Consider the following 144,179-nt stretch of genomic DNA (forward strand, 5'->3'; position numbering starts at 1 on the left):
TAGAGGAGAAAGAAGCTGGAAACGGAACCTTCGGGAGCATTAATGTGTAAGGGATCAGACAGGGAGAGAGAAAATGGGGGTGGGGGGCGGAGTCAGTCCTTTGGGAAATTTTTAGAGGGAACTGTGTCCTGGAAGCCAAGGAAAAGTCTTAAGAAGGGAAGAATCGTGAGGAACACATGCCACAGAATTATCAAATAGGGACACTGTCCATTGCGTTTGGCAATTAGAGGGTTGGTGGTCATTACAGAGACCAGTGGTGGAGATGGAAGCCACATTCCAATGGGATGGAGGAGAAACCAGGAGGAAACAAAAGTGAGTGCAGACTATCCTTTTAAGAACCTGGGCTGTGAAGTCAAAGGGAGGAAAGGAGTAGAGGGGTGTGGAGAATAAAGCTTTTTGATTTTTTTTTTTTTCCTCTTAACACGGGGGCATCGAGCAGGTTTGTGCGTGTGAGAGCATTGCTCTCAGGAGATGAGATGAGGGCACACTTTGCAGGGCAGAAGTACAAAAGATAAAGGTGGGAATGGAGACGGACACATTCATAGATGGAGTGGTCAGAATAGATGCATGCAAAAACCAACAAATCTAATTCTTTCAGTAATGGTAAGTTTACCACTGTAGGTGAAGTGTTAAGGCACACAGGGGACTTTCAGAGAGTGTTGAAGGTGCTTGCCCTCTGGGAAAGGACACTGACCTGCGACAGACAGAACTGCCAAGTAGCAGGGAGGGTTCAGCTGCTGTGAGAGCAGAGGCCGGTTTCCCCCAAAGAGGCAGAACCGAACGCTGCCTGCAATTTGTATGGATGAAAAACTGTAATCAGCTTCGGCCCAGGGTATCAGAAGTTCCACAAAGGGAGAAGACATTTGCTTGTGAATCTTTTTTAAGTTCTGAAGACCCTCCATCACAATATTAAGACCGTCGCAAGGGCACCCGCTCTCTCGGTGTTCAGGGCTGCCCAGATAGCACCAAGGATCCTGAGCATTGGGTAGAGGCAGAAATCTCCAGAGGCTGCAGCAGGGCAAGTCTTGATTCGGTGAATAATTAATGTATCACCGAGACGAGACCTAAGGCCTCCCTCCGTGGAAAGGATGTAGATAAACTCACAAAGCAGCTTACTCTATGGTCTAATGATTAAACTTCCCTGGGCCCCTATTTCATTGCAACTAAGTTAAAAGCTGACCAACTGGCAACTTAACCGCTTCTCCCTGGGGTGATTAATTGGGAAACCAAATCTCCTGACTGGACTAACAACTAACTCTACTCCCCTCATTCCAGGGAGCACTTCTGCCCAGAGGACTAAAGAAAGCTCAAGCTCTGATTCCAGCCATTGCTAAGGCAGCAGAATTGGGTTAATTCACAGAAGGGGTGGCAGAGTCACACCACCAGCCTCTCTTCCCTCTCCAACCCCTAGAAGGGTGAGCGTGTATTTACCCCTTATTTAACCAGACAGGTCACACGCAATGCTGCTGGAGACCCGACGTTAGAGGCTTGCTCGCACGTCTCACCATTTGTACACCATGGAATTCCTGTCTAGAATTTGCGAGGTTGTGCTTTGTGGAGGTTGTGGACAAGTGTGTCTCATGAGAGACTTCCAGCTTCGTGGCTGAGTCGACCCTTTCACGGTAAGATGGGAAAAAAGCGTCACTACCAAGAGCGGCGTTCGAGAAGTTACCTGAATTCGAGCCATACGTCTGGATTTAGGTAAAAAGTAGATTGAAAAACAAAAAACAGAATTAGATGGGTAATTCAATGCTGTGGCCACCTGGGTAGCAGGGACTCCAGGCAGGTCCGCAAAGGCAGCGGAGCGAAGAGCACTTTCCTTCGTTCGAATGAAGACATCAGAGGTGGCGCCCAGCCCGGGCTCAGCAATACATGGGGGCTTCCCTGCTTTCTCAGGAGCAAACCTGCCAGGTCGACCCTCTTTCTAAAGGGTTTAACCAGCCCTCCCGGAGCGCTGGGTGCCAGAGTTTATAGCCTTGGGCACCTCTTCATGACTCACTCCTTACAAATGTAAATGCACGAGCCAGTGCGCCCATAGGTCCCGACCCGCCTCCTCGCCTGCGATCCGAGCACCTCCTTGCCCCTGCCCTGCGCACCGCTGGGGACGCGCACCCTGAGGCCGCCCCGCAGCTCTGCGCAGGGAACGTTAAGAGCCACAGCCCCGCCGCGTCCACAGATGCGGCCTTAAAACAAAAGAGGCGCCGGGGGAGGGTTGGACCTGGCCCTCACCCCCTCCCCGCCAAGTCGGGGCCGCCCGCCCCCTCCGCCCCGGCTCCCCGTGTGCGCATGAGCAGAGGCGCCACCCTCGGTTCCTCCCAGGGCGAAACTTTCTAATTCCCTTCTTTGGGCTCCGGGGCTGCCAGGAGCCGGGAGAGCGCTCGCCCCGCCGGGTGAGGAGAACAAAGTGGCGGCGCGATTTTTCCCTCCCCATCCCCCCGCTTCCGTGGGAGCGGCAGGAAATGCGAGGGCCCCTCTCTTCTCCCTGAATATTTGCCTTTTTTTTTCTCCCCCTCTCCAGAAAGGAAGACGGCGGAAAAGAGCCGGCGGCTCGGCGGCCGTGTTCTCCCCTCCTCTGCTGTGTCCCCTCGGCTGCAGGGACTGGCCATGGGGCGGCTCCAGATGTTCGCGTTCAGTTTCTTAGGTAATTCCGAGGAAACGGTGGGGGAAGGGCGTGGGCTTGGACGTGGGGAAAGAATAAACCAAGCTGTTGGTCCCAGCTTCGGGGGAGCCTGGGGGATCGGGAGGGGGAATCGGGAGAGGGGCCCGGTGGAAATTCTGCGCTGGGATTAAACGCCAGCGCCCTGGGTGGTAGCCAGGGACGGAGTGCGGGGATCGCAGGCGACCGCATCGCGGGGGGCTGTGCCAGAGCCCCGGGTGCTCCCGCGGCTGCCTCTCTGGGCTTGGCATCTTCGGCCCTTTCTCGGTGGGTCTTTCCGTCGCTGGGGTCAGGCTTCATGGGGTGGAGGGCTCGCCAGGAGCCCATTTTCCGGGAAAGTGCCCCGAGCTGAGCGCAGGCTTCGTCCTGGGAACAGATTGGGGCCATGTGGCTTTAATTAAGCATCAATGTTTGCCCCCGGATGGCGCCAGAAACAGCTGGACCGGGAGCGTCCCCGGAATGACGAATTGTTGAAGCCAATCCAAAGCCGCAGGGACTGTCCACCGGCCCCTCGCTCGGGAGAGTGGCGTCCCCCGCGAGCCCCACCATCCCCCGTCGCCGGGCGAAGCGCCCGCGTCCTCCGAGCGTGCATGCACACACACTCACGCGCCCGCACGCTCACAGATTTCCGCGCACACACACGCGCTGTCACGCCGAGGATATACAGGCTGCCGCGTGCGCGCGGGTTCACAGACACACACGTGCGCGAGTACGGGTGTGCGGCGTTTGGCCACCTGCCTCCCTGCGCCCAGATCCAGGCGTGTCGAAGTGCCCGGAGCTGCTTCCCGGGCACATTAGGGTGGGCGCGAGTGTAGGTGGGTTTCCTGGGAGTGATGCTCTTGGCTGCTGGACAAACTTGACGTCTCTGTTTCTGTCTGAATCCTCCTCTCCGCGTCCTGCCTTCCCGGCCTCGATCATCTCCCCATTGTGTCTCTTTTCTGTGTATCCTGCTTTTCTTCTGAATCTACTCTCTCCCCGCCCCTGCTTATTCCCTTTGCTGGGGCCCGCTCCCTGCTTGTGCTCTACCCTGTCGCCTGACCCTTCCACAGCCCTGTGCGGAGCCCAAGTGAGTGCTCAAGAACCCGAGTTCAGCTACGGCTGCGCGGAGGGCAGCTGCTACCCGGCCACCGGTGACCTTCTCATCGGCCGAGCCCAGAAGCTCTCGGTGACCTCGACCTGTGGGCTGTACAAACCCGAGCCTTACTGTATCGTCAGCCACCTCCAGGTGAGGGGAGAGGTGGCTCCAGGCTTTGCGCGCGCGAGCCTCCTCCAGTCCAGACCGAAGGGGAAGGCCCAGGGGACTCCGCATCCTGCCAGCGATCCAGATAGGAAGCGCCGCAGCCAGGGAGTCCCGGGATTAGGCTGGTAGCTCTCACCCTTTTGCACTGTGGTGGCTCACAGTTTGCACAGTTGCATCCGCCAAACATTTCCTGCCGCGGCCACAGTCAGTGTGGAAAGGCAGGGCTGCAGACAGATCTGGTGGCCCTGCCCCCAAGCCCTGACCTCTAAAAGACCCGGGCGTCTAAAAGACCCGTGTCTTTTTTTTTGTTGGTTGGTTTGGTTTGTTTTTTAATCCTTTTCTCTCTGGAAATGTATATAAAAGGTGGTTTAACCTCTTCTTTTTTATATACTGAGTGGTGATCTTGGCCTTTTCCCAAATCTTTCACTTGGATAAAGAGTATTCCAGCACTGACAGACACCTTGCAAGGTCACTCCCGTCATGGAGAAAAACACTCCAATGTTTTTGTCTCCTCATTTGGTGCTGTTCCCATCTACTTCTATTAGATAGCAGAATCAGATGCTTGCTTTTTCAGAATGCCCTGGTTGCCATGGTACCCGATAGAGGAGGACCAAAATGAAATTTCCGAGTGTTATCTGTTTCTAAAAGTAGACCCAGATCCTAGCTTTCAAAGGTCACGTTTTTTGTTGTTGTTTTGTTTTTTTGGCGGTACACCGGCCTCCCACTGTCGTGGCCTCTCCCATTGCGGAGCGCAGGCTCAGCGGCCATGGCTCACGGCCCCAGCCGCTCTGCGGCATGTGGGATCTTCCCGGACCGGGGCGCGAACCCGTGTACCCTGCATCGGCAGGCGGACTCTCAACCACTGCGCCCCCAGGGAAGCCCCAAAGGTCACGTTTTTAGTAAAATGTAATTTTAAAAGAAGGCTCAAAGCATAAACCACCGAGAATCAAAATCCCTTTCCTTGATTTTGAAAAGGGAGGCAGGTATTTCTGGCCTCTAAAGCCAGCATAAGGGCTTAATCTCCTGCGCAGGGCAAGTGCCAAGCCACTTGCTCGAAACTTGGTCACTGCACCCACCTGCAGATCTGCCCTTCAGGAGTGGGACGGAATACCGTGTGGTTTGCAGGCAGATGCCTTCAAATGGAGTCACGTTTACAAAGCAGGAGGAGAGCCCATTCTGGAGACCTGATAAATTAAACCAAAGGAATGTGGTAAAGTGGATTCCACTTACTTGCTTCCAGGTTTATACGGAGATGTCTAGACTGCTTCCTCCTGATTAGAAGGGAGGCTGTAATTAAACTTTTTTTAAGTTCTGGTAATTGTTCTCCAGTATTAGTTTCCTTGGCTACAAGTTACTGAAGGCAGTTGATGTTACCTTTTCTAATATTAGCATGTAAATTTTACCCAAAATATTATGTTAACATTTACCTCCGAGGCCAGGGCATCCTGTAAATGAATCAGCAGATCCTGAAACCAGCTTTGACCAGAATGAGAATTGGATTATTTGCCTTAAAAGCAAGTAGAGCCAGACTCTCTGGTTTATGTGATTAGCCATGAAATTGTGGAGGACTCTTCACAGATATTAGAGCCTAAAGAAAGGCACTGGGTGTGTACTTCTCTCAGACGTTGAACAGGTGAAAAATTGAGGCAGGAAGCGTAAGTATTTTGTCCAGGGTCCCATTGTATTCCTGACTTGTAGTTGGTACATCTTGCCAGTCTCTAAATCCTTTTGGGAGGAGGGTGATAAGTAATAGCTAGCTAAATAGATACAAACATAAAAAGTACAGTCAGTTGATACTGTCCTTATAAGATTACCACCCTTGCTTAAATGTTGTTTGTAAGATGTGTGTGTGTCTCTATAGATTTCCATCTCAGTGTCACTTTCAGACCTAAGAGTAATATGCATTTCAGAAAATCTTAGAGAGCAGAGCCTTATGTGGAAAAGGAAACTTTAAGTGATGCTGTTTATAATTCACAGTGATGCAGTGCAATGAGGGCCCTTTTGGCTGTGACCCTCATTTTAAGGAAAAGGAAAGTGAGAAGAGAGAAGTTCAAAGCTACTCTAAAACCTAAAGTATATTTTTAGTTCGGGTCCAATTTGGCGTTCTTTGAATTGGTCCCAGTTTTCAGTGCTCCCAACATGAGAGTCTGGTGTCCTCTTCCTGGATATTCTGAGCAGTTTGTAGGCTAGCCTGCTCGCTGCCACTGCGAATTCACTGCTGGGGCAGAGGAGAAGCTAAGAAATCTTTATCTGTAGTTCCCAAAGCTGCTTAAATACATCTGCCTAATAACTGGTTTCTGCTTTATATAGGTTTTTGAAAATCAGGCCAAGTGAACTGTTCTCTTTTTATTTTCAGTTTCCTTTATGTCAGCAAAAATTCTCTAAAAGCTCCTCAGCAGTTTGCTTCAAGAGTAAACTTCTCCAGTTATTCACTGAGATTAAGACTTAAGCCTAGAACTTTCATTTTGATTAAATTAATAGCTTGTGGAAACAATGCCGCCTTCTACTTTTGACCTTGAAGTTGCAAGAGAAGAGGAAAATTTCAGGAGTATTTCATACTCAGTTAAGTTAAAAAGTGAAAGACGTATGACAGGTCATTTAAGTAATTTTGGCACATGCATTTTTCTTGAAGCAAGTAGGTTGGGTTTTTGTATCGTGCGCTTGATTTTGGTGTGTGTGCACGCGCGATTGCTTCCTAGACTCATAGAACTCTTTGCTTTCAGGAGGACAAAAAATGCTTCATATGCAATTCACAAGATCCTTATCATGAAACCCTGAACCCTGACAGTCATCTCATTGAAAATGTGGTCACGACATTTGCTCCAAACCGTCTTAAGATCTGGTGGCAATCCGAAAATGGTATGTGGTTGGTATGGGGATAAGTTCCAAAGAGTGTGATGGGTCACCTGGAAGGGGTTTACGGGCTACTGGGTGTTTGTAATTACAATTGGTTTCTCTATCCTGGAATTATGGCCTTTGACAGATTTACTGCCTGAAGCACTAACTTCTCTTGATAAAATCCGATCTTTCTTCCTGAAGTATGCACTTCCTGTAAGAAAGAGGTCTTTCATGCGAGACCAAAGGAGTATTTCATAGTCTTCATACTGAGGGGGCCTTGGGGAGCGTGGGCATGGGCCGGGGGCAGTCTGGGGAGGGCGTGGGAAGGCCCTGTATCATCTCAGGCCCTTATTCCTCCACAAAACAGCATCTTTCATTTTCATCAACCCCAAAGGAAAGGGCAGAATCAACGCCCACCATCTTCTTTCCATCTAGAGAACATTTAATCATAGTACTCTGAGTATACATTAGATGTAGTTTTTCAGACTCAACGTGGATAATGACCCCAAGTCAGCTTTTCCAGTGAGTGTGTGAATCCCACCGTTTTTCCTTTCTTTGCCTCTTGGGTTTTGGTTTAATAAATTCATCAAATATGATACTGTTGCGGTACAACTAAGCCCAAATTAGTTTTGCATTTGTTTCAAACTTGAATTCTGAAATTTGAGGATTAAAGGTAGAGTTAATGTGTTTGTCATTAACAGTGTTACCATTAGAGCTTTTGTTTTTGATTAATTTATTTTTGGCTGCGTTGGGTCTATGTCGGTGCGCGTGACCTTTCTCTAGTTGCAACGAGCAGGGGTTACTCTTCATTGCGGTGTGCAGGCTTCTCATTGCGGTGGCTTCTCTTTTTGTGGAGCACGGGCTCTAGGCGTGCGGGCCTCAGTACTTGCGGCATGTGGGCTCAGTAGTTGTGGCTCGAGGGCTCAGTAGTTGTGGCTCGAGGGCTCTAGAGCGCAGGCTCAGTAGTTGTGGCATACGGGCTTAGTTGCTTCACGGCATGTGGGATCTTCCCAGGTCAGGGATCGAACCCATGTCCCGTGCATTTGCAGGCGGATTCTTAACCACTGCGCCACCAGGGAAGTCCCGACCACTAGATCTTTTTTACAAAACATTTATGAGAAAGGACTCTCAAAGAAGTGATTCTAAGCCTGGGCAGAGAAAGCCTGGGACTTCTGAACCACATAGAGCTTATGACAAATGTGGGATGTCTCTGACTGTCCACCTTTTTCCAGTGAGACCGAAAGACAATTAGAAGAAGGATGCCTCAACATCAGTATCAAGTTGATAGACAGTAAAATAGTTCATCACGTGCTATTGTTCTAGAGGAGGGTTTTTCTTGGTTACATCAGGACTTAATCAGTCTCTACAACTTTGAGTTTGTGGGACAAAAGAGGCCAAATGCCAGAAAGAAGGGATTTTCAAATAGAGGGGTTTGAGGGCGCTGTCACTCTGTCACAAGAGATCAGATGAGATTAGATGGATGGAACTTAGTTTTAGAAAGTCAGACTGAATGTTACTGTCCCCTCTCATCTCTCTGCTGTCTGATAGGTCACAAGTGAAGACTTTGTTTAGGAATGTGATTTTATCTATTTATGTTTTGTCCAAGATGAGCTTTACGTGATGTGACGTGTTAAATTATCAGTGCTCAGGCCCAGAAACAGTCTTGGAATGTGCACCTACTTTTAACTTACCCCTCCTGATTTTTTACTACTAGGTCCGACAGAAATCAAGTACACCATAGAAGAATGATCTCATTTCTTTTCTCCGTAGATTTTTCTTCCCATATTTAAAAAAAAACAAAAACAAAAAAAAAAACCTGCAGTGCTTTATCAGGTTAGGAATCTAAAATGGAATGCGCTTTTCAAGCCCACATTGCCGGATATGTTCTTATGTTACAGAACTGGTCCTAGTCTTTCTTGTACTTTACGCTATTTCGTTATCTCTTCATTTTAAACAAATAGTGCAGGTTTTTAAAAGCCTGGGAAAGGAGAGACAGATAGTTGCTTAGCTAACCTTGTTGTGGAGAGTAGGTTTGTAGTACAGTTTCTTTCTAATAAGTTAGATAAGGTTAGTTAGCACGGCTATGTTTTTCTTTAACATTCCAACTAACTCATATCCGTTCCAGTGACCACTTCCCCCCCACCCCCATCCCCAATTGACTTGGCAGTTGTCCAGTGGGAGAGTTTATTTCAAAAGTCCTACTGATTTCCTGAAAATACACCAGCCTGTGACATCATTCATCCCGACACATTCCTGTCTTCCTGCATTTAAGACTTCTTTTGCTTCAGAAGATGGACCCCCAAAAGCTCTCTGGAGCACAGGAAATGTGGAAAGGTCTCCTTCGCTAAACAGGCAGGCTTGAGGGCCCAAGAGATTGGGGAGGAGGTGCTTTCCCTCCCTGGAATTCCAGTGGATTGACCCCCAGGGCATAGTGCAGAGGCTCATTTGTTTGTTCAGGCTTTCCCCTGAAAGGGAAGATGTTAGTATTTGTTCTGGGCCAGTTTATTTATTTGACCCATTCTTTGTCTCTTTGGCATTGTTTCTCGGTTGTGGAAATGCACCCAAAGCCTTCTCCGTCAGGGATAGGTTTTTCTAAATTGGAGTGTAACTCACAAAACATGGTGGACTCTTATTTGTTTTCTTTGCTGCTGCACAGAACAAAAGGAATATGTTTGTGTCGACTGGAAGAGGATTGTGTTCCTGGGCTTCAGACAGCAAAGCTGAACCCCTACTGTGCACAGGAAGTGCCCCCTCTTGTTTCGCCTTTGAGAAAGTCCCTTGGCTAAGTGGGTTGGGAAGACTTTTCATTTTTTTCCTAAGCAAAAGATGTCTTTCTTGACAGCAACTAAAGGCTGTCATTCTGACATTCTGCCAGATGTCTTGTTCCAGGGAATACATTCAATACGTTGAACTCCAGAATGATTGATGAACAACTGAAGAATCATTCTGAGATGTGCTCCATCGCCTGAATCAAGCCAGGGTTTTATCATTATTTATCTTACCTTCAGCTTAAGATGGACCGCAGAGAGAACTCCTATGCGGAGCCTAAGGATACTTGAAGAGAATTGTCTCAGTTGTTCACAGATTTCCCGTTTACCTTGCTGTTTCCTTTTGTCTTTTCAAAAAAATCTCCTATAGGCGTGGAAAATGTAACCATCCAACTGGATTTGGAAGCAGAATTCCATTTCACTCATCTCATCATGACCTTCAAGGTAAGGTCTAACTTTCTCACAAATTCCCCTTTAAAAATGGATGGCTGTTGCGGCTTGGCCTCAGTGGGAACCTAAACATTATTATTGCTATAAATTGGAATAATTGAACAGCTTTTCAACATGGGCATGAAGAACTATGCCTAACAGATACTCTCTCTTCATGGCCGTAAGTAGAGAGAGTCACTGTTCTAAGATGATTCGACTGTAAACTTTTAATTAGATATCTGTTTATTTCCCCATGGAGACAGGCAGCTTTGACCTGCTCCCAAATCATAGTAAGACATCTGGAGAATCAGTCCCTGCTCCCTTGGGTTGATGTTTTAATGCTGACTTTGGTAACTGAAAAGGAAGTGTATTATCTTTAGTTTTCAAGGTTTTGCAAAATATGTGGGAACGGTTTTTGAGTTCCTTAAGAAATGTGCTTGCCTTCTTCAACGTGGATTTTTCCCATCCTTTTTCTTTGAGAGATGTAAAATGACTCCAGGACTAGGGAATGTCTGTGTACAAAGTCCCTTTGTTTCTTCTTAAGCAGCTGCCTGGAAATGACAGGCTTCACATGGCTTAAAGTACATGTTGGTGCACACAAAACCTATAATTTACTTATTGCTTCTCAGATTAAAATCACTTTTGAATCGTTTTCAGTTGGGGGCCTTATCTACACCTTCTCAGGTTTGGAAAAGGTGCCAGGGGTAGGTTTACAGTGTGGGCGGGTAGCCATGAAAGTCTTGCTTGTGTCCTCTGCCTAAGCCTGGGCGGCCAAGGGCCAGGGGTGGGCGTGGAAGTCACAGCGTGACTAGGAAGGTTGCTGGGCTGCTGGTCCCCAGGCCTGAGCTCTTCATCCCCTTGCTCCTCCACTGGAACCTGCTGTTGCTGGTTGGGGTGGGCGGGGGGAAGGTTTACACGTTGGCACCTGGTCCCGCGAGGGATTAGGGAGGACTTTTCCTAAACCACGCCTTGTCCCTTCATTGGCCACGTGCTCAACCTGGCAGTTAGGAGTGAGACTCAGCTTCGGATGTTGCCTCCACGTTACGGGACACCTAAAAATACTCAAAATCGTCTTTATGAATGTTTATGGTCCTGTCTTTTACTTTGTTCGTTTTCTCCTTTTAAAAGGTAAAACTACCTTTTATGGGTAGTTCGTTTATATCCAAAAGTCGGGTGGGCACGTATCCTGTAGTTGAATACTCATTCAAGTGAGTACAATGGGCCAAAGATGAAATTCTGTGCAGAAGTGCTGAAAGTCAGACAGAGGAGGTGGTGATTAAACTGAGACCTAAAGAATGGGTACAAGTTGGCACAACTCATCCTTTGGGCCCCTGGTTCACGTGTGAAAAGCAGCATCTACAGGATTGCACAGATTTGGGTGTGACTCCCCATTCTGTCCCTTACTGGCGTGTGTGGCCAGAGCTTCTCCTTCCTCTTTGGTAAAATGGGAAGAAAAATAACGCCTGCATTATAGGGACGCTCTTACCACCCTGGCATATAGTGGGAGCCTGAATGCTTTTATATATGCTGATGCTTGGCATGTAGTAATTGCTTTACAAATACGGCCTAAATAAGTGGATAAATGAATTCAGTCATCTTCTGTTTGTAAGAAACTGCCTTAGATTTTAAAGATAGCATGTTCCTGCTCTGCGCTGTCCGGAAGCTCCAGTCTTCTAGGGGAGAAATACGTACTTGCAAATAACTTACAATACAAGGTAGGATGTGCTCACTGCTATAGCAGAAGTTCGGATAAAGTACGTGGGCAGGGAGGAGGGTGAGATTCATTTTTGCCTGGGATAAAGGAGAAAGCTTTACGAAGAGGGGACTGAGATTGCACTTGACCTGGGCCAGGAAGAGTGAGCATGACTTTAGGGAGAGCAGGGAGAAGAAAAACCCTTCTTGGCAGTGTGAGAGCAAAGCTCTAGTGGTGGGACAGTTCGGGCAGAGTTTGTTCAACACGTACTATGTAGATGTACCTTGAACTTGGGCTAGTGAAGGGAGGAGCGGGAAGTAAGGTTACAGCCAGAAGGACTTTGCTTCCTTGCTGAGGGGTGTGAACTTTATAGAAAATGGGGAGCCATCGACAGGAAATGAGACCTGCGTTTCAGGAAGGGAGCCAAGAGGAAATACAGAGGAGGGCCTGGGGCATGGAGATGAGAGGGCACAGAGGCAGGGGGCTCTCAAGGTCAGCGGTAAGGGGGAGCTGGAACTGACTTAGGCAGGGGTGGTGTTAACGCAAAGGCTGCCTGTGGCTGTCAAGTAGGAGAAAGCCTCCTGCTGCAACCCGGAGTCCTGACAGTGTGACTTGGAGAGCTTTTCCCAGTCCCACGTCGCCCCTTGCTACCCTCTCTGCTACTGTTGACTTGGAGAGTCATTGCCGAGAGGAGAGCCCTTGTTTTCTAAGGGAGTCAGTCGGACCCTTTAGAATCAAAGACTCAGCCATGAATTGGAGAAGGAGTAGAAGCAGACAGCAGAAGGCAGGGATGAATCAAAAATTACTGAGATGTCCAAGCTGGGGAACTAGGAGGGTGGTGATACCATTGAGTGGTGAGGACAGGTAGGGGTCGAGGATGAAGAGTGTGATTATTCCTTTTTTTTTTAAATTTATTTTATTGAAGTATAGTTGGTTTACAATGTTCTGTTAAGTTCTGCTGTATAGCAAAGTGATTCCATTATGAAAACGAAATGTATATATGTATTCTTTTCCATTATGGTTTATCACAGGATATTGAATATACTTCCCTGTGCTATACAGTAGGACCTTGTTGTTTATCTGTTCTGTATATAATAGTTTGCATCTACTAATCCCAAACTCGCAGTCCATCCCAACCCCCTCCCCCTTGGCAGTCACAAGTCTGTTCTCTACGTCTGTGAGTCTGTTTCATAGATATAAGTTCATTTGAGTCATATTTTAGATTCCACATAATAGGTGATAGTATATGGTATTTGTCTTTCTGTTTCTGACTTAGTGTGATAATCTCTAGGTCCATCTGTGCTGTTGCAAATGGCATTATTTCATTCATTTTTATGGCTGAGTAGTATTCCATTGTGTATATATACCACATCTTCTTTATCCATTCATTTGTTGATGGACGTTGAGGTTGCTTCCACGTCTTGGCTTTTGTGAATAGTGCTGTTATGAACACAGGGGTGCGTGTATCTTTGAATTATAGTTTTGTCTGGGTGTATGCCCAGGAGTGGGATTGCTGGATCATTGAGAGTGTGTTTGTTCTAACTCGTGTTTGCGTGGACATGGCTGTTTACTAAGTGGATTAGATTTTCTTAGGGTAGCAAAACCCAGTTAGCATATCCACAGTCTGTTTTTGTTCATAGCCAAAGGTTTCCAAACTCACAGCCCTTTTGTTTAGTATAAATTCAGAGGCAGCTATGCAGCAGTGTGAGGCCTGAGAAGGTCAGTGACTCAGCAGTGAACATGGAAAGGCTTCCCTTCTGTAGGTAAAATGTGTTGTCCCAGTTTCCAGCAGTTTCCTAACTTCACAGAAAATTGGATAATTTGTCAATGGCCTTTTGGGACTCAGAAGGTTCCAGAAGGGAGAGAGAAGGAAGCATAACCAGGACTGGCTATAACGCTTTTCCTCTCTGCTGTCTTGTGCCACAGAGACATCAGGCTAGTCTCTCTCCAAAGTGTTGCCACCCATGAGGCAGGTCCCCTGGGGAGTTTGCCTTGGTTCAGTTATTGGGTTTTCCCCCCTTTGTTTAAAATGTTTAGTCTAATACTCTCTTGGGTTTAATAAAGTATCATTTTCTCATATTTCTGAATAGGTTCAAAAAAAAAAAACCTGAGCAACTAGTAAATGTATAAGTCAAGGAATCTGTCGAAATGTGGCTTTCCATTTCCTTACCCTTGTCTCCTTTTATCCATGAGAAATGCCATCAGGATTATGAAGGATGGTGCAAGGAGAGCTGGGCAGGTACTAGTTTTCACCCTTAGTTGTCACCCAGATTTCTGTCAAGCATTTGTTTTATTTTTTTTTATGGTCCTGTTGAAGTTCTTGTATTGGTCGTCTTGGCCCCCAACATTTACTCTCTTTAAAAAATTTTTTAATTTTTATTTATTTATTTATTTATTTTTGAGGTACGTGGGCCTCTCACTGTTGTGGCCTCTCCTGTTGCGGAGCACAGGCTCCCGACGCGCAGGCTCAGCGGCCATGGCTCACGGGCCCAGCCACTCCACGGCATGTGGGATCTTCCCGGACCAGGGCACGAACCCGTGTCCCCTGCATCAGCAGGCGGACTCCCAACCACTGCGCCACCAGGGAAGCCCTATTTTTATGTATTTTTAAAGGTTACTTTCCATTTACAGTTATTAGAAAATATTGGCCGTACTCCCTGTGTTGTACAACACAAAACATCCTGGAACCTGTCTTCTACCAAGTAGCTTGTGCCTCCCACTTCCCCACCCCTCCATCGCCCCTCCCCCGCCCCCCACTGGTAACCACTAGTTTGTTCTCTGTATTTGTGAGTCAAGCACTGGTTTGAATTCAGAAGTGAGTGTCTCTGTTGAGCTTCCGTTTGCTGAGTTGCCTTAACTTTCTTGATCTTCCTCCATCGTCATCTGACTGCCACTTCCCGAAAGGCACTTACCCTGTTCATCACTGTTGAAGCTTTTGCCTATTTTTAGTGCTTATTCTGCTTCATCTCTTTTTCCCCATTGCCCCTGTTCACCACACCCTCCTAAAGCTCCATCCTGCCTCAGTTTCCAGAATTCTTGTCTTTTTCCTCCTTCCTCTCTGACATCCATTTTTCAGGCTTCTATTACACCATTAGCCAGTGAGGCAGAAAAGGTCTTCATTCAGCCTGGATTTGAAAGGTCTTCATCCAATCTGGACTGAAATCTCTCTGCCAATACCTGGCGAGTTAACTAATGTCCCTGAGCCTCGATTTCCTTATCTGTAGGACGGATGTGTTGTTAAGGTATATTAGTTTGCCAGGGCTGCCATAACACAGTAGCACAGACTGGGTGGCTTGAACAACAGAAATGTATTTTCTAGGGTTCTCAAGGGACAAAGTTTGAGATCAAGGTGTCGGCAGAGTTGGTTTCTTCTGTGGCCTCTTTCTCTCCTTGACTTTTAGATGACTGTCTTCTCCTTGTGTCTTCACCTGGTCTTCTGTCTGGACCTGTCTGTGTCCTGATGTCTTCTTCTCAGGAGGACACCAGTCATATGTGATTAGGGTCCACTCCAGTGGCCTCACTTTACTTTAATTACCCTTTTAAAGACCCTATCTCCAAATACAGTTATAGTCTGAGGTACTAGGGATTAGGTCTTGAACATCAGAATTTGGGAAGGACACAGTTCAGCCCGTAATGAAAGGTTAAATGAAATAATGTGATTAAAGTTCCCAGCACCCCTCTCTTGTCTTCTGTTAGCGCTTTGTTGATGTTGGAGCACTGACTTGGCTCTCTTTTATCTTGTCCTTTTCTTTTTGAGGGGAAATTAAATATTTGGAGGTTTCAAATTATGTATACAGTGCCTCCCAAATCCATGTTTCAAGTTCCATTCTCATAGCTGAGTCCAAGACCACTGTTACCAGTTGTCCAGTGGGCGTCTCGATTTTGAGACCTTGCACGTAACTAGACCCAAACTACATGCCTTTGCTTCTCTTCTGTATCTTTGTTAGTAGTAGCACACACGCCCACCTACCTAAGCTCAGGGGTTCCTGTTTCTTTCTTCTCCCTCCCTTTCCACTGGAATCAAACTGATCACCAAGTGCAATTCAGCATATTTTACTTCCAGTAAATTTTCAGAGCAGTCAATCCCATCCCTTTATCGCAGTCCACACTGTAATGCTTGAGTTAAGACCTTCATCTTTTTTCTGTTCACTTGGTTCCCTTGTCTCTTGTTTTGTCCATGTCCAGTAACTGCCGGAGTTGTTTTTCTGAAGTGCAATCTAAGCATTTCATTCTGTTCACTTAAATGTTTCAGTATTCCCCTTCATTGCATAAAGATAAAGTAAACCCCTTAGCATGGCAACAAATTCCTTCCCAACCAACCCCTCCTGCCACCTGTAACCATCTCTACCCACTGTCTGGAAAACACCCAGTTACCGTTTTAAGATAAGTTTGATGCCATCTTCTCTCTGAAGCATTCCCTAGTTGTGTGTGTGTGTGTGTGTGTGTATGCGTGCGTGTGCGCGCATGCTAAAATATATGTAGCACAGAATTTGCTTTTTTAACGATTTTTAAATGTGCAGTTCTGATGGCCGTAGGTATATTCACAATGTTGTGTGACCAACACCACTGTCTGCAGCACTTTTTCATCACCCCAGGTAGACACCCTGTACCCATTAAGCAATAGCTCCTCATCACTCCCTCTTCCCAGCCCCTCTTTTTTTTTTTTTTTTTTTTTTGCGGTACGCTGGCCTCTCACTGCTGTGGCCTCTCCCGTTGTGGAGCACAGGCTCCGGACGCGCAGGCTCAGCGGCCATGGCTCACGGGCCCAGCCGCTCGGCGGCATGTGGGATCTTCCCGGACCGGGACACGAACCTGTGTCCCCTGCATCAGCAGGCGGACTCTCAACCACTGTGCCAGGGAAGCCCCTTCCCAGCCTCTCTTAACATCTAACCTACTTTCTGTCTCTATGTACTTGCCTATTCCATATGTTTCATATAAGTGGAATCACACGTTATTCTTCTGTGTCTGGCTTATTTCACTTAGAGTAATGTTTCTGAGGTTCATCCATGTTGTAGGAAGTATCAGAATTTCATTCTTTTTTATTGCCGAATAATAGTCCATTGCATGTGTATATCACCTTTTGTGTGTCTGTTTATCCACTGATGGACACGTGAGTGGTTTCCGCTTGTTGGCGATTGTGAGTGATGCTGCTCTGACTGTTCATGTGCAAGTCTCCATCTGAGTCCCTGTTTTCAGTTCTTTGGGGTGTGTAGCTGGAATTGCAGGATTCTCTAGCTTCTTGAGTTAGTAATTCCTTCCTCTTGTTTTCCCAAAGCACACCACATGTGACTCTATTATAGTGTTTGACGAATTGTTTTGTAAATAATTTCTGCCCCTTCCTGTACCTCACTGGACAGCATTAGTTACAGCATGTAGACCCCTTGTCTGGTACCGAGTAGCTGTCATTACACATCTACTGAATGATTAAACAAATGAATGAAAGAAGGAACACTCAAGCTATAGCAGTCATGTCATGGGAATGGTGGCTAAATGCACCAAAACTTGTATGCTATTAAGGCCTGTTTATAATCAGCTTATAAAGAGGAGCAGCTTATAAATAAATAAGTAAATAAAGAGGAGCAGCTTGCTAGTCTCCGGTAGGGTGGGAGGAAGCGCAAAATTTAGAGGCGAGACACTTTGCTGTGAAAAGAGGCTCCATGGAACAGCTGGAAATATTTGAAATCCAGCCACAGTCTGAAATACCAACCACATGCAGTCAGGGTTTGTGGCACACAATTGAATGACATTTTCCTCTGAGATTTTAAAATACAGATTACCAATAAAAGCGTCCAATGAGCCTCTTCCACCCTGCCTTTAGACATTCCGACCAGCCGCTATGCTGATAGAACGATCGTCCGACTTTGGAAAAACCTGGGGTGTATACAGATACTTTGCCTATGATTGTGAGAGCTCGTTTCCCGGCATTTCCACCGGCCCCATGAAAAAAGTCGATGATATAATTTGTGACTCCCGATATTCTGACATTGAACCCTCAACGGAAGGAGAGGTTTGTTTGTTCTTTTTGTTTTCCATTCTACTTACAAATCTGGTTTTTGATCATTGCAAAAATACCAATTACTCTTATATCTATTTTTAGGTGATTTTTCGTGCTTTAGATCCTGCTTTCAGAATAGAAGATCCTTACAGTCCAAGGATACAGAGTAAGCTTGTTTTCAAATAAAAGCTTTAATGAAGAACAGCAATCATGGGAGAATGCTTACCCAGAGCACTGCTACCCAGAATCTAAATATGAAGTGCTAATTCCACCCTCTCCATTTCCTTCTTTCTTTGCAATGCTCTTGAAATTGGCAGTTATCAGTCCTCACTGAAGGGGAACACGTTTTGATAAGGGTAACAGGTTTGTGTCATAAGACCCCAAACCATTATGCTGGTCATAATACCTTATTTATTGCTCAGTATCATATATATATGACGTGTGTGTATATATATATATCGCATATGTGATATATATCATATATTATGCATACATATATATAATTATGTATATTCAGGTACAGATTAGGCCATTGTAACAAGGTGTCCCCAAAAATGCAGTGTCTCAAAAAAGTTGACTTCTCTCTTACGAAATCACCGAGGGAGATTTACAGATAAAGTACCATTCGCTTGCCGCAAGCAGGCTTACCAGTTAAAATACAGGATGATACCCGGTTCAGTATGAACTTTCAGATAAATAACAAATCATTTTTTTAGGATAACTATATCCCATGTGATATTTGTGACTGGTACGAGCCTATTTCATGCAATATTTGTGGTTAGTATAACCATGTGATATTTGGGACATATTGCTACTGCAATGATTGTTTATCTGAAATTCAAATTTACTGAGCACCTTGTATTATTATTGCCAAATCTGGCAACTGTAGCCATTAGGTCACCCAGGTTCCCAGGTTCCCTCTGTCTTGTAGTCTGTATCCACATGGTTAGACCTGCATCAACCCCACCCTGTCCTTGTCCCAACCTGTGGGAGGGGACAAGTAAAGGGCAAGCGACCTGAAGCCGAACATCACATCCGTTCACACCCCATTGGCCAAAATTAGTCCCCTGGCTACACTGCAGGAGATGTGAGATGCTCTAGCTAGTGGCTGTGTGCGCTCTCAAACTCTTGGCTAGAGCTCTTATTGTCAAAAGAAGAAGAGAAGAAAGAATCCTGGGGGAAAATTTGAGGTCTCAGCCATATTCAATGTGCTCATTAAGATGAGGGTTGCAGTTGCATTTCACAGATGAGTCAACTGAGGCTCAGAGTTGGACTCACACGTATAAAGTGACGTGGCTATTTAATGAGAGATCCTGAACGCATGTGTTACGATTCTTAGAGCAGAGTGCTTTCCAGCATCCAGCAACCAGGCTCACGTCTTTACAGAAATACATTTTGATCTTGGTAGGCAGAAGGGGCTTTGGAGTCTGCCACAGCTGGGTTTAAGTCCCAGCTCCAGCATATTAGAGCTCTGTGACCTTGGGCAAGTCATTTACTTACAACTTTTTTTTAGCTTCTACTTTTTCATCTGTAAATGGAGAGTCATATTGACCTCTGGTTGTTGTGGACGGAAAATGAGTAATGTATATAAATGACTCACCAAGGTGCCCAACGCATAGAAAACGTTGGGCCTGTGAAGCTGCTGCCACTGTTGGTGTCGTCCCTGCCATCAGCTGTCACTCAGGCCTTCTGTAGACCCGGTCCTGCACCTCAGAGTGAGGATAAGGCCCCCTCTCCAGCTACTGAGGTGCAGTCAGTTGAGCAGAGGTGGGGTGAGGTCTTGCTGGTTTTTCTCAGTGGAGCATGGCCCTCCTTTGACCCAAAGCCCCGTGGCGCTTCCTGGCTCACAGCAGGGGAGAGTAGAATGGAAGGAGTCCAGGGAATATTGCCAGAAAAGTGCTGTTTCCCCACTTAATTTTACATATGGCCCAGACTGTGTCTGGTCTGTAATTTATTAAATTCATAGAATGTACATTCTATTGTCAAACATATTTATTTTAAAGTTTTTATTTTTTTACTTTTTTTGGAGTATAGTTGATTTACAGTGTTGTGTTACTTTTAGGTGTACAGCAAGTGATTCAGTTACACATGTACATATATTTGTTATTTTTCAGACTGTTTTCTCATATAGGTTATCCCAGAATATTGAGTAGAGTTCCCCGTGCTATCCAGTAGGTCCTTGCTGGTTATCTGTCTTGCCTATAGTAATGTGTGTGTGTTCATCCCAAGCTCCTGATTTATCCCTCCCCCACCCGCCACCATGTTTCCCCTTTGATGAGCATAAGTTTGTTTTGGTTATCTGTAAGTCTTTCTGTTTTGTAAATAAGTTCATCTGTATCATTTTTTAAAATTAGATCCCACATATAAGCGATATCATGACATTTGCCTTTCTCTGTCTGACTTCCTTCACTTAGTGTTCTATCAAACAAATATTTAATGGTACATGCAGCCCTGTGCCATTTCTGAGTGAGCTCTGGGAGGCCTGCCCTCCCCGCTCTCAAAATCCAGTTGCGAGAAATGTCCACACAGGCTCCGTGACCAGCACCTCCTGGGTCCGTAAAAGGACTCACGGTCTGTTCCTTTAGGGTGAAATTTGTGGGACTTGGAGAATGTGCTGCCACTGTAATTCTGTTGTCTTCGGCTGTTAAATGGCATCAGAAAACCTATTCCTATATTAAGAAGCATCCACTGTAACAGATCGTGCTTTGGATTTACTTTGTAATCAAGGGAACAATATCTCTTTAGTTGTCCCTATTGTTGAGGCCTCCGAAACTCACTTCGGAAGTGATCGTGCCTCTTATAACAGCAGTAAATACGAGACTTAGCTGTTGTTAAATATGGCAGGAGAGAGCGAGGGAGCTTATTTGCTCTGCTGAGGGCTTCCACAGAGATCACTCAAGGGCTTCTAAATACTCCAGCTGCTCTTCACGTTTGTTGTTTGGCCTCTTGTCAATAGGCGCTTGTGCTCGTATTGTGCAGGAGGAAATGTTGGCATTCAGAAGTTCCGTTCGGTGAAGTAGTACCACAGTTTCTCTGTTTGGTTTTTGATTTTACAAAGAGCCTAAGTTGAATGCATGGACTCATGGGCTTTCTCTTTCAACCCACAGCTATTTCTGTAGTCTTCATTGTAAGCTATGCATATATTATAAGTATTTAAAATTGTATCTGGGCTTTGCAAGTATCTGATGCATTGGGCCAATGCCCCGTTGTCCCGTGTTGTAAATTTTAAGAATCTATCAGCAGAAATGAAAGTAAAGCTTAGGAGCAATTTTAGGCTACAGAGCTAAAAGGGGAGGACAGGTGGACTAATGAATCTTTTGGGGTCCACTTCAGCAAGAGCCCACTTAGTGATTAATGAAAACACTGATAGAGAAGATTGAATGACTCTTGGTTTATCAAGTTATTAGAGAATGTAATTGACAGCTCCGCTTCTGTAATAAGCATAGGCCTATAGACCCAGAAAAAGGAAGAAAAGATCAAATAAGAGACATTGGTCTAGAAGTAACTTCTATTTAGGAAAGAATAATTTGCCTCAGCATCCCAATACTAAGCTCCTTTATCTTCACGCCACTGTATTATATTGGTAATTATATTGGTAAACTGTAAAACTAAGACCCAGAAAGTTGTAGATTGTAACTGTGCTTCCAAACTTGGTTGAAAAGTCAGGCCCTGGATTGTGGTTATTCTATCATGTTAAATCGATTTTAGTAACTTGGATTTCACCTAAATGGTGGGAAATTTCAGATAGCATTTTCCTCTCCAAAGATAAACACATGTCTCTAATTGTCTTACAATGATAATGAGAATTGGAGTGCTTTGATAAGCTCTTTCCCACCTGAATGGAATTTTCTGATTTTGAGACTAATTGCTGTGGGAACCAGATGGTATTGCAATAGTTTAGATTACTGTGTGTTCAGTGGCTTCCGGCAATCATGCAACCGCATTTTTAAATTTCTCCGCCTCCACACTTCTTCCTGAGACATCAGTCTGCCAACAAATCCATCACAAAACAGATGTTCTTGTTAAACTGATGAGAAGGGAATAACCTTTCTTCGAGAGACTGTCACATTATGTTAACCTTTATTATTACGTGCATCTAGATCATGCAGCGGGGGTAAGCTTAAGCCATTTTTATTTGTCATGCCTTTCTATAAAGAGGAAAAAAACAAGTTGTCTAATTGCAAAGGAAGCCTTGCTTCTTTGATCACACTTTTCATATTCTTGGTGACCTTCGTAGATCTCTTAAAAATCACCAACTTGAGGATCAAGTTTGTGAAACTACATACTTTGGGAGATAACCTTTTGGATTCCAGAATGGAAATCAGAGAAAAGTACTATTACGCGGTTTACGATATGGTGATTCGAGGAAACTGCTTCTGCTATGGCCACGCCAGCGAGTGTGCCCCGGTGGATGGATTCCACACAGAAGGAGAAGGAATGGTAAGTACACGTTCCAGGCAGCTTCCTCCTTCGTACGGGTGATTCTAAAAAGCAGATGAAAGCTAGTATTACCTTTTTATTTGGGGTCTTATTTTTCCAGACCGCTATTTAGTCCTTTGTACCATTCCAGTGGTTGTTTTTTTTTTTTTTTCCTTTTCTGTTTGCTGATTTTCTTGGACTACGAGAATATAAAGAATACTCATTTCATAGACACTGAATTTTTGGAAATTGTCCCTGTGGGCTGCTGCCACAGTAGATATTTTAGTCAGTAAGGATTAAAAAGTTTTCTACGTGACAGTCACATCTTCCTTTACTTGAGGGAATATTAAAAACCACAAGCATTCTAGCCTGCATGCCAGAAGGCATAAATTGACCTCAGCCCAGAGAACCTGGAAATTTGAACCTGGAACCACGGACACCCTTTAGGAGTCAAATGGACTTTGTTTCTTGATCTTCTAGTTTTATTCTTTTCCTACTTTTATGCTGTATTTTCAAATTATGTAATTTTAAAACTAGGGGACTTGGGTAACTTGCCAAATGGGTAATGTTAGGATATTTTACCAGTTTCTAAGTGAATTGTTGATTCTTGTTAGAAGAGACCAGAGTTTAAGTAATTTGCCAAAGGGCCCTATGTAAGTACATGGCAGATGTGAGTTGAAATCTTGCTCTCCTGACTGCACCAGGGCCTCCACTGGACTGTGGGCCTCGCTTCCTTTTTTTTTAATTAAATAAATATTTTTATTTATTTTTTTTGAATTTTATTGTGTTTATTTTTTTATACAGCAGGTTCTTATTAATTATCCATTTTATACATATTAGTGTATACATGTCAATCTCAATCTCCCAATTCATCCCACCACCAGCTCACCCCCCTGCCACTTTCTCCCCTTGGTGTCCATACATTTGTTCTCTACATCTGTGTCTCTTTCTGCCCTGCAAACCGGTTCGTCTGTACCATTTTTCTAGGTTCCACATATATGCGTTAATATACGATATTTGTTTTTCTCTTTCTGATTTACTTCGCTCTGTATGACAGTCTCTAGATCCATCCATGTCTCTACAAATGACTCAGTTTCGTTCCTTTTTATGGCTGAGTAATATTCCGTTGTATGTATGTACCACATCTTCTTTATCCATTCGTCTGTCGATGGGCATTTAGGTTGCTTCCATGACTGGCTATTGTAAATAGTGCTGCAATGAACATTGGGGTGCATGTGTCTTTTTGAATTATGGTTTTCTCTGGGTATATGCCCAGTCATGGGATTGCTGGGTCATATGGTAATTCTATTTTTAGTTTTTTAAGGAACCTCCATACTGTTCTCCCTAGTGGCTGTATCCATTTACATTCCCACAAACAGTGCAAGAGGGTTCCCTTTCCTCCACACCCTCTCCATCATTTGTTGTTTGTAGATTTTCTGATGATGCCCATTCTAACTGGTGTGAGGTGATACCTCATTGTAGTTTTGATTTGCATTTCTCTAATAATTAGTGATGTTGAGCAGCTTTTCATGTGCTTCTTGGCCATTTGTATGCTTTGGAGAACTGTCTGTTTAGGTCTTCTGCCCATTGCTTGATTGGCTTGTTTTTTAATATTGAGCTGCATGAACTGTTTATATATTTTGGAGATTAATCCTTTGTCCGTTGATTCACTTGCAAATGTTTTCTCCCATTCTGAGGGTTGTCTTTTCGTCTTGTTTGTAGTTTCCTTTGCTTTGCAAAAGCTTTTAAGTTTCATTAGGTCCCATTTGTTTATTTGTTTTTATTTCCATTACTCTAAGAGGTGGATCAAAAAAGATCTTGGTGTGATTTATGTCAAAGAGTGTTCTTCTGTGTTTTCCTCTAAGAGTTTTAGAGTGTCCAGTGTTACATTTAGGTCTGTAATCCATTTTGAGCTTTATTTTTGTGTATGATGTTAGGGAGTATTCTAATTTCGTTCTTTTACATGTAGCTGTCCAGTTTTCCCAGCACCACTATTGAAGAGGCTGTCTTTTCTCCATCGTATATCCTTGCCTCCTTTGTCATAGATTAATTGACCATAGGTACGTGGGTTTATTTCTGGGCTCTCTATCCTGTTCCATTGATCTGTATTTCTGTTTTTGTGCCAGTACCATATTGTCTTGATTACTGTAGCTTTGTAGTATAGTCTGAAGTCAGAGAGCCTGATTCCTACAGCTCCCTTTTTTTCCCTCAAGACTGCTTTGGCTATTCAGTGTCTTTTGTGTCTCCATACAAATTTTAAGATTTTTTGTTCTAGTTCCTTAAAAAATGCCATTGGTAATTTGATAGGGATTGCATTGAATCTGTAGATTGCCTTGGGTAATAGTCATTTTCACAATATTGATTCTTCCAATCCAAGAACATGGTGTATCTCTCTATCTGTTGGTATTGTCTTTAATTTCTTTCATCAGTGTCTTACAGTTTTCTGCATATAGGTCTTTTGTCTCCCTAGGTAGGTTTATTCCTAGGTATTTTATTCTTTTTGTTGCAGTGGTAAATGGCAGTGTTTCCTTAATTTCTGTGTCAGATTTTTCATCATTAGTATATAGGAATGCAAGAGATTTCTGTGCATTAATTTTTTAACCTGCAACTTTACCAAATTCATTGATTAGCTCTAGTAGTTTTCTGGTAGCATCTTTAGGATTCTCTGTGTATAGTATCATGTCATGTGCAAACAGTGACAATTTTACTTCTTCTTTTCCAATTTGTATTCCTTTTATTTTTCTTCTCTGATTGCCGTGGCTAGGACTTCCAAAACTATGTTGAATAATAGTGGTGAGAGTGGACATCCTTGTCTTGTTCTTGATCTTAGAAGAAACGCTTTCAGTTTTTCACCATTGAGAATGATGTTTGCTATGGGTTTGTCGTATATGGCCTTTATTATGTTGAGGTAGGTACCCTCTATGCCCACTTTCTGGAGAGTTTTTATCATAAATGGGTGTTGAATTTTGTCAAAAGCTTTTTCTGCATCTATTGAGATGATCGTATGGTTTTTATTCTTCAATTTGTTAATGGTGTATCACATTGATTGATTTGCATATATTGATGAATCCTTGCATCCCTGGGATAAATCCCACTTGACTCTGCACTGGGGCCTCCACTGGGCTGTGGGCCTTGCTTCTTGACGAAAGGTGTGCCTTGCTTAGTTGATGTTGGCCTTTTCAAAAATTGTTAGTCCTCATCTAAGAAGGTGAAGGGGCAGGTCTGACTTGTATTCAACAGTCTAAAACTTCTGCCTTCCCTTTACTCTATTTAGAACCTTTATTGCACAGATAATGTTGAATTTTTAACAGAGCCTGAAGGGAGAATATGTCCTTCTAATCTTTTTGCTCCGTCTTTCAGAGAGTGCCAGGTAGATGATATTTACTTCTCAGAGTAACAGATCCTGCGTGTAGCTAACCTCATGTAGTCACGTCACTACCATGCGTCTCACAGTGTGTTGTACTGTTGATTCGGATGCCATAGGGTCCTGTGGTATGGGCTTTGGGACTGGTTTAAGTCTATGAAAACCACCTTATAATGGGAGGAATTTAGTCTTCTGCTAACTGCACTCTTGTCAAGGTGGGTTCAGGGTGGACCTGTCTGTCCTGTTTCTGAATTCCATCCTGTAGAAACTAGTGTTACGGTGAGGGATCCGTGAACGTGCATATTTGCTCGACGGAAAGAATTGATTTATCATTTATGTGCCTCAGGGGCTCCAGTGTGACTGGTGGTGTGGTGTAAGAGAGCACATCGTGGTCCCTTCCTGAAGCGAAATAATTTGTATCTTTTTCTGGCATTTTATATTTCTTTCCTTAAAAATGTAAATGTGGTAACTGATTAATTCTTAAAATTTCATTTTGGGTTGAAAAAACATTTTTAAGTGCTGAGCCGGAAGTCAAAAGCCAGACAAAGCAAGCAGAGAAAACCTGTCTTTTGTATGGCATGGGGTAAAGCTTGCAGTAAATTGAGTTGGTTCCCGGTGGTGTGTACACATTTAGTTCTCCATTATAACTTTTGTTGGTTTCTATTATAATAGATTTTTTTAAACTGTTACGTAACTAGTTTGTTTTTTTAAAAAATTTTTAAGTGACTAATTTTGTTCTTCTGTGTTTTTTCTCATCAATACTTCAATAAGAATATTTATCGAGTACCCATTATATAGCAGGAACTGTTCCTAGAGTTGGGAATTACGGCCATCAATAAGACAGGACTCACCGGGGGGAAGGGGCAAAATAAAAACAAAGAAGCCCTCATTGTGGTGCGCTACAGATGAGGATTAGTATCCGAAGGGGTTGATATTTTCCATTGATTGTGGGAAAGGTCTGGCCGTTAGTATATCTCTTCCTTCGCTTTTTTCTGTTTTTGTAACTTTCAAGGTTCACGGACACTGCATGTGCAGGCATAACACCAAGGGCTTAAACTGTGAACAGTGCATGGATTTCTACCATGATTTACCCTGGAGACCCGCCGAAGGTCGAAACAGCAATGCCTGTAAAAGTAAGTCTCAGGCGTACGTTCTGAATCAGTTCAGAGCCCGGTGTCCATTTTTGGAGTAGAGATGCTGTAACAGTACACTGGTCCGCAAAAGGAAGAAAAGTTACTACCCTTTTCTCAGCCTCACCCTGATAATCCCAGGAAGCCACTATCCAGTCTGTTAAATTCATCAATTAGTATTTGAGCAGCACCTGTGTGTTTGGCAGATTTAGTAGAAGACAGATGCCATCCCTGACACTGTACCTGTTTTTAAGGCAAGATGACCATGAGCGAACAGTGAATGAAAACAGTCGTGTGGTGGATCAGTAAGGTCTAAAAGAGATGGAGTATTTGTCAGCCTTGTTTCTGTGCCAGCCCAGCTGCAGCCTGTGGCATCTTTCCATCCACCCATCCCTCCCGGTGCTATTCTCTGGGCAGAGGGGTAGTTTGAAACACCACCACCCTGCCCCCCCCCACAGTGATTCTGATAGACTTATCATCCCTGCCAGGCGTGCTGTCTCTGCCCCCACTGAGGACTGTTCTAGGAGCTCAGAAAACAGCGAGGGCTGGAGTGGTCAAGGTTTTGTTAGTAAGGACGACCAGCTGGCCCTTAACAAATAGTTAGGATTGTTTAGGTAAAGAGAGGAAAGTGCAGGGGGTGGGGAGGGGGGAGGTGGAAGGGAGTTCAGATGAGGAGAACACAAAACACAAGGCTCTAAGGGCATTCTCACGACACCAGCGTTTAATTCATGATTCTGGGCTTTAATTAAACCAACGTATCCAGGGCACGATGATACAGTCCCTCCCTACAGGACGGATCAGGCCAGTGTGTAGAGCCCCGTGAGGGCCCCAGTGACAGAAGCTTCACTGTGAGAAGACAAGAGTCGTCGATGGGGGTTGTTGAGCGTGAGAGAGCGATGGTTAAAGCTGGGTTGGACCAAGAGAACTCCGCCGAATGGGCTAGAGGAGGGACAGAATGACCCAAGAAGGCCGGCTGGATGGCTGTTAAGGGTCTGATTAACAGAACCTGGCCCGGTGTGGTGGTGGGAATGACGAGCAAGGGAATCCGGCCTTCATACCATGTTCCTCAAAGCCGGCAGCCCAGACAGTCTTCCCCAGGAACATACCGCCTAGAAAACCCTCTGGAGGGACGTATTCCCGTCCCACCCTGAGCATGGCCCAAGCGCTTTTCCACGCAGTGCGGCCTTCCTGTGAGTGAGCCTCCAAGGGGACTTCCCCCAGCACTTTTCAACTTTTTATAGCCCATTCTTTTCCAAAGAGGGCAAGTGAGGTTATTTCATAAAGGTCACACTCGGAAGGTTTCCAGCATGGCTTAGGATTTAAACTGATGTCATAAGCAGATGTGTCCTTTTCACCGCCAGCACCTTCTTGTTAATTGCCATTTCACCTGAACTTCGTCCCCAGTTTCCAAAATGAGCTTCCTTCCCACCAACCCCATCCTCCCCCGGTAAGTAGATTGAAAAGGCCTTTCCTGCCGTCGGTCTTGTCTTGCAGAATGTAACTGCAACGAACATTCCAGCTCTTGCCACTTCGACATGGCGGTCTACCTGGCCACTGGCAACGTCAGCGGAGGGGTGTGTGATGAGTGTCAGCACAACACGATGGGGCGCAACTGCGAGCAGTGCAAACCGTTTTACTACCAGCACCCAGAGAGAGACATCCGGGATCCTAATCTCTGTGAACGTATGTGGGGAGAGGTCACGAGGGGGGACCTGTTTAGGTCAGCTTTCAGCTTGAATAGTCTGGTGGTCACAGTCCTTCTCTTGGGACTCAGACCCAGCCTTATTTTAGCTGCTGTATAGGATGCCGGGGGTAGAATTTACTTAGTAGTCCAGCCTTTTTGAGTCTATTTTTGTGACATTTGGAGGGATGAAGGGAATACGTGTATTTCTACATAAACACACACATTGTGTTACCTCATGCTTCTGATTCTCCTTAGAATGTACCTGTGACCCAGCTGGTTCTCAGAACAAGGGAGTCTGTGACAGTTACACGGATTTTTCTGCCGGTCTCATTGCTGGTCAGTGTCGGTGTAAATTACATGTGGAAGGAGAACATTGTGATACCTGCAAAGAAGGCTTCTATGGTTTAAGCACTGAAGATCCATTTGGTTGTAAATGTAAGTATATGTGTTCAAAAAGTTTGGGAGTTCTCATGTGCACGTAATTCCCATTTTACTTTGCAATTCTTAATCCATTCGACTACTACAGACTCACTTGGTTTGTGTTTCTTTACTTCATTTTATCTTTAATGAAGCTTGTACTTGCAGTCCTCTGGGAACGATTCCTGGCAGGAATCCTTGTGATTCTGAGACTGGTTACTGCTACTGTAAGCGTCTGGTGACAGGACAGCATTGTGACCAGTGTCTGGTAGGTAAATCGTAATTACATGGGATGGGTGGTTTGTGAATATGACATTTCAATAGAGAACGATTTTCACAGTTGTAGGTTCTACCATCACGCTTTTAGGTAAATATTAATATTAAAAGACACAAGTAGACCATTCACAAAAGAGGAATTACTAATTTTGACAAGATATTCACCATCGCTGTTAGAGTTGCAGAATAAAACCACAGTGAAGTACCATCTTTACAGACAAAATTAACAAAAGTTTTTTAAAAAAATAGGAATGCTGACTGTTAAGTGAGGACATAGTGAGGGCCGGGTACTCGTGTGCTATTGATGGAAATACAGACTAGTTCATACTTTGTGAAAAGTGTTTTGCAGATGTGTATCCATAGGCTGTAGAAATGTGCATCCCCTTTGACCCAGTAATCCCACTTCTGGGAATCTATCCTAATGAAATAATCAGAAAGTTGGACAAAGATGTATTCACCAGAAGACTCATCGCATCTTTTATTAATCATAACAAAAATAACTTGGAAGCAACAGTAGGGAAAATAGTTAAATAAATTTGGGTGTTGCTATGCAGTGTGATATTTGGTTGCCATTGAAAATGATGATAACATGAGGAAATGCTTATGCTGGTGTAAAAAAAGTATATAAAAGAACACAGGATGTGAGTAGTTTCTTGACTAGGGAAAAAGTTCATCAAGAAAAACAAAATCTGGAAGGAAATAGACCAAAAAGTTGACTGTAGTGATTATGGGTAGAGTAATTATGAGTGTAATTTTTAAAAATTATATTTTAATATCTTTTAAAACATTTTTGTGATTGCTTTCATATTACTGTCTCACTGCCAGAGTAATTCCAGTGAAGAAAATTGGCATGTTTGCTGCTAGCTCATGTTAATTCTTGGATGAAGGCTATTTGCAGGGCAAAGAAACTGCTGTGATCTGGGGTTACCATGTGGGTATGTGCAAACCTCTCTGACCTCAGTGACCCACAGCTTGGGTTCTTTATGCTAGAATACTCCTACTCACACCTATTGTAGGCTTTCTCCTTCCACGGTGCAGATAAACGTTTGGTGGAACGTCCAAAACACGCCATAACTTGTCTCTTGCTGAGTCTATTGTGTAATTACAGGAACCCCCCTTTAGATGTTTAATCTTTTGTTCTGCAGCCAGAGCACTGGGGCTTAAGCAATGACTTGGATGGATGTCGACCTTGTGACTGTGACCTTGGGGGAGCCTTAAACAATAGGTGAGTGGAGCTGCTCTGACACTCTTGCGCTCAGTCACCCCTAGGGTCCTTGCGACCTCTAGGACGAGGGTGACTTTCGGTGTCTCCTAAGAAGATAGGCAGAGTGCATTCACCTTTGCTTTGAATGCCCAATAATCACTTTTACCTGCGCTCTCACAGTTTTCAAAGGTTTGTTCATTCCAAGAGTTAGCTTTGAAGCCTTCTCTAGTCTTTATGTTTCTTGGGTTTTTTATTTTGCTTTTTCATGTTTCATTAGTTTTTGTCTTTTTTTTTAATTGAAGTATAGTTGAGTTACAATACTGTGTTATTTTCAGGTGTTCAGCACAATGTTTCAGTTATATATGTATATATTCAGTTATATATGTGTATATTCAGTTGTATATATATGTTCTTCAGATTCTCTTCTCTTATAGTTTATTATAAAATATTGAGTATAGTTCCATGTGTTATATAGTTGGTCCTTGTTGGTTATTGTTTCTTGGTTTTTAATAGTGTTATTTGTTTTGTATTTTACTTTTCAGTATTTTTTAAATTATGGAAACAGTGTATGCCTGTGGTTTTAAAAAAAAATTCAAACAGTTCAGACAGGTATCCTGCCTTTTTTCCCCACCAAGTTCCATTGCCTTGAAGTACCACCGTTAAGTTTCTTGTGTCTCTCTAGAAATTAATAATAGTGCTCAAAATACCTGTAAAAATGACAGTTTTTTTCTTCCTCTCATTTCTTTTGAAATCATCTTAGGTGTTACTTTTTAAACAAGACAAGTACAAAGGAATATAGTCCATGATTTCCTACTTAGCTTAACAGACATTTTTTATAAATCAAAGTAATGTATGTATGTACATTACTCTGAAACTGGTTTTTTTAATCTAGAGTTTGTTTCTTATATCAGCATCTATTCATCTACCTCTTTTTGTGTGTTCCATCATGTGATAGTTCCATGATTTATTGATTTCCGTTGTTTGGGTTTTTTTCTTTTCAAAAATGTTGCAGTGAATATCCTTGTTGGTAACCTCGATGAATGTTTGTAGACATATCTATAGATTGGGTTCCCAGCGATGGAAGTGCCAAGTCAAAGTACATGTGCATTTTCTATTTTACTAGAGAATGTCAGAGTGTTCTCCAGACATATGGTGCTAGTCTATTTTCCTCCCAACCAGTTACAAATACCTTCTTCCCCAACCCCCCACCAGCAGCTGGTATCATCAAAACTTTTATTTTCACCAGTTTAAAAGATGGAAAATGCAGTCCCATTTTCATTTGTGTAAAGGCTCTTCACTTTATTCTTCACTATTTCCTTTTTTCCAGCTTGCGGATACATTAATGAAAATTACAGACAATAATTTTAGTGACTTAATTAAATATGTTGGTATTCCTTGAATTGGTGAGACATGACCCTCTCCTCAAAATGATCAAAGTACACATTTTGGCAAGATGTTCAGTTTGTGGGAGTTGGATTAATTACCTTTGAGTCGTCTCTGTGTGTTACTGGATGAGATTCAGAACATCTGGTAAAAATAGCATAAGTGACTGTTGGGAGGGTAGACAGATGTTTCCTTGTGGCCCAGGATCTTCCCCGGGAGAACGTGCTGAATTCATTGAGTAAGCCTCATGGGTTCAAAAACTGACTCTCTTACAGGAAGATTTCCCAACACTGTAGTAGTCTGCTTGGGCAGGAATGAGATTTTAGGCAGCAAGAACATGTTCTTTTTGGCCTCCGTATTTGGGTTTGTTCTGTTCCAGATCGTGCAGTAAACTTGGGACAGCATGTCGCCTCCGGAACTCCAGGGTGAATGCTTGTTCTTAGAAAACCTCCAGAGGGGAGGACGCAAGGATAGTTCCATAAAGGAGGAAAGCAAGACCAACTGCTCTCTCTGCTGATGAAATCACTTCCCTGACTTCCCTTGGTGACCCCCAGAACACACGCTGATGATTCCTTTAGTAACTGATTCCTCAATTCAAAGCTCTGGGCACTCCGAAAATGCTTCTCGATTAGAGGAAAGTGGCATACGTAACTCTCCAAATTATGTCCTAAACTCAGGAATGTCCTGTGTTCCTTTACACTAAACGGTTTTTTGTTGCTTACACTCCCTTACTCTCTCTCGCTCGTCCACACGTGCTTCCTGTCTCTAAATGCACCCACGCACAGCCCCTGGCCTGCCCCTAATCTCTCCTGCAAAAAATGTGCAAAAACCAGAATGTGCTAGTCAAGAGAGTTTGTGAAACAAAACATTTTAGTGAAGCTTTTTTTTTTCAATTTTGATTGGAGTAGAGCTGCTTTACAATGTTTTGTTAGTTTCTGCTGTACAGCAAAGTGAATCAGTTATACATGTGTACGTATATCCTTTAGTGAAGATTTTAAAGTGGGTAATTTGTTCTTTCTAGCATGATGGATGAAATAGATGCCTTATCTTTTGGCATCATTGGTGGGGGAAGAAAAGAAACTTTCAAGATGCCTCTAGTCTTGTGAACCTTCGATGTTTTATAGTCATCCTTTTCAAGGTTGTTTTTCCCCACAGGACTTTAAGAGTCCCACAGAGGTGACAGAGGCTGTGTCTTCTAAAGCACCAGTTCTTCTAGAATGCTCGGTGCAAGGCAGATGCTCAGGATCGTCCTTGCTGAATGACTGATTTGTTGCACAGTCATAAATATCTTCCACCTGACAGTATTATTGTACTTTGCTTTGCCTCAGACACATGTTGAATAAATGTTGACTGAGTAAAAGAATTTGACAAAAAAAAGATTTTTATGATACAAAAATTAAACATGCCCCCTCGGGAGAGGCAATCTCTAAATCAATCCCAAAACATTCCTTATTTACCTTGGCTAGGGCTAGATTAAGTGTAAAGTCATTAAGTGGAAAAAGTTTTTAAATGTTTTGTTTAATGAGCTGAGTGGCTTTTGGTAGAACAATTAAAGTGTGTAATCCATGCCTGTTATATTGACAGCTAGTCTGAACTTCGGAATATTTTAAAGTAAGACCTAATTGATTTAAATACTGTGACTCAAACCAGGTTAATAACGTTTTGCGTGGTAGATAACCTGCTTTTTTTTTTTAATTATTATTTATTTTGGCGCATCGGGTCTTAATTGCGGCATGCGAGATCTTCGTTGAGGCAGGCGGGATCTTTTGTTGAGGCGCGCGGGCTTCTCTCTAGTTGTGGCGTGCGGGTTTTCTCTTCTCTGGTTGTGGCACGAGGGTTCCAGAATGCTTAGGCTCTGTAGTGTGCGGCACGCAGGCTCTCTAGTTCAGGTGTGCGAGCTCAGTAGTTGTGGTCACGGCATGTGGGACCTTAGTTCTCTGACCAGGGATCAAACCCGCATCCCCTGCATTGCAAGGCGTTTACCGCTGGACCAGTGGGGAAGTCCCCTAACCTGCTTTAATGAATAAATAAGAGTGGTTGCTAAGTAAATGCTGCTTGCAACTGTTTAAAACGTTGAAAAATAGAAACAGTCTGATAGCATCCTTCAAAATTATTTCATCAGTTAAATTTAGGACTTTGCTATCTGGCTTGAAGCCCACCACTTTCTTCTGAGACTGCTATCTGGCTTGAAGCCCACCACTTTCTTCTGAAGATCTCTCCTTTCTCCTTCTTAGACTGAAGGCCCCAATCCTCCCTTAATGTGAAAACACATTACTTCTGCATCTTTGTTAGCACTCATTCTGCTTTGTGTTATAGCTGTTTGTCTTTGAAAGGTCTCTTTGGACAGGGATTTTGTCTTAGCTGTTTTTGCATATTCTTTTGTCCCCAGCCCATTGATAGGTGCTCAGTAAATGAGCTGAAATTTATTGTACTTCGAAACCAGAGTAGAACTTAATAGATATTTTCATCAATGTATGGGATAACTGTGGTGTATCGAACTCTTTGTTAATTGCTATGGCAGCTGGACATAAAGAGATTATCGAACATAGCTCCTACCCTTTAAGAACCTATTCTAGTTGTAGGGGAATTGGCGGTGGGGGTTGGGTAGAGGGGTGGTGGGAAAGCTGCTCTGGATAGAAGGGAGGGTGCTGACTGCTCATCACTGGGGAACCAGCTCTTATTTGTAATCAGTATTTTGGAGGAGATTTCAGCGTTGAACAGAGTAGTGGTCCTTATGAATGATGATTTTTATCCTTTAATGTTTTTCTTTTGCTTTATTTCTTAGTAGTAAAGTTGAGATTGTACAGTATTCTCCCTGCTCATCACTGTTTAAATGAAAGGGTTTTCCTTCCAAGAGTTGCCAGTTGCTACATTTATGAGAAATCTGTGCTTTTGAGAAACGATCTTTTTATAAAATTTATTTTATTGACGTATAGTTGATTTACAATGTTGTATTTCTGATGTACAGCAAAGTGATTCAGTTATACATTCCTATACATTCTTTTTCATGTTCTTTTCCATTATGGTTTATCACAGTAGATTGAATATAATTCCCTGTGCTATACAGTAAAACGTTGTTTATCCATCCTATACATAATAGTTTGCATCTGCTCAACCTAAACTTCTAATCCATCACTCCCCCTCCCCGCCCCCGGCAACCACAAGTCTGTTCTCTGTCTGTGTGTCTGTTTCTGTTTTGTGGATAAGTTTATTTGTGTAATATTTTAGATTCCACAGATAAGTGACATCATGAGATTTTTGTCTTTGTCTGACTTACTTCACTTAGTATGATAATCTCTAGGTCCATCCATGTTGCTGTATATGGCATTATTTCATTCTTTTTTTATGGCTGAGTAGTATTCCATTGTGTATACATGTACCACATCTTCTTTATTCATTCATCTGCCAATGGACATTTAGGTTGTTTCCATGTTTTGGCTATTGTAAATAGTGCTGCTATGAACGTGGGGGTGCATGTATCTTTTCTGTTTTTTTCTTTTTAAGAATCAATTTTATTTTTTGGCTGCGTTGGGTCTGTGTTGCTGCACGCGGGCTTTCTCTAGTTGTGACGAGCAGGGGCTACTCTTTGTTGTGGTGCGCGGGCTTCTCACTGTGGTGGCTTCTCTTGTTGCGGAGCACGGGCTCTAGGCGTGCGGGCTTCAGTAGTTGTGGCTCGCGGGCTCTAGAGCGCAGGCTCAGTAGTTGTGGTGCACAGGCTTAGCTGCTCCACGGCATGTGGAATCTTCCCGGACCAGGGATCGAACTCGTGTTTCCTGCATTGGCAGGCGGATTCTTTACCACTGCATCACCAGGGAAGTCTGCAAGTATCTTTTCGAATTATGGTTTTCTCTGGATATACGCCCAGGAGTGGGATTGCTTGATCATATAGCAACTCTATTTTTAGTTTTTTAAGGAACCTCCATACTTTTCTCCACAGTGGCTGCACCAACTTACATTCCCACCAACAGTGTAGGAGGGGTCTCTTTCGAGAAATAATCTTGGCCTTTACCCTTTGAGGAAAAAACTAGGGCCTGTGTTAGGTTTCTGTTGCTGCCATAACAAATTACCACCACTTAGTGGCCTAAAGCCACATAAATTTATTATCTTAACAGTCAGACACCATCTCGGGGACTAAAATCAAGGTGTCGGTAGGGCCACGTTTCCACCTGAAGGTTCTGGGGACTTTTTCAGTTTGGTTGTAGGATGCAGCTCCTGTCTTCCTGCTGGCTGTCAGCTGGGGGCTGTTCCCAGCTTCTAGAAACTGCCCACGTTCCTTGCCTCTTTCTTTCACCTTCACAACCAACAGCAGTGGGTCAGATCATCCTCGTGCCACAGCTCTCACCCACTCCTCTGCTTTCCTCTGCTGCTTCTGAAGATTCATGTGATTCGCTTGGGCCCACCTGGGTAACCCAGGATAATCCCCCATCTCAAGGTCCTTAACCTTGATCTCATTAGGAAAGGCCTTTGTGCCACATGAGGTAACATATCCACAGATTCCAGGGCTGAGGATGTGGACATCTTTGGGAGTCATTATGCTGCCTGCCACGGGCCCTGATATATTGTGTTTTATGTCTTTATTCTACCTAACTGATCCAATGAATTGCATCTGTATCTAGTTACAGGGAAATTGGGGGGGGGGAACATACAGCATCGTCAGATGTACCATTTCTATCTGGTGTCCCCTCATCTCCTCAGGTGAGCAGTGTCTTCCTCTCACCTGCCGTTCTTTGCTCTTAGCTCTGTGTGGGCACTGCCTGCATTTTGATGGGTTGTACTGGTCAGTTGCTTTACTGTTTATCCCCCTTGGTTAGACTGGAAGTGCTTTAGGGCAGGAACTATATTTTTCTCCCATTTTTCTTTCTCCATATCATTTCACTGGAAATATTGGACTTAACAAGGAAGGTAGGATTGGTTCAGAAGAGAGTTGACAGGGACTTCCCTGGCAGTCCAGGGGTTAAAACTCTGCACTTCCACTGCCGGGGTCACAGGTTGGATCCCTGGTTGGGGAACTAAGATCCTGCATGCCGCGAGGTGCAGCCTAAAAAAGAAATAAAGAGCTGAGGTGACTGAAATGGGAGAGTCTGGACGCCAGGAAGCACGGCTGTCAAGGCTAATATCTGCTCAGTAAATATTTGTGGAAGAGTATGAGTGTGGCTCAGCTAAAGCCAAGGGTGGACGCCCGAAAGAGAAGCAGTTGTTTTCAGAGGAGGGGCTCTAGAGGCTGCGGGAAACCAGGCAGAGGCTTCGTGACTTGGTAGAAGAAGAAACAGCTGTGGGTTTGGGGGAAGGCGGGGCTTTGGGAAGGTTGGTTTGGCCGTGTAGCTGGATGATCTGGGCAGCGGGGAGAGAGAGGAACTGGAGAGATCAGCTCGGGAGGTGTAGAACGATGACACGTGGGACTAGGGTAGCCACAGTGACAATGAGAGGAAAAAGCCGGGTCGAGAACCGTCTTGAAATAACACGTGTTATATTGAGGATAAAGGGAAGATAATGTCTCACCTACATCAGAGGAATATTTTTTAATTGAAGTATAGTTGATTTACAATGTGTTTTATATACACTCACACACACACATTCTTTTTTATATTCTTTTCTGTCATGGTTTATCACAGGAGATTGCATAGAGTTCCCTGTGCTCTACAGCAGGACCTGTTGTTTATCCATTCTCTGTATAATAGTTTGCATCTGCTAATGCCAACCTCCCAATCCATCCCTTCCCCCTCTCCCCCTTGGCAAGCACAAGTCTGTTCTACATCAGAGTAATTTTAAATCTGCTGACGGAAATAGCAGAGCTGAAGATAAGTCTGTGTGAGGTGGCGAACAGTTTGGGACAGGATGAATTAGAGGTGATGGCTGGGCAAACCATGGAAACGTCCCATTCACGGCCGGAGGGGTCCAACCAGAGCACAGTTGTGAGTCAGAAGTGAGAGCTGTAGGTGAGGGCCACCTGCATGGAGGCAGGTAAAGCCCCAAGAACGAGTTCACCAAAGGGGAGCAGGTGTTGAGTGGGGGCCACGCCTACGGGTGACAGGTGTTCAAGTGTGTGGACACAGGCGTGTGGCTGTGGAGCTGACATGAGGGGAATTCCCCGCACAGGGTCAGGTCCTCGTGAGTTGTTTCGTCTTTCCAACTGTGCTGCGGGTAAAAGCCTCTTGGGAGTCTGCCCGCTGCCTCTATCCTTGCCTTCCTTGGCTTGTTCTCTAGCATTGGATGGCATCGGGAAGAATCTGGGTGTTTTCTTCTTTGGTGGCTCACGTTTGAGACATCTGTTCCCTCAGTAAACATCTGCTGGGGAGGAAAGGGATTTTCCTTTGTCCCTGTGATGTCATGTGTGACGCCTGAATTTTGGGAAATGGCTTTTGGTGGATTAGCTCGAAAGAGGTCTAGGTCCTAATTGGAACAAGCTTGCCTCCTCTGGGAATTGTCTACAGGATGTCGAGTGTGTTCTTACCCCTGTAGGATAAAAACTATTTACATGACATAAAGGAAGACTTCAGCTGGACCGTGACAGGGCTGTTTGGGGTGTTTTTAATAAAGCTCTGAGTGTTCAGTCTTCCTGTGAGTTGTAACTTGCCTTAGATATTTGGTTTAAAATGAACTTTGGGATGAGAAAAAAAAAAAGAACTCTGGGAATAGGTTTAAAGTAACAATTCCAAATCACATCTTGACTTTAATGAAGTCAAAATGGATGCATGTAATTCAGGGCTTTTTCTTTTTTGTTGTTGAAGTATAGTTGATTTACAATGTTTCAGGTATAGAGCAAAGTTGTCAATAATTGTCCAACAAGAGAGGAAGTGATCAATGTCTTAACAATAAAGATAGCAAACAACTGAGGCCTCAGAAGGCACCATTTGAGAGGAGGAGAAGGAGGGAACCACACAAGCCTTCACGAAGGGATGACAGTTGAAAAATCAGGAGGATTTGAAGACACAGCGCATCAACTTTAATGAACACCTACTTTGTGATCAGCTTAGTTGTTGATGTGTCGCGTACATCATTTCTCTTGCAAGGAGGCGGTGGCACGACGGAGAAGGCGGTTCCGCCTATGGGTTGGGGAGTGATGGTCAGGAAACACCACAGCGGGAGGGATTTGTGAGCTGAATCTTGAAAGAACAGTGGGTAGATCTTTGCTGGGTAAATAAGGGATCAGGGCGTTCCAGGCTGCAGGAACAACACAAGCAAAGGCAAGGGGTCATGAGTCCCCCAGTGCATTGGAAAAACTCTTAAGTAGTTCAGTGTGGTTGGAGAGGCGAGGGCAGAGGCGAGGCTAGGAAGGTAGGGAAGCTGGTGGGGGCCTGGTGTGCCTCCCCAAGGCCATCGTGCCTGGAAGTGATGTGGTTAATGCATCTCATAAGCGTCATTCAGGTAGCTCTGGGGGAGGTGGAAGTTCAGGTTGAGAAGTTGGAAGATTGGCAATAAGGATACCAATTAGAGGACTGTAACTGCTTTTACTGTGAGCGAGAGAGAGAAGAAAGGCATAGCCTAGTCAGTGCAAAGCGGGGAGAGGATACACAAGATGCTAGGAGGGGGCTTCCCTGGTGGCGCAGTGGTTGAGAGTCCGCCTGCCGATGCAGGGGACACGGGTTCATGCCCCGGTCTGGGAAGATCCCACATGCCACGGAGCGGCTGGGCCCATGAGCCGTGGCTGCTGAGCCTGCGCGTCCGGAGCCTGTGCTCCGCAACGGGAGAGGCCACAACAATGAGAGGCCCGCGTACCGCAAAAAAAAAAAAAAAAAGATGCTAGGAGGGGAAATAACCAAATTTGGTTCCTGATGGACTATGCAGAAGGGAGCTAGAGAAGAACCTCTGGGTTCTGATGTGGTCGACTCTGGGTGGTGGAGTCTTCTCCCAGCAGAGAACGTGGGAGGGACTGGGTGCTGCTTTCTGGGATCTCTGATGAGCCTCTGGGACAGCTAAGTTGGAGCTGTCCTTCTGGGAGCTGGGTATTTAGATGTGAGGCCCAGGAAAAGGGGTTGCATTTGCAAAAGATATATCAACGCAAGAACCTATGTGATAACTACAGAAAACCTTAACGTGGCACAGATGGGGCATAGTCAAGAGAGCAAGAGAGATAAAACCGAAAGACCAGGCCACTGAGAGCTTTCAGCCTCAGGAGACTGGGATTAATTTGTAGGCAGTGTTTCCTTCCATGTACTTATTTTTTGAAGGAAGTAAGAAAACCCTACCTGAATGTTTCACCCCACTTACTATTTAATGGCAAACGTGGATCTGCTTCCAGTGGGTTCACTATGAATGTGGTGAGCACAACTGACCAGCTCTCCTTCCTTTCCAGTTGCTCTGCAGAGTCAGGCCAGTGCGTCTGCAAACCCCACATGATCGGACGCCAGTGCAACGGAGTGGAATCTGGTTACTACTTCCCCACCTTGGATCACTACCTCTACGAAGCAGAAGAAGCCAACTTGGGGCCTGTAAGTAGGGGGGTGCTGGCCAGGTGGGTAAAGCAGAGTATGGGGGGCGGGCAGTAATGACAATACACATTTTATAAAGAGACCAAGTAAGAAGCATCTCGTCCGTGAGCACAAAATAAGGGCCAGGAGCAGGCCTTCTTGAGAACAGTCGTATTTAAAGTGTAAGTAAATCCGTAACGCAGAAGGAGACTTTGGAATATTCACTAGTAAGGCTTTTGGTGTTTTTAGGCAGGTGGGTTGTTGTTTTTTTTTTTCTTTTTCCATTCTTTTCTCTACGGGTTAGCGCCAGAGTTAGCTGGCATAGTAAATATTCAGAGAGGATATTGCTTCAGTTTCCTAATGCTGTGTAACAAGCCGTGCCAGAAGTTAGCGGCTTCAGATGCATGTCTGGCACGTCAGCTGGGACGGCGGAAACAGCTGGAGGCCAGCTGGGTGCTGTTCTCCAAGCAGCTGTCTTGAGCTTCCTCACAGCATGGAGGTGTCTGGACAGTGAGAATTCTTACCTGGCATCTGGAGGAGGAAACAAACTGCCAGGTCTCTCAAGGTCTGGGCTGAGAAGTACCAGAATGTCGTTTTCTCACACTTCGCTGGTCACAAGGCACAAGGCCCGACCAGATTCGAGGGCAGGGGAACATAGGTCCCACCTCATGATGGGTAAGGCCGCACACACATGCATTACAGGGAATGAAGGACTTCATCTCTGGAGGTAGCTGATCACGGTTACTGTGTGTAATCCTGTGAACAAACTCAAATGCACGAGTTAAGCAACTCAAACTGATCCATTGTCAGCCTTACAATCAGAATTCACTCATCGGTAGTGAACATTCGTGGTTGTAACAAGTTTCCTCACTTGTACGTGGCGCCTGAAACAAATACCATTGAGAATGACAGAAATACATCCTCTAGATATCGGGCTAGCCTTGTGGAAATCTGGGACATACCTGGTCACTCTTAGGCTTGCTAGTAACAGCATTTGGGATGTTCTCTTTCCTTCCGTCGTGCTCATTTTCCTGGTTATATCATAGAAGATATATCCTAAGCCTTAAGCCCATCTCCAATGTCCCAAGACTACCTCAACCTAAAAACTGAAAAGAAACCAATTACCTGTTTATAAAGCGAAAAATGATACAGTCTACTGGAAAATTTGACTGCAGAAAATGGGTTTAGTATCTACAGTTTTGGACCTTTGGGTGACTCCAGATTTCTTTGACTGTTACCTTGAATTCCATCTCAAGTAAAGCATCAGTCCTGTCCCCTTGTCCTCAGGGGGTCAGCATAGTGGAGCGGCAGTATATCCAGGACCGTATTCCTTCCTGGACTGGAGCAGGCTTCGTCCGAGTGCCTGAAGGGGCTTATTTGGAGTTTTTCATCGACAACATACCATATTCTATGGAGTATGACATCCTAATTCGCTATGAGCCACAGGTAACCCCTTGGTAGACTAATGCGGGGGGGTTATTGGTAGAAAAATCTTTCTTCTAATGGACACTATGTGTTTGTGAATTGTGGAGGGCGCGTTGTAACAGAGGGAACTCTCTCTGACTTTCTCTGCTCCTTGGAAGTAAAAATGTACGTTTTTCTTCAGTTTCACAAACATGTAGTGATCTCCTTGTTAGGCACTTAGCCTTGCTGAGAACTGAGGTGGTGATGAGAATGTGCCAGGTTCTCTCCTTGCCTCGATGGCCGGCCCTGCCCAGGGATGGACACATGTCCCTAACTGCTATCAAAGGTGGGAAGTCTAAGAGCAGAGACACAAACAGTGCTGCAAGATGAGAGGTTCATACCAGCCGGACTGGCCAGGGGCTGCCGAAATGTTTACTAAAGAGTCAGTTGGAGGCCTTAAAACAGAGGTGGAATTTTGCCCCAAGAGGAAGTAAGGAATAGTATAAGCAGTGGAGAAGGGGGTGTTTTGAGCATCCTTCCACATAGCCAGGTAAGGGATATGGTTGGAGATGCTGTTAGGAGAAATGCTGGGATCAGTAAATGAACTTGGACTCTATACTAACAGGAAGCTGTCCAAGGGTTTTGGGCAAGGGATTGTCATTATCTAAGCTGTGGGGCTTTGGGTTTTTCTTTTTTTCTTCTTTTTTGCTTTTAAGTCAGAGAAAGACGAATATATATCACTTACATGTGGAATCTAAAATACGATAGAAATGAACTTATCTACAAAACAGAAGTAGATTTGCAGACATAGAAAACAAATTTACGGTTACTAAAGGGAAAGTGGGGGAGGGGGATGCATTAGGAGTTTGGGATTAATGGATGCACACTACTGTATATAAAATAGATAACCAACAAGGACCTCCTGTATAGCGCAGGGAACTATATTCAGTATCTTGTAATAACCTATAACGGAAAAGAATCTGAAGAAGAATAGATAGATACATATGTATAACTGAATCACTTTGCTGTACACCTGAAACTAACACAACGTTGTAAGTCAACTCTACTCCAATAAAAGATAATAATAATAAGCTGTGTTTTAAGGTGGATGAAAAGGGACGTTGGGAGAGGCAGGGAGAGCAGTGGGAGGCTGTTTGAGTGTCCACGTGGGAAGGGGCTCGGGCTGGAACTGCGGTAATAGCCGAGGGAATGGTCAAGAGGGAAGGGAAACGCAAGCGAGTGTTTCCCATTTAAACTTGGCAAAAGATGGATGGATGGTTGGATCCATCCAAACAGACAGGCAGCAGTGGGCCAGCTCGGTTGGTCTTTCCGATCATCTGTTTCTTACTGTAGCTCCCCGACCACTGGGAGAAAGCTGTCATCACAGTGCAGCGACCTGGGAAGATTCCATCCAGCAGCCGATGTGGAAACACTGTTCCTGATGATGACAACCAGGTGGTGTCCCTATCGCCTGGCTCCAGGTCAGTGTGACAGTGGTTTGCAGCTCAACAGAACCCGCATGCAAATTAATTCTTTTTCTCATGTCTCGCCTGGTGAGTTGCACAGTTACCATTCTGGGGCCATGAGCCAAACATGGACTGTTCCTTCCTTTGGGATGATCTACGTGGAGCTTTTGATGGCTTGGATACTTAAAGGCGCACCTTTGGTTGTTATTTTTCTCTTTTGTTTCGGGGCAGGTATGTGGTCCTCCCCCGCCCCGTGTGCTTGGAGAAGGGTGTGAACTACACAGTGAGGTTAGAGCTGCCCCAGTATACCTCCTCGGACAGCAATGTGGACAGCCCCTACACGCTGATCGATTCTGTAAGTGGAGGTCGTTTCTGACGAGCAGGGAGGACTGGGCAGTAAGCGTGCATCACCTTCCCCAGAGGGTTTTGTGGAGGGTAATGCTGAGAGGTGAGGCAGAGTCATTCTTTCTGCCTCCGAGGCCACTTTGCTTATTTATTTTAATAAAACTCCACCCTCTGGAAAGGATCTACTCAAGACGATCCTTCCTGAAAATAGGAAGTGTCTTAACGATGACATTTCAAAACCCATCAAACTTTGTAAGAGGTCTCTAAACTTTTGCTGGCAAGAATATTTAAGAATGAAAAGGTTTTCACTTGACTCCATGAGTCTGTTTTTTTGTTTTTTCAAGAGTCAAAGAAGCACTTGGGGTTTTTTATGTGTTTGCTTGCGTTAATTGATGACCTGGGACAACCCCCGTAAGAACAGTGTATTGTTCTGTTTTCTTCCTAGCTTGTTCTCATGCCATTCTGTAAGTCGCTGGACATCTTCACTGTGGGAGGCTCAGGAGATGGGGTCATCACCAACAGTGCCTGGGAAACCTTTCAGAGATACCGATGTCTGGAGAACAGCAGAAGCGTCGTGAAGACTCCGATGACCGATGTTTGCAGAAACATCATCTTTAGCATTTCCGCCCTGTTACACCAGACAGGCCTGGGTAGGTATTACTGCTGCTGCTTCTGCCCCTTCTTTCTCAAGAGGCGTGAGGACGCTTGACATTACGAGGTACGTTGGCAGGCATGTCCTATAGTTCTGTGTTAGGCAGTCAGCCCAAAGGAAATAGTGTCTCAACTACAGTTGGTGTTTGTTTCTTTAAGAGCATGTTAGTGATAGAGCACCACTGACAATGGACTCAGTCATCAAGTAACACACAAAAGAATAGGGGACTAGGGAAAGGTCCCGGAGACTTTCCATACGCAGGGTGGGGAGTTGGGATGGAATGACAGCACCCCGTAACTGAAATTGATATTTTGCTCTTTGAAAGGTCACTGGGCTTTTGTTGAAGGTCTTGTGATATTTGAGCTTTGAAGGCAAGGAGAGAAAACCTTAATGACCTCCTTCCTAGAAAAACCGCTTTTATCTGTCAACTCCGGCTCCTGCCACTTCCCTGGCACCCAGCCGAGGGAGGATACCGCTTTAAATGGGAATTCTGAACAAGCTAAGGTGCTCTTGGGGGGAGGATTGGGAAGGGCCCCAGCAAAAGGACAGACCAGTGCAGAGCCAAGTGGTCCTCACTGGGCTCATCGCTGTGGGGAGCACGGCCACCCTGGGTCACAGGCTTTTTTTTTTTTTAATTTTTAAAAAATTTTTATTGGAGTATAGTTGAAACTAATACAACATTAGTGTACAGCAAAGTGAATCAGTTATACATATCCACTCTTTTATTTTTTTAAGATTCTTCTCCCATATAGGCCATTGCAGAGTGTTGAGTAGAGTTCCCTGTGCTATACAGCAGGTTTCTATTAGTTATCTATTTTATATTTAGTAGTGTGTATATGTCAATCCCAACCTCCCAGTTTATCCCTCCCCCGCTATCCCCTGGTAACCAGAAATTTGTTTGTAACCAGAGTCACATCTGTGACTCTACTTCTGTTTTGTAAATAAGTTCATTTGTACCTTTTTTTTTAGATTCCACCTATAAGTGATACCATATGATATTTGCATTTCTGTGTCTGGCTTAACTTCACCCAGTATGACAATCTCTAGGTCCATCCATGTTGCCGGAAATGGCATCATTTTGTTCCTTTTTATGGCTGAGTAATATTCTGTTGTATATAGGGTCATGGGCTCTTGCCTCTCTCCTCTGCAGCTTGTGAGTGTGACCCTCAGGGCTCCTTAAGTTCCGTCTGCGACCCCAGCGGAGGCCAGTGTCAGTGCCGGCCAAACGTGGTTGGAAGAAGGTGTGACAGATGTGCGCCCGGCACCTTTGGCTTTGGCCCCAGTGGGTGCAAATGTAAGTTGATCAGAATTGTAACGTATTCTTTCAGATCATGAGTCGTACTAGCATGGGTTCCATAGCTTCAGAAGGCATGCTGCACTCTGGAAATTGACCACAGGGGCCCATGAGCATTCTGCACTGGGCAGGGGGGGACTGGCCTGTGTAAGGGGTGTGTTTGCATTTAATGCGTTTTTCAGCTGGTCCCTTGGTTGCCTATTTCCTCAGCTTGTGAGTGCCACCTGCAAGGATCTGTCAATGCTTTCTGTGACCCCATCACTGGCCAGTGCCACTGTTTCCAGGGGGTGTACACGCGGCAGTGTGACCGCTGCTTACCCGGGTACTGGGGCTTTCCAAGCTGCCAGCCCTGCCAGTGCAACGGCCATGCAGATGACTGCGACTCAGTGACAGGGGAATGCCTGAGCTGCCAGGACTACACCACGGGGCATAACTGTGAAAGGTACACGCAGCCTTTTGAAAGTAAAGAGAATGAAATTGTTTCTGGCTGAGCAAACAGCATCTTAGACAAACCACAGAATGAGTCTCTACCAGTCTCCAGATGGCTCTTTCATTTCCGATCACCTCGGTATTTATTTTCTAGGAACTCGTTCATTTATACAGAACAGATTTAGCTTGCACCCTCTGCATGCCAGGCATTGTTCAAGGGCTCGGGGGGGTGGATACAGCAGAGAACAGAACTGATGTGAATCTGCCCTCTTTGGAGAGTCTTTCTAGAGGTCACCTTAAGGCTGTACAGAAATCATCTCTCTGTCTCAGCAGATCCTGGCCTAGGATGAGAGTTGTGAAATGTTAATGCCTAATTTAGGTCAAAGTAGAAACCAAATGCAAATGAGGATTAGTCATTTTAGATGGTTTTGTTCTTTGGAAACATGTTATGCAGCTACAGCCCACATAAAATGTGCACAAGCAGATCTCTCTCCGGTTAGCAGATGTTAATTGCATAATTATTATGGATGTAGTGCGCTGCACTAAGGGATAGTAAAAATTGGACATAAAATGTGCCTCTAACAACATTACAGCCCGGCTCAGTAGATGAGGAACAGTCCTTATGAAAAAATGACATCCTGACCTACAGCGTTCATTACTAATTAAGAAAGGCAGACGTGCTCTTAGAACCTGCTTTTTTTGGATTACTAGTCTCTACCTTTCAAGTCAATAAATCTTCTCTCTTCTAGTATCCATCCACATTATATGGGATTTTTGTTGTCAAAAAAATTTCAGCAAGTGCTTCAGTCAGTGCAAAAGTTGCTCCTCAGATGAAAGAAGCTGTTAGTGAAAACTGCATTTGTGATTACCTTAGGGCTTGAAGATACGCAAGGCAGCAAATACTGCCGGATAGTATTCAAGAATTCAGCGATTTCAGTGACTACTCCTTGGAGTAAAAGTCAGTCCTTCCAACCACAAATGGTGTTGTGAAAAGATAACAAGGAAACAGTTACACAAGATTAAAAGGAAGAAATTAATATATTAGCGTCATCTTTTGTTTCCTCCCTTAACTTTTCCATTACTGTTCTTTCGTTGAGAGATGGAGAATATATTCGAGAGAGAGAGACAAACAGATAACATCAGATGAAAAAGGGCAAGAGATGGGTGGGGAACACAGGTCAATAGTGGTGGTTGTCCACAAGACCAACCTGAAATCAGGCCCACTGTGAATTTTATTTGTAAAGCATTTTGATTTCTTGCAGAACTCAAAAGGGTATAGGAAGAGAAAAGATTTTCAGCCCTAGTTTGGATGACAAAAGTGCATTAAAGTATTTCAGATGCTGCTGTCTAGTTTGAGCTGATTTCTCATTCTTTTCCTCTTTCCGAGATGATCAATTTTCAATCCTGTGAATTTAAAAAGAAGCTCTAGGCTCAGATGATTGCCGAAGGGGTTAGAGAAGGGAGGAGACAGGAAATGAACACTCAGTTCTTACCATGATGTATTTGGACTTACTTCACCTAGAAAAGCCTCACAGAAAACTTTCTCACAAACTGTTGCACAAAATTGCTTCATCACTGCTGATTTTCCCAGCACATAATTGGGGCACATGTTCTTGTATTGTGTCTATGTCTAATTAAATAGAAGGTTAATGTTCTCTGAACAACTTTCCCCTTCTATTTCTTCATCCTTCCCCGCTCCCCATTTTAAAAAAATTACCTCTGCCTCAAAAAAGAAAAAAAACAACAACCTGAATTAGAAGTTCCAGGCCCAGTTGTGCTTGTAACCAGCTTATCTTGGGTGAGTAAGCTCACCTCTCCAAGTATCCAACTTTCTGATAGTAGAATATGTTGGATTAGATGATATCCAAACTTCCTTCAAGCTCTCATGTTATAGGAAGTAAAAAAGTAACCTAATTACCAGTCGTGTTGAAAAGCAGCATGACATACTAAAAGAATTCCTTGCTAAAAGTCAGGAGGCAAAATTCAAATCATGGCTCATTTATTCACTAGTTGTGTAAGCCTTGCCAGTCGTTTCAGCTCCATGGCTGCCTTACCTGTAAGGAGAGGAGATGGAACCTGTTGGGTTTGAGAACTGATAAATAACATCTCTCATCCTTGAGAGGCAGACACAAGGGTCAGGCATCTGGAGAGCATCCCTATTGGCTTTATTACTGGTAAAGGCTGGATTGCAGAACAAGGCACCACGGGCTTGCTGACGCAACGTCCCTCCCAGGCATAGGCAGAGACTGACAACCACGGGCCCTCTTCCCCCCAGACCCCGCCCCCAGACTCCTTAATGCAAGGAGGGGAGCTACCAGAATGCTCAGGGCAGGCAGTAGGGTGCACTTGGGGAGATGTACCTCTTCCTCTGGGGAGGAGTGAACGAGGGTCCGGGTGAGGCCACAGGTGTCACCCTAATGCAGGGGTCCTGCCATGTGATCCTCAGGCTAGGAGCAGCATCAGCCCCTAAATCAGAAACGGGGAGAAGGGAGCCCAGCAATCTGTGTTTCAAAAGCCCTCCAGGGATTTCTGATTAGAACTAGTGTTTGAGCCACTGCTCTACTGGAAAGTGCTTCGTGTGGAAACGTGAGGAATGAGGAATGATGTTCCTAAACGGAGAACGTGGTTTCTTAGACTCCTTCTTGTAACAGATTTCATATAACTGTGGTTCATGACCTTCTCTCTTCGGCAACTGATAATAGGTGCTCGGCTGGTTACTATGGAGACGCCATCATTGGGTCAGGAGATCACTGCCGTCCTTGTCCGTGTCCAGATGGTCCCGACAGCGGACGCCAGTTTGCCAGTAGCTGTTATCAAGACCCTGTTACTTCACAGCTTGCCTGTGTCTGTAATCCTGGATACATCGGTAAGTGATTTGCAGACTTTCGGAGGAAAAGATGCGTCTTCATGAGGTTAGTTGTTAAGGAAGAAAAATGATGAAGAGTGAGCCAATTTAGTTGCTTTTTTTTTTTTTTTTTTACAATCCTTAATTAAAAGTGAAGGGAGGGCTTCCCTGGTGGCGCAGTGGTTGAGAGTCCGCCTGCCGATGCAGGGGACGTGGGTTCGTGCCCCGGTCCGGGAAGATCCCACATGCCGCGAAGCGGCTGGGCCCGTGAGCCATGGCCGCGGAGCCTGCGCGTCCGGAGCCTGTGCTCCAAAACGGGAGAGACCACAACAGTGAGAGGCCCGCGTACCGCAAAAAAAAAAAAGTGAAGGGAATCTGAAATGTAGAAGATGTTCTTTTCCTGTTCGGCATGTGGGGTAGAGTCAATTTTTGTGTCTCTGATAATCATGTTACAATACAGGGCACAATAGCAAGCTCATTTAATCCGTAAGTCCCTGCTGACACTTTTCTGGTCTTAACCAGTAGAAAAGTTAATTTACATTTTACTTTTTCGTTTCCTTTTCCAACTCCTAGTGGAAGAGTCTCAGAGTAGTGAACTGGCCAAATAGGGGGCAGAAGGAAGAAAAGAATATCATCTGGGAGCCCCAGACAACAGAACCAGTCAAAGCTAGAGATATTCTTCATTGTTTTCTATACTCACATTATCTGTCAACACTCTGAGTGTGGCTAGTTGTGCATACAAACATTATTTCATCCTTGATGCCGCTGTTTCAAATACTCGTTATGCTTATCCGTGGCTCAGCCAATTTGCATGTTTCAGGATTTTCTCAAATAATTTATTTTACTGAAGTATAGTTGACTTACAATGTTTTAAATTCTGTACAGCAAAGTGATTCAATTATACATATATATATATACACACACATTCTTTTTCATATTCTTTTCCGTTATGGTTTATCCCAGGATACTGAATATTGTTCCCTGTGCTGTACAGTAGGACCTTGTTCATCCTTCGGGATTCCTTAAGAAGGGAAATCGGTCATCCCGAGGGGCCCCATTTTTCGGTTGCTCATGGAGGAGCAGGGATTTTTCAGTGAACATACACCTTGGGTTAGGATGTAACATCAAGCTAAGCTTTCCGCTGTGAGACCACTGTTTCACTCCTGATGTGTCCATCCCTGTGTAATGAGGAGCTAACCTCCTGTGTGCTGGAACCTCCAAACTCTCCCTGCCCCTCCCCGCCGTGGCCGCGGAGCCAGGCTGCAGCAGCATCGCTGCAAAGACGCTGCTTCCCCTCACGACTAACGGCCCATTTCCCCTGAAGGCTCAGTCACCCGGCTCGGTAGCTAGCACACTGGGGGCCCAGGCGCTGCCTGGGTGGCCCCTCTGGTTGGCGGGAATGTCGGGGACCAGACCTTTCAGGGGGCAAGCCGAAGGTCCCATGCCGGTTTTATTGGACAACAGGCTCCAGATGCGACGACTGCGCCTCGGGCTTCTTTGGCAATCCCTCGGACGTGGGGGGCACGTGTCAGCCTTGCCGGTGTCACCACAACATCGACACGACGGACCCAGAAGCCTGTGACAAGGAGACCGGGAGGTGCCTCAAGTGCCTGTACCACACGGAGGGCGAGCACTGCCAGCTCTGCCGCTTCGGTTACTATGGCGACGCCCTCCAGCAGGATTGTCGCAGTAAGATGCCTCTTCCCTTTGCCCGCTCTTTTGGATGACTTCCACTCTCTTCCTCTTCCTCCTCCTTGGGGGATTTTATTCTTCAGGGGTTTGTCTCATCGGGGAAAATGCTTGTTCAGAGGGGTAAGATTTCACTGGTGACAAAAGAAAGATGAGGATGATTTTTTTTTTTTTCTTTACATCCTCATTTCCTGGCAGAGCTGAAGTGTCGAGCTGTGGCTCAGTGCCTGAAAGGGAACCAAAAGCTATGTCACTGTCCCCATGATAAATGCCATCCCATAGAGTATATTGATTTTTACGTTCTGCCCATGAACTTGCTGTTGGGCTGGGACTTCTGCGTCCTAAATACGCACTTTGATCTGTACCTTTTCTTACGTCATTGATGGATAGAGCCTTCCAGCTTAAGGAAAAGAAAGAAGTAACATCTCTGAAGTCTCTGTTTTGGAACACATTATTTCTCTCTCATCACAAGATCAGCCAGCATTTCCTGCTGTGTCTGCAGGGCCCCAGGCCCCTGTCTTTGTTGATACAAACACGTGCGGAATGTTGAGGACCAGCAGGACCTGATTGCTTTTAAGCCTTCCTAGCTTAAAGGACTTGTCCCTGCCACGGCTCACACAGCCATGACTGTTCTTCCCTGCCAAGAGTTTGAAATCATTAGGTATCTCCGTTCCCACAGCATAGGTTTTATTTCCAGTTAAATCTTCAACTTTACAGTGAGTCACCAGCCGCTTATTCAATCAAGCGTTGTGAAAATACCGCCGGGCAGAATGTGTCACTTTGCAGGTCTGCCTGGGAAATGTCAGAACTGCATGGAACATCATAAGAAGATGAAGACCACAGTTTTAGATTTTTTTTAATCCCCTCTGTTCCTTTCTGTACTGTTTGCATTTCCAAATCAAAATCTGGAGAGGGAAGATGGTAGTCATTTGACGTAGCTGACTTTTGCGTGATCTGTATGTTTTCCGAGTGTGACTCTGTAAGTACATCTGACCGGTTGTTCTTTTTTCAGAGTGTGTCTGCAATTACCTGGGCACTGTGCAGGAGCGCTGTAACGGCTCTGACTGCCAGTGCGACAAAATCACCGGGCAGTGCTTGTGTCTCCCTAATGTGATGGGCCAGAACTGTGACCGCTGTGCACCCAACACCTGGCAGCTGGCCAGCGGGACAGGGTGTGACCCGTGCAACTGCGACGCTGCTCATTCCTTTGGGCCGTCTTGTAATGAGGTGAGGTGTTGTGGCCAGCGGAGGCCGTCATGGCATATGGAAAGATGACTTTGAGTCCTGGTGACAGCTATTTGGTGGCCGGGCCCCAGTTAGAGAAAGGCACCCCTCCTCGTCACAGCCTTGCACCAGGGCACACAGCTTGGCAAACACGGCACAGACTGGATATCCACCATCCCCGGTCCCCCTTGGCTGGGGCTGTGTAACTGTGCCCAGAGGCCCCATCGGATGCACCTGTAGCACTGCAGCCTAGCGCCCCAGCTGAAGGGGTACAGACTCGCTTTAGAATGGACGACGGGGGCCGTTTTTTTTCAATACCTGGCTGCCGAATCAGGCTTTTTTTTCCTTAACCACACAGCCTGAAATGAGCCACATAGTCATACCCAACATTGTAGAAAGTTCTCCTGTTCCCTGACACACACAGAATGGTGAGTGAGTCACAGGTGGTCCAGGCTTGTGAGCGATATGAGGAAACATGTCAGTAAAGGGAGACGTGCCCTGGGCCTTCCGAGCCCCAGTTGCAGAAGAGCAGTTAGGAGACCCCGGCCTGGGGCCCTCAGCACCTGGGATCAGTGTAAGATGCCCTGTTCCTGGTCAGGTGTGAGGCCTTCTCAGGCAGACAGATGGGTCCCCCTTCCCGTAACTGGCAGCCGGCAAAGGCAGTGCAGTCTGGCCTGGGCCCGGCAGCCTGTCTGACCCGGCTCTGTCTTCTGGCCGCAGTTCACGGGGCAGTGCCAGTGCATGCCTGGCTTCGGAGGCCGCACGTGCAGCGAGTGCCAGGAGCTTTTCTGGGGGGACCCCAGCGTGGAGTGCCGAGGTGAGGCGCGGGCACCGGGCTCTCGGGTGGAGTGGGGGGGCCGGGTGTCTGAGGGAGCCTTCTGTCCAGTACAGCACAAATGAACTTGTCTATAAAAACGAGGTTTGATTACGAAAGAAATGCATGCTCATGGTTTAAACACAAAAAATCCTGGAGGCATGTAAGTGGTAAAAAGTGGACCTGCTGGCTTCCAGCTCTGTTCCCCAGGGGTGAGGTTTGTCTCAGCACAGACAAGCGTACATACGTACCCGAAATACACACAGAATGGCTTTATTTTTTTTATTATTTTTTAATTGGAAGTATACTTGATTTACAGTGCATCAGGTGTACATCAGAGTGATTCAGTTATATATGTGTGTGTGTGTGTGTGTGTGTGTGTATAAACATACTTTTTCAGATTCTTTTCCTTATACGTTATGACAAGATATTGAGTAGAGTTCCCCGTGCTATACAGTAGGTCCTTGTTGGTTATCTATTTTACATATAGTAGTGTATATAAATGTGAATCCCAACCTCCTAATTTATCCCTCCCCCACTCTTTCCCCCCTTGGTAACCACAAGTTTGTTTTCTATGTCTGCAAGTCTGTTTCTGTTTCATAAATAAGTTCATTTGTACTATTTTTTAGATTCCACCTATAAAGGGATATCATATGATATTTGTCTTTTTCTATCTGACTTCCTTCACTTAGTATAATCATCTCTAGGTCCATCCATGTTGCTGCAAATGGCATTATTTCATTCTTTTTTATGGTTGAGTAACCAGAATGGCTTTTAAAAATGCATTCAACCAAAATGTGCTCATATTCACCATCGAGTTCTGCAAATTGACTTTCTCCCCCTCTGAACAGTATTTTGGGGCCAGCTTTCTTGTCTGCACAAGCAGAGCTAAATGTTCTGGTAAGATTGTTTGATCCCAGTGTAACAAGCAGGTGGTGCTGACAGTTAAAGCCCTCGGCAGGAGCGTACTGTCCTCATCAGCGGGGACAACAAAGGAACAGGTGACAGGAGCGCCACGTCCCACTTAGGCTCATGATTAACTAGGACTGTGAGGGAAAACGATGTTTTCTTAAGAACAAAACTTGTTACAATCATGTGAATCAGAAGGATTGCTTATTTTTTTAGGCTGTTGCAGTTTTTTTTTGACCTGCCAGGTTATTTTTAAGGTCTTCAAGTAAAAGCATTTATGGGAAAGATTTTAATAGACTATTGCCATTCTGTATTCCTCTTCTTTCTTTCCTACTTAGGTTTTCTTCCCTGTGTTTTAAGTTTACAACAATGGATAAACATCTTCTGTAGTTTCTTATTTGCTCTTTGATCCATTTTCTTCGTTACACATCTGAAATTCTAGGTCCCTGTTGGACTCTACATTAAAAAAAAATACATCTTTTTCTTTTTTGGATACAACTGTAGTGAGAAATAATACAGATCTGCACGTTAGCGGTTCATTGAGAATATTCTGTCGAAAGTCCCAAACCTAGATACTACGTGTTCTTTCAGAGTCAACTCATCTGTTCCTTAACAGCCAGAAGACTTCAGACAGTGGACACGACCAGACCCAATGGCATATGATTTTTTTTTTTTCATTCGATGTGTAGCCAGAAGGGTCTGTACTAACATCTTAGATGAGATGAAGGTTTGCTCCACAGAGGAGGTATGAAGGCTGTGTTGATAAGCGTGCTTTAATTCATCATCCTTCAGTCCCGACGTTGGTTCTTAACAGGATCTGATTTTCTCACTTCCTTTAGAAGGTCCGTGACATTCAGTGGACCACTTGATTCGAGATGTCTCCTGCAAGTAAGATCCTGCTTAAAATCTGTCTTCTCCAGAGCTCTAACCACAATTCTGTTAAATTCCTCAATCTTGTACTGCCCCAAGGGCTTGATTTACTCCAGATAATAGTTCTATCATTGCTTATAGCCTGATTCTGTCAGCATGTGTCATTGGCAAAATAGCTTTGGCTGCCAGAGCTTTCTGACCTTTTGCTCCATCTAAGCTTTATTAGCATGAAAAACCTGTTTTCTGGAGTCAGAGTCAATCAGAGGATTGTTCATTTAATACTCAGAACTTTACCCCTTACCCTTTAATCTTTAAACTTTCGCCTCTAAATCTGCCAGAGACATTGTGGCTTATAGGAACAGTATCAACTTGTTCAGGTCAAAAGTTAGATCATGTTTTAGAAAGTTTGCAAAGAGAGAGATCCACGGCATCCGTGTTCGCCAACTTCTCTGCTCGTTTCATCTAGAAGAAAGGTCAGCCTGTTACATAAGAAACTGTGGGGACCCAAATGCTTTCGACACCCTGTGGAGGCAGCTCGTAACTGACAAGGCACCCAGAGAGGGTGAGAACTGAGTTAACGATGGGGGAGCCCTGGCCAGCTGCGGGCCTTGTGCACACAGGATGGCAGTCGAAGCAGGACCAGTATAATATGATGAGGGCAGGGACAAAAATTCAGGAGTGGAACAGAGGCACCAGTGAAAACGGGAGGATAAAAACTTGAAGGGACAGGGTTCAGCGACCAGCAGGGACAAGAATAGGTGTCATCTGAAATTAGGCGGAACTATGGGGGGAAAAATGTGACCACTTTTCTCAAATTACATCATTCACTGCCCAAGAGTCTTCAGATTCAAATCATTTAGTTGAACAGGGCACAAGTTTAGACTTTCTGGGGCCACCTTGCTAACAATATGCTTATAGAAAGGCGTAGGTCATAGCTAAGTAGTCTTCTTATGGAAAAAAATGGAGTTATGTCAAGGACAAACGAGTTGAGCCTCCAGCTCATGAATTGTTGAATGTTCCCATTGTCCTGGTGGGTTGGGGCTCTTGGCCGATGGTGCCAAGTCCGAACAAGCCCATCACTGTGCTGGATGGAGAGGATCTAGCCTACCCAGTCCTGAACGTGCCCGAGAAAGCCTCGGCCCGGAGCCCTGCCTTGTGCCCTGAGGACTGAAGGGGTCACAGGAGGAATCTTCCTGTTGACTGGTGGATAGCGGAAGCAGGGATCCTGGCTCTTGGAAAAGGCCAGTGTTTCTTAAACCCAGGCTGATTGGAAATGTGGGCCATAGGTGAGAGGCTCTGGGGAGTGGCCATTTTTTTTCATCCTGCTTGTTTCTCATTTCAAACTGTTTTTTGTAGAAAATCTAAGTACATTTTTTGTCAGACATAATTTTTTTTTTTTTTAATGCTTGTCATCTTTTCTCAGGCTAGGATTCATTTACAATCACCCACTTTTTTATTTCCAGGGTGGCTCAGGAAATCAGATTTAATTTGATTCTTTAGAGAACCACAGATACTTTTGTTAGTAGAGGGAAGGCTTGTCTACGGCCATGTGCCAAATCCAGCTCATAGCCTGGGCTGGTGAATAAAGTTTTAATGGAACACAGCCATGCCCATTTGTTTACATATTGTCTGGGGCTGCCTTCGTGCTGCAGTGCCCGAGTTGAGCGGTTGTGACAGAGCCCATAGGGCCTGCAAAGCCTAAATACGCCCTATCTTTTTTTTTTTTTTTTTTTTTTTGCGGTACGTGGTCCTCTCACTGCTGTGGCCTCTCCCGTTGCGGAGCACAGGCTCCGGACGCGCAGGCTCAGCGGCCATGGCTCACGGGCCCAGCCGCTCCGCGGCATGTGGGATCTTCCCGGACCCGGGCACGAACCCGTGTCACCTGCATCGGCAGGCGGACTCTCAACCACTGCGCCACCAGGGAAGTTCCCCCGCACTATCTTTTATAGCAAACGTTTGCCAACTCCTGGGCCAGACAGCCAGCTCATTTCTGCCGGTGAAGTCATAGTCATTCCCCCAACTTTCATTTCAAAACTGAAGTTACAGTACTGAGGCCAAAAAAAAAAAAAAAAAAAGGTGGGGCTGGAGGAGGTAGAGAATTTAAAGGAAAAGAAAATCGCATTTCAGAGATGAAAAAGCATTTAAATTTCCCGCATTAAAGTAAAATAGAAAAGCCTAAGTAAAGTAAGAGTAAAGCTTTGGGCATGATAGCACATCCTGGGGTCCCTTATTGCTGTGAGGCAAGGTCACGGCAAAAGCCAATAAACCCAGTCACCTGATTTTAGGATATAGCACTCTCTCGCTCCCCAGGCAGGTTCAAGGTTCAAAAGGGAAGAGGGGGGACCAACACAACCCTGAGTGACTGCCCACTGGTGCCCAGTGGGGAGTGGATGCAGCAGAGGAGAGCCACTCCCTGAGAGGGGGGCTGGGGGGGCGGAGCTTGTAGGCTGTGGGAAAGGGTAGATAAAGTAGCAGGATGGCTGGAGGTAAGTGGTGCTGTCCTTTGCAGCATCAGAGGAGGGAAGCCCGGTAGGAACTGGAGTCACTTGGCAGGTGTCATGGAAACTGTCTTCGTGGAGACTAACGAGGAGCTTTGGTTTCACCATTGGGGATGGATTTTCTTCAGTGGGCAGGGGAGGTCTGCAAACAGGGAAGGGAGGATACAAAGAGAGCAGAAAAGTTATACCTGCTGATAAAGAGGCACACGGGCTGACGTTTCCCATTCTGGCATTCACTTGCTAACGCTTTCCTCTAGATCTCAATATCTCTAAAATGGGTACAATATTTTTCATCTGCCTACCTCTTAGAGAACATGTTTTATTTACTTATTTTTTTAATTAAAGTATCGTTGCTGTACGATATTATATGTTAGAGGTGTCCAATATAACGATTCACAATTTTTAAAGGTTATACTCCATTTATAGTTATTATAAAGTATTGGCTATATTCCCTGTGTTGTACAAGATATCCTTGTAGCTTATTTTATACCTAATAATTCGTACCTCTTGTTTTAAATGATGAGAAAACTTAGTAAAAATTGACAGAACCCACTGCCCACATAACCAAGAATATATTTATAGGTGAAGGTAGAATTCTCATGGCTCGTTAAAATGATATCTGTCTCATTTTTAGAATGCTGTTCGTCATCTTCACAATTTGTTCAGCTTAAAAATCAGGGAACAACTTTTGCTATATACACTCTTCTTCCCAAGAGAAAGTTTTTGATCCTCTGCCAGATAATTCCATTCCTTAAAGCCACACTGAGTTCCAGGTCCCCCTGGACCTATGCCTTTCTCTGAAGAGAGGAGAAAACCCACTGGCCTCCGTCAGAGACAGCCTGCACAGTTAGCTGATAATTTTTCCCATCCCAGTGAATGTGAGAGATGATTGATTGGAGAGTCTCCTTCACAGTTTTAGTGTCCTTGAAGTTTTAAATTGTCAGGTGAGAACCAGCCTTTACTCTTACGGGAGGTCTTTTTACAAGGTCCTAAGTGTGGGCCTTCTAGTTCTTGCCTCCCAGGTGACCCCATGAGAGAAGCAGTTCTGCAAACTCAATGAGGGAAAGAAGCACGTGCCCACTGGCACTTTAGCGGTTTCCCAGCTTCAGTTTGAAATGAAAACCTGACGCGTTTTAGGTAGTCATTTGGTACCCTTCCAGAGAAAGGTCAGGATTGACTTTTTCAGTGATGAAACTGCAATCCAGCCATCTATGAAATTTGACTCTACTTTTCAAATGGAGGAATGTTGTCAGCTGAGTGGGTCCTGGTCTCTGGAGGGCACCGAAGCTCTGCCCCGCCTCTGTGATGCTGGTCTTGAGGGTAAGGGTCCAGAGATCAGCTGGGACGAGAATTAGGTGGACTATGGGAAAAGAACATGACCGTTCTTCTCAAATTATGTAATTAATTGCCAAATATGTTTTCCATTGCTAATCTTTCAGTTGAAGTGGTTTGTTGGAGGGCACAGGTTTAGACTTTCTGGGACCACCTATATGCTTCTGGAAAGACTTGAGTCATAGCTAAGTATTCTCCTTACGGATAAAAAATGTAGCTGTGTGAAAGACAAACAAGGAAGCCTTAATGGGAGGGCACTTGCCTTCTAAATCCCAGTTTGGGGCCAGTATTTTCCCCCTCAAATATTCCCATGACAGAATGAGAGCAAGACATGTCTTTACCAATGACCTAAATAAAAATTGTTAGAGAAATTAAATTTAACATATGCACACAGCCCTTGCCCCCAGCATGCATCTAGTGAAAACCTCTTTAGGACTGAACTGCACCATGCCTTTGTATTATCTAGGGGAAAGAAAGGCTTTCTAAGCATGTGCAGCATCTGCTACCGTTGTCCCAAGCCTAAGGGGGATGGTAAAATAGGACAGATCTGCTGGGCCACTGAGGCCCCAAACAGGGCTACCTGCTGGGGCCTGCGGGACAGGAGCGACTGACAGTCTGATTCATTTAACGTGGCATCATGAAGGCCCCCCACTTGCACAGGTCCTGAGGTCTGTGCATCAACTTACATGGCTTGACTTGAGGCTCATGACTGCTCCACTCCACACACACATACACACTTAACAGGCAAAAGGGAGGAGAACAGCTGGGAAGATAACAGTCAGTACTCCCCAAAATGGGGTGTAGCAGCCCTCAGCATCAGCATCTCCTGGCAACTGCTAGAAATACAAATTCTCAGACCTCACTGGTTCCAGATCTGGGGGTGGGGTGGAAATGTGTTAAATGAGTCCTGCACGTGATTCTGATGCGTGCCGGAGTTTGAGAGGCTAGGACCTAGATGACCCAGGTAACTCACAGCTTTTTGGAAGATGACTAAATTTTATAAGATATGGAAATTCATTCCTAAAGTCTGAAGTTCTTCCCATCCTCCTGATTGTAGAAACTGATGAAGGCCGTGGTTTCCCCAAGCTTTTCCCATTCTTTTTCTGGGGTGTCATTAGGTATTCCACTAGAGAAAGATCCCACAGTCCAATGAGTCTGGGATATGACTGGGTAAAAAAAAAAAAAAAAATGTGAAACAGGGTTTTTCCTGCAGAACTCCTATGAGTTTAATACGCTGTTTGTTTTGAACCTTCAAGAGGAGGATGTAGAATTTCCCGAAACTGCTTGATCATGGAACTCTCATTTCTGGGAACATCTCCTAGAACTAATTAATGGTCTAGGGAAGACAGTTATCCACAGCTCACCTAAGCTGCTTCCCGATTCATGAGAATGCCCCAGAGAACACAGGAAAATGAAACATGCCTCGAAAGAAACAAAATGCTTAAGGAAAAAGAAGTTTTGTTTTGAAAACCTAAGGTACCAGGAAAATGCTATAGATTTTAAATTCTAAAGGTTAAAGACTGGAGTATTCCAAACTTCAAATTGTTTAATAATCATGTTATGGCAAATATGCAAAGACAAACGTAAGGCCATGACAGCTTTTTTCCCATGGAAATATGATCAAGCAACACTCTGGGCAGGAACCACCAGACACTTGGACATTGAATGATAAGAATAAAAACATTTATTGAGTGCTTACTCTGGACCAGACACTTCTCTGAATATTTTAGAGTTAAGTTATTTCATCCTGAAAGCAATCCTAGGAGCTAGGTATAATCATTACCCCTTTTATGCGGAAAGCTATGACTCAGTTTCTGTCCTCCCCAGGGCCGCATAGCTGGGTGTGGGGAAGGCAGGATTCACCACCAGGCAGCCTGTGCTCTTATTACAACGCTGTGCTACTCAAACTTGCCGCTTGAGATCGTGGAGTGTAGTTGGCAAAGGCCAGGAAAAGCTAAACAATACAAGGCAAGGTGTGAGGATGTTCAGGTGAACGGTCCAAGCCACAAACACGTCTTTCTGGCTTTGGAGGATAGAGGCGTTTTGTTTCTCAGGACCATCGGTGAAACTGGTTCTAGAAGATGTTTTATTAGAAAGTCTTTCAGAGGCAATCATACCTATTGACTCAAGAAGGGGTTTTTTGTTTGTTTTTGTTTTTGAATTACAATGTTGTGTTTTAGATGTACAGCACAGTTATTATATATTCTTTTTCAGATTCTTTCCCCCTATAGGTTATTACAAAATATTGTATAGTTCCCTGTGCTGCACAGTAGGTCCTTGTTGTTTATCTATTTTATACATAGTAGTGTATATATGTTAACCCCAAACTCCTAAGTTATCCCTCCCTTCCCTCACCTTTCTCCTTTGGTGACCGTAAGTTTGTTTTCTATGTCTTAGGGTTTATGTGTTCTGTAAGTAAGTTCATCTGTATCTTTTTTTTTTTTTTTGGATTCCACATATAAGCAATATCATATATTTGTCTTTGACTTCCGTCACTTAGAATGATAATCTCTAGGTCCATCCATGTTGCTGCAAATGGCAGGGTGAGAGAGAGAGAGAGAGAGAGAGAGAGAGAGAGAGAGAGAGAGAGAGTGTGTGTGTGTGTGTGTGTGTGTGTGTGTGTGTGTGTGTGAGATACACCATATCTTTATCCATTCCTCTGCTGATGGACACTAGGTTGCTTCCGTGTCTTGGCTATTGTAAATAGTGCTGCTGTGAGCACTGGGGTGCAAAGCTACCTCAGAGAGGATGATTCTGTTATGCTTTGCCACAGTTGACATTGCGACTTAGGAGGATTATTTTCTTTTGTAGGGGTGTATGGATGTCTCTTGCATACCTGTATCAAAAGCGAGGTTAAAGGCTCGTTTGGCAAAGACGGTTGAACTCCAGTTTGCAAGTTGACCTTGTACTCAGAGCTGAGAATGGAGAAATGGTTACAGGTGTACCTTTGCCCTTGGAGTCCACAATCTAGTTAGGGAAATAGGATCTTTTTGTTTTTGTTTTTATCCCTACCTTCTCCCAGAAAGGATTTAAGGCCAGCAATAAGATGTGTGTACAGGCCTTTTGTTATTCAAACACTGTACAGATACTGTGAAATGTCAAGTGTTGATATAAAACCAAGTTAGTCACCTGAGCTTTGGGACTCTGAGCCAGGGTTCAAAGGCATAGGCATCGTGATGGGTAATCTCAGCCACAGGCCGTTGGCCAAGAACGCAGATTTCACCCTGTACCATTTGGTTCTGCCTAAGGTGCCCACCCTGTTGGGCCAGTGAGAGGTTGGGACTGAATGGCTCCCAAGGCCTTTCCTATCACTTCAGATGTTTTATGAGCCTCTGCTCTTAGGGCTAGGGGTGGTTATCACAATGGCAGACACCCACCCACGAGTTAGAGGATACTGAGTTGAAAGCCTGAGTTAGAGGATACTGAGTTGAAAGCCTTTTAAATCGGATACTTGGAATTCCTGAGACTTCTGCCTGATTTCATTTTCTTTTTATCAACTTTATTGCATTTCATCAAGCATTCACTGTTGTGCTTTGTGACCAGGTAGAGGGATGTTGGTGTGTTGCTCATTACCGCTGTATCTCAAGCCAGAGGCCTCATGTCACCAGGCCGTCACCTGAACTGTCTGTCCTGGGAGGATCTACAGATGGGTCAGAAAAAGAGGGAGGCAAAGGCAGGACAGAGCTTAAGAGCACAGGCTCTGGAGCCTGCCAAGTGCTGAGATAGAATCCTGGCTTGGCCATTTCCTTGCTGGAAGACTTGGCAGTCATGTAACCTCTCTAAACCTCAGTTTCCACATCCATAAAACTGATGATTGTAACACCTGGTTCCTGCAGGGTTATGTTAAGGATTAAATGAGATGATGCATGTAAACCATCTGTACAATGGCAGGCACAATGGTGTACAGTGGTGTTCACTTAAAAAAAAAAAAACTATCATCACTATTATAGTTAAGACGTGATTAGCCAGGGTTGAGATAACGTGTGTTCTGGAGGAAGCAGCTGCAGTCTCTTTGCAAACCGTTGGTAAACTGTCGTGGACCATTTACAAACCTTCCCATTTTAACGGTGACTGAGGATTCTAACTGCCAAGTCGCTGAGGTTGGGGCTCTAGTAGCTCAGCCAGCACTGCCATCTCCCTTCTAGCCTGTGACTGCGACCCCAGGGGCATCGAGACACCGCAGTGTGACCAGTCCACCGGCCAGTGTGTCTGCGTCGAGGGTGTGGAGGGTCCACGCTGTGACAAGTGCACTCGGGGGTACTCGGGCGTCTTCCCCGACTGCATGCCCTGCCACCAGTGCTTTGCCCTTTGGGACGTGATCATCGCCGAGCTGACCAACAGGACCCGGAAGTTCCTGGAGAAAGCCAAGGCCTTGAAGATCAGTGGCGTGATTGGGCCTTACAGGGAGACTGTGGACTCGGTGGAAAAGAAAGTCAACGAGATCAGAGACATCCTGGCCCAGAGCCCAGCCGCCGAGCCGCTGAAGAACGTCGGGAACCTCTTTGAGGAAGCAGAGTAAGTAGCTGATGGACCAGAGTAACAGCTCACGATGCTGTTTCCACTCGATGAATCCACAGCGTGGCCCTTCCACCAGGAGGCGTGGTTAGTGCTGTGAGTGAAAACAGGTAACTGGGCCATTTGTTTTCCCAGCAGTCGCTGCTCTGGGCATGGGGGTGAGTGGACGATGGCTCATTGTTGGGGACCAGAGTTGCAGTGCAAAATGTGTGAACGTTATATTCAGCACTCTTCTCTGCAAACAGTATTCTCGGGCAGTAGAATGGTAAGGATGCTGGATTCAGAGACAAAGGATCCGTAACGGAGTCACAGCTGGGTTACTTGCTAGGCTTGTGAACTTGAATGACTCACTCATTTCTAAGCCTCTCTCTTCTCTCCTGCGGAGGAGGGGAGGATAGTATTTACCTTTCCCTGACAGAGTGACAAAGGACTGATCTATGAAATGGTAAGGTAATTGCAGAAAACAGTATGAATTGTTATTATATGTTTTGCTACTACCAGGAAAAGGCCATTACCACAAATAAGACTCCTATTTCTAGGTTATTTCCACTGCTCAGCTGTTGGTCCACTAGAGCAGTGCTTCATTCATCCAATTATAACAAGTTCTCTGTGATGAAAATTCCTCTTCTTAGCCCTTCTCTGGGTAATCATCTCTCTAATTGGAAAGTGTGTATTTTGCCAGTGGAAGCAGAGAGAATTGAGCAAAGTGATGCTGAACTTTCTCCCATTTTTTTCTCCCATTTTTCCCAGCCAGTCATCTTTCCTGCTCTCAAACATTCCAATTCCCTTTGCCAAAAAGGACTCCCCGCCCCGGCCCCGACCCAAAACAGCATAAGGTCTAGGCTAAAGGACAAAACAGGAAAGGGTATGAAGCATTTGTGTTTCCCCAAATGCTATGGGTTTTTATTGTAGACTCACCATTTGGCATGAGCAAGGGGGTTGTTTCATGGCTAAGTCCTATACATTAAGGCGATATTATATCGTGACAGAACTACGGTAACATTTTTGTGTGATGGGACTTTTAATCAGCATCTCTAAGAAGTGAGATGGCCTTTTCGTCTCAGCACTGTGTATGAGAAGCAGGAAGCTAACCACTGACATTAGCTCAAGTACCTTCCTAGACCTAGATTTAAAGTAACTAGTCCCTTGATTTCAAGCCTCAGATCTCATGGCCAAGATCATGCGGTTGACCAGGGTGTTAGGCGATGTCTGATGTGGGGCCATAATGCACTTAGTGAGGAACTCAACCTCATTAAAAAGACTGTGGTACAACTCAGCCTTCTTACGTGTAGCGATAATGAGCTGTGGAAGGCCCTGTGGAAGGCCCTGGTCTGAGTGCAAGCCCATTTAGGAAATGATGTCTTGACCTGGGTGCCATGCACCTTAGGGGAAAACAAGAGCGACTACACTCCTCAGACAGCCCTGGTCCTACCTTCACTCTTCACCTAATCAGACAGATTGTAATCACCTCAGGAACACCAATTTCATCAATCTTTTTTCAACACAGTATCCAAGGACGCATGGTCTAGGATCCAAAGGGGCATTATTTACAAATATACAATGTGAGATTTGACTTTGTAAAAGTATGACATTCTACGAGACCTGAGGAAAAATGAAAGCCTTCTGTCAATCAACTGATTAATAAAAGCAAAGCACTGAAAAAAAAAAAAACTAGCCTCAGGAAAAGAGCCAATCAGGTTTACTAAATGTAATTTAACCCGCAAATCCTTTTAAGCACTTTTTCTTTGAGTTGGGTCATGGTATTCTCTCAGCCTTAAACATCATTTTTCGACTGGCCCCCAACCTTTCAGCATCTCTGCATTTTCCCCGTTTTTTGTACAATTATATTCCTGAGAAGACAATAATACTGAGTTAGGTGATACCCAGGGGTAAGGTCTTCTCAAATATTCCTTTCTTTGAGATACATACACACATGCCCACTGTATATACGAGTAATTTACAAATAGATGCCTAAAGTACAGCTTTGGAGACAGGAAGATACAGAACAAAATGCAGTTGGGTTTAGATTCCAAATGAAATATTCCATTCTTACTGGTACTACCTTCTTTCTCAGGAAAAACGAAAGGGTTGCTTTGTTGGTGGAAGGAGGAGGCTCCTTTGATGAGACGTGGCTTGAAGGGGGTCGGGTATGAAAAGCTCCTTTGGGTTGCTCCCACTGTCTTCCTGGTGGTGGTGGGGCTTGCTTTCTGAATGTCCCACCTTGAAGGAGATCCCTGAGGTTCACATGAGAGCATTTTTGGTGGGTGGCTGGGAGGCATAATTGTACACTGGAGTCACTTACATCTTTCGAGTTTGTGGGATTGTATGGGCTTGAAGCTGCTTATGTACAGAGCTGGTACTCCACGCTCTGGAACTGTGCTCATGTTACATCAGACATTCGGAATCACTCCTGTAGTCCATCCGCCACAACACAGCTGAGTGGTGCTGCTGTGTTTTTCTTCAAAGTCTTGAAGAAAGAAAAATTACTAGATTTAACAGTCTCTCTTAATGATAAGAATAAAATCAGTACTTAAAGATAACTACAGACTACTGAATCGGTCTGAAATTACAGAGTAATAGATAAAGTATTAGTAGAAAATGTAAAATTGAGCCTTCGAGTTTTCCCTTTGGTTTATTTTCCTTCGGTAAATGTGTCCTCCTCCTTACAGGAAACTAACCAAAGATGTTACAGAAAAGATGGCTCAAGTAGAAGTAAATTTATCCGACACAGCTACGCAAAACAACAGCACGGCCAGAGAACTAGATGCTCTACAGACAGAAGCAGAAAACCTGGATAACACAGTGAAAGAGCTTGCTGAACAACTGGAATTTATCAAAAATTCAGATATTCGGGGTGAGCACTTTTTTGTGCAAATACTTAATCCTGGGCAATGGATTTTACCACCTGTCTAACCTTTTAATAGAGCACTTTCAGAAGAAAATTAAGTGCTTTGTAATCAGTTTTAAGCTTTTTCACATTGAGACTCTGGCACAAATGAGGATTAAAGTCCCCATTTTACAAACATGGGACATGGGGCACAGAAGGGGTTGCACGGAGCGAGCAGTGGTTGTTGCATTAGAATGGCATGCGTTTTCTGATTTTTAAATTTTTTCTCCAGTTAGTGGTTTACCTCCTTGGCTTCTCTTGGAAACGGGCTCTTGTAAAAAGTTAAGAAATTAAGTTGATACTTCTGCATATCGTTTTATATTCAAGAATGTTACTTGGTCAGGAAATCACATTTTCAAATAGTTTATTGGTATCGAAGGCCGTATTATAGGACCTTCCCTCCCCAAAGCAGAAGAAAGTTAAAAATGTGTCAGATCACCCTATCCATCCTGCTTTATGCGTGATTGCTTATTTTTTTGGCTAGATCCTTAAAGCCAAAACACGTCAAGCTGTTTTATGTATATAATATTAGCCATTTGAGTGGGTCTAAATAGTTAAGTGAGAAAAGGGAAAAATCATCTGGACATGTAATCTACAGGCTGCCTGACACCAGCTATTTAGAGAGAACTGGACGCTTGCCTGTGTGTAGGAACAACATCTGCATGATCGACTTAATTTTCTAATCCAGATGTTCGGCATCCTCCAGAGCCAGAGTTAGGTGCTAACGGGACAAAGTGTATTCATTGATCATGAGAGGAACGTTACATTTCTTCATAAAGATTTTATTCCTTGAATTTTAAAACAAAACCACATAAGGTCAGTTTAGACGCGAAATACAGCCGTTGCTTGACGGGGAGATGGAGTACAAGGGGATTAACTATGGGCAATTTCATTTCATGCCCTAGGTGCCTTGGACAGCATCACCAAGTATTTCCAGATGTCTCTCGAGGCAGAGGAGCGTGTGAACGCCTCCACCACAGATTCCAGTGGCCCCGTGGAGCAGTCGGCCCGCACTCGGGACAGAGTGGAAGACTTGATGTTGGAGCGAGAGTCCCAGTTCAGGGAAAAACAGGAGGAGCAGGCCCGCCTTCTGGATGAACTGGCAGGCAAACTACAAAGTCTTGACCTTTCAGCTGCTGCCGAAATGGTAAGGTTTGAGGGTTTGGCCTCAAGGCTGCCATGCTTCAGGAGAAAAAACACCCTGCTTTGTCTTTAACATTGTCCACTTTGCAAATGAGTCAGCAGGAGGGAAACTCCGCGGCTCAGTCTCTGGCCCACAGTCTGGGGTCTCCAGTGACCAAGCCAGATTAAACACAACAGTGTGTGGGTTTCCAACCTTCCTCTCTCCTAGAGGTTTCTCTGTGGTACAACCAAGAATCAGGACTACTATCCCCAGGCTGCTGAATTGAGTCACTGCCTTATCTAAACTGGATCCTTTTTATACTGTGGACATTTTTTACTTTGTTCTGATTTGAAGTGCAAACTTCATCTCAGGGGAGCAATTGAGAATCATTCTGGGAGAGACTTCTTAAAAAAATTAAAGGGCGCTAAAGAATTTTTTTTCATGGGTGGGTGGGTGTTAAAATGCTCCCTTGTCCCAGTAACTTCACCTAGTGAAGACCAGCCTAGGAAGTGGATTCATTTCCCGGAAGCTTTTAAAAAGTAATTCTGAAGCCAAATGAAACTGAGTAGCGAGTTCAATGAAAATCAGGCAGAAAGCCAAAAACAAAAGCCAAACTAAGCCTGTTTCTTCCTCTTGCTCCCCTATTGTTTTTCATGGAAGAGCACCCGTCCGAGAGACTCTGGAGGATGTTTTTATATACTGTACCTTTATTTTATAAGGCTTCTGCTCTCTTACCTTAGAACAGAGGGTCAGTACAAGGGGGAAGGTGGGTTCCTAGGAAGCTGAGTTCAGGCTTCGCTACAATTTTGTCTTAGTAACAGTCCCCCGCCCTCTCAGCCTTCTCCCCCCCCCCACCCCCTCTCCGAAATAGACAAAAACACACTGTGCTTTCTAATTAATGCCTACAAGGTTATATTTTCATTATCTTAGGAAACTTGATGGCATCTAATGGAAATAGGGAGTTAGGAGATCTCCTGTCACCATTTCTCTAATAGAGAAAGAGGCCTAGATCAATGTGTAATCGCACCTGAGACAAAGCAATCACAGGCGAGCGTGAAATGCCAAATCTTCCTTCCTTCCTTCGGTATATTGGCTCTTTCCATATAAATTCTAATTAAAAACTAGTCATCACAAACAGAATCTCTCCAAACTAAAATGAAAAGCAGACAAGCATGCTAAAGGATGTTTGCTCTGCAGCAGAGGGTGTCTGGGGGGAGGGGGGGCTGCAGCAGATGCCTCTGGCCACAGGAGCAGGAGCCCTGCCCTGGGCCTGCTTTCCGTCAGGGGCCTGGCCTAGGAACAGCCTACGCTCCTTCCATCTCCCACTTTGTTCGTGTGTTAATGATCCTGCGAGAGTTCCCTTTATAGAGTCCATACCACCACTTATCGTGTAGAAAAATTTTTGCTCCTTTGTGTTTTTCAAGTACCTTTGGTTCTTGTCTTTGTGTATATTTAGTTAGACCCATGCTGGTTTTTTTTTTAAGCCTGCCAGGCTGCTAAAACAAAACAGATCTTCTAGTGTGCTGCCAGATAGTTTTTAGAAAGCATCTCTTCTTGATTAAGGCTCATGTTCTTGTACAGCATGCGGAATAAATGTTATTTTCTGAAGCTTTTTATGTGCTGTAAACCAGACACATTAATGACTATTTATTATTTTGAGATATAATGACTATTTATTATTTTGAGATATATTTTGAGATTATAATTATTACAAAACTATTAAGTTAAACAGTTGACTATTCAAAAACTACTCTTTTACTTATTAAAAGGAGTACTTGTTTGGGAGTATCCTGTTAACTGTTTTTCACTGTAGTATATATAGCTTTTGCCTCTTTTCAACGTGACCATTTTCCACAAAAGGATAGATAGCTCTAAATGTAATTTTTCTTCCTGCTCAGCCTTTTCCATCATATAGCAATCTTGTAATTTGCTGTGTATATTCTACAACCAAGCCCTGGTCTTTGGAAGTTTCTGGTAGATAAGAAAGGAGGAGTCTGGCAGGGCCGTTGGGAGGTTATTTGGAAAGTTACACCCGTACCTTTGTCTTCTCTGTTCCTCTCCCCTGTGGAATGTTCCCCCACTTCCCCTGCACAGATCCCACCAGCCAATACTCCTTCCCAAACTACAGTAATAATCAGTGGTCTCTGCTTTGCCTGCTTTCCTTCGCACTTGCAGCATCTGACCTATTCTTGGCCGTTTTACCTAGAAAGATCTGTCTTCCTTACTAGATGGGAAATTACTAAAAGGCCCGATAATGGGCCTTTTATATCACCCTTTTCACCAGAACAGTTAACAGGGTGCTAAGTCTAAAGAAGGTTCTCAATACTTTTTTTTTTGGTAAATCCTACCAGTTAGGAGAAAGGGGACGGGACACATTCTTTGACTTTCATATGGGCTGACTTCAGCCTGATGGAGCAGATAACATTTGCACCCTGCACAGAACCCATATAGCATTGCCGTTCATTAGGGCAGAAGGTACTGATGCAGGGCTGTAAATCATCGTTTCCTTGGAACTAAGCAGGTTAGCTCAGCCCTGAGCTCTTTGCTCCGCTCTATCCTGAATACTGTTCTCAAGCACCCTCGCTGAGGACCACCTACACGCTCTCTGGGGCCACCCAGGCTCTGCACAGCTGTTGGCTGCAGCGGACTCACTGCACCCCGTGCTTGTTCCTTGGCTCGCTGCAGACGTGTGGAACACCTCCGGGAGCTTCCTGTTCCGAGACCGAATGTGGCGGCCCAAACTGCAGAACTGACGAAGGACAGAAGCAGTGTGGGGGGCCCGGCTGTGGCGGGTTGGTTGCTGTCGCACACGGCGCCTGGCAGAAAGCCATGGACTTCGACCGAGATGTCCTGAGTGCCCTGGCTGAGGTGGAACGGCTCTCCAAGATGGTAATTCAACGGATGGGCTGTTTCTGTTTGTTTCCTTTCCGTTATGGACTGGAGGATCTGAATGGGCCAAGTCAATTCCAAATGCTGACTAAAACGAAAAGGCCTAAGTTTTTGTGAGGTCAGGGAAAGAGAGGAGGAAGTTTTTATTCATGGATGGTTTAAGAATCTACTTGCTTCTCACAATAAATTGAAATAACCATGTATTAACTATGGGTCCAGGGTTATGAATACCTCCAGCTGTTATTTCAATTGAGCCTTTATTCTTCTGAAGTGACATGAAGTATTAACTTCCTGTTAACTGAAGTGTGTAGGTTGGTACCTGAGAACAAGACTAACGAACATCTACACCACCAAATGTTTTGGAGGAATTAAAAACAACTAGAAAAAAATTTTATATGCTAGCCCTAGCTATTTAAGACTGTTGTATAGGAACTGGTATAGTGAATACTTTGTCTATACAAGAATATAATATGGTTGAAGGGGAGATGTTTGTTTCTAAAAAGTTTTTCGACATCATTTTCTGGACCATGTATTTTATTCCCCATACATAGGTCTCTGAAGCAAAAGTGAGGGCAGATGAGGCAAAACAGAATGCTCAAGCTGTTCTGTTGAAAACCAATGCTACCAAAGAAAAAGTGGACAAGAGCAATGAGGATCTGAGAAATCTGATCAAGCAAATCAGGAACTTTTTGACCCGTAAGGAACTTTTTCATTCTACTTTTAGACATTTCTTCCTGTCCAACAATTTTTTAAGAGTGTTTGAGAGGCCATAATTCAAATCTGCCTTGTAGATAAAAAATTCTAAATAACCTCTAACTTATGCTGAAACAGACACACCCGATGTGATACCCACGTAACAAATCAAGAAGTCAAACATACACTATGAGAACTAAATTTGAAATTTGTGTTAGAGATTACATATAATGTGTCATAAGAACCTTAATTCAAAGTAGAGCTTTGTTGACATTGTCCCTAAAGCTTTGTAATCCTATTATTTATAGGATATTATAGTTACAGAGCTCTATACCTTAAGTGTTCTGTACAGAAATAGGAAATCTCTGGGATTTGTGGTCCAGCTCACAAATGTTGCAGGTCACAGTTTGAGTGTTACCACTCAGGATAGTTTTGGCTGCAAGTTAAAGAAAACTCTCAACTGAAATGGACTTAATCAAAAAAGGGATGTATATTATAACACACAGTAAGTTCAATAGTAGAATAGCTCCATCGTTCTAGGATCCATGCACTTCTCATCTTTCTGTACTGTCATTTTAAGCATATCAGCTTTGTTCTCAGTTTGCTAAGGATATCTTATGGAATATTCACATATTATCCTGTGCTTAAACCCTTAGGCTCCATTTTTATGTTCTGTTCTTTCACAGTTTATAAGAAGGGAAAAAAAGCCTTAAATATCAATGACATATTTAAAGTTTAAACTCCAGTATTTTTTTGACCTCTTTTTTACATTTGACATTTGAAACTCCCTGGCCTTCTTTGATAAGGCAACTATCCTGATTCTCTTGCTTCTGACGGGATTTTCTCCCTTTCTGTAGTTTCCTGAATCCAGATAATTTATTAGGAATTTCAACACTTACATCTGCATTCACAGTAGTTTCCTACCTAATTTTTCAACCTCAACTGAAAGTTTTCATTGCCCTTTAGGATCAAGACCCAGCTTTTTTACCCTGGCCTGTATCGTTTTCTACAATCGGAAACCAGTCGCTTCACTCAACTTCCACATAACTTGCTCTGCCCATCCTGCCTCTCCAGCCAGAGATGTTCTTTCTTCTCTCAAATCCTGTTATCCTTCAAAACCTGATCAGTTCCTCACCCTCCACAGTTTTACCCAATGACCCCAGCCTACAACCAACTCCAGTAGTACGCACTGTCTGCAATACTGTTCCTGTGTGTAGGTCTCAACCTAGATTAAAAACTCTTAGATAGGAAGTACCTTTGTCTTGTAACCCCACCATGCTGATCACATAGTAGATGACCAGTAAGTGGTTGAATGAGTGAACCATGTATGATTTTCACCTCCTCACGGGAATATCTTTGCTTTTAACAGAGGATAGTGCTGACCTGGACAGCATTGAAGCAGTTGCTAATGAAGTACTGAAAATGGAAATGCCTAGCACCCCACAGCAGTTACAGAACTTGACAGAAGATATTCGTGAACGAGTTGAAAGCCTTTCTCAAGTAGAGGTTATTCTACAGCAGAGTGCTGCTGACATTGCCAGAGCTGAGATGTTGTTAGAAGAAGCTCAAAGAGCCAGGTATCTGAAGACAGTATTATGGCATTTAGGGGGGGCTTTGTGTATCTAGCATTGAATAAAGTATTTCTCCACGTGAGTCTCTCAGGGTCATTTCAGGAAGGCTTTTCTTTAAAAGAAATGCTCTCTTCTGCGAGGAAGTACTTTTTTCATGTTCACATATAATACATTGTCTCATTCTTTTACTCAGCAACAGTGCAACAGATGTTAAAGTCACTGCAGACATGGTAAAGGAAGCTCTGGAAGAAGCAGAAAAGGCCCAGATTGCAGCAGAGAAGGCAATTAAACAAGCAGATGAAGACATCCAAGGAACCCAGAACCTGCTAACTTCAGTAAGACATTGCAATCATCATTACGTGTGGGAGAAAATACAGGCGCATATACTCTTATCAGAAAAGAAGCGCATTTGACAGTTATCTATGAAAATTCTTACAATTGAACACTAAAGGAGTCCTTTCAGTAAATCTAAACTACTCCCATCGCACAAGGTGCTAAAGTGTCATTTTCAAGGAAGAAAAAGGACTCTAAAGAGAAACATTAAACCCCCTCTCATTTTCATGCCCACAGAAAGCCTAAGAAAGATAAAAGAGTTTCCTGTTCCTTCAAGGAATCACACAGATTTTATTTAGTATGAAGCACACTCTTACTCTTATCCAGTTTTAGACCATCTCTGGCTGGAGAGAGAGGACGAACAGAGCAAGGTTTTGCAGCCCAAAAGCAACTGCATGTAAGACCGGTGCCTCAAGATTTATGAGGTGATCATTCACAAAATGTCTGCTGCTAACACCCAGTTTTAGAGGAACCTAATAGAGCTCTTACAGCTAAACAATCTGTTTTGTTCAGAATGCATGGGAAATCTATAAGCAAAATACCCTAGAGACACTAAGAACTTTTCACATGGATTTAGTGCTTTATTCTAAACACTTCTCTCTTAAAAGTAATGCAAACTAATTGTTTTATTCTTTCACTTTTCAAAAATCAGTTCTAGAGGCAAATTTTTCCTTCCAATCTTAGGAAAGTTCAGGGTAAAGAAAACGGATGACTCGTTTAACTCCTCCTTATGTTCTCAGAATACACTTTGAAGTTAGATGCTCTTATTACTTGCTGCTATCCCCCTTCTCAAGCCAACGACCCCTAATGTTTAAAATCTTGGGAAATGCCTTTTCAGCCTGCTTTCCCTACCAGTAGTTGATAAAAGCCCATCTTCCCGTATTCCCTTACTCTCAGTAGAATGAAGCCGGACCGTTCCCAAGCCACTTTCTTACATTATGAGCAATTTAAGGCCCTTTCTTCAGGCTACGTGTTCAAGTTTAGAAAAATTATGTTTTCCCACCAGACTACATTCTAACCCTTTCAATTACTGTTTTTTCTACCTGTAGGATTTTCAAATTTGTCAGTGTGTTGTTAACATGTTAATAAGTGACTTTTTAAAAAAATGACTGTTTTGAAAAGCAAAATGGAAACTATTAATCAAACTGTAGGTGTGATACCTGGCTTGTTGTTGCAAGTTAATAATGGTGGGCAGAAGTGTTTCAGGTTAACAGTAAAAAAAATAGAGCCTTTACCTAAACCACACTAACGAAAGCTTGTCACGAACTATTCGCCTACTTAAAACTGTAAGGGTTATCTTGTAAGAATAGTCCCTAAGAATTGTTTTCTAAGTTAACTAATATGCATATACTGACCCATTAGTTACGACATTGTTATTCAGAGTAATTCTGTGGAATAGACCCAGCCTTGAAGATCATTTTTCAGAAAAATTAGGTGCTCAGTGAAACTGGTTCTTCTGTTATGGTTCAGGCTTACTTTGGCTAGCTTTAAAAACAACGGTTACTAATTACTTTGAAATGAGAGCCAACGTGGACCCTCACCAGTTGCACAGATAAGATACTTTTTCCCTAAATAATTTTGAGCACTTATAGCTTCCAGTTATAACATTCCCAGACCTATGCCATCTCACAATCCTATAGTAACTTTTCAGAGTTTTAACATTCCTGATTTCCATGTCGTTTCTGAAGTATTATGCTACTAGAGTTTAACATTTACAGTTGATAGAAAAAAATTAAAATTGACTGGAAGTTACAAGTTTTCCACCCATAATACTTCAGAAAGTTGTGTGGATATCCCTCTACTCACATCCGCTGCTTTGTGAACACTAGGCAAGTTCTTAAAGTGCTTTCTCAACACATCAAGCTGCCTGGAGGTGGTTCAGTAACGAAAAATTTTACAAAAATTTCAGCCTAGACCAGCAGAAGTAGTGAAAGAACAGAGACTATTTTAAACTTGGGCACTTTATATAAGCTTTCTTGAAATTTCTTTTGTTCTAGAGCAATGTCATAGCAGCTTTTTAAATCTTCCTCTACACTGTAGTCATAGCACTTGCTATCACTTCTTGAATTAATGGCTTGCTGAATGATGACGCTTTTAGATCGAGTCTGAAACAGCAGCTTCCGAGGAAACCTTGTTCAATGCCTCCCAGCGCCTCAGCGAGCTAGAGAGAAACGTGGAAGAACTTAAGCGGAAAGCTGCCCAGAACTCTGGGGAGGCAGAATATATTGAAAAAGTAGTATATACTGTGAAACAAAGCGCAGAAGATGTTAAGAAGGTAAGTAAATCTTTGGAACTTAACAGCTATGTGGATAAAGGAGCAACTAGTCTCCTCCAAGTGACCTGTTTTGAAAGAGCAGTCTTCAGATATATAAATGTATCCATACACGTGTAGGCCCTCAAATCCAAACTTGGATAAGGGTTATTATTGAGCTTGTATTTCAATTAGGAAGACCTTTATGGCAAACAGTAAATTACCTGGCCCTTTGAGAAATCTTTCAAAGCAGCGTAGAAACTGCTTAAAGAATTCCTAACAGACAACAGCCAGTAGGGAACCCTTACCTCACTTCTTCTGTGCTCATCGGGAATTAACCACCTCTTCTCAGTGGATGATACTATATTTTGCAGAGGAAAGTCTCAAGCTTAAATTTCTCACTACAAGCCAAGTAATCATTGAGACACATTTCTAAATTTCTGTAAGAAAATATTTAAAGAAACCTTTTTAAACTTTTCAGAGCAGTGTTGAAACGAATAGTAGGGTGCTATAAACTGACATGAAGTCGAGATTTTCCTAGAAGCGGCTAGCTTTTAGGCATTACATACAGGTGACTTCCCTACACCTGTGGTTTGGGGAAGAGAACAAGTAAGTTTACTGCCCTATCTGTCTTTTTTCATCTAGGTTTCTACAGGTCTGAGAGCGTAAATCTCCCAAGTAGTCTTCTTATAGAACACTTTGCATCAATATTAAATTTCACTAGAAATAAGAAAACCCCTTGACATGAAAGTCCTCACAACCATCTTTGCAACCCCCCATTAACCCCACTTGTGCTACAATCTTGCCCTCCCTTCCTTTTTAAATCTGCCTTTTCCCTCTGATTTTCCTGATAGCAAGTCTCTATCAACCCTAAATTAGTCACAATCAAGATGGTCTTACCATTTTTTTTTCTTTTGGCTTCTTTTGATCTCTAAATTTGGATCTCAGCAAACCTACCTCTGAGAAACCCTATTTCTCAAACTCTCCCTCCATGCATTCTCCTACGACATCTCCACAGAAAAGTACTAATCTGCAAAGACCTACCACAACATGTCTTTAAGATCTTTCATTTAAAAAACTCATGTCAACGTTGTATCTAATTCCACTGTTTCAAGTTAATGTTTTCAGTTATTTACTACTGGGGAGCTTGAAGCCTGAGTACCCTTGGTCATGGCCTTTAATTCAGACTGCTTGCCATGCAAGTTAATCTCATCCAAGCTTGCCACCGTTTACCAGTCTTAAATATAACTGCTGATGCTATTACCTCTTTGTGCTGAAATGTGGAACTGCAGACTCTGGACGGTGAACTTGATGAAAAGTACAAGAAAGTGGAAAATATAATTGCCCAAAAAACTGAAGAGTCAGCTGATGCCAGAAGGAAAGCTGAACTGCTACAAAACGAAGCAAAAACACTTTTGGCTCAAGCAAACAGCAAGCTGCAACTCCTGAAAGGTATAGATTTTTTTTTCTTTCACTTAAGACTCATGATTTTTTAGTTTATTTAAATGGTAAACATCTATTCATTCTGTCTTAGGTACTTAAATAGAGCCTTAGTATTTGATTTTGAGATCATCATAGTAGTGTAACTGCTCAGACCTTTTCATCTCCCACAGATTTAGAAAGAAAATATGAGGACAATCAAAAATATCTAGAAGACAAAGCTCAAGAATTAGTAAGACTGGAAGGAGAAGTCCGTTCACTCCTAAAAGATATAAGCCAGAAAGTGGCTGTTTACAGCACCTGCTTGTAACAGAGGAGGAGGAGCTATAAGTAAAAGAAGTAAAAGATGGCTACGGTGTGTGACCAAAGCAAAATCACTACATGGTAAAAACTGACTCTTAATGTTTTTAATCACCACATTTTTTGTATGGAGCTAAATAAAGTACAGTGCTTTTATATAAATATATATTCGGAATAATTCTTAAACTCATTGTTACTTTTCCTGATTTAAGCATTCATGAATCCCTTTAACAAAGAATTTATTTTCACTGTGAAGATGGATTTAAAAGCAAGCTGATTGCCTTCATAGAGATGCTAATTTTTCTTATGTCTATAAACAAATATCAGTCATCTGTTTGGGTCAATATCCTCTACAAATTCACCCCTAAAATCACCTTCCAGTTGGATTCCCAGGTGGAGATTAAAGAGGAAGGAAGTAGCCTGAGCTACGTTCACCATTTCCCTGACTGCTCAGTTGCTCCAATCTCCAAAAACTCCTCTAAGTATTCCTTGCTCTAGGCAAGAGAACAACAAAAGCAACTTTTAGGGCATTGTGACTACCTATTGCTACCTAACAAGAGAACAGTTAGACTTAATTGATATCTTCAGGACATTACATCCCCCCAAAAAGCAAACTACACATTCAAGTGCACATGGAACATTCTCTATGATTGACCACGTACTAGGGCACAAAACAAGCCTCAACAAATTTAAGAGTATAGAAATTATTTCACATATCTTTTCTGACCACACTGGCATGAAACTCGAAATCAACCACAGAAAAAAAAATTACAGGGAGATTAAGCACCTTGCTACTGACAAACCAATGGGTCAACAATAAATCAAAGAAGAAATTGAAAAATACCTCATGGCAAATGACAATGAGAAAACAACCATACAAAATCTATGGGATGCACCAAAGGCAGTTCTTACAGGGAAGTTCATAGCAACCCAGGCCTTTCTATCTAAGAAACAAAACTCAACCTAACCCACCACCTAAAACAATTAGGAAGAGAAGAACAACCAAAGTCAGCAGAAGGAAGGAGATAATAAAGACCAGGAAGGAAATAGAGATTAAAAGAAAAAAAAAAATAAAACCAAGAGCAGGTTCTTGGAAAGGGTAATTAAACAAAATTGACAAACCTCTGGCCAGGCTCACCAAGAAGAAAAGACACAAGAAATAATAAGAAATGAAAGAGGAGAAATCACAACTGATACCACAAAAAACCATAAGAGAATACTATGAACAATTATATGCCAACAAATTTGACAACCTAGAGAAATGGACTTCTAGAAACAGCCCACCAAAACTGAATCAAGAAGGAATAGAGGACAAAACCATACTTAGAAAAGATATATGCACCCCAGTGTTCACTGCAGAGCATGGAAGCAACCTAAATGCCCACTGACAGAGGAATGGATAAAGATGATGTGGTACATACATACAATGGAATATTACTCAGCCATAAAATATGAAATAATGATATCTGCAGTAACATGGATGGACCAGATTGTCATACTGAGGGAAGTAAGTTAGAGAAAAATATGATATCACTTATATGGGGAATCTAACAAAAAAGGTACAAATGAACTTATCTACAAAACAGAAACAGTCACAGATATAAAAAACAAATTTATGGTTACTAGGGGGGATGGGGGGAGGATAAATTGGGAGACTGGGATTGACATATACACATTACTATATATGAGATAGATAACTAATAAGGACCTACTGTACAGCACAGGGAACTCTACCTAATACTCCGTAAAAGAATCTAAAATAGAGTGGATATATGTGTAACTGATTCACTTTGCTGTACAGCAGAAACTAACAACACTGTAAGTCAACATACACCAAAAAAAAAAAGACCAATCACTGGAAACGAAGTAGAATCTGTAATTTTTTAAAAAAAAAAACCTCCCTACAAACAAAAGTCCAGGAGCAGATGGCTTCACTGGGAAATTCTACCAAACATACAAAGAAGAACTTATACTGATCCTTCTCAAACACTTCCAAAAAGACTGAAGAGGAAGGAACACTCTTAAAGACTTTCTATGAAGCCACCATCACCCTGATACCAAAACCAAAGAAACTACCAAAAAATAAAGTTACAGGCCAGTATCTTTGATTATGACATCAAAATCCTCAACCAAATATTAGCAAACCAAATCCAACAACACACAAAAAGGTCATACAACACAACCAAGTTGGATTCACAGGGTCACAAGGATGGTTAAACATATGCAAATCAATCAGTGTGACACCACATCAACAAAAGAAAGGTCAAAAACCACATGATCATTCAATAGGTTCAGAAAAAGCACTTCATAAAATTCAACATCCATTCATGATTAAAAAACCCTTATAAAACTGGGCACCGAGGGAACATATCTCAACATAATAAAAGCTATTGATGACAAACCCACAGCCAATATAATACTCAACTGTGAAAAGCTGAAAGGTTTCCGACTGAAATCTGGAACAAGACAAGGATGCCCACTCTCACCAATTTTCTGCAACATAGTATTGAAATCCTAGCCACATCAATCGGACAAGAAAAAAATAAAAGGTATCCAAATTGGTAGGGAAGAGGTAAAATTGTTTTATATGCAGGTGACATGATACTATATATATTGGGTTGGCCAAAACATTTGTACAGGTTTTCCGTAAGATCTTACAGAAAAACCCAAACGAACGTTTTGGCCAACCCAATAGAAAACCCTATAAAGACTTCACACAAAAACTACTAGAACTGATAAACGAATTCAGTAAAGTAGGCAGATACAAGATTAACACATAGAAATCAGTTGTATTTCTTTACACTAACAATGAAATATCAGAAAAGGAATGTAAACAAACTATCCTTTTAAAATCATCAAAAAAAAAAAAACCACAAAAAACCCACCTAGGAATAAACCTCACCAAGGAAGTGAAAAGACATATGTTGAGAACTACAAAACATTAATAAAGGAAATTAAAGATGATTCAAAGAAATGGAAAGATATCCCATGCTCTTGGACTGTAAGAATATTGTTAAAATGGCAATACTACCCAAAGCAATCTACAGATTTAGTGTGATCCTAGAACAAATACTCCTAAAATTTATGTGGAACCATAAAAGGCCCAGAATTGCCAAAGCAATCCTGAAGAAAAAAGCTGGAGGCAAAACCCGCCACAAACACAGACATATAGATCAATGGAACAGAATAAAGAGCCCAGAAAAAAAACCACACACCTATGGTCAATTAATCTTTGACAAAGGAGACAAAAATGTAAAATGGGAAGAAGACAGTCTCTTCAGCAAGTGGTGCTGGGAAAGCTGGACAGCTGCATATAAATCAATGAAGTTAGAACACGCCCTCACACTATGCACAAAAATAAACTCAAAATAGCTTAAGGACTTAAACATAAGATGCCATAAAACTCCTAGAAGAGATCAGAGGCAAAACGTAAATCGTACCAATGTTTTCTTAGGTCAGTCTCCCAAGCCAATACAAATAAAAACAAAAATAAACAAATGAACCCAATCAAACTTACAAGCTTTTGCACAGCAAAGGAAACCATAAACAAAACGAAAAGACAAGCTACAGAACAGGAGAAAATACTTGCAAACCATGTGACTGACAAGGGCTTAATTTCCAAAATATACAAACAGCTCATATAACTCAATGACAAAAAACAACCCAATCGAAAAATGGTAAGACCTAAGCAGACATTTCTCCAAAGAAGACATACAGATAGCCGATGGGCAAATGAAAAGATGCTCAACATCACTAATTATTAGAGAAACGCAACTCAAAAGTACAATGAGGTACCCCACCTCACACCAGTCAGAATGGCCATCATTAAAAAGTTTATAAATAACAAATTCTGGATAGACTGTGGAGAAAGGGGAACCCTCTTACACCGTTGGTGGGAGTGTAAGCTGGTGCAGCCACTATGGAAAACGGTATGGAGGTTCCTCAAACAACTAAAAATAGAATTACCATGTGATCCAGCAATCCCACTCCTGGGTATACCCAGAGAAAACTATAATTTGAAAAGATACATGCACCTCAATGTTCACAGCAGCACTATTCATAATAGCCAAGACATGGAAGCAACCTAAACATCCATTGACAGATGAATGGATAAAGATGTGGTACATATGTACAATGGAATACTACTCAGCCATAAATAACGAAATAATGCCATTTGTAGCAACATGGATGGACCTAAAGATTATCATACTAACTGAAATAAATCAGAAAGACAAGTACCATATGATACCACTTACACGTGGAATCTAAAATATGACACAAAGGAACCTATGCTGAAACATAAACAGACTCACAGATCAACTACAAGGGGGAGGGGGGCGTATGGGTGGGAAGGAATGGAAGTCTGAGATTAGCAGAGGCAAACTATTATATACAGGATGGATTAACAAGGTCATACTGTGTAGCACAGGGAACTATATTCAATATTCTGTGACAAACCATAATGGAAAAGAATATAAAAAAGGAATATATATATATGTAGAACTCAGTCACTTTGCTGTACAGAAGAAATTAACAACACTGTATCAACTATATTCCAATAAAATTTAAAAAAATACGAGTATTGCCACATAAAACAGGGCTAGGGCTGCTGAGGGGAACGTTTAAATTAAGTTAAGCCAAAGTTTGGGGATATTACTGCTTGTGCACAGTGAGCAGTGCTACTCAAAGTACAGAAGGATGCTATAATTTCTCAGATTTTACACTGAATTTTATTTGATTTCACAATCAGATAACTGTTACTCCACAGGATAAAGAAAATAGCTGGAATACAACTGCCAAGCCTTTGTCGACTTTATAGCTGAGTTGGCTGGAAACAGGCCAGGTCTTAAGTGGTTTTTGCACACATTCTTCTTAGAGAAAAGGCTACTCTGTACCATGTAACAACAACCCACACATACAACACAGCTGCATTTGAAGCTGGGCCTGAACAAAAGTTATGTTAATGGCTGTAATCTCAATAATAAGGCAATTTCCCTCTGGTTCCACACAGTTGTCACTTTTATTTAGACAGGAGTTCTAATAGCTAGCAAGGTGGTTGTACCTCCTCATCTACCAGGGCAACTAAGTCTTTTTTTTTCCCCTTGATTATAAGTATTTTACTTACAATTAAGCAGAGGTAGAAACCTTCACTACCCCTCATTGCTTTTCAGCTAAACAACTAAAAGTCGCACTTTAAAATTAGTAATTTCAATCAGCTCAATGAATTGGACAACTAATAGCCCCACCCTTCACAAGCCAAGGAATACTCAGAACTTAATAACAATAAGCGAACATTAAAAATTTGTCTTATACCTAGGACTTCATTCCCAACCACATATATTTCCATTCCCACAGTGAAAGGGAATCCTTAAAGTTGCACTTAACTATTCTTTTGTGTCTCTATAGCTAGGACTTTGTATTAAATTACATTTCACTATTCCCTCATCAGAATCTTTGTACCTAGAGTAGAGGACATGTTTGAGGTTTAAATAAATTAGCACTTCACATAATATTGGGATTTCAGATTTTAAAAAGATGCCGAGTTCATTACCAATAATGGCAAATAGCATATATCAGACCACCACTCCTACAGATAACAACTGTAAACTCTGAATAAAATATATTTTTCAAAAGTAAAGGTACTGGACAACAACCAGAAGTAGGCAGAAGAGGGGGGTGCACGTTGCACTCAAATAACAGCCTTGCGTGAGATTTCCATTTTTAATAGCTTTTCACTGAGAGGAGGTCCCAAGTGGCAACTTGAAGAGAAGCCAAGTTTTACTGGTTAAGGAATCAGAGGACAGAGTTTGGGGTAACCAAGAGCAACTGAAATATGAGGGGAGGAACCCCAGAAAAGAGGTATAAATTCTGCATATCCCTTGTCCAATCTCTAGCTGACCTGTGAAGTTTATGTGCATGGCACAAACTTCAGATAGCCCAGGTAAAGCTAAAACAACTGCGTAGAGATTTCAGCTGTCCACCCGCTCTCCCCCTACACACACACGCACGCACAAAGACAAGAGTTTGGAGTTTAACCAAGTTAACTGCCCACTAAAAAATTCAGAATTTTTCAGAGGTATGTAACAGAATCCAGTCTTTACAATGTATCCATTTATAATGACCATAATACAATTCAAGAGCACTGGACGTGTGAAGTAAAAGGAAAATGTGACCTACATGTAAATCAATAAAAGCCTGAAGGCTACAAAACATTTTCCTTTTATCTATGGATCAACTGATGATTTCTTATTCCATACAGCTTTCTGCTCATAAATTACATTCTCCAAACTTTCCTTAAGACGATATATAACCTTTAAATTGCAATCAAGTGAATATCTGGTTTGCATCTTTCAGTTCCTTCATTTACTTTCTTTAGAAATTTATGCTATATCAAATACAATGAATGAATCTGAAATGATTCTTAAATTTAGTTATAATAAAGTCTATTTAGTATTCAACACTTTGTTATTTAAGTGTTTTAAGAAACAGCCATTTTAAATATTTATCAATAAATATAATTTTATAGCACTCTTTAAAGAAACAGTCGATTTTACCCAGCCAGGATACACTGGCAATCCACTTCAGAAAAGACAAGAGATTAAAGATTCCCTTATGTTGTTTCTCTAAAAATAAATGCTAAACATTTAGTAGGTATCACTAGAACAGATAAAAGGATAATGACCTTTTAAATACCTTAATACTGTCCTACAGTGTGGGAAAAAAAGATCTATCCAGGCCTATAAAAGCAATAATAAAGAGTAATAAACAAGAATGTATGGTAGAGGTAGTCATAAAAAATCTAGGACCATCTTGACATCCACTCAGAATAACCACTATGAATATTTAAGACATGTTTATTTCCATATCTTAATTTCCCACTGGAATACATTGCTTCTCCACTTAATATATGAATTTCGTATATATACTGCCTTACTTTGGTCAACTATATAACTATACTTCAGACTGCAGACCTCACTAGAACCTTAAAAATCTAAACACAAATTCTACCTCTTAACGGCCAAGACTTTGGGGATTAAAATACCTGATAGACCATCATTTTTTATTTACATCAGTTCAGTTTATACATGTTTAACTTATTCTAATGACTGTTTCCAATGTGAAAACCAAGTTTAAAATAACTTGATCACCTTGTTTCAAACACAGCTGTTCACATACCATACTCCAGCTCCATCCATGTAAGTAAATCCTGTATCCGAGATAAAAGCTACTTAGCATAAATTCAGTGAAGTTGAGCCTTTCATAAACAGCATGAAAATATGGGTTGAAGAAAATTTTCCAGGATGCTACTATACGTAGCTTTTTTCTGCAGTATTAACGCAGTGAAATAAAATATTAAATTTATTCAAAATATAGATATGAGATTATTCCATTCTGTCCAAACCTATTAAATACCTTCCAAAAGTTTCATAATTCAGTCCTAGAAATTCTTGGAGCTGTGAGCATTTCCTGTTCAGAAATGTTACCTCTACAAAAGCTCCCAGGAAATTGCAGAAAAATATAATCTTCTAATTTAAAAGTTGATCGATTTCCCAAATGATGCAGCCAGGTTTGCTTCTCTAAAAGCTTCTGATAAGGTCTGCAAAGGGAAGAAATTTAGAATTAAAAACCAAGTATTTGTGAATCAGAAGAAACTTGACATAGCCATTAATTGCGTATGCTGTTACCGGATGTGCATGACAGACTCTAGCTATATCTTCACAGGATGCTCCATATTCCAGTGCAAGAGCAGCTTCATTTATCATTTCACCAGCACCCTTTAAAATAATAAACCAAGAAGTAATTTTGTTTCTGTGGCAAAAACAACTACCTTCTAATACGAGAGATTAGAACAGTTAATTGCCTCCAGTCAGAAAAACCTTAACAGAAAAAAAAGCAGTTCAGAAGTTAAGAGCCTGGGCTCTGAAGCGAGATGGCCAGGATTCAACTCCTACCACTTACTGCCCTAACCACTCACTGACTCTGTGCTTTGGCCCATTTATTCACCTCAAAAATGGGAACACCACCACCTACCTCACAGGGTCATGGAAACTAAAGCTGATGCATGCATCTAGGAAAAACTGTTACAGAGGAAGCACTCAAATGTTCTAGTATCATTACTGATGCACCAGATACCTAGGGGAGGGCATACCTCATGTGCAGTGGCAGGAAAGGCTTCTCTTAGAAGGTAACATCTGAGCTAAGACCTGAATAATAAGCCAGTCATGCAAAGATATGAAGGCAGAGGATTCCAGAACAAAGGCTTTAAAATGGGAACAAGCTCAGCCTATGAAGAAATTGAGAGAAGGCCCATAAGACAGGGAATTAATGAGCAAAGGGGACGAGTGGAAAGAGGTGAGGTCAGAAAAGTAACCAGGGCCAAATTCAGCGGGGCCTTTCATGTAAGTCTATAGCAGAAAGGACCACTAGAGAGTTTTAAGCAGGCAAATGGCCTGGTGTATGTTTTAAAGGGATAAACTTAGTTGCAGCATGGAATGCAGATGATATGATGGGCAAGAATGTCAGTGCTAGAAACGATGCATGAAGAAGCCATATTCAAACTTTGGCTAGTAAATAATAACCGCAGAATGTAAACACCAGGTGGTCTTAAATTAATCTACTAAATAACAATGCTTTCTAGAAATGCTAGTGGGATTTCTGGTTTTACAGTACTCACTGGTCCTAGAATATGTGCTCCCAATACTCTGTCTGTTGATTTCTGCCCAAGTATCTTCACCATGCCATCTGTGTCAGCGTTTGTCTTAGCTCTGCTGTTAGCAGCAAATGGGAATTTCCCAACTTTGTACTCAATACCCTGTGAGAAGCAGAAAATGAGAACGTACATAAGGTATCGAAAAATTCATTCCCATTTGGTGAAAGCGTCTACCATTTCTTCAGAAAATAAATCCCAAGAAGGCAATTCTTCACAAAGCATATAGAAGGAAAGACCAAAAGGCTTGTTACTGAAATACCGTTTGGGTACAAACACAAGCAAATGCAAATGTCAGCCCACCTGGATATATTTCAAAGCCAAATATAAGAGCTCTGGAATTAGTAGTTTTTGAATAGAGGCAACCAAATGATCTCCTTTAAGATACTCACAAAGTAAAAATTATACAAACTTACCTATAATGTTCTACATAGTTATTAAAATGCATTAATGCAATAATGAAAGGATTCTCAACCACTGGTGTCAATTCAAATCACACATTAGAGGAAAACTACTCTGAATTACCTCTTCTTTCAACTGCTCTTCTGATTTGCCAACCCAAGCAACTTCAGGGTGTGTGTAAATCACCGATGGTACACAATTGTAGTCAATGTGCACAGCGCCACCAGCCATCCCTTCAACACAGATAATGCCTTCATCCTCTGCTTTGTGAGCCAGCATTGGACCAGCAACCACATCGCCGATTGCATAGATACTGCCACGGAGATCAAAAGAAACAGTCAACTTCTGAAATCACAGACACTCATCTACAGTTATACCAGGGTAACAAAAATACACGTTTCTAGTTATAAAGTCACCAAGAAAATAAATCAAATACAGCTCTTCAAATATCTGTGAGTTCAGGTTCTAATCTCTGGGTAGTGAAAAAATTCAATTAATTACTTTTGCTTTTACATGTTATAAGTTTACTGTTCTTCCCCAAAGCCAAGGTACTTTTTAAGCATGACAAAAGCATATTTTCAAAATAGTGGTTGCTTAAAATTATTGAAAATGCAGTAAGTATCCAACTTACTTTGGAATTTTAGTTTGGAATCTGGTATTTACTGGAATTCTACCTCTAGGATCCAGCTCAATTCCAAGCTCTTCTAGTCCCAAATTCTTAGTAAAGGGTCGTCGGCCAATGCAAACCAGGAGTACATCACAAGTGATAACTTCAGCTTTACCACCAGAAGCAGCTTCAATACTAGATAATGAACAGTGTATAACTGTTAAACACGCATCTACATGAATAGCTGATAGACTTGGAAATTTAAGACCAGACATTTTCAAGTATCAATGACACCTCTAACAGTGTAAGTTTATTTTATTATAAGTAAACATAAGGGTCAGGCAAAGAAAAATGTACATATCCTCTAGAGGTCGATCATCAGAACCTCGCAACAACAGGCTGTATAACACAGTTTAAGAACATTAAGTCTTAGAGTCCGACAGATCCAAGTTCAAGCACTGCTTCTGCCCCCACCAGCTATGTGACCTTAGGCAAGTTATTTCAGTGTTAAACAAACAGAATGCCAAGCACACAGTAAGCAACTGAATCAGTAATATTACTGATTTCCCCATGTATCTGTCTAAAAATACTGAATTAATTTTACTGAACGTTGAGAGTTTAAAGTTTTCTGAATGTATACTATGAAAAAGTACATTACAAATGAGAACACTGGCTACATTTTTCTATCAATGCAATCGTGAATTTCAGTGGACTGACTTGATAAGCAATACTGAGTTATACTACACAGTAAAATGGTATTAAGTTATAGAAGAATCTGATTCTAAAAACAATGTTTTTCTTAAAGAAACGCACAGAAGGGTATCATAACAAAAACAAATGTAGCATACTTACGAAACATCAATTTTTCCATCTGGCTTCCTAGTAGCACCAGTAACTTTGGTATTCAATTTAAATTTAAATCCTTGTTTTTGAAGGATGCGCTGAAAGTTTTTAGATATCTCCATATCAATTCCAATTCCACCAACATGACCCAAAAACTCAACTGCTGTCACGTCTGCACCAAGTCTTTGCCAAACTGAGCCCTGCACATAATAAAAAAACAATAATCATAAAAATAAAGGCTTCTATAGCAAATGTTTAAAAAAATGATCTTAAACAGTTTATTGTAAGATATTTTCTTGTGTTAATATGTTCCTATTAGAAACTCTGAGGTTTAAAATTAACACTGTGACAAACATATATAACTTAATATTCACTAACTCAACATGTACTGAGCATGTACTATATGCTAGGGCACCATTTTAGGTGATAGACATACGTCAGTGAACAAAACACTGCCCTCAGGGACCTTAAATTCCGACAGGGGAGACAAATAAGTAAAATTCATGCAGAGGACAGTAAAAGAGCTATGAGAAAAATAAAGCAGGAAGTACAACCAGGACTACTGAAAGGAGAGGGACTGTCATTTTAAACAGTGTGGCCAGGGGAAGGCCTCATTGCGAGTGCCATTTGCACAAAGACTTGGAGAAGGAATGAAATACGCTGGTAACTGGTCCAGAAAGAGGAACAGCAGTGGGAAGGAAGGTCTTGACAGGGAAGAAGTAACCTCTTATTGCTAATTACTGATGCTTGCAAAATATTAAACTGATTTCGTATTCTATTTTCTCAACAGAGAAATGTTTATATTTTCATTCAAATTATAATTTAAAGTAAATGCTGGCTTTATATTTTAACAACATTTTATCAGTTATAACTTGTGAATACTTATATATGAAACTGGCAATATGAAGATAATTTTACAGCATTAAATAAACTATGAAAAGCTATGAATATATCCTTTGCAAGAATCTGTATTAAATTCATCTCATAATTTAAAATTCACCTTAAGAGTTTACCTTACCAACTAAATTAAGTTCATGTATTAATTTTTAAAATTTCATGAATTTTTGGGGTGAGAGCTGAGTTAACTAAAGGCAATACAATGACACTAAAAATCCAATAACAAGCATACATGAAAAGGTAACTCAAAATCATGGACCTAAATGTAAAACCCAAGGCTATAAAACTTCTAGAAGGAAATATAGGAGAGAATCTTTGTGACCTTGAGTAGGCAAAGATTTCTTAGCTACAATACCAAACGCACAATCCATAAAAGAAAAAAGATAAATTAGACTTCAACAAAAGTAAAAACTTCTCTTCAAAAGATAGTATCATGAACCCAAAAAGAGAAACCACAGGCTGTGAAGAAATGTTTGCAAACCATCTACTGGGGGCTTCCCTGGTGGCACAGTGGTTAAGAATCCACCTGCCAAGGCAGGGGACACAGGTTCAAGCCCTGGTCCACGAAGATCCCACATGTGGCAGAACAACTAAGCCCGTGCACCACAACTGCTGAGCCTGCGCTCTAGAGCCCGCGAGCCACAGCTACTGAGCCCGTGTGCCACAGCTACTGAAGCCCACACGCCTAGAGCCCATGCTCTGCAACAAGAGAAGCCACAGCAATGAAAAGCCCACACACCACAATGAAGAGCAGCCCTAGCTCACTGCAACTAGAGAAAGCTTGCATGCAGCAAAGACCCAACGCAGGCAAAAATAAAATTAAAAAAAAAACATACAAAGGATTTAAATAAAGAATCTAAATCCAGATTACATAAAGAAGTCTCAAAACTCAATAAAAAAACGAACCTGGAAGGAAATCTGAAAAAGAGGGGCTATATGTATATATATAGCTGATTCACTTTGCTGTACAGTTCCTTTTTTTAAAAAAACCAGTAAAACTGGTTTATTCGGGAATATCAAAGAATTGCAATTTGGGGCATACAATCCATGGTGAACCACAGGCAAGTCCAGAGAACAAAGAAGATGAATGTTTCTCTTATAGAGGAGAAGGTGGAGTTGGGAAGGCTGTTACAAATAAAAAGTCCACTGGAGTCCTGCAAATTGGAAGTTGTAAGGGTTTTTTATTGGCTGAGTAATGACAGTCTCCCATGGGCAAGGTTATTGCAAGGAGAATCTTCCTTCCTTCTGCTGCGGTAGTACAGTAGTAACCTTCTTCCTGTTGGAGATGCAAGGTATGTCTCCTCCTGTTAGATCTGCAACTGACTACTAGTAGTAGGGCGAGAGAGCTCCTCCTTCTAGCCTCCCAACTCCTTTTTTTAAAAAAATTTAATTTAATTATTTATTTTATACAGTAGTTTCTTATTAGTTATCTACCTTATACATATTAGTGTATATATGTCAATCCCAATCTCCCAATTGCTGTACAGTTCCTTGAAAGGTTAAAAACAGAATTACTCCTAAGTATATACTCAAAATAAATGAAAACAGATGTCTACACAAAAACTTCTACACAAATGTTCACAGCAGCATTATTCATACTAGCCCCAAAGTAGAAACAACCCACTTGTTCATCAACTGATCAATTAATTTGAAAAATATGCTATATCCATAGAATGGAATATTATTTGGCCATAAGGAGAAATGAAGTATACCTGAACATTGAGAACATTATGCTAAGTGAAAGAAGCCAGACACAAAATGCCACATATTGCATGAATTCCATTTATATGTAATGTTCAGGATAGGCAAATCAGATTTGATCAGATTTCCAAGGGCTGGAAGAAGGGAGGAATATAGAATGACTACTAATAGTCACGGGGTTTCTTTCTGGGGTGATGAAAATGTTCTGGAATTAGATACTGATGACAGATGCATAACTCTGTGCATATACTAAAAATCACTGAATTGTACACTTTAAATGGGTGAACTATATATGTGAATTTTATCTCAATAAAGATGTTTAAAAAAAAGGAATCACTCTTCTGAACCTAAATCGAAATAGTAAGAGTAGTAACGATGAGAAGCAGCATCTCGAAGTCTATAATTCAAAGTAAGGAACAATGACCATAGCCAAGTGCCCTACTCTTTAGGAAAGCTGATTTCAAAATCCTTAGAGACAGGAAAACTCCAATAAGAGCTACAATTTATTTACAGCTTGTTAAATGCCAGGCACTATGTTAAGTTTCTTAAAAGTATTAACTTTATAAAATCCCAACAAAATCTTATAAGGCAATTATTCTTTTCCTCCTTTTTATGATGAATCAACTAGTTCAGAGAGGGTTATAAATTTAAGAAGGAAGAGGCAAAGCTAAAATTCAAATTTATATCTGATTCCAAAACCTATGTTCTTGAAAGAACTACATTAAACTGTAATGGAAGAAGGAACAAGAAGTATAAATAAAAAATAGAAGTCATATGACTAACTTTATGAGGAAGTAAAGAGATATGTATGACTACACAGTAAATTCTCTGATAAGCCTAAATTTTCAAAATGACACATAAAAACTAATTCAATATGGTAACAGACACCTAAAACATTGTGGTAAGATATCTGGAATGACCCAAGGCTTGTAAAAAACCTAAAGCAAAAGTGCAGAGATGGAGGAAATAGAATTACTGCTTGGGATATTATTATACTGTTTAACAAAAGAAAGTAAATCTATTATTATTCCTTTTTTCTTGCTTTTCTTATCCATCTGTGAGAACAATTTTCAAAGTGGAGTGAACTGAAGAAATATCATTAAGCGAGAAGTGAAGCCCAAGACAACAACAAATGATTTTGGATGAATTAACTCCCTAATCAAACAAATTAGATCACAGAGTTTGGATAACAGAGACAGTCCATCCGTAAACTCTGGGAACTTAATTAGCATAAGAGTACAGCCAAAGGTGGAAAAGAATAGATTCTAAAGAAGAATAGATTCTGGAGATTAGCTCAAGATGGTGGAGTAGAAGGACATGAGATCACACCCTTCTTATGGAAACACCAAAATCACAACTAATTGCTGAATGACCATCAACTAAAAAATGCTGGAACCTACCAAAAAGGATACCCTACATCAAAAGACGAAGAAGCCACAAGACAGTAGGAGGGGCACAATCGAGATAAAATCAAATCCCATACCCACTGGTGGGTGACCCACAACTGGAAAACAATCATACCACAGAAGTTCTCCCACAGGAGCGAAAGTTCTGAGCCCCATGACAGGCTTCCCAGCCTGGGAGTCCGGGAGCAGGAGGAGTCGTCCCCTGAGAATCTGGCTTTGAGGGCCAGTGGGGTTTGATCACAGGACTTCCACAGAACTGGGGAAAAGAGAAACTCCACTCCTGGAGGGCACACACAAAATCTCATGCACACCAGGACCAAGGGGAAAAAAGCAGTGACTCCATAAGAGACTGGGCCAGACCTTCCTGCTAGTATTGGAGGGTCACCTGCAGAGGCAGGGGGTGGCTGTGGCTCACTGCAGGGACAAGGACACTGGCAGCAACAGTTCTGGGGAGTACCCATCAGCACGAGCCCTCCCGGAGGCAGCCATCAGCCCCACCAAACATCCTGTAGGCTTCAGTGCTGGGTCACCTCAGGCCAAATAACCAACAGGACGGGAACAGATCCCCACCCATCAGGAAGCCTGCCAGCCTCTTAGACAGCCTCATCCACCAGAGGGCAGCCAACAGAAACAAGAACCACAATACTGTACCCTACGGAATGGAAACTGCAATCACAGTCAGTCAAAAGGAGATGGCAGAGGAATTTGTCCCAGATGAAGGAAAAAGATGAAATCCCAGAAGAACAACGAAGAGAAGTGGAGATAGCCAACCTACCAGAAAAATAATTCAGAATAATGATAGTGAAGACGATCTAAGATCTCAGAAAAAGAATGGAGGCAAGGATCAAGAAGATGCAAGAAATGTTTAACAAAGACCTAGAAAACTAAAGAACAAACAGATGAACAATAACTGAAATGAAAAATACACTAAAAGGAATCAAAAGCAGAATAAGTGAGGCAGAAGAACGGATAACTGACCTGGAAGACAGAATGGTGGAAATCACAGTGTGAACAGAATAAATAAAAAAGAATGAAAAGAAATGAAAACAGTCTAAGAGACCTCTGGGACATCATTAAACGCACCAACATTCGCATTATAGGGGTCCCAAAAGGAGAAGAGAGACAGAAAGGACCTGAGAAAATATTTGAAGAGATAATAGCTGAAAACTTCCCTAACATGGGAAAGGAAACAGTCCCTCAAGTCCAGGAAGCGCAGGGAGTCCCAGGCAGAATAAACTGAAGGAGGAACACGCCAAGACACACAGTAATCAAACTGACAAAAATTAAACACAAAGAAAAAATATTAAAAGCAACAAGGGAAAAATGACAAATACAAGGGAACTCCCATAAGGTTATCAGCTGATTTCTCAGCAGAAACTCTGCAGGCCAGAATAAAGTCACACGATATATTTAAAGTGATGATAGGGAAGAACCTACAACCAAGAATACTCTACCCAGCAAGGCTCTCATTCAGATTTGATGGAGAAATCAAAAGCTTTACAGACAAACAAAAGCTAGAACTCAGCAAAACCAGACCAGCTTACCAAAAAATCCTAAAGGAACTTCTCTAGGCAAGAAAGAGACCAGTAACTTAAAACAACCTTATACATATATAGACAGCTATATCAAAATCTTATGGGCAGAGCAAACCCAAAACCTACAATACGTACAAACACAAAAGAGAAAAAGCAACCCAAACACAACACTAAAGATGGTCATCAAACCACAAGAGAAGAAAACAAAAGAGAAAGGGAAGAAAAAACACCTAGAAAAACAAAGCCAAAACAATTAAGAAAATGGCAATAGGAACATACATACCGGTAATTACCTTAAACGTAAATGGATTAAATGCTCCAACCAAAAGACACAGGCTTGCTGAATGGATACAAAAACAAGACCTGTGTATATGCTGTCTATAAGAGACCCACTTCAGACCTAGGGACACATACAGACTGAAAGTGAGGGGATGGAAAAAGGTATTCCACACAAATGGAAATCAAAAGAAAGCTGGGGTAGCAATACTTGTATCAGACAAAATAGACCTTAAAATAAAGACTGTTTTAAGAGACAAAGAAGGACACTACATAATGATCAAGGGATCAGTCCAAGAAAAAGATATAACAATTGTAAATATATATGCACCTAACATAGGTGCACCTCAATACATAAAGCAAATACTAACAGCCATAAAGGGAGAAATCGACACTAACACAATAATAGTGGAGGACTTTTAACACCCCATTTTCATAATGGACAGATCATCCAGACAGAAAATCAGCAAAGAAACACAGGCCTTAAATGACACATTAGACCGGATGGACTTAATTGATAATTAGAGAGCATTCCATCCAAAAGCAGCAGAATAGGGGACTTCCCTGGTGGTGCAGTGGTTGAGAATCACCTGCCAATGCAGGGAACATGGGTTTAAGCCCTGGTCCGGGAAGATCCCACATGCCGCGGAGCAACTAAGCCCACGAGCCACAACTACAAAGCCCGCGCGCCTAGAGCCCGTGCTCCGCAATAAAGAGAAGCCACCTCAATGAGAAGCCTGTGCACCGCAACAAAGAGTAGCCCCCACTCACCACAACTAGAGAAAGCCCATGTGCAGCAACGAAGATCTAACACGGCCAAAAATAAATAAATTTATTAAAAAAAAAAAAAAAGCAAAAGCAGCAGAATACACATTCTTCTCAAGGGCACGTGGAATATTCTCCAGAACTGACCATGTGCTGGGTCACAAAATGAGCCTCGGTAAATTTAAGAAAACTGAAATCATACCAAGCATCTTTTCCAACCACATCACTATGAGATTAGAAATCAACTACAAGAAAAAAGCTAAAAAACACAAACACATGGAGGGTAAACAATATGCTACTGAACAACCAATGGATGGATCCCTGGTCAGGAAACTAGGATCTCACATGCCGCCCGGCTTGGCAAAAACAAAACAAAACAAAATAACAACAAAACCTAGAGACAAATGAAAACAAAAGCACAACAATCCAAAACCTATGGGATGCAGCAAAAGCAGTTCTAAGACAGAAGTTTACAGCAATACAATCTTACCTCAGGAAGTAAGAAAAATCCCAAACAACCTAACTTTACACCTAAAGCAACTAGAGAAAGAACAAACAAAAGCTAAAGTTAGTAGAAGGAAAGAAATAAAGATCAGAGCAGAAATGAATGAAATAGAGACAACAGCAAAGATCAATGAAACTAAAAGCTGGTTCTTTGAAAAGGTAAAACTGATAAACCTTTAGCCAGACTTGTCAAGAAAAAAAGGGAGAGGACTCAAATCAATAAAATTTGAAATGAAACTGGAGAAGTTACAACTGATACCACAGAAATACAAAGGATCATAAGACACTACTACAAGCAACTATATGCCAGTAAAATGGACAACGTGGAAGAAATGGACAAATTCTTCAAAAGGTACAATCTCCCAAGACTGAACCAGGAAGAAATAGAAAATATGAACAGACCAATCACAAGCACCGAAATTGAAACTGTGACTTAAAAACTACCCAAAAACAAACATCCAGGACCAGATGGCTTCACAGACAAATTCTATCAAACATTTAGAGAAGAGGTGACACCTACACTTCTGAAACTGTTCCAAAAAACTGCAGAGGAAGGAAAACTCTGAAACTCATTCTATGAGGGTGATGACCCTTATACCAAAACCAGACAAAGATACCACAAAAAAAGAAAATTACAGGCCAATATCACTGATGAACATAGATGCAAAAATCCTCAACAAAATACTAGCAAATCTGAATCCAATGATACATTAAAAGGATCATACACCACAATCAAGGGGGATTTATCCCAGGGATGCAAGGATTTTTCAGTATCCACAAATCAATCAGTGTGATACACCACATCAACAAACTGAGAAATAAAAACCATGTGATCATCTCAATAGATGGAGAAAAAGCTTTTGACAAAATTCAACACCCATTTATGATAAAAACTCTACAGAGAGTGGGCACAGAGGGAACATACCTCAACATAATAAAGGCTATATATGACAAACGTACAGCTAACATCACACTCAACAAAACAAGGATGTCCACTCTCACCACTTTTATTCAACATAGTTTTGGAAGTCTTAGCTACAGCAATCAAAAAAAAAAAAAAGAAATAAAAGGAATCCAAACTGGAAAAGAAGAAGTTAAACTGTCACTGTCTGCAGATGACATGATACTATACATAGAAAATGCTGAAGACTGTACCAGAAAACTACTAGAGCCCATAATCATGAATTCGGTAAAGTTGCAGGTTACAAAATTAATACACAGAAATCTGTTGCATTTCTATACACTAACAACAAAAGATCAGAGAGAGAAATTAAAGAAACAATCCCATTTACCATCACAGCAAAAAGAATAAAATACCTAGGAATAAACCTACCTAAGGAGATAAAACACCTGTACTCTGAAAACTATACTACACTGATGAAAGAAATCGAAGACAACACAACAGATGGAGAGATATACCATGTTCTTGGATAGAATCAATATTGTCAAAATGACTATCCTACCAAAGGCAATCTACAGATTCAATGCAATCCCTAACAAAGTACCAACGGCACTGTTCACAGAACTAGAACAAAAAATTTTAAAGTTTGTATGGAGAAACAAAAGACCCCAAATAGCCAAAGCAATCTTGAGAAAGAAAAATGGAGCTGGAGGAATCAGGCTCCCTGACTTCAGACTATACTACAAAGCTATAGTTATCAAAACAGTATGGTACTGGCACAAAAACAGACATACAGATTAATGGAACAGGATAGAAAGCCCAGAAATAAATCCATGCACCTATGGTCAATTAATCTACAATAAAGGAGGCAAGACTATACGATGGAGGAAAGACAGTCTCTTCAATAAATGGTGCTGGGAAAACTGGACAACTACATGTAAAAGGAAATGAAATTAAAATACTCTAACACCATACACGAAAATAAACTCAAAATGGATTAAAGACCTAAATATAAGACTGAACACCATAAAACTTTTAGAGGAAAACATAGGCAGAACACTCCCTGACATAAATCACAGTCATATCTTTCTCAATCCATCTCCCAGACTAATTGAAATAAAAATAAAAACAAAAACAAATGGGACCTAATTAAACTCAAAAGCTTTTGCACAGCAAAGGAAACCACAAACAAAATGAAAAGGCAACCCACAGAATGGGAGAAAATATTTACAAATGATGCAACCGACAAGAGGTTAGTCTCCAAACTTTACAAACAGCTCATAGGGCGTAATATCATAAAAACAAACAACCCAATCAAAAAATGGACAGAAGACCTAAACAGACATTTCTCCAAAGAAGATATACAGAAGGCCAAGAGGCACATGAAAAGATGCTCAACATCGCTAATTATGAGAGAAATGCAAATCAAAACTACAATGAGGGGACTTCCCTGGCAGTCCAATGCAGGAGGTACAGGTTCAATCCCTGGTGGGGGAGCTAAGATCCCACACTCCTCGCAGCCAAAAAAACCAAAACATAAAACAGAAGCAATACTGTAACAAATTCAATAAAGATTTTTAAATGGTCCAAATAAAAAAAAAAAAAGTCTTAAAAAAAAAACTACAATGAGATATCACCTTAAACCAGTCAAAATGACTATCATCAAAAAATCCACAAACAATAAATGCTGGAGAGGGCGTGTAGAGAAGGGACCCCTCCTACACTGTTGGTGGGAATGTAAATTGGTATAGCCACTGTGGAGAACAGTATGGAGGTTCCTTAAAAAACTGAAAATAAAGCTACCATATGATCCTGCAATCCCATTCCTGGGCATATATCCAGAGAAAAACATGGTCCAAAAGAATACATGCACCCCAATGTTCACTGCAGCACTGTTTACAATAGCCAAGACATGGAAGCAACCTAAATGTCCACTGACAGATGAATGGATAAAGAACATGTGGTACATATATACAAAGGTGTTATTACTCAGCCAATAAAAAGAATGAAATAATGCAATTTGCAGCAACATGGATGGACCTAGAGATTGTCATACTGAATGAAGTCAGACAGAGAAAGACGAATATCATATGATATCGCTTATATGTGAGGTCGAAAAAAGAAATATACAAATGAAGTTAGGAAATTTGGGATTGATATGTACATACTAGTATATTTAAAATGGATAACCAATAAGGACCTACTGTATAGCACAGGGAACTCTGATCAATATATATCAATATAATAACAACCTAAATGGAGAAGAATTTGAAAAAGAATAAATACATATATACATATAACTTAATCACTACGCTGTACACCTGAAACTAACACAACATTGTTAATCAACTATACTCTAATATAAAATAAAAAGTTAAAAAATGAAAGAAAAAAGAATAGACTCTGAAATGTGGAGCAGAGGTCAATCTCTGCTAAATACTAGAAGAGATTTTCAAACAGCTGCTTTGACAATCATTAGACACTACCACAAGTGTTTCAAACAGGTCATTTAAACAACCCACACTTTATTTTCTAAAAGTTTTTCTGGGCTGGTTAATGTAGCATATTTTCGTATCAGCAAGGTATTCAGTTATGTTTATAACTGGTTAAAGACTGTAGTATCAGGGACTTCCATGGTGGTCCAGTGGTTAAGACTCCGTGCTTCCACTCTAGGGGGCACGGGATCAATCCCTGGTCGGGGAACTAAGATCCTGCATGCGGTGTGGTGCAGACAAGAAAACAAAACAAAACAAAAAACAACAACAAAAAAAGAAAAGCAATGGAGATTTAAATATGAATAAAACTCAATCTCTGCCTTTAAGGAGCTTATGGTCCTATAAAAAAGACAGACATAAACAAATAGATTCAATATACTATTATTAGTAGATGATGCAAAGATGCAGACACATTATACTGAAGACTCGAAGAAGGAAAGACCTGAGCTTTCTTAAACAGAAGTCTCCACTAAAAACGTAACTTCTAAGGTGACATTTGAAAGGTATTTATTATATCAACAAATGTTTATAGAGCAATAATAAAAGCTAATACATGAGTACTTATTACAGATCAGCCACTATGCTAGATCCTAAAGACACACAGTAAATGAAACAGCCAGCATCTCTACCCTCATGGAATTTATGATTTAATGAAAGAGAGACAAGTGAACAAGTAACATCAAGAAAGCAAGATAAAAGCTAGAACAAGAAGTATAGGCTGCAATGGAACACTCAGCAAGAGTACCTAAGGCCATCTAGGTAGGCAGGGAAGGGCTCAGAAAGTGCAGTAACTCGTAGAGGGATGAAATGTTCCAAACAGAAGGAAGGTCTACCTACAGATAAAGAATGCAGCTTGTTCAGGAACTGATATTTCACTATACCTTGAACATAGTTTGAGAGGGAAAGTGGTTAGAAATGAGGCTGGAGATTTGAGCCAGCACCAACCAACATTTAAGAGTTTGTACTTATCCTAACAGCTATAATGAGTCATTGAGGCGTTTTCAGCAGGGAAGAGACATAATTACATTTGTGTTAGAGAAAAATCATTTCAGCCACTCTGGGGAAAACAGATTAGAAAAAGTTAAAGAAGTAAGAGAAACCCAGGGTAAGACATGATCTTGGCATGACCTGGGATCTAAGTAGATACATGAAAAGAAAAGGGGCTTCCCTGGTGGCACAGTGGTTGAGAGTGCACCTGCCGATGCAGGGAACACGGGTTCGTGCCCTCGTCCGGGAAGATCCCACATGCCACAGAGCGGCTGGGCCCATGAGCCATGGCCGCTGAGCCTGCGCATCCGGAGCCTGTGCTCCACAACGGGAGAGGCCACAACAGTGAGAGGCCCGCGTACCACAAAAAAAAAAAATAAAAAAAAAAATAAGAGGATATATTCATGAGCCACCTAACAGGTAGTATCACCTTACAATGCAGGGACTGACTCAATATGCGACACAAAAGCATGGGAGAGGTCACATATAGTTTCCAAACTTCTTTAGGCCTCCACATAGATGGCAGTACCACTCAGAAATAGGAAATGTTAGAAAAGAAACAGGCTTTGTTTTATTTTGGGGAGTGAAAGAGGGAGAGAAAGGTTAAGAGGCACTTACTGAACTGAGTGCCTGTGAGACCTACAAACAGAGATGCTGGTAAGTATTCAGATATAAAAATTCAGAGGCAAGGAGAAAGGATTAGGCTGCAAATATTTATGAGTCCTTGTGTAACTGAGGTAAGAGGAAAGAGAATATTCTGTGGAAAGACAAAAGACACATTATAGAATCTAACCTGCTCGGGAAAGCAGTCAAGACGGGATAAAAGGCAGAGAGCAAAATCATAAGAGGGATCTAGGGACTAGAAAACTTGATTAAGTTACAGAACCTGTCTACCTGAGGAATAACTTAATAAGAGGAAAGGAGCTTATGGTTAGAGAATAAAATGTCTGGATTTGTGATTTCAGAAGTAGAGCCATTCTTGGCGATTACAAGGTAAAACGGCCCTGGGAAAGGACTCCTGAAATACAGAGAGGTCACTGGACAAACATGAAATCTGCCAGATGGACAAGAAGGGAGAACCAGGCAGCGAAAAGGTAGGAGACAGCACAGTATTCAGAGAACTTCAAGTAGTCTGACATTTCTAAAACCTGAGTTAAGAGGGATCGAGATGAGGATGGAGGAGGAGGGAAGAGTCAGGTCACATAAGTCATGTCTTTATCTGAAATGTAATTCACTAAGAATGAGAGCTGTCTGCTGAAGGGTCGAAGGGCTGGCAGATTTAAATACCTGAAGGGCTGGTAGATTTTTTAAAATTAGTCCAGTTCTAGGGAATAGGAAATGTGAAAGATACAGGGAAGCAGATTTCAAAACAAAAGAGAATGTCCTAATGACTAATGATTACTTAAATAGGTTGCCTTGAAAATTCTTTACTACTAGATAAGTGTCTAAGCAAAACTCCATGCTGGGACTTCCTTGGTGGTGCAGTGGTTAAGAATCCTCCTGACAATGCAGGGAACACGGGTTTGATCCCTGGTCCGAGAAGATCCCACATGCCGGGGAGCAACTAAGTCCATGCACCACAACTACTGAGCCTGCGCTCTACAGCCCGTGAGCCACAACTACTGAGCTCGCGTGCCGCAACTACTGAAGCCCGCGCACCTAGAGCCCGTGCTCCGCAAGAAGAGAAGCCACCGTAATGAGAAGCCTGCGCACTGCCACAGAGTAGCCCCTGCTCGCCACATCTAGAGAAAGCCCGCATGCAACTATGAAGACCCAAAGCAGCCAAAAATTTTTCTAAAAAAATTACAAAAATAAAAAACTAATGGACGTACATAAATATTTAAAAAAGAAACAAAAAAAACCCTCAATGCTGATCTACCTGTGATGTTATACAAAGAATCAAACACAGCACCACTAAGTCCTGTCCAACTCCAAGAAATAAGGGGCAGAAAAAAACATCACTCACCTCAGTAACAAAAAAACAAACAACCCAATCCGACTGGGCAGAAGACCTAAATAGACATTTCTCCAAAGAAGATATACAGACTGCCAACAAACAGATGAAAGAATGCTCAACATCATTAATCATTAGAGTAATGCAAATCAAAACTACAATGAAATATCATCTCACACCAGTCAGAATGGCCATCATCAAAAAATCTAGAAACAATAAATGCTGGAGAGGGTGTGGAGAAAAGGGAACACTCTTGCACTGCTGGTGGGAATGTGAATTGGTACAGCCACTATGGAGAACAGTATGGAGGTTCCTTAAAAAACTACAAATAGAACTACCATATGACCCAGCAATCCCACTACTGGGCATATACCCTGAGAAAACCATAATTCAAAAAGAGTCATGTACCAAAATGTTCATTGCAGCTCTATTTACAATAGCCCGGAGATGGAAACAACCTAAGTGTCTATCAACGGATGAATGGATAAAGATGTGGCCATATATACAATGGAGTATTATTACTCAGCCATAAAAAGAAACAATATTGAGCTATTTGTACTGAGGTGGATAGACCTAGAGTCTGTCATACGGAGTGAAGTAAGTCAGAAAGAGAAAGACAAATACCGTATGCTAACACATATATATGGAATTTAAGAAAAAAAAAAAAAAGTCATGAAGAACCTAGGGGTAAGACAGGAATAAAGACACAGACCTACTAGAGAATGGACTTGAGGATATGGGAAGCGGGAAGGGTAAGCTGTGACAAAGCGAGAGAGAGGCATGGACATATATACACTACCAAACGTAAGGTAGATAGCTAGTGGGAAGCAGCCGCATAGCACAGGGAGATCATCTCGGTGCTTTGTGACCGCCTGGAGGGGTGGGATAGGGAGGGTGGGAGGGAGACGCAAGAGGGAAGACATATGGGAACATATGTATAACTGATTCACTTTGTAATAAAGCAGAAACTAACACACCATTGTAAAGCTATTATACTCCAATAAAGATATAAAAAATAAATAAATAAATAAACATCACTCACCAATTCTACACCTATTACTCCTGCACCAATGACAACCATCTTTTCTGGAACTTTTTTTAAAGACAAAGCACCTGTAGATGACACTACTGTATCTTCATCAATCTGTAATTTTAAAAAAAGATACAATCAAAATTATTTGGAAAAACCTACTGATTATAAACTGTGATCTCACTCAGTATAATCACTAGAAATACTAAGTCATTTATTTGCTTTGAGCTACTTACAACTTTTATCCATAGACTCAATTTTAACAAAACCCATTAAAAATGCTCACTTAAGGGCTTCCCTGGTGGCGCAGTGGTTGAGAGTCCGCCTGCCGATGCAGGGGACACGGGTTCGTGCCCCGATCCGGGAAGATCCCACATGCCACGGAGCGGCTGGGCCCGTGAGCCATGGCCGCTGAGCCTGTGCGTCCGGAGCCTGTGCTCTGCAGTGGGAGAGGCCACGACAGTGAGAGGCCCGTGTAACGCAAAAAAAAAAAAAAAAAAATGCTCACTTAAAAAAAATGCTCACTTAAAAATTTATCATTCAGCATTTCAAAACAAAATGGTCAATTTCAACTTCATATTGAATTGAAATATATCTTAATATACAGTGTTCTATTTCTGGTCACGATCACTGGAGAATAAAGACAGGCAATTTTCCAAAGCTGAATGACTGTCAACATATAGTACTTCAGTCAGAGACCTGTCATTCAAAGTTCATAAAGAGCATAAAGTCGTTTATAAAACATATTTCTGTAGGAAGGTTGTGACAGTTGTAAAACATGTAAATACCGTAATTCCAGGAAAAGGAGTGACTTCTGAACCTGTGGCTATAAGAATGTTCTTTGTATCAATAACTTGAGTGCTGCCATCGGCTTTCGTAGCGGTGACCTGATTTTTCCCAGTTATCTTTCCATATCCATTTACATGAGCAACCTTTATAAAATAATGTTTATAAATTCACAAAGTTTAAAATAATTTTTTGGAGTAACAAATATGATTAATAAGAAAAAACTATTAAATAATTTATCCAATACAAAATACTTCCCTACTTAGTAATGCTACGTATGGAACAGCAAACGTTTTGTTATATGTATCAGGGAAATCTATTTCAGGTTAACATACTGTTTTAAATTAAATATTCTCCAGCAGCCAAGTTCTAATAACATCACTGTGAGCATAAAGCAATGTTAAGGTGTATATAAAATAAAGCAAAAATTTGAACATTAAACACACTGACCTTATTCTGTTTGAATAAGTGGGCAATTCCACCCGTTAAAGCTTTTACTGCATTACTCTTCTGCTCCATCATCTTCTCTAAATTCAAGCGAACTTCAGACACTGTAATTTGTTAAATAAATCTTTAGTCCATAGATAAATTCCTGGAGCAATGTGTGATATTTTTCACTAATCAAGGTCTAAAAAACTGCAGCCTAATACTTACAGAACTGTATAAAAGGCAGTATTAAAAATATTTAATCTAATAACTGATACAATAATCGTAGCTGGCAAAAGGCAAACAGCATCCTATCACAATAACAGAACCTATTACACACTGTAAAGAGTCCATCTTCAGGAAAAACCAAGTCCAAAATAAAACATTATACCCATTATGACAATATATTCTCCAAAGACCTTATGATAACTATAAATCTGGAAGAGATTTAAATTTAAGTATTGATAAAAATGACAAAGTAAAACATCACTGGAAATTGCAAACAAAAGGGTAAATTTCATGAAACTACTAAAAATACACATTTGAAAACTTCAAATACAGAAGCTTAATATAAAAGAATTTAATAAACTAGATTTTACTCACTCATTTAATTCAGAAGAAAACTCTGAAGCAACTCAGAAGATAAAGAAACTCAAACTCAACAGAACATTACATGTAATACCTCAGAAATCAGCTCATGCAACCAACACATTATCTTAAAGATGAGGAAAGAGAGGCCCTGAGAGATTTGACTTACCTAAAGTCACAGAGCTAGAACCTGAAGCTTTACCTACAATGCACGTCTTTGACTAACCCTGTCTCTTCTTTCCTTTGTGGGTACAGAAAGTGAGTTTTGATTTTACTTTTCATCTAGCTTAATATATTTGCTTTAATGTATATACATCACTCCTATACCTTCCTGCCTGCCTACACTACAGCCCAATCTTTCAGAAACCTACCGCTACAAAGAAATAAATGAAGGAAAATCAATTAACACACTCCCCCTTCAACCAAGGTGTGTTTTGGCCCCTCCTAGAAGGAAGATATATCTATATCTCTATATATTTCTATATCTATATCTATATATTATATATATCTGTAAACAACAATAACTGGAGAAGAAGGATGAAATGAAAACAGTCCAAAAAGAATGGCAGGAGATATGACATAACAAATTAAAACGTTATGAAATGTCCTTCTTTTCCACTATGCTGCATCCTTCCCCCTCTCCCTGCATCTCTTTCCACTACCAACAACTTAAGGAGACTTTGCTTCCTTCACCATTATTTGCCCATGGCACTCAGGAATCCAGCACCTCCCAATGATCTCTAGGTTTCAGGGAAATAAAAACTGACTCCTCTCTCCCACCCTCCCTCCCTCTCTCTCTCTCTCTCTCTCTCTCTCTCTCACACACACACACACACACACACACACACACACACACGTTAGCAAAGAAACACAAGATGTCATAGTAGGAATATGAATTTAAGCCTTCTTTCTTAAATAAATCTTCTCACATTAAGATCTTTTTCTTACTCTTCCCTCACTGAACATATATTACACACTCATGAGACACAAGTCAAGTTAAGCCAGAAGAGTCAAGTTAAGTGATAATATTGCTAAATATGAAAGGTATACATACTTTCAATTCCTCTAGATGCAAAATCTTTTCCGTGGGCCATATGGTAATAATGAGAGTTATTCAATAAAGCCTAAAGGAAATAGACTCAATTATCAAATTTCACAAACTATATATAATCAAAAACCACTTACAAAATGACATTCTCTACGTGAAATAGCATATAGGACTACACCAATTCAGTTTCTGTTCTTACATAATTAATCTAAGACAAACAATAACGACTTAAACGTTCAACAAACAAGAATGAAAAAAACTACTTTCTTTAAAAGCAATGAATTAAATACACACTTCAGAAAGGCAGGTTAAAAAAGCAGTCATATTTTCATATATAAAGGGCCTAAAAGAAGAATGTACTACCTATTATCTGTTTCACTGTAAAGGAAAGCTAAAAAGAAAAAAGGTGGAACATCAGAATCTGTCATCAAAGCCTAGCTCAAAGGCTAGGCATTCTGAGACAAGGAAGGTATTTCAGGAACGTATGGCAGACTGATGACAGTACTCTTAAGTTTTAACAAGGGAAAAACGTGTTTTTATCATCCCTGGTTTATTTTTTAATAACTGTATTAGTTTAATATTCTAATCTCAATATATCCTTCTAGCTGGTGGCTAATGAAAAAATTTCTGCACTGCACAAAACATATGCTCACCTTAGAAGGAATACAACCAACGTTCAAGCATGTTCCACCGAGTGTCTCATTTTTCTCAACGCAGACGGCCTACAACCAAAGAAAACATTATTTACTGCACATAACCTGCAATGTTTCGGTTCACTAAAATTCCAAATGTATCTGTCTTAATTCTTCTACAAAACATGCTACTGAAGCTGTGTTTGTGAGAATGAAATAGACTCCTTTATAATTTATTATTTGAATAATACTAACCCAAAAGCAAATTATTCTAAAAGATATTTTTGTTTAACAACCAAATACATGTTTTTGGCTCTATTACTGTATCTTCCAAAGTGTGATTAGAAGCCAAAACAAAAAAGTATTGGGGGGAGGGGAAAAATAATGACTTCACTTTGCATTTCATGAAAATACTACAATCAAATAAACTCTCTCTCTTCATTAGTCTCAGGCCTAAATATAATTTACAGAATTAAGAAAGTATTTACCATTATTAATTACCTGCAAAGTACTTTGTGAATGTGATCAACTCTTGCCAAATGAAAAGGAATCAACACGTAGTCTGAGCCTAAACCTTACCTTGAAGCCTAACTGGGCAGCTTTAATAGCAGCAACATATCCTCCAGGACCAGAACCTATCACTGTTACATCAGCATCAACTACAATAAAAGCAAATTGATACAAAACAATAAATTGCTTAATATTGACCAAAAACAGTACATTAAAAAAAAATCTTACATTTTATACCTCCAAGAAAGTACAAATAATCAGCATTTTCTACACAGTACTATTCATTCCTAGGTACCTGATGTTCTTTGACATAACTGAAAATGGCACAGATTTTTAAATTTTGTTTTCTATTTATTCATTACAGCATACAAAAATATAACTGAGTTTTGTACCCACTGACCTTGCTAAATTCCATAGTTTCATAACAGACAGGCATTTACTAACACATCTGTATGAAGGAAAGAGCCTGAGCTTTGGATTCTGACATAGCTGGCTTCAAATCTCAGCTCCTGTCACTTATTAGTTGTGTGACTAAGTGACCTCATTTTTCTGTCATATAGGAACAATAACACTGTCTTAAATGATTGATGTTTGGATTAAATAAGATAATTTTGTATAATACTTTAGTTCTCTCAATAAATTTAAGACTGATTATATCCTTTTCAGGTACTTAACTTCTAAGATATCAGGGGGAAAACTCTGCTTCCCTATAATGCATGGCAAATACGTTTTGAACTTTATTTGAATAACGATACATTTTGTATAGTTTAAGATAATAGGCTAAACAGAACTCAATGAACTATTCTGGACATTTATCATATAAAGATAAGAAACTGAAAATTAACTTTGATCAGCAGCCTGAGGAATATAATAATTATGATACAAATATAAAATTAAGTCCAATTATTCCCATTCGCCTCAATCCAACATCAAATAAATCAACAATAACTGTTAAGAGTTAGAGACAGTCTCCCTTCTCCACCCCCCCAACTGTCATTGCAACCTAGCATTTAGCAGTTTTTAACACACTTTCACATATATTATCATGTTTTTCCCAGAACTTCCTAGGAGGAAGGTGAGGATGGCATATATCCGATATATCACAGATAAAAAACACTAGGTTCAGAGAGGTCAATTAACTTGCCCAAGGTCATCTAGCAATCGTGTGGCAGAGACAAAATTAAGTTTTCTGTCTCTCCTTCCAGTGGTATTTCCATTATTCAAACTACTCCATTCCTCCGTTTCACCCATCCCCAAGGGCAATAATCAAGCTTTATAAATAACTAGCTATCTGACCTTAGATGAGTAATTTAACCTGCTTCAGCCTCAGTTTACTCATCTGCAAAATAAACAGTACAAGAAAATCTACCTCATAGGGCTGTAATACAGAATAAATAATGTATGCAAATAGCTTAGCATAGTACCTGGAACGTACATAGTAAGTATTCACTGTATAGTAACTATATTCTGACCTACAAAGACAGCAATTTTAATTTATCATCATCCCTCCCCCACAAAACCCACACCTCCTAGGGGATGGGAGTGTAGTATCATTCAGAAGACCTTTGCTGGCCTGAACAGAATCAAATAACCTCTATGATGGACGACAACTAACAAGTTAGCCAACCCATTTATCCACAAAATCTAAGGATCGTCCTACTGAATAAATCACAGTACTGATTCTCCTTGGTTATGTCAGATGATAATTAGGATTACTCAATACATGAAAAAAATATAGCTGGTCCAATACATGATAAAAGTATTGCTTCAATTTCTACTGATCCATTTATGCTTTTTGGCCACAACGCTTGGTTCACTCATTCACGTTCAGAATTAAGTATGTAATAAAATGTATTTCTATTTTCAAATCTTGAACCAAATCAGGACCTAAACAATATCCCTTAGTTTGGGTCCTAATTTTTAATTTCACAGTAATCTAAATACAAGCTCCAAAACATGTTTCTTTGCTGATTTTTTAAACATTTTTTTGGTTATAATATACATGTTTGTTGATTAAACACAAAAAAGCCAAAATACTTGCATTTTATTTCCCAATTTACTGTGTCATCTTAGGTCTTTTTAAAAACCGTAGAAAATACCAAGAAATAGTTCGCCTTGCACTGAAGATACTAAGTGCACCATTCCATCAGAATCCCACTAAAGTGCTAGGAAGCACAAAGATGAAGGGAAAAGGAAGTCTTCATCTGAAGATTTGTCAACTGGAAGTATAGAAGGGTATGATCCAATGCAAAGGTTCAAAAATAAGCTATTATTTAGGGGAAGTACACCAATGTCTGCAATTTACCTTGAAACGCATCAGAAAAGTAAGAAGAATGAATGGATACGTGTATGGATGAACAGATATGTGATAATGTAAGTATAGTAAAATGTGAAGAATCCATAGGTATTCACTGTAAAATTCTTGCAACTTTTCTAAATGTTTGAAATTTTTCATAATAAAATACTGGAAAAACAAACCAGCTAGCTTTCACCTTTACCAAAGGCTGCTTGTAAGTAACAGTTTACAATACCTGATTCTGACTCACCATCTCCTTGTCAAGAAGCATTTCTCAATTTTAAAGTAGTTTTAAAAATCAGGGTATAGAAAAGTAGTTAAACCAAATACATTAATTTAGGGAACACTTAATATATAATTTTACAAAACTAGCATCAGCCTTTAAAAGTGAAAAAGAAAAACTGAAAAGGATATACAAATTGATAGCATAAGAGAACGATGACTAAGCCAAAATGGCAAAAGACAGCTGGATAGCAATCTTCATTTCAGGTGGCAGTAAAATGCCAGGAGAAAGCTATCGGGTTGATACTTTAAGAAATACTGGGGTACAATAAGAGGTGACTGACTTACTTAGTCAAAGCCATGAAATGAACCGAAAGAAAAAGCAGGAAGAACTGCTCTACAAGTTACTCTACAAATGTTACTTATTATATCATTATGAGGAAACTAAGGATACCACATTATCAAGGCTACCACTGAAATAAAGGTGTCCAGTTACAAACCAACTGTAATCAACAAATTACAACACGTTTTAGGAAGTCAGTCGGCAATATTATCTGCCACTTGGATAATTTACATGCCAGGCAGTGAGCTAAATGCTTCCTGTTGTCTTATTTAAGCCTCGGCACATATCTGTTACACAGTTATTATTGCCATTTAACAGGGAGAAAATAAGGCTTGAGGGTAACGAAACAACCTATATAAGGTTGCACAATTAGTAACTGATCCAGCCAGGATTCAAGCCATATTCTTTAGATTCTGAAGCCTATGCTCCTACACCATTATGCCTCTCAAACACTCAGATGATCCCATAATCTCCAGGTCAATCAGGAACTCCAACTAAAATGACACGAAGCTCTTCATTATCAGAATGAAATCAAATTTCATGAATGCCTACCCTATGAGGAAATCATCACTACCTTCAAAAACTTTATGTTATAGTTAGGGGAAATAGGCACATATCAAAATGTAGATAAATCAAGATTATTTTTAAAACAAACAAAAAAAGGAATAGGAAAAGAAATATAAGGCAGTAATTATTAATTACCAATTTCACTAAACGAGTATAAGAACTACTTGTTGTAATGTATATTTGTTGTTTTGTTGATGGGGGGTGGGGGGGTCTGTTTTAAAATCATCAATAGCCTGGGACTTCCCTGGCGGTCCAGTGGTTAAGACTCTGCACTTCCACTGTAGGGGGCACTGGTTCAATCCCTGGTCGGAGAACTAAGATCCCACATGTTGCGTGGTGCAGCCAAAAAAAAAAAAAAAAAAAAAAACCACACCCAAAAAACAAAACAAAAACTACAATAAAATAATCAATAGCCTTAATCTTCAGTCTATTTCCATAGTCACATCCTCTACCTGTGATCACCCTAAACAGTTCAGCTTCAAAGAAAATCTTGAATTCTAATACTTTTACTTTCTGATGATAAACCTACAACCCTCTAGTCCATAACGAAAGAGAAACACAGTAAAAGAAGAAAGGATTTGAAGTTAAACAAACCTGAGTTCAAATATGAGCTCTACCATCTCTTAAATTCTTGGGAAAATTATTTAATCTCTCTGCGCTTCGATGCAACATAGGCATAACAGTGACAGTAATATCTACATCCCGGGTAGAGAGGTGAGAGATAAGGTATGTCAAGATCCTGGGAGAATGCCAGGTGCACACTGGGCACTCAACATGTTTCTTCCCTTCTCAGATCCTCCTCCCAATTTTGGTCCTGCAGCCTCTAGTCCCCAGCCCCACCCTCCTCAGCTACCACGATGTTACCTCCTGCCAAAACCCAACTAGGACTTTATTCTCTTGCTCCTCGTTGGTTTCCCTGCCTCTTGGTAGATAAAATCCAAGTTCCTATATACACATCTAAATCTCTTAGATAGCTATTTCTCCAGCCTCATCTTCCACCACATTCTGCTTATCAACCAATATCATGCAGTTTAAGCTTCAGCAATAATGAATTACTGGTACCTTACATGCACAGAATTGGGCTGGTCCACCCACACACATTCTGGCCCATCTACCTAGAAATAAATACTGACAGCAAGTATTTCACATTACAGACACAATTCTAAGCTCTTGGACTACCAATGAACGACAGAGCCCTGGTTCTTACAGTCTAACGAGAGAAAAAGTTATTACAATAAAAACTCTGATCTGCAACCAAAACGAGCTTTAAAAACAACTCTGATTATATCATGTCCCTGCTTAAAACACTTCAACGACCTCCAACTGCCCTTAAAATAAAGAGTTAGGGTCTTCTGTAACCTGGAGAAGTCAACCGTCAACACATTTCAGCCACACTGGTCCTTTTCGGGCTCCTCAAATGCACTATGCTCCTTCTCGCATCGAAATATTCCCACATACACGTCTTTCTGCCTGGAACACCTCCTCCCATACCCACTCCCACCCCAACCCTTTTCAGATATCATCATTTCCTTAGAAAATAACTGTGGCCATTCCTGATCCATATACAGATATCATAACTCCCAATGCTCAGTTGGGAGCACTGGGACTCAGTGGAGTCCTTATCACAATTATTTGTTGGATGTTTATATTCCCCAGTGGACTGTAAACTATACAGCTGCATCTTGTCTGTCCTGTTCACTGTTGTATCCCAGCAACTAGTCCAATAACTAGCACACAGCAGATACTCCATATCTGTTGAAATAACGAATGAATAAATTAACATAGCAAATGTGACTGATGAAGGGCTGTAAGTCTATTCCTGTCACGAAACAGGTCATATCAACAACAACACACAATACTTTTCAAATCTTGATGAATTTGGTTCATATTCAAACACCTCCCAGATGCTGTAACAGGGACTGTATCATAATACGCTTGAACTCCTCAAGTTGGTCAAGCAATACTCATGTAACGAGGCAAGCCAAACAAAACAAGGATAAAGAGCGTAAGCTCTAGAGTCAGAAGAATTTTCCCAGCTCTGTCATTTCCTAGCTAAGCTCTCTCGACTCAGCTCCTGCATTCACTAAATGGGGAAAATAGCAGCACACACCTGGTAGGAGAGCCACAAGGATTAAAGACTGTGCCTGAGACAGAGTAAGCCCTCAATGCATCAGTTAATATCACTGTTGCTGCTGGGTACTCACTGTGTACCAGGCATCACACTGGATGCTTGTGATGGAGCATAACTAAAACAGACATGGCCCCAGAGTTTATTCAGTAAATATGCACTGAGTACCTACTGTACCATTTTTGGTGCCGAACAGTCACAAATCAGTCCTTGCCCTAATGAAGTGTGCACTCTTGAGGAAAGTACAGACATTAAATAAACACCTCAGACAAATATAAGTATGTACATAAAACACTTCTTACTTCATGCAACCAAAGACTTCATGCACGGAATCTACATGGGTACTAAGGGATTTATAATTTACTCGATGTCAAGGGATCACTAAATTATTGGATTCATGAGTGCTCAGTTATCCCTGTAACATTACAATCTAAGTTCCTGCCCAGGGACTGCCTGGCAAATAGAAGGTACTGAATAAATCCTCCTTGAATATGTAATACCAAAGGTGCAGAATGAACCATGAAAAGTCCTTACTTGCATGCTCTGGAAGAGAATATCTAATATTTCTCCTGCTGAGCTGAGAAGAATAAGTAATAACCCCATTTAACAAAAGAGACAAAGAGGGGCTTCCCTGGTGGCGCAGTGGTTGAGAGTCTGCCTGCCGATGCAGGGGACACGGGTTCGTGCCCCGGTCCGGGAAGATCCCACATGCCGCGGAGTGGCTGCGCCCGTGAGCCATGGCCACTGAGCCTGCGCGTCCGGAGCCTGTGCTCCGCAACGGGAGAGGTCACAACAGTGAGAGGCCCGCGTACCGCAAAAAAAAAAAAAACAGACAATTTCAAATACTCCACAGTCTTGGTAATGGGAGGCCAAAGTATCTTACTATAAACCCATTAACTCCCTGTTTTAAATACTTTAAAAGATAAAGTACATATCCTTTACAGAAACTTCAAAAATATAGAAAAGTATAAAGAAAAAAGTATTCATAGTCCATAGCTTCCTTTCAGGGTACATTCTTCTAATCTTTAAAACGTGCTTTTGATAAGCCCACCAAGATTTTCATTCAGCATGGAAAAAGATTTCTCACAATTCTAAACAGTGTTAAGCGACTAACACACTCAATCTTACCCAGTGGACAGAATTAAGTTTTTTGGGGTTTTTTTTGACCACACAGCACAGCAGGCAGGATCTTAGTTCCCCTACCAGGGATCAAAACCCATGCTCCCTGCAGTGGAAGTGCCTAACTTTTTAAGTGTAAACATATAAAATCGCTCCTCTGCCCAACACCCTTCAGTGGTTTCCCCTCACACTTGGGAGTAAAATCCTGGCGAGCCTTATAAAACCCTCCATATCTGATCCCTGCCTAACTCTCTGATTTTATACTCTATGGGTCTCTGCTCTACCCACACCAGCCTTCTTGCAATTCCTTAAACCTCACAACTGAATTCTCACCTCAGACCCTTCTCACTGCTGTTTCCCTCTGCCTGAAATAAACTTCTCACTCCCTCACTTTACTCAGACGCTTACACAGAAAAGCCCTGACGCCCTATCTAAAATAGCCTCCTTACCTCCCAATTACCAGCTTTCGTTTTCAAAGACCTCCCCAAATATTTCCCTGTTACTTGTGTACTGTTTGTCTTTTACCCCCAGACTATAAGTTCCATAACAGTAGGGCTTTGCCTCATTCACCACCCAGAACACACTAGATGCTCAATAAACATTTAAGTGAATAAACATATGAACAAATGAATTCTATGACCGATTACTTTATTATTAGTTACTCTACCATTCACTTGCTTTTACATTTAAACACAAAGGAAATATGACTTAATATAAGGAAAACCTGTTTTACTAAGTACTTACTTGGTTGATCTGCATAAGTTCTCAGTGGCACTGCAGAAACTCCTTGCAGACCATGAGATATTCGATTGAAATGGCCTCTCTGAAACAAAGAAAAGAAATGTTCCTATTATGTAAAGTATGATTTCAAAATATAGAACTCCTGAACGTCCTTGAAAACAATGAGTTAAGGCAAACGTATCAAGCAATGATTATTAATGTATCTTCCATTGCCACAGAGGTTACACATCAATTTCTCCTCTTCTGTAAAAACAGTCAGCTTACCACACTTTTCATTATGAACAGTCAACATCCCATTTCACATTTAACCTAACTAAAACATGTTACTCAATGGTGTTAAGTTTTATTAAATTTTCAGGAAACATGGCTAACTTTTGGTGCCAGGGATCATTTTAATGTCATAACTAAAGCATTCAAAGTTCTAGCTTAAGTACTTGGATAATTTCATTATGCAATCCTTTTACACGTGATCCATGTACAACCTATGAAATGTACCTGAACCGTCCAACAGGAATAGAAAATGAGACAAAATACCTTAGAAAAATGCACCAAGTAATGTACTCATATTCAAGAGCTACTACGGTTTTACAAACTGCATCATAATCTCCACATCAACCTCTAAATGTGGATGGCTACTATTTCCTAAGAACAGTGAGACACAAAGGAACAAAGCAAATAGCTCCTATCACAGAAGGCAAATGGGAAGCAGTGACAAAACCTACACTGAGCTAGTAACGTTGTCTATTTCAAGGCAATTCTTGCACCTGAGGTCAGGACAGCGGTCCAAAGAACAGCAGAATAAATATCAGTCCTGAGTTTTAGTCCCAGCTCTGCCTTTCACTAAAAGTACAACTCCTAGCATGTTACATTAACTTCGGAAAACATAAGCTACTCATCTTTGAAACAAAGGAGTCTGACTACTGTATTATTTTTAAGGTCTGCATCAATATTGTAACCAGGCACCATCCCACATATATACACTTTGGCTGTATTCGGTACATAAATGAAAAAGGAAAGCTTTCCTGAGAATAACCTGTTACAATTAAAAATACGAGCTTCTAAGAGGGAAGTCAATGCACACTAGCTTAAAACTGCAAACACTGAAGAGACCTTCGAGGAATTCCTAGGGCTACGTGTTAGGGCTGACTCGGTCTGGGTCTTTCAAGCGGTGGCCCAAGGTTACCTGTCCACTACAGAAAAGCCACTCAGGGCCGGGCCGACGATGAGCAAAAGTTACGAAAAAGAGTCGACCATATGGGGCAAGGTAGACTCATACTTCCTCCGCCAAGGGGGCAAGGCCTACGTGCGACCGCCAGGCCCCACGACCCAAGCTTGGGAGGGAACTGTGTGTGACTGCTGGCCGTCATACAACCAGCGGGGCCTCTCCACCGCCCAGGCCTCTGCCTCCGAACCGCTGCCCGGTCTGAGCCGGTTCAGGGGTGGAGCCGCAGCTGGTCCCGGCCTAGCCGCCGGCGTCTCCCACCCCCACCACTTAGGCCGCGTCCCGGACCCCGTCACCGGACCTCTCTGTGCCTCGGGCTCAGCACGACCCCACCCAGTCGGCCCTCACCTTAGCCAAAGAACAGTACACACGACTCCAGCTCTGCATCTTGCCGCTGGACTTTCCTTTCCACCAAAAGCTTTCACCTCCACTAAGCGTCTCCGCCGCCTCGCCAAGGTCTCCCCACGCTGCGCATGCACGAGCGCGGCCTACGTCATCGGTCGGGCGCCGCGCGATTGGCCCGCGCCGTGCGGACCAGACAGGCTCGGCGTCGTACACTGTCGTAAGAAGCGGAGTGCTTTGGGGCAGCGGGGAATGAGGGACCGTTCTAGGGGAATGAAAGTGTCGGGAGTTGCAATGTGATCTTATAGAATACTTGAAAGGCGTTTGCTATCGTAAAGCTATCGTTTGCTTAAAGCACACTACAAAAAGTAAAGTTTCACCAGTTCTTGATGCTGCTAGGCTGAGGAATCTCAGCACTTTCCGGGCACTATCTCACTTTATCCCTAACTATAGGAAGGATTCTGAGTATTTCTACTTCTTGGATGAGGCCCTGAGAGGTTAAACAACACCCCCAAGGTCTCACCAAGGACAGACAGCTGCAGCCCTGAAGTCAAAGCCTTTAGTCTTAATTACTGCTTTATAATCTCTCCCTCAGTTCAAATGCCGTGTAAGAGATGGGGTCAAAGACTGTGGTATCACCGGCATCCTGCTCTAAGTAACTAAGCTAACTGTCAATGTTTAGAAAACACACTATCTTCTATCTCCTCAGGTGGGAAACACACCTCCCTGTTGAAGCAAATTAGAATGGGTGGGGGGTGGGGGTTGATATCATACTTTTTTAAGAGACACTGAAAACCATTGTCTTCAGAACTGAGCACGGAGATCTAAGGTCTGATCCTTGCTTTGCAATAACTCTGTATAGCGTGGATAAAACTTAATTCTACATTTCTTGAAAGTTTACTGCCCACGCACTGTGGATTTAGATACTAATTAGAAATTAATGGGAGTTCCCTGGCCGTCCAGTGGTTAAGACTCCACATTCTCACTGCCAAGGGCCCAGGTTCATCCCTGGTTGGGAAACTGAGATCCCATAAGCCTAAGCCGCGCAGCATGGCCAAAAAAAGAAAAAAGAAAAGAAAAGAAAAAAAGAAATTACTCCTTGCTGAGGTAAGCTGTTTCAGAAGAGAAGATATGAATGATATTTACTGTTTGTTATAGAGGCTACCACTTTGTACTCAATATCCATTCTCCCTCTTCTTTCCTCTGTAGATAAGCATTTTGGCCATCTTAACCATTTTCCTGGCTTTAGCACCCACCTGCATACACTGATAATGATAACTCCTAGATCCTTAGCTCCTGTTTCTACTTCTCTCCTGGACTCCAATTCCATATTTTCAGCTGTCTACTGAACACATCCAACTGGGCGGTTCTGCCAGCACCTCAATGGCAATTATCTAATATCTAAAATGTTAAATACATATTGTCTCCTTTATATTTATAATTCATGATACCTCCATATAGCCAGTCAACCATAGGAAAAAATATCGTAGCCATTCTCAATTCTTCCCTTTATCCCAATATCTAATTAGTCACTGTTTTACTTGACTACATCTAGAAGCAGACCTGGAGACAAGCATTTGAGTGCAACAAGTCTGTTGGAGAGATGAACCAAGAAAGCATCAGTAGGGGATGGAAAAGAGATGGAAACGATTTCAGTTACATTAATGACTAGGTTATCACTGTGGGCAATTGTGTCTCAGACTCATTGGACATCTCTGGAAGACAGCATACAGCATGCTTCAGAGTTGTCCTACCCAAAATATATCCATCAACTTCCATCAGGCTTTGGTTGAGGACTGCTCGTAGGGATTTTAACTCCCTGGCACATCTGGCCTGCCCTGTAAGTGGGCTGAGTGAGCACCAACAGCAGGAGAAATCTTTCAGGCAAAGAGACCCTGGTGCTTCCAATAAGAAGGGTTTGGGTGAACATGAAAAGAAAAAGTGAGTGCTAAAAGGATACAGGTGAGACACCAGTAAGTTTGGCAACAATCACCAAGTTCTGTCAATTCTGAAAGTGAGAATAAGAGTGAAGGAAACAATGAGGATGGCTCCAAACTTTCTACCTTAGAGGCAGGGTGGGTAGTGAAAGCAATACAGAAATAGGCAGTCAATACAGAAATAGGAGAAAGAACAGCTTTGGGGAGAAGATAAGTTGGACACAGAAGGCTCCCCTAAGAAAGCGATGCTCGAGCTAAAATCCAAGCAATTTGTAGGAGGGCTCCAGGCAGTAAGCATTATCATCATACCCATTTTACAGATGGGAAAGAATGCAGTGAGGAGAACTGGAATGACAATTAGGAGACCAAAGTTCTAGGCCTGAATGCTCTTCACTTTCTGTGTAATCTAGTATAAGTCGTATCTTGGGACCTTGGTTGCCCAAATTTTCAAATGAGGGGCTACAAGCTCCCTTTCAGCTATAAAGCTATTCCACTGAGTTGTATAGAGTTGGCTTCCAGAGAACCACATAAGTCACATCTGTAGTAGAGGTTCGTTACTTTGGCGCTGTCATCTAGTGGAAACCTCACTCCATGTTTGACGGATCTGTCACAGTGTGAGATCACACTCCACTAGGAAGCCCAGGTGGCCCTCCCTGGCTCTCCTGACTCCCAAGAGGTAGAACAGGCACAGAACCTAAGCCAATCAGATGCTCTTCCCAGGACCAAAGTCAGGAGTGGCACAAAGAAACTGACAGCTTAGAATTCATGCCACTAGCAGCTGCTCGGTGGCCAGTGGTGACAATGGCAGTGTTCCATTCAAACCCTACCTGTGGAAAATCTCAGCTGGGGCCGCCTATCTTCTTGCCTGCTTCTCGAAACTTCACATCGGTTCTTTCGCTATCAGACAGCTTGCCAATAAATTCCTTTTTGCCAAGCTGAACCAGAGATGATTTCTCAGAGATTACTTGCAATCCAGAAACACGACTAGTACACTACCATTTATTAAAAAGCTGCTGTGTACCAGACACCTTAAATGAACTTTAAAGAAATCTCATAAGATTGCAAGATAGGTATCATCAATCCGGTTTTTAAGTAAAGGAAACAGGCTCAGAGAGCCTGTTTTCAAACATCTTCTGGGCGGGAAGATGTTTGAAAAGTCCCCTAATCTCCACATTTACCGGAGGTGTGGTTCCCACCTCGAGGCTCTTTCCTTAAGCTCTCCCCACCTGGGGAAGACAATACCCTCAAAACCCAGTTTTCCACAGCTTGGAATTTGTTCCCTGGATGAAGGTTGACTGGGGGAGAACTCAGACACAAGCCCTAGGGTGTTTGCACAGGCACAGGCCATCTAATTTCCAAGCAGGGACAGGACATTGGCAAAGGCCGAGGTTGCCCCAGGGACCCGAGTGGGGCTTAAAGAAATGCTGCCGCCTTGTGGCCGCTTCCCGTAACAACAACCTGAAACGCGGTGCCCCGGGGCACTGCAATTCACAGGGCCTGCGAGGCTGTAAAGGACACCTGCCCTCGCTAAATATCTTGGGGTAAGTTTTGGAAAAGGATGTGAAAACAAGGCAGACTTGCAGGAAACGCATATCATCAGGTATGAGTTACCGGCACGTTAAAGCACATCAAAAGCTGCTAATAGCACCAGTGCCTGGGTTGGAGAAAAGGGGGCTCGGGTTTTCACCTGATGTATTATGGAAAACACCGAAGGCCGTTTTCGGCCAATCAAATATTCTAGTAATACAAATCAACTCGATAGAGAGGTAGCATCTCTCACCATTCAGAATGACCATCATCACCAACTGTAACAGCAAGAAATGCTGGAGGGGGTGTGGGAAAAAACGCCAACCCTGCCCAGCTGACGGTGGGAAGGTAAATTGCTAACAGCCACTCTGGAGAACAGTTTGGAGCTCCCTAAACATCTAAAATCTAGAGCTCCATTCTGGGGCGTGCATCCAGAGAAAGCCAGTAATCGACGGACTCACGACCCCGACTTTCGTGCAGGCCTCTTTTCAAGAGCGTAGACTTGCAAGCAAACCGATTGTCTTGGGAAAGAAGAATGGATAAAGAAGTTGCGCTACATGTGAACAACGGAATATTACTCAGCCATGAAATGAAGGAAGTGAGCCCTTTTGCAGCACTAGGATGGACCTAGGTAGAGTCGTAGTGGACGACAAACGTCAAAGAAAGGGAAATACCATACGTTTTCACTTACAGGAAAAACGTAAAAATGAATCCATAGGAACCAACTTCCATAACAGCAACTCAGTCACGGATTTAGAAAGCAAACTTATGGCTACCACAGTGGAAAGTCAGCGGGAGAGGCATCAACGTGCAGTTTGAAATGGGCATACCTATCCTTACATACAGAAAATCATTAATGAACAAGTACCTGCTCTTAGCACACAGAACTTGACTCAGCACGCTGTAATAGATGCAAAAGAATATGGAAGCTTGGGAGTAATCCACCCGAAAACACAGAAACTTCTCTGCATGAGGGAAGCCAATTCGAGTTCACCAGAAAGGAAAACAATAGTGCAGGTCTGCTATATCCCATTATGAGAATCAAAAATGAAAGGGGGGGGGTGGGAATTATTACTGAATTCGTTCAGCGGCGGAGACCCAACCAGGTGTCACATCCCTGCAGCCAGAGCAGGCTTGGGTGTCAAGGCTGGACATTCACGGTGCTGAGGGACCTGGTGAGCATGTGCACCTAATGCAGCCCCACTGGAGGTGTGCTGCCTGATCCCCACTCCGGGTGCCGAAATCTTCAGGGGCAGGGGACCCAACCTACGGCTAAACATGCCTGGGACGCCCAAAGGATGGTGGAACCTCTGGGCGGGAAGATGTTTGAAACGTCACCTAATCTCCACTTTTCCTGATGGTGTGATTCCCACCTGCAGCCTCTTTCCTTAAGGTCTCCCCACCGGGGGAAGACAACACCCACATATCCCGTTTGGCACGGCTTAGAATTTGTCCGCCGCGTGAAGGTTAAGCGGGAGAGGACTCAGACACAAGCCCTAGGGTGTTTGCACAGGCACAGGCCATCTAATTTCCAAGCAGGAAGAGGACTTCCCCAGAGGGCCTGGTTGCCCCAGGTACACGAGTGGGCCTTAAAGAAATGCTGCCGCCTTGTGGCCGCTTCCCGTAACAACAACCTGAAAACCGGGGCCCAGGGGCACTTCAATTCACAGGGCCTGCAGGGCCGTAAATGACACCTGCCCTCGCTAAATAACTTGGGGTCAGTTTTGGAAAAGTATGTGAAAACAAGGCAAAATTGCAGGAAACGCATATCATCAGGTATGCGTTACTGACACGGTAAAGCACCTAAAAAGCTGCCACTAGCGCTGTGCCTGGGTTGGACAAAAGGGCTTTCGGCTTTTTCCGGGATGTATTATGGAAAACACCGAAGTCCCATTTTGGCCAATCAAATATTCTAGTAATACAAATCAACTCGATAGAGAGGTAGCATCTCTCACCATTCAGAATGACCATCATCACCAACTGTAACAGCAAGAAATGCTGGAGGGGGTGTGGGAAAAAAAGCCAACCCTGCCCAGCTGACGGTGGGAAGGTAAATTGCTAACAGCCACTCTGGAGAACAGTTTGGAGCTCCCTAAACAACTAAAATCTAGAGCTCCACTCTGGGGCGTACATCCTGGGAAAGCCAGTAATCGAAGGACACAGGCACCCCGATTTTAGTGCAGCCCTCTTTTCAAGAGCATAGACTTGCAAGCAAACTGACTGTCCTAGAAAGGAACAATGGATAAAGAGCTTGCGGTACATATGAAGCATGGAATAGTGCTCAACCATGAAATGAAGGAAATGAGTCCATTTGCAACACTCGGATGGACCTAGGAAGAAGCATACTGGATGACAAACGTCAGAGAAAGCGAAATATCATATGATATCACTTACAGGCACAATCTAAAAATTGATACAAAAGAACCAACTTCCATAACAGAAAAACAGTCACAGATTGAGAACGCAAACTGACGGCTACCAGAGGGGAAAGTCAGCGGAAGAGGCATCAACCTGCAGTTTGAAATTGGAACACCTACCCTTACATGCAGAGAATGATGGACAAATAAGGAGCTGCTTTTAGCACATAGAACTTGACTCAACACACTGTCGTAGATGAAAAACTATATGTAAGATTGGTAGCAATCCACACAAAAATACAGAAATGTCTGTGCATAAAGGAAGCAAATACGAGTTCACCAGAAAGGAACACAGCATTGCAAATCTGCTCTGTCCCATTATGTAAATAAAAAACAAAAGGGGGTGGGTGGGTGGGGGGTGGGAATTGTTACTAACTTTGTTCAGCGGCGGAGGCCCAACCAGGTGTCACATCCCTGCAGCGCGAGCCGGCTTGGATCTCAAGGCTGGGCTTTCGGGGGCCTGAGGGACCTGGTGAGGATGTTCACCTAATGCAGCCCCACTGGAGATGTGCTGCCTGATCCCCACTCCAGGTGCCGGAGTCTCCAGGGGCTGGGGAACCAACGTACAAGTAAACATGCCTGGGACACCCAAAGGATGGTAGACCCTCTGGGCGGGAAGATGTTTGAGAAGTCCCCTAATCTCCACATTTACCGGAGGTGTGGTGCCCACCTCGAGGCTCTTTCCTTAAGCTCTCCCCACCTGGGGAAGACAATACCCTCAAAACCCAGTTTTCCACAGCTTGGAATTTGTTCCCTGGATGAAGGTTGACTGGGGGAGAACTCAGACACAAGCCCTAGGGTGTTTGCACAGGCACAGGCCATCTAATTTCCAAGCAGGGACAGGACATTGGCAAAGGCCGAGGTTGCCCCAGGGACCCGAGTGGGGCTTAAAGAAATGCTGCCGCCTTGTGGCCGCTTCCCGTAACAACAACCGGAAAAGCGGTGCCCCGGGGCACTGCAATTCACAGGGCCTGCGAGGCTGTAAAGGACACCTGCCCTCGCTAAATATCTTGGGGTAAGTTTTGGAAAAGGATGTGAAAACAAGGCAGACTTGCAGGAAACGCATATCATCAGGTATGAGTTACCGGCACGTTAAAGCACATCAAAAGCTGCTAATAGCACCAGTGCCTGGGTTGGAGAAAAGGGGGCTCGGGTTTTCACCTGATGTATTATGGAAAACACCGAAGGCCGTTTTCGGCCAATCAAATATTCTAGTAATACAAATCAACTCGATAGAGAGGTAGCATCTCTCACCATTCAGAATGACCATCATCACCAACTGTAACAGCAAGAAATGCTGGAGGGGGTGTGGGAAAAAACGCCAACCCTGCCCAGCTGACGGTGGGAAGGTAAATTGCTAACAGCCACTCTGGAGAACAGTTTGGAGCTTCCTAAACATCTAAAATCTAGGGCTACAGAGGATCCGGAAATGCCACTCTGGGGCAGATACCCCGGGAAAGCCAGTAATCGAAGGACACATGCACCCCGATATTTAGTGCGCCCTCTTTTCAAGAGCGTAGACTTGCAAGCAAACTGATTGTCCTGGGAAAGAGGAATGGATAAAGAAGTAGCGGTACATATGAACAACGGAATATTACTCAACCATGAAACGAAGGAAGTGAGGCCATTTGCAGCACTAGGATGGACTAGGTAGAGTCATAGTGGAGGACAAACGTCACAGAAAGGGAACTACCATACGCTTTCACTTATAGGAACAATCTAAAAATTAATACATATGAACCAACTTCCATAACAGAAACAAAGTCAAAGATTTGGAAAGCAAACGTATGGCTACCAGTGGGGAGAGTCAGCGGGAGAGGCATCAATCTGCACTTTGAGATTGGCACATACCCTTACGTACAGAAAATGATTAATGAATAAAGACCTACTTTTAGCACGTAGAACTTGACCCAACACACTGTAACAGATGAAAAGGAAAATGTAAGCTTCGTAGTAATCCGCACAAAAATACAGAAATGTCTCCGCATAAGGGAAGCAAATACGAGTTCACCAGAAAGGAACACAGCATTGCAAATCTGCTCTATCCCATTATGAAAATAAAAAACAAAAGGGGGTGGGGGTGGGAATTGTCACTCAATTCATTCAGCGGCGGAGACCCAACCAGGTGTCACATCCCTGCAGCCAGAGCAGGCTTGGGTGTCAAGGCTGGACATTCACGGTGCTGAGGGACCTGGTGAGCATGTGCACCTAATGCAGCCCCATTGGAGGTGTGCTGCCTGATCCCCACTCCGGGTGCCGAATCTCCAGGGTAGGGGACCCAACCTACAGGTAAACATGCCTGGGACGCCCAAAGGATGGTAGAACCTCTGGGCGGGAAGATGTTTGAAACGTCACCTAATCTCCACTTTTCCTGATGGTGTGATTCCCACCTGCAGCCTCTTTCCTTAAGGTCTCCCCACCGGGGGAAGACAACACCCACATATCCCGTTTGGCACGGCTTAGAATTTGTCCGCTGCGTGAAGGTTAAGCGGGAGAGGACTCAGACACAAGCCCTAGGGTGTTTGCACAGGCACAGGCCATCTAATTTCCAAGCAGGAAGAGGACTTCCCCAGAGGGCCTGGTTGCCCCAGGTACACGAGTGGGCCTTAAAGAAATGCTGCCGCCTTGTGGCCGCTTCCCGTAACAACAACCTGAAAACCGGGGCCCAGGGGCACTTCAATTCACAGGGCCTGCAGGGCCGTAAATGACACCTGCCCTCGCTAAATAACTTGGGGTCAGTTTTGGAAAAGTATGTGAAAACAAGGCAAAATTGCAGGAAACGCATATCATCAGGTATGCGTTACTGACACGGTAAAGCACCTAAAAAGCTGCCACTAGCGCTGTGCCTGGGTTGGACAAAAGGGCTTTCGGCTTTTTCCGGGATGTATTATGGAAAACACCGAAGTCCCATTTTGGCCAATCAAATATTCTAGTAATACAAATCAACTCGATAGAGAGGTAGCATCTCTTACCATTCAGAATGACCATCATCACCAACTGTAACAGCAAGAAATGCTGGAGGGGGTGTGGGAAAAAACGCCAACCCTGCCCAGCTGACGGTGGGAAGGTAAATTGCTAACAGCCACTCTGGAGAACAGTTTGGAGCTCCCTAAACATCTAAAATCTAGAGCTCCATTCTGGGGCGTGCATCCAGAGAAAGCCAGTAATCGACGGACTCACGACCCCGACTTTCGTGCAGGCCTCTTTTCAAGAGCGTAGACTTGCAAGCAAACCGATTGTCTTGGGAAAGAAGAATGGATAAAGAAGTTGCGCTACATGTGAACAACGGAATATTACTTAGCCATGAAATGAAGGAAGTGAGCCCTTTTGCAGCACTAGGATGGACCTAGGTAGAGTCATAGTGGACGACAAACGTCAAAGAAAGGGAAATACCATACGTTTTCACTTACAGGAAAAACGTAAAAATGAATCCATAGGAACCAACTTCCATAACAGCAACTCAGTCACGGATTTAGAAAGCAAACTTATGGCTACCACAGTGGAAAGTCAGCGGGAGAGGCATCAACGTGCAGTTTGAAATGGGCATACCTATCCTTACATACAGAAAATCATTAATGAACAAGTACCTGCTCTTAGCACACAGAACTTGACTCAGCACGCTGTAATAGATGCAAAAGAATATGGAAGCTTGGGAGTAATCCACCCGAAAACACAGAAACTTCTCTGCATGAGGGAAGCCAATTCGAGTTCACCAGAAAGGAAAACAATAGTGCAGATCTGCTATATCCCATTATGAGAATCAAAAATGAAAGGGGGGTGGGGTGGGAATTATTACTGAACTCGTTCAGCGGCGGAGACCCAACCAGGTGTCACATCCCTGCAGCCAGAGCAGGCTTGGGTGTCAAGGCTGGACATTCACGGTGCTGAGGGACCTGGTGAGCATGTGCACCTAATGCAGCCCCATTGGAGGTGTGCTGCCTGATCCCCACTCCGGGTGCCGAAATCTTCAGGGGCAGGGGACCCAACCTACGACTAAACATGCCTGGGACGCCCAAAGGATGGTGGAACCTCTGGGCGGGAAGATGTTTGAAACGTCACCTAATCTCCACATTTCCTGATGCTGTGATTCCCACCTGCAGCCTCTTTCCTTAAGGTCTCCCCACCGGGGGAAGACAACACCCACATATCCCGTTTGGCACGGCTTAGAATTTGTCCGCTGCGTGAAGGTTAAGCGGGAGAGGACTCAGACACAAGCCCTAGGGTGTTTGCACAGGCACAGGCCATCTAATTTCCAAGCAGGGACAGGACATTGGCAAAGGCCGAGGTTGCCCCAGGGACCCGAGTGGGGCTTAAAGAAATGCTGCCGCCTTGTGGCCGCTTCCCGTAACAACAACCGGAAAAGCGGTGCCCCGGGGCACTGCAATTCACAGGGCCTGCGAGGCTGTAAAGGACCCCTGCCCTCGCTAAATATCTTGGGGTAAGTTTTGGAAAAGGATGTGAAAACAAGGCAGACTTGCAGGAAACGCATATCATCAGGTATGAGTTACCGGCACGTTAAAGCACATCAAAAGCTGCTAATAGCACCAGTGCCTGGGTTGGAGAAAAGGGGGCTCGGGTTTTCACCTGATGTATTATGGAAAACACCGAAGGCCGTTTTCGGCCAATCAAATATTCTAGTAATACAAATCAACTCGATAGAGAGGTAGCATCTCTCACCATTCAGAATGACCATCATCACCAACTGTAACAGCAAGAAATGCTGGAGGGGGTGTGGGAAAAAACGCCAACCCTGCCCAGCTGACGGTGGGAAGGTAAATTGCTAACAGCCACTCTGGAGAACAGTTTGGAGCTCCCTAAACATCTAAAATCTAGAGCTCCATTCTGGGGCGTGCATCCAGAGAAAGCCAGTAATCGACGGACTCACGACCCCGACTTTCGTGCAGGCCTCTTTTCAAGAGCGTAGACTTGCAAGCAAACCGATTGTCTTGGGAAAGAAGAATGGATAAAGAAGTTGCGCTACATGTGAACAACGGAATATTACTTAGCCATGAAATGAAGGAAGTGAGCCCTTTTGCAGCACTAGGATGGACCTAGGTAGAGTCGTAGTGGACGACAAACGTCAAAGAAAGGGAAATACCATACGTTTTCACTTACAGGAAAAACGTAAAAATGAATCCATAGGAACCAACTTCCATAACAGCAACTCAGTCACGGATTTAGAAAGCAAACTTATGGCTACCACAGTGGAAAGTCAGCGGGAGAGGCATCAACGTGCAGTTTGAAATGGGCATACCTATCCTTACATACAGAAAATCATTAATGAACAAGTACCTGCTCTTAGCACACAGAACTTGACTCAGCACGCTGTAATAGATGCAAAAGAATATGGAAGCTTGGGAGTAATCCACCCGAAAACACAGAAACTTCTCTGCATGAGGGAAGCCAATTCGAGTTCACCAGAAAGGAAAACAATAGTGCAGATCTGCTATATCCCATTATGAGAATCAAAAATGAAAGGGGGGTGGGGTGGGAATTATTACTGAACTCGTTCAGCGGCGGAGACCCAACCAGGTGTCACATCCCTGCAGCCAGAGCAGGCTTGGGTGTCAAGGCTGGACATTCACGGTGCTGAGGGGCCTGGTGAGCATGTGCACCTAATGCAGCCCCATTGGAGGTGTGCTGCCTGATCCCCACTCCGGGTGCCGAAATCTTCAGGGGCAGGGGACCCAACCTACGGCTAAACATGCCTGGGACGCCCAAAGGATGGTGGAACCTCTGGGCGGGAAGATGTTTGAAACGTCACCTAATCTCCACATTTCCTGATGCTGTGATTCCCACCTGCAGCCTCTTTCCTTAAGGTCTCCCCACCGGGGGAAGACAACACCCACATATCCCGTTTGGCACGGCTTAGAATTTGTCCGCTGCGTGAAGGTTAAGCGGGAGAGGACTCAGACACAAGCCCTAGGGTGTTTGCACAGGCACAGGCCATCTAATTTCCAAGCAGGAAGAGGACTTCCCCAAAGGTCCTGGTTGCCCCAGGTACACGAGTGGGGCTTAAAGAAATCCTGCCGCCTTGTGGCCGCTTCCCGTAACAACAACCTGAAAACCGGCCTTCAGGGACAATGCAAATTACATGGCGTGCAGCGTTGTAAATGACACCTGACCTCGCTCAATGTCTTGGGGCAGGTGATCGGAAAAACACGTGAAAACAAGGCGGAACTGCAGCAAATGCATTACAACAGGTATGTTTTCCTGGCACATTAAAGCACGTAAAAAGCGGCTAAATCGCACCAGTGACCCGGTTGGACCAAGGGGGCGTTCGGATTTTTCCGTGGTGTATTGCGGAAAACACCGAAGGCCCTTTTTGGGAATCGAATATTCCGGCAATGCAAATCAACTCGACAGAGAGGAGTCATCTCTCAGCATTCAGAATGACCTTCATCACCAAGTCTAACAAAAAGAAATGCTGGAGGAGGCGTGGAAAAAAGCTAACCCTGCCCAGCTGATGGTGGGAAGGTAAACTGCTAACAGCCACTCTGGAGAACAGTTTGGAGCTTCCTAAACATCTAAAATCTAGGGCTACAGAGGATCCGGAAATGCCACTCTGGGGCAGATACCCCGGGAAAGCCAGTAATCGAAGGACACATGCACCCCGATATTTAGTGCGCCCTCTTTTCAAGAGCGTAGACTTGCAAGCAAACTGATTGTCCTGGGAAAGAGGAATGGATAAAGAAGTAGCGGTACATATGAACAACGGAATATTACTCAACCATGAAACGAAGGAAGTGAGGCCATTTGCAGCACTAGGATGGACCTAGGTAGAGTCATAGTGGAGGACAAACGTCACAGAAAGGGAACTACCATACGCTTTCACTTATAGGAACAATCTAAAAATTAATACATATGAACCAACTTCCATAACAGAAACAAAGTCAAAGATTTGGAAAGCAAACGTATGGCTACCAGTGGGGAGAGTCAGCGGGAGAGGCATCAATCTGCACTTTGAGATTGGCACATACCCTTACGTACAGAAAATGACTAATGAATAAAGACCTACTTTTAGCACGTAGAACTTGACCCAACACACTGTAACAGATGAAAAGGAAAATGTAAGCTTCGTAGTAATCCGCACAAAAATACAGAAATGTCTCCGCATAAGGGAAGCAAATACGAGTTCACCAGAAAGGAACACAGCATTGCAAATCTGCTCTATCCCATTATGAAAATAAAAAACAAAAGGGGGTGGGGGTGGGAATTGTCACTCAATTCATTCAGCGGCGGAGACCCAACCAGGTGTCACATCCCTGCAGCCAGAGCAGGCTTGGGTGTCAAGGCTGGACATTCACGGTGCTGAGGGACCTGGTGAGCATGTGCACCTAATGCAGCCCCATTGGAGGTGTGCTGCCTGATCCCCACTCCGGGTGCCGAATCTCCAGGGTAGGGGACCCAACCTACAGGTAAACATGCCTGGGACGCCCAAAGGATGGTGGAACCTCTGGGCGGGAAGATGTTTGAGAAGTCCCCTAATCTCCACTTTTCCTGATGGTGTGATTCCCACCTGCAGCCTCTTTCCTTAAGGTCTCCCCACCGGGGGAAGACAACACCCACATATCCCGTTTGGCACGGCTTAGAATTTGTCCGCTGCGTGAAGGTTAAGCGGGAGAGGACTCAGACACAAGCCCTAGGGTGTTTGCACAGGCACAGGCCATCTAATTTCCAAGCAGGGACAGGACATTGGCAAAGGCCGAGGTTGCCCCAGGGACCCGAGTGGGGCTTAAAGAAATGCTGCCGCCTTGTGGCCGCTTCCCGTAACAACAACCGGAAAAGCGGTGCCCCGGGGCACTGCAATTCACAGGGCCTGCGAGGCTGTAAAGGACCCCTGCCCTCGCTAAATATCTTGGGGTAAGTTTTGGAAAAGGATGTGAAAACAAGGCAGACTTGCAGGAAACGCATATCATCAGGTATGAGTTACCGGCACGTTAAAGCACATCAAAAGCTGCTAATAGCACCAGTGCCTGGGTTGGAGAAAAGGGGGCTCGGGTTTTCACCTGATGTATTATGGAAAACACCGAAGGCCGTTTTCGGCCAATCAAATATTCTAGTAATACAAATCAACTCGATAGAGAGGTAGCATCTCTCACCATTCAGAATGACCATCATCACCAACTGTAACAGCAAGAAATGCTGGAGGGGGTGTGGGAAAAAACGCCAACCCTGCCCAGCTGACGGTGGGAAGGTAAATTGCTAACAGCCACTCTGGAGAACAGTTTGGAGCTCCCTAAACATCTAAAATCTAGAGCTCCATTCTGGGGCGTGCATCCAGAGAAAGCCAGTAATCGACGGACTCACGACCCCGACTTTCGTGCAGGCCTCTTTTCAAGAGCGTAGACTTGCAAGCAAACCGATTGTCTTGGGAAAGAAGAATGGATAAAGAAGTTGCGCTACATGTGAACAACGGAATATTACTCAGCCATGAAATGAAGGAAGTGAGCCCTTTTGCAGCACTAGGATGGACCTAGGTAGAGTCGTAGTGGACGACAAACGTCAAAGAAAGGGAAATACCATACGTTTTCACTTACAGGAAAAACGTAAAAATGAATCCATAGGAACCAACTTCCATAACAGCAACTCAGTCACGGATTTAGAAAGCAAACTTATGGCTACCACAGTGGAAAGTCAGCGGGAGAGGCATCAACGTGCAGTTTGAAATGGGCATACCTATCCTTACATACAGAAAATCATTAATGAACAAGTACCTGCTCTTAGCACACAGAACTTGACTCAGCACGCTGTAATAGAAGCAAAAGAATATGGAAGCTTGGGAGTAATCCACCCGAAAACACAGAAACTTCTCTGCATGAGGGAAGCCAATTCGAGTTCACCAGAAAGGAAAACAATAGTGCAGATCTGCTATATCCCATTATGAGAATCAAAAATGAAAGGGGGGTGGGGTGGGAATTATTACTGAACTCGTTCAGCGGCGGAGACCCAACCAGGTGTCACATCCCTGCAGCCAGAGCAGGCTTGGGTGTCAAGGCTGGACATTCACGGTGCTGAGGGACCTGGTGAGCATGTGCACCTAATGCAGCCCCATTGGAGGTGTGCTGCCTGATCCCCACTCCGGGTGCCGAAATCTTCAGGGGCAGGGGACCCAACCTACGGCTAAACATGCCTGGGACGCCCAAAGGATGGTGGAACCTCTGGGCGGGAAGATGTTTGAAACGTCACCTAATCTCCACATTTCCTGATGCTGTGATTCCCACCTGCAGCCTCTTTCCTTAAGGTCTCCCCACCGGGGGAAGACAACACCCACATATCCCGTTTGGCACGGCTTAGAATTTGTCCGCTGCGTGAAGGTTAAGCGGGAGAGGACTCAGACACAAGCCCTAGGGTGTTTGCACAGGCACAGGCCATCTAATTTCCAAGCAGGAAGAGGACTTCCCCAAAGGTCCTGGTTGCCCCAGGTACACGAGTGGGGCTTAAAGAAATCCTGCCGCCTTGTGGCCGCTTCCCGTAACAACAACCTGAAAACCGGCCTTCAGGGACAATGCAAATTACATGGCGTGCAGCGTTGTAAATGACACCTGACCTCGCTCAATGTCTTGGGGCAGGTGATCGGAAAAACACGTGAAAACAAGGCGGAACTGCAGCAAATGCATTACAACAGGTATGTTTTCCTGGCACATTAAAGCACGTAAAAAGCGGCTAAATCGCACCAGTGACCCGGTTGGACCAAGGGGGCGTTCGGATTTTTCCGTGGTGTATTGCGGAAAACACCGAAGGCCCTTTTTGGGAATCGAATATTCCGGCAATGCAAATCAACTCGACAGAGAGGAGTCATCTCTCAGCATTCAGAATGACCTTCATCACCAAGTCTAACAAAAAGAAATGCTGGAGGAGGCGTGGAAAAAAGCTAACCCTGCCCAGCTGATGGTGGGAAGGTAAACTGCTAACAGCCACTCTGGAGAACAGTTTGGAGCTTCCTAAACATCTAAAATCTAGGGCTACAGAGGATCCGGAAATGCCACTCTGGGGCAGATACCCCGGGCAAGCCAGTAATCGAAGGACACATGCACCCCGATATTTAGTGCGCCCTCTTTTCAAGAGCGTAGACTTGCAAGCAAACTGATTGTCCTGGGAAAGAGGAATGGATAAAGAAGTAGCGGTACATATGAACAACGGAATATTACTCAACCATGAAACGAAGGAAGTGAGGCCATTTGCAGCACTAGGATGGACCTAGGTAGAGTCATAGTGGAGGACAAACGTCACAGAAAGGGAACTACCATACGCTTTCACTTATAGGAACAATCTAAAAATTAATACATATGAACCAACTTCCATAACAGAAACAAAGTCAAAGATTTGGAAAGCAAACGTATGGCTACCAGTGGGGAGAGTCAGCGGGAGAGGCATCAATCTGCACTTTGAGATTGGCACATACCCTTACGTACAGAAAATGACTAATGAATAAAGACCTACTTTTAGCACGTAGAACTTGACCCAACACACTGTAACAGATGAAAAGGAAAATGTAAGCTTCGTAGTAATCCGCACAAAAATACAGAAATGTCTCCGCATAAGGGAAGCAAATACGAGTTCACCAGAAAGGAACACAGCATTGCAAATCTGCTCTATCCCATTATGAAAATAAAAAACAAAAGGGGGTGCGGGTGGGAATTGTCACTCAATTCATTCAGCGGCGGAGACCCAACCAGGTGTCACATCCCTGCAGCCAGAGCAGGCTTGGGTGTCAAGGCTGGACATTCACGGTGCTGAGGGGCCTGGTGAGCATGTGCACCTAATGCAGCCCCATTGGAGGTGTGCTGCCTGATCCCCACTCCGGGTGCCGAATCTCCAGGGTAGGGGACCCAACCTACAGGTAAACATGCCTGGGACGCCCAAAGGATGGTGGAACCTCTGGGCGGGAAGATGTTTGAAACGTCACCTAATCTCCACTTTTCCTGATGGTGTGATTCCCACCTGCAGCCTCTTTCCTTAAGGTCTCCCCACCGGGGGAAGACAACACCCACATATCCCGTTTGGCACGGCTTAGAATTTGTCCGCTGCGTGAAGGTTAAGCGGGAGAGGACTCAGACACAAGCCCTAGGGTGTTTGCACAGGCACAGGCCATCTAATTTCCAAGCAGGGACAGGACATTGGCAAAGGCCGAGGTTGCCCCAGGGACCCGAGTGGGGCTTAAAGAAATGCTGCCGCCTTGTGGCCGCTTCCCGTAACAACAACCTGAAAAGCGGTGCCCCGGGGCACTGCAATTCACAGGGCCTGCGAGGCTGTAAAGGACACCTGCCCTCGCTAAATATCTTGGGGTAAGTTCTGGAAAAGGATGTGAAAACAAGGCAGACTTGCAGGAAACGCATATCATCAGGTATGAGTTACCGGCACGTTAAAGCACATCAAAAGCTGCTAATAGCACCAGTGCCTGGGTTGGACAAAAGGGGGCTCGGGTTTTCACCTGATGTATTATGGAAAACACCGAAGGCCGTTTTCGGCCAATCAAATATTCTAGTAATACAAATCAACTCGATAGAGAGGTAGCATCTCTCACCATTCAGAATGACCATCATCACCAACTGTAACAGCAAGAAATGCTGGAGGGGGTGTGGGAAAAAACGCCAACCCTGCCCAGCTGACGGTGGGAAGGTAAATTGCTAACAGCCACTCTGGAGAACAGTTTGGAGCCCCCTAAACATCTAAAATCTAGAGCTCCATTCTGGGGCGTGCATCCAGAGAAAGCCAGTAATCGACGGACTCACGACCCCGACTTTCGTGCAGGCCTCTTTTCAAGAGCGTAGACTTGCAAGCAAACCGATTGTCTTGGGAAAGAAGAATGGATAAAGAAGTTGCGCTACATGTGAACAACGGAATATTACTCAGCCATGAAATGAAGGAAGTGAGCCCTTTTGCAGCACTAGGATGGACCTAGGTAGAGTCATAGTGGACGACAAACGTCAAAGAAAGGGAAATACCATACGTTTTCACTTACAGGAAAAACGTAAAAATGAATCCATAGGAACCAACTTCCATAACAGCAACTCAGTCACGGATTTAGAAAGCAAACTTATGGCTACCACAGTGGAAAGTCAGCGGGAGAGGCATCAACGTGCAGTTTGAAATGGGCATACCTATCCTTACATACAGAAAATCATTAATGAACAAGTACCTGCTCTTAGCACACAGAACTTGACTCAGCACGCTGTAATAGATGCAAAAGAATATGGAAGCTTGGGAGTAATCCACCCGAAAACACAGAAACTTCTCTGCATGAGGGAAGCCAATTCGAGTTCACCAGAAAGGAAAACAATAGTGCAGGTCTGCTATATCCCATTATGAGAATCAAAAATGAAAGGGGGGGGGTGGGAATTATTACTGAATTCGTTCAGCGGCGGAGACCCAACCAGGTGTCACATCCCTGCAGCCAGAGCAGGCTTGGGTGTCAAGGCTGGACATTCACGGTGCTGAGGGACCTGGTGAGCATGTGCACCTAATGCAGCCCCATTGGAGGTGTGCTGCCTGATCCCCACTCCGGGTGCCGAAATCTTCAGGGGCAGGGGACCCAACCTACGACTAAACATGCCTGGGACGCCCAAAGGATGGTGGAACCTCTGGGCGGGAAGATGTTTGAAACGTCACCTAATCTCCACATTTCCTGATGCTGTGATTCCCACCTGCAGCCTCTTTCCTTAAGGTCTCCCCACCGGGGGAAGACAACACCCACATATCCCGTTTGGCACGGCTTAGAATTTGTCCGCTGCGTGAAGCTTAAGCGGGGTAGGACCCAGACACAAGCCCTAGGGTGTTTGCACAGGCACGGGCCATCTAATTTCCAAGCAGGAAGAGGACTTCCCCAGAGGGCCTGGTTGCCCCAGGTACACGAGTGGGGCTTAAAGAAATGCTGCCGCCTTGCGGCCGCTTCCCGTAACAACAACCTGAAAACCGGCCTTCAGGGACACTGCAAATTACATGGCCTGCCGGGCTGTAAATGACACCTGACCTCGCTCAATGTCTTGGGGCAGGTGATCGAAAAACACGTGAAAACAAGGCGGAACTGCAGCAAATGCATTACAACCGGTAGGTTTTCCTGGCACATTAAAGCACGTAAAAAGCGGCTAAATCGCACCAGTGACCCGGTTGGACCAAGGGGGCGTTCGGATTTTTCCGTGGTGTATTGCGGAAAACACCGAAGGCCCTTTTTGGGAATCGAATATTCCGGCAATGCAAATCAACTCGACAGAGAGGAGTCATCTCTCAGCATTCAGAATGACCTTCATCACCAAGTCTAACAGAAAGAAATGCTGGAGGAGGCGTGGAAAAAAGCTAACCCTGCCCAGCTGATGGTGGGAAGGTAAACTGCCAACAGCCACTCTGGAGAACAGTTTGGAGCTTCCTAAACATCGAAAGTCTAGGGCTACGGAGGATCCGGAAATGCCACTCTGGGGCATACACCCTGGGAAAGCCAGTAATCGAAGGACACATGCACCCCGATATTTAGTGCAGCCCTCTTTTCAAGAGCGTAGACTTGCAAGCAAACTGATTGTCCTGGGAAAGAGGAATGGATAAAGAAGTTGCGGTACATATGAACAACGGAATATTACTCAACCATGAAACGAAGGAAGTGAGCCCATCTGCAGCACTAGGATGGACCTAGGTAGAGTCATAGTGGACGACACACGTCACAGAAAGGGAAATACCATGCGCTTTCACTTATAGGAACAATCTAAAAATTAATACATATGAACCAACTTCCATAACAGAAACAAAGTCAAAGATTTGGAAAGCAAACGTATGGCTCCCAGTGCGGAGAGTCAGCGGGAGAGGCGTCAATCTGCACTTTGAGATTGGCACATACCCTTACGTACAGAAAATGATTAATGAATAAAGACCTACTTTTAGCACGTAGAACTTGACCCAACACACTGTAACAGATGAAAAAGAATATGTAAGGTTGGCAGTAACCAGCACAAAAGTATAGAAAAGTCTCTGCATAAGGGAAGCAAATACGAGTTCACCAGAAAGGAACACAACTTTGCAAACCTGCTGTATCCCATTATGAAAATAAAAAACAAAAGGGCGTGGGTGGGTGGGGGGTGGGAATTGTTACTAACTTTGTTCAGCGGCGGAGGCCCAACCAGGTGTCACATCCCTGCAGCGCGAGCCGGCTTGGATCTCAAGGCTGGGCTTTCGGGGGCCTGAGGGACCTGGTGAGGATGTTCACCTAATGCAGCCCCACTGGAGATGTGCTGCCTGATCCCCACTCCAGGTGCCGGAGTCTCCAGGGGCTGGGGAACCAACGTACAAGTAAACATGCCTGGGACACCCAAAGGATGGTAGACCCTCTGGGCGGGAAGATGTTTGAGAAGTCCCCTAATCTCCACATTTACCGGAGGTGTGGTTCCCACCTCAAGGCTCTTTCCTTAAGCTCTCCCCACCTGGGGAAGACAATACCCTCAAAACCCAGTTTTCCACAGCTTGGAATTTGTTCCCTGGATGAAGGTTGACTGGGGGAGAACTCAGACACAAGCCCTAGGGTGTTTGCACAGGCACAGGCCATCTAATTTCCAAGCAGGAAGAGGACTTCCCCAGAGGGCCTGGTTGCCCCAGGTACACGAGTGGGCCTTAAAGAAATGCTGCCGCCTTGTGGCCGCTTCCCGTAACAACAACCTGAAAACCGGGGCCCAGGGGCACTTCAATTCACAGGGCCTGCAGGGCCGTAAATGACACCTGCCCTCGCTAAATAACTTGGGGTCAGTTTTGGAAAAGTATGTGAAAACAAGGCAAAATTGCAGGAAACGCATATCATCAGGTATGCGTTACTGACACGGTAAAGCACCTAAAAAGCTGCCACTAGCGCTGTGCCTGGGTTGGACAAAAGGGCTTTCGGCTTTTTCCGGGATGTATTATGGAAAACACCGAAGTCCCATTTTGGCCAATCAAATATTCTAGTAATACAAATCAACTCGATAGAGAGGTAGCATCTCTCACCATTCAGAATGACCATCATCACCAACTGTAACAGCAAGAAATGCTGGAGGGGGTGTGGGAAAAAAAGCCAACCCTGCCCAGCTGACGGTGGGAAGGTAAATTGCTAACAGCCACTCTGGAGAACAGTTTGGAGCTCCCTAAACAACTAAAATCTAGAGCTCCACTCTGGGGCGTACATCCTGGGAAAGCCAGTAATCGAAGGACACAGGCACCCCGATTTTAGTGCAGCCCTCTTTTCAAGAGCATAGACTTGCAAGCAAACTGACTGTCCTAGAAAGGAACAATGGATAAAGAGCTTGCGGTACATATGAAGCATGGAATAGTGCTCAACCATGAAATGAAGGAAATGAGTCCATTTGCAACACTCGGATGGACCTAGGAAGAAGCATACTGGATGACAAACGTCAGAGAAAGCGAAATATCATATGATATCACTTACAGGCACAATCTAAAAATTGATACAAAAGAACCAACTTCCATAACAGAAAAACAGTCACAGATTGAGAACGCAAACTGACGGCTACCAGAGGGGAAAGTCAGCGGAAGAGGCATCAACCTGCAGTTTGAAATTGGAACACCTACCCTTACATGCAGAGAATGATGGACAAATAAGGAGCTGCTTTTAGCACATAGAACTTGACTCAACACACTGTCGTAGATGAAAAACTATATGTAAGATTGGTAGCAATCCACACAAAAATACAGAAATGTCTGTGCATAAAGGAAGCAAATACGAGTTCACCAGAAAGGAACACAGCATTGCAAATCTGCTCTGTCCCATTATGTAAATAAAAAACAAAAGGGGGTGGGTGGGTGGGGGGTGGGAATTGTTACTAACTTTGTTCAGCGGCGGAGGCCCAACCAGGTGTCACATCCCTGCAGCGCGAGCCGGCTTGGATCTCAAGGCTGGGCTTTCGGGGGCCTGAGGGACCTGGTGAGGATGTTCACCTAATGCAGCCCCACTGGAGATGTGCTGCCTGATCCCCACTCCAGGTGCCGAAGTCTCCAGGGGCTGGGGAACCAACGTACAAGTAAACATGCCTGGGACACCCAAAGGATGGTAGACCCTCTGGGCGGGAAGATGTTTGAGAAGTCCCCTAATCTCCACATTTACCGGAGGTGTGGTTCCCACCTCGAGGCTCTTTCCTTAAGCTCTCCCCACCTGGGGAAGACAATACCCTCAAAACCCAGTTTTCCACAGCTTGGAATTTGTTCCCTGGATGAAGGTTGACTGGGGGAGAACTCAGACACAAGCCCTAGGGTGTTTGCACAGGCACAGGCCATCTAATTTCCAAGCAGGGACAGGACATTGGCAAAGGCCGAGGTTGCCCCAGGGACCCGAGTGGGGCTTAAAGAAATGCTGCCGCCTTGTGGCCGCTTCCCGTAACAACAACCGGAAAAGCGGTGCCCCGGGGCACTGCAATTCACAGGGCCTGCGAGGCTGTAAAGGACACCTGCCCTCGCTAAATATCTTGGGGTAAGTTCTGGAAAAGGATGTGAAAACAAGGCAGACTTGCAGGAAACGCATATCATCAGGTATGAGTTACCGGCACGTTAAAGCACATCAAAAGCTGCTAATAGCACCAGTGCCTGGGTTGGACAAAAGGGGGCTCGGGTTTTCACCTGATGTATTATGGAAAACACCGAAGGCCGTTTTCGGCCAATCAAATATTCTAGTAATACAAATCAACTCGATAGAGAGGTAGCATCTCTCACCATTCAGAATGACCATCATCACCAACTGTAACAGCAAGAAATGCTGGAGGGGGTGTGGGAAAAAACGCCAACCCTGCCCAGCTGACGGTGGGAAGGTAAATTGCTAACAGCCACTCTGGAGAACAGTTTGGAGCCCCCTAAACATCTAAAATCTAGAGCTCCATTCTGGGGCGTGCATCCAGAGAAAGCCAGTAATCGACGGACTCACGACCCCGACTTTCGTGCAGGCCTCTTTTCAAGAGCGTAGACTTGCAAGCAAACCGATTGTCTTGGGAAAGAAGAATGGATAAAGAAGTTGCGCTACATGTGAACAACGGAATATTACTCAGCCATGAAATGAAGGAAGTGAGCCCTTTTGCAGCACTAGGATGGACCTAGGTAGAGTCATAGTGGACGACAAACGTCAAAGAAAGGGAAATACCATACGTTTTCACTTACAGGAAAAACGTACAAATGAATCCATAGGAACCAACTTCCATAACAGCAACTCAGTCACGGATTTAGAAAGCAAACTTATGGCTACCACAGTGGAAAGTCAGCGGGAGAGGCATCAACGTGGAGTTTGAAATGGGCATACCTATCCTTACATACAGAAAATCATTAATGAACAAGTACCTGCTCTTAGCACACAGAACTTGACTCAGCACGCTGTAATAGATGCAAAAGAATATGGAAGCTTGGGAGTAATCCACCCGAAAACACAGAAACTTCTCTGCATGAGGGAAGCCAATTCGAGTTCACCAGAAAGGAAAACAATAGTGCAGATCTGCTATATCCCATTATGAGAATCAAAAATGAAAGGGGGGTGGGGTGGGAATTATTACTGAACTCGTTCAGCGGCGGAGACCCAACCAGGTGTCACATCCCTGCAGCCAGAGCAGGCTTGGGTGTCAAGGCTGGACATTCACGGTGCTGAGGGACCTGGTGAGCATGTGCACCTAATGCAGCCCCATTGGAGGTGTGCTGCCTGATCCCCACTCCGGGTGCCGAAATCTTCAGGGGCAGGGGACCCAACCTACGACTAAACATGCCTGGGACGCCCAAAGGATGGTGGAACCTCTGGGCGGGAAGATGTTTGAAACGTCACCTAATCTCCACATTTCCTGATGCTGTGATTCCCACCTGCAGCCTCTTTCCTTAAGGTCTCCCCACCGGGGGAAGACAACACCCACATATCCCGTTTGGCACGGCTTAGAATTTGTCCGCTGCGTGAAGGTTAAGCGGGAGAGGACTCAGACACAAGCCCTAGGGTGTTTGCACAGGCACAGGCCATCTAATTTCCAAGCAGGAAGAGGACTTCCCCAAAGGTCCTGGTTGCCCCAGGTACACGAGTGGGGCTTAAAGAAATCCTGCCGCCTTGTGGCCGCTTCCCGTAACAACAACCTGAAAACCGGCCTTCAGGGACAATGCAAATTACATGGCGTGCAGCGTTGTAAATGACACCTGACCTCGCTCAATGTCTTGGGGCAGGTGATCGGAAAAACACGTGAAAACAAGGCGGAACTGCAGCAAATGCATTACAACAGGTATGTTTTCCTGGCACATTAAAGCACGTAAAAAGCGGCTAAATCGCACCAGTGACCCGGTTGGACCAAGGGGGCGTTCGGATTTTTCCGTGGTGTATTGCGGAAAACACCGAAGGCCCTTTTTGGGAATCGAATATTCCGGCAATGCAAATCAACTCGACAGAGAGGAGTCATCTCTCAGCATTCAGAATGACCTTCATCACCAAGTCTAACAAAAAGAAATGCTGGAGGAGGCGTGGAAAAAAGCTAACCCTGCCCAGCTGATGGTGGGAAGGTAAACTGCTAACAGCCACTCTGGAGAACAGTTTGGAGCTTCCTAAACATCTAAAATCTAGGGCTACAGAGGATCCGGAAATGCCACTCTGGGGCAGATACCCCGGGAAAGCCAGTAATCGAAGGACACATGCACCCCGATATTTAGTGCGCCCTCTTTTCAAGAGCGTAGACTTGCAAGCAAACTGATTGTCCTGGGAAAGAGGAATGGATAAAGAAGTAGCGGTACATATGAACAACGGAATATTACTCAACCATGAAACGAAGGAAGTGAGGCCATTTGCAGCACTAGGATGGACTAGGTAGAGTCATAGTGGAGGACAAACGTCACAGAAAGGGAACTACCATACGCTTTCACTTATAGGAACAATCTAAAAATTAATACATATGAACCAACTTCCATAACAGAAACAAAGTCAAAGATTTGGAAAGCAAACGTATGGCTACCAGTGGGGAGAGTCAGCGGGAGAGGCATCAATCTGCACTTTGAGATTGGCACATACCCTTACGTACAGAAAATGATTAATGAATAAAGACCTACTTTTAGCACGTAGAACTTGACCCAACACACTGTAACAGATGAAAAGGAAAATGTAAGCTTCGTAGTAATCCGCACAAAAATACAGAAATGTCTCCGCATAAGGGAAGCAAATACGAGTTCACCAGAAAGGAACACAGCATTGCAAATCTGCTCTATCCCATTATGAAAATAAAAAACAAAAGGGGGTGGGGGTGGGAATTGTCACTCAATTCATTCAGCGGCGGAGACCCAACCAGGTGTCACATCCCTGCAGCCAGAGCAGGCTTGGGTGTCAAGGCTGGACATTCACGGTGCTGAGGGGCCTGGTGAGCATGTGCACCTAATGCAGCCCCATTGGAGGTGTGCTGCCTGATCCCCACTCCGGGTGCCGAATCTCCAGGGTAGGGGACCCAACCTACAGGTAAACATGCCTGGGACGCCCAAAGGATGGTAGAACCTCTGGGCGGGAAGATGTTTGAAACGTCACCTAATCTCCACTTTTCCTGATGGTGTGATTCCCACCTGCAGCCTCTTTCCTTAAGGTCTCCCCACCGGGGGAAGACAACACCCACATATCCCGTTTGGCACGGCTTAGAATTTGTCCGCTGCGTGAAGGTTAAGCGGGAGAGGACTCAGACACAAGCCCTAGGGTGTTTGCACAGGCACAGGCCATCTAATTTCCAAGCAGGAAGAGGACTTCCCCAGAGGGCCTGGTTGCCCCAGGTACACGAGTGGGCCTTAAAGAAATGCTGCCGCCTTGTGGCCGCTTCCCGTAACAACAACCTGAAAACCGGGGCCCAGGGGCACTTCAATTCACAGGGCCTGCAGGGCCGTAAATGACACCTGCCCTCGCTAAATAACTTGGGGTCAGTTTTGGAAAAGTATGTGAAAACAAGGCAAAATTGCAGGAAACGCATATCATCAGGTATGCGTTACTGACACGGTAAAGCACCTAAAAAGCTGCCACTAGCGCTGTGCCTGGGTTGGACAAAAGGGCTTTCGGCTTTTTCCGGGATGTATTATGGAAAACACCGAAGTCCCATTTTGGCCAATCAAATATTCTAGTAATACAAATCAACTCGATAGAGAGGTAGCATCTCTTACCATTCAGAATGACCATCATCACCAACTGTAACAGCAAGAAATGCTGGAGGGGGTGTGGGAAAAAAAGCCAACCCTGCCCAGCTGACGGTGGGAAGGTAAATTGCTAACAGCCACTCTGGAGAACAGTTTGGAGCTCCCTAAACAACTAAAATCTAGAGCTCCACTCTGGGGCGTACATCCTGGGAAAGCCAGTAATCGAAGGACACAGGCACCCCGATTTTAGTGCAGCCCTCTTTTCAAGAGCATAGACTTGCAAGCAAACTGACTGTCCTAGAAAGGAACAATGGATAAAGAGCTTGCGGTACATATGAAGCATGGAATAGTGCTCAACCATGAAATGAAGGAAATGAGTCCATTTGCAGCACTCGGATGGACCTAGGAAGAAGCATACTGGATGACAAACGTCAGAGAAAGCGAAATATCATATGATATCACTTACAGGCACAATCTAAAAATTGATACAAAAGAACCAACTTCCATAACAGAAAAACAGTCACAGATTGAGAACGCAAACTGACGGCTACCAGAGGGGAAAGTCAGCGGAAGAGGCATCAACCTGCAGTTTGAAATTGGAACACCTACCCTTACATGCAGAGAATGATGGACAAATAAGGAGCTGCTTTTAGCACATAGAACTTGACTCAACACACTGTCGTAGATGAAAAACTATATGTAAGATTGGTAGCAATCCACACAAAAATACAGAAATGTCTGTGCATAAAGGAAGCAAATACGAGTTCACCAGAAAGGAACACAGCATTGCAAATCTGCTCTGTCCCATTATGTAAATAAAAAACAAAAGGGGGTGGGTGGGTGGGGGGTGGGAATTGTTACTAACTTTGTTCAGCGGCGGAGGCCCAACCAGGTGTCACATCCCTGCAGCGCGAGCCGGCTTGGATCTCAAGGCTGGGCTTTCGGGGGCCTGAGGGACCTGGTGAGGATGTTCACCTAATGCAGCCCCACTGGAGATGTGCTGCCTGATCCCCACTCCAGGTGCCGAAGTCTCCAGGGGCTGGGGAACCAACGTACAAGTAAACATGCCTGGGACACCCAAAGGATGGTAGACCCTCTGGGCGGGAAGATGTTTGAGAAGTCCCCTAATCTCCACATTTACCGGAGGTGTGGTTCCCACCTCGAGGCTCTTTCCTTAAGCTCTCCCCACCTGGGGAAGACAATACCCTCAAAACCCAGTTTTCCACAGCTTGGAATTTGTTCCCTGGATGAAGGTTGACTGGGGGAGAACTCAGACACAAGCCCTAGGGTGTTTGCACAGGCACAGGCCATCTAATTTCCAAGCAGGGACAGGACATTGGCAAAGGCCGAGGTTGCCCCAGGGACCCGAGTGGGGCTTAAAGAAATGCTGCCGCCTTGTGGCCGCTTCCCGTAACAACAACCTGAAAAGCGGTGCCCCGGGGCACTGCAATTCACAGGGCCTGCGAGGCTGTAAAGGACCCCTGCCCTCGCTAAATATCTTGGGGTAAGTTTTGGAAAAGGATGTGAAAACAAGGCAGACTTGCAGGAAACGCATATCATCAGGTATGAGTTACCGGCACGTTAAAGCACATCAAAAGCTGCTAATAGCACCAGTGCCTGGGTTGGAGAAAAGGGGGCTCGGGTTTTCACCTGATGTATTATGGAAAACACCGAAGGCCGTTTTCGGCCAATCAAATATTCTAGTAATACAAATCAACTCGATAGAGAGGTAGCATCTCTCACCATTCAGAATGACCATCATCACCAACTGTAACAGCAAGAAATGCTGGAGGGGGTGTGGGAAAAAACGCCAACCCTGCCCAGCTGACGGTGGGAAGGTAAATTGCTAACAGCCACTCTGGAGAACAGTTTGGAGCTCCCTAAACATCTAAAATCTAGAGCTCCATTCTGGGGCGTGCATCCAGAGAAAGCCAGTAATCGACGGACTCACGACCCCGACTTTCGTGCAGGCCTCTTTTCAAGAGCGTAGACTTGCAAGCAAACCGATTGTCTTGGGAAAGAAGAATGGATAAAGAAGTTGCGCTACATGTGAACAACGGAATATTACTTAGCCATGAAATGAAGGAAGTGAGCCCTTTTGCAGCACTAGGATGGACCTAGGTAGAGTCATAGTGGACGACAAACGTCAAAGAAAGGGAAATACCATACGTTTTCACTTACAGGAAAAACGTAAAAATGAATCCATAGGAACCAACTTCCATAACAGCAACTCAGTCACGGATTTAGAAAGCAAACTTATGGCTACCACAGTGGAAAGTCAGCGGGAGAGGCATCAACGTGCAGTTTGAAATGGGCATACCTATCCTTACATACAGAAAATCATTAATGAACAAGTACCTGCTCTTAGCACACAGAACTTGACTCAGCACGCTGTAATAGATGCAAAAGAATATGGAAGCTTGGGAGTAATCCACCCGAAAACACAGAAACTTCTCTGCATGAGGGAAGCCAATTCGAGTTCACCAGAAAGGAAAACAATAGTGCAGATCTGCTATATCCCATTATGAGAATCAAAAATGAAAGGGGGGTGGGGTGGGAATTATTACTGAACTCGTTCAGCGGCGGAGACCCAACCAGGTGTCACATCCCTGCAGCCAGAGCAGGCTTGGGTGTCAAGGCTGGACATTCACGGTGCTGAGGGACCTGGTGAGCATGTGCACCTAATGCAGCCCCATTGGAGGTGTGCTGCCTGATCCCCACTCCGGGTGCCGAATCTCCAGGGTAGGGGACCCAACCTACAGGTAAACATGCCTGGGACGCCCAAAGGATGGTGGAACCTCTGGGCGGGAAGATGTTTGAGAAGTCCCCTAATCTCCACTTTTCCTGATGGTGTGATTCCCACCTGCAGCCTCTTTCCTTAAGGTCTCCCCACCGGGGGAAGACAACACCCACATATCCCGTTTGGCACGGCTTAGAATTTGTCCGCTGCGTGAAGGTTAAGCGGGAGAGGACTCAGACACAAGCCCTAGGGTGTTTGCACAGGCACAGGCCATCTAATTTCCAAGCAGGGACAGGACATTGGCAAAGGCCGAGGTTGCCCCAGGGACCCGAGTGGGGCTTAAAGAAATGCTGCCGCCTTGTGGCCGCTTCCCGTAACAACAACCGGAAAAGCGGTGCCCCGGGGCACTGCAATTCACAGGGCCTGCGAGGCTGTAAAGGACCCCTGCCCTCGCTAAATATCTTGGGGTAAGTTTTGGAAAAGGATGTGAAAACAAGGCAGACTTGCAGGAAACGCATATCATCAGGTATGAGTTACCGGCACGTTAAAGCACATCAAAAGCTGCTAATAGCACCAGTGCCTGGGTTGGAGAAAAGGGGGCTCGGGTTTTCACCTGATGTATTATGGAAAACACCGAAGGCCGTTTTCGGCCAATCAAATATTCTAGTAATACAAATCAACTCGATAGAGAGGTAGCATCTCTCACCATTCAGAATGACCATCATCACCAACTGTAACAGCAAGAAATGCTGGAGGGGGTGTGGGAAAAAACGCCAACCCTGCCCAGCTGACGGTGGGAAGGTAAATTGCTAACAGCCACTCTGGAGAACAGTTTGGAGCTCCCTAAACATCTAAAATCTAGAGCTCCATTCTGGGGCGTGCATCCAGAGAAAGCCAGTAATCGACGGACTCACGACCCCGACTTTCGTGCAGGCCTCTTTTCAAGAGCGTAGACTTGCAAGCAAACCGATTGTCTTGGGAAAGAAGAATGGATAAAGAAGTTGCGCTACATGTGAACAACGGAATATTACTTAGCCATGAAATGAAGGAAGTGAGCCCTTTTGCAGCACTAGGATGGACCTAGGTAGAGTCGTAGTGGACGACAAACGTCAAAGAAAGGGAAATACCATACGTTTTCACTTACAGGAAAAACGTAAAAATGAATCCATAGGAACCAACTTCCATAACAGCAACTCAGTCACGGATTTAGAAAGCAAACTTATGGCTACCACAGTGGAAAGTCAGCGGGAGAGGCATCAACGTGCAGTTTGAAATGGGCATACCTATCCTTACATACAGAAAATCATTAATGAACAAGTACCTGCTCTTAGCACACAGAACTTGACTCAGCACGCTGTAATAGATGCAAAAGAATATGGAAGCTTGGGAGTAATCCACCCGAAAACACAGAAACTTCTCTGCATGAGGGAAGCCAATTCGAGTTCACCAGAAAGGAAAACAATAGTGCAGATCTGCTATATCCCATTATGAGAATCAAAAATGAAAGGGGGGTGGGGTGGGAATTATTACTGAACTCGTTCAGCGGCGGAGACCCAACCAGGTGTCACATCCCTGCAGCCAGAGCAGGCTTGGGTGTCAAGGCTGGACATTCACGGTGCTGAGGGACCTGGTGAGCATGTGCACCTAATGCAGCCCCATTGGAGGTGTGCTGCCTGATCCCCACTCCGGGTGCCGAAATCTTCAGGGGCAGGGGACCCAACCTACGGCTAAACATGCCTGGGACGCCCAAAGGATGGTGGAACCTCTGGGCGGGAAGATGTTTGAAACGTCACCTAATCTCCACATTTCCTGATGCTGTGATTCCCAC

General features: G+C 43.4%; 2 protein-coding genes across 7 annotated transcripts; one reads left to right on the plus strand and one right to left on the minus strand.

The window, feature by feature from the left end:
- The first annotated feature begins 221 nt into the window (after window positions 1-221).
- On the plus strand, window positions 222-82,969 carry LAMB1 (laminin subunit beta 1). 2 transcript variants are annotated; one of them, XM_079932174.1, is made up of 34 exons: window positions 222-1,415; window positions 2,519-2,641; window positions 3,706-3,881; window positions 6,620-6,755; window positions 9,873-9,946; window positions 17,443-17,631; window positions 17,722-17,785; window positions 21,857-22,059; window positions 26,415-26,535; window positions 28,027-28,215; window positions 28,472-28,651; window positions 28,789-28,901; window positions 30,055-30,134; window positions 39,790-39,925; window positions 41,192-41,350; window positions 42,662-42,789; window positions 43,006-43,129; window positions 43,565-43,769; window positions 44,922-45,065; window positions 45,276-45,507; window positions 48,197-48,360; window positions 49,804-50,028; window positions 51,041-51,255; window positions 51,973-52,069; window positions 61,821-62,190; window positions 64,860-65,044; window positions 65,983-66,224; window positions 68,886-69,089; window positions 69,641-69,785; window positions 71,152-71,359; window positions 71,547-71,688; window positions 73,785-73,961; window positions 75,230-75,389; window positions 75,551-82,969. In XM_079932174.1, the coding sequence occupies exons 2-34, from the start codon at window positions 2,605-2,607 to the stop codon at window positions 75,685-75,687; spliced, it is 5,361 nt and encodes a 1,786-aa protein (XP_079788300.1). In that variant the 5' UTR covers window positions 222-1,415; window positions 2,519-2,604; the 3' UTR covers window positions 75,688-82,969. The 2 variants fall into 2 exon arrangements, with proteins under 2 accessions (XP_079788300.1, XP_079788299.1); XM_079932173.1 differs by lacking the exon at window positions 222-1,415 and adding an exon at window positions 1,462-2,390.
- Window positions 62,199-114,254, minus strand: DLD (dihydrolipoamide dehydrogenase). 5 transcript variants are annotated; one of them, XM_079932177.1, is made up of 15 exons: window positions 113,664-113,822; window positions 112,097-112,175; window positions 104,747-104,826; window positions 104,189-104,257; window positions 103,542-103,611; window positions 101,924-102,024; window positions 101,476-101,619; window positions 100,700-100,801; window positions 86,246-86,436; window positions 85,418-85,588; window positions 84,910-85,099; window positions 84,352-84,489; window positions 83,363-83,452; window positions 83,162-83,274; window positions 62,199-64,657 (listed from the first exon to the last, which is right to left on the minus strand). In XM_079932177.1, exons 1-14 carry the CDS (start codon window positions 113,700-113,702, stop codon window positions 83,209-83,211), a joined length of 1,530 nt encoding a protein of 509 aa, XP_079788303.1. In that variant the 5' UTR covers window positions 113,703-113,822; the 3' UTR covers window positions 62,199-64,657; window positions 83,162-83,208. The 5 variants fall into 5 exon arrangements, 4 of the variants coding, with proteins under 4 accessions (XP_079788303.1, XP_079788304.1, XP_079788302.1 ...); XM_079932178.1 differs by lacking the exon at window positions 62,199-64,657 and adding an exon at window positions 69,077-69,177; XR_013829871.1 differs by having other exon boundaries at window positions 83,162-83,452; window positions 113,664-114,254.
- Between the last annotated feature and the right edge of the window lie 29,925 nt (window positions 114,255-144,179).

This window comes from Stenella coeruleoalba, assembly GCF_951394435.1.
Source record: "Stenella coeruleoalba genome assembly, chromosome: 9".
NCBI classification, from domain to species: Eukaryota; Metazoa; Chordata; class Mammalia; order Artiodactyla; family Delphinidae; genus Stenella; species Stenella coeruleoalba.

What these genes read in the sequence shown, in the direction of transcription:
- LAMB1 (XM_079932174.1), top strand. Translation starts at nt 2,605, where the DNA reads ATGGGGCGGCTCCAGATGTTCGCGTTCAGTTTCTTAG. An exon ending in GTTCGCGTTCAGTTTCTTAG is followed by an intron (nt 2,642 to 3,705) that starts GTAATTCCGAGG and finishes ACCCTTCCACAG; the next exon opens with CCCTGTGCGGAGCCCAAGTG. An exon ending in TCCCTATCGCCTGGCTCCAG is followed by an intron (nt 42,790 to 43,005) that starts GTCAGTGTGACA and finishes GTTTCGGGGCAG; the next exon opens with GTATGTGGTCCTCCCCCGCC.
- DLD (XM_079932175.1), bottom strand. Translation starts at nt 113,702, where the DNA reads ATGCAGAGCTGGAGTCGTGTGTACTGTTCTTTGGCTAAG. An exon ending in ACTTATTCAAACAGAATAAG is followed by an intron (nt 101,620 to 101,923) that starts GTCAGTGTGTTT and finishes TATTTTATAAAG; the next exon opens with GTTGCTCATGTAAATGGATA. An exon ending in AAGAGCAGTTGAAAGAAGAG is followed by an intron (nt 84,490 to 84,909) that starts GTAATTCAGAGT and finishes TGCTTCTCACAG; the next exon opens with GGTATTGAGTACAAAGTTGG.